This window comes from Sinohyriopsis cumingii, unplaced genomic scaffold (genome assembly GCF_028554795.1).
Source record: "Sinohyriopsis cumingii isolate HCF-2022 unplaced genomic scaffold, ASM2855479v2 utg001237l, whole genome shotgun sequence".
In the NCBI taxonomy this organism is placed as follows: domain Eukaryota; kingdom Metazoa; phylum Mollusca; class Bivalvia; order Unionida; family Unionidae; genus Sinohyriopsis; species Sinohyriopsis cumingii.
Genome location: NW_028315973.1, coordinates 1,649,836 through 1,793,362, shown reverse-complemented (window position 1 = coordinate 1,793,362; position 143,527 = coordinate 1,649,836). Strand labels below are relative to the sequence as shown.

The window sequence follows — 143,527 nt, the reverse complement described above, 5'->3', positions numbered from 1 at the left end:
AATTTGGTTTGATTTTACTTCTTCGCGTGTGTGGATAGTAGATTTTGGGTTTTGTTTCTGCTTCTACCGTATGTGGATAGTAGATTATGGTTATGGGTTTTTTGTGGTCTCATTACGTTTGTGTGGATAGTAGATAATATGAGAAGAGAAAAGTAGGGGATGTTTTCCTTCAAGTCCGTGCTTTACAGATAAAAATTCAAAGGGTTCGTCATTCGCGCCATTCTACGGAATAAGCAAGGAAGAACAAGATGGCAGAAGCTTCTGATTTGTTTAACCAGTTGAAGGATATTTGGTATTGGATGGTGTATGGCTTATATGTAGTAGAAAGGCTTGATAAGAATTGGAGGCATGAAGTTACCAATGATTTTGTCACAAGGCAAGTAACTAGCCTGAAATTAGCTATGGATCTTGTGAAAGACATGATAGAGGAAGAAGTGAAGAGATTAAGAGGCTTTATTCACCCTGAGTATGTGAAAGTAGGTATGTTGAAAGAAGCCTTAGATTTTGTGATAAGAGTAAGATGTTTGTTGGAAGATATGGTACAATGGACAGAGTGGTCTTTTGTAAAATGGGGGTTGGACCAGCTGAAGAAAGCCTAAGAACCCATGAGAAGTGTGCTGATCCAAGAAAGAAGCGAAAAAGATCAAAGAAAGGTGGTCAAAGGAGAGAAAAGAAAGAGAAAACCTAAAGAAAAAGGAAGAGTTTGAGAGGTTGAACAATAACTGGATCAAAGTTCAGGAGAAGTTCAGAGCTCTAGGCCATCCTGACTGGAAGCCAGAGAATGAAGTGAAGAAGAAGAAAGGAATAGTGAGAAAGGTCAGGAGATGGCTGAAGAGGTGGAGAAAATAGAAGAAGAACCCAAAGGCCCTTTTCAGGGCCCCTCATTTGCCTCGAAAAGAAATTGACTTTCTCGCCTAACCCCCAAATTTTTTAAAATGTTGTATCAGTGTTTTGTCTGATGTATATGTGTTATATCAATCACTATCTTTGCTCAGTACTGTGACGTCACCTGCCCCTAGTTGCTACAGTGTTACCAATCTCCCCTACCGTGACGTCTGACGCTATCTTTCCCTTGTCGCTATACAAATCCACTAATCCCCATGTTCCATTTCCCTTGAGGCTATACAGTCCCAGGGTGTACTAAAAAAGTTTGAGACTAAACAGTCCCAAGGGGGGTCTGTAATGCTAATTCCAACTGAAGCTATAAATCTTGAGGCTAAACAGTCCCAGGGGGGTCCGTAATGCTAATTCCCATTGAGTCTAAAGGGTCCCACTTCACTACTCGTATGCTTTGATAAATGTATTGTCAATGATAAGCAGTTAGAGTCGCTACATAGTCATTTTACATCGATAAAAAATACACAGAATCATTACAATAAATTACTTAGCGCCGATGAATCATGGGGTAAATGGAGAATAAAACAAGAAAAATAATTGATTATTGTGAATCAGCCGACTTTGAATCTAATGACACATACCACAAGAATAATCAAATGTCATTATTATCATAGCACCATCTGTATCTGATCCCGTAGCTAGACATAAAACAGTTTATCTTAACGAGTGTGTTGGTTCCAGTAAAACAACGCGTGCGATTGAATTATTTATGAACGGTTGTTCAGGGAATCTTGACATGGTTGTTTTGACACCTACACATAGACTCGCCAGAGAAATGAGCGAACGTGGAGTTAAATCTCAAACTTATCACAGTCTCTTTAGATGGAAACGGGATGCATGGCCTCCTGTACGAATGGGCGAAAAATACATTCCTAAGATCATTGTTTGTGATGAAATATGCACAGTGTCGCTAGATATGTGAAAAATATTTCTTGATTGGCTATTAACAAACAATACATCTGTAATTATATGCTGTGACCATGGTCAACCACCACCTTTTACTGGATCATATCCGCATGGACGGTTGAAAACGTTTGTGGATTATTACGAAGAAATAAATGATGATTACAGAGCGCTTGATCCAGAATAAAGAGAGTTAAAAAAAACAAATTAATCAGACTGCAGCCACATAGGATTCACTGTGAGGTAATGCGTGAATTAACTCCAGAGACTACGATGAGTGGTGTTTGGAATTCGAGGAATCCGAATGATTTAATAGTTGCAAATAGAAATATAGCTCGTGATAAATTTCAACAACAATTATTTCTGTTGCATAAAGATAAAAATTCAAATCTACCTGTACCATTGTGCTATCGTCCCAAAATTTCTCTACTGAAAAAAATATCGACATTAAAATTCCAGGATCGTCAGAGAAACAAAATCTTGTACTAAATGATATTATTTTAGTTCCTTTGAGTGATGTTAAGAGCGCGTTAACGATGGACAAAACTCGATGGACTCTAGGATATGCTATAACAATTCATTCGTCGCAAGGATTAACTATTTCAGATACAAATATTTGGAGTGTCGATAATCGTATTGAATGGTCAAATTTAGTTTATCTGGCGGGGTCGAGAGTAAGAAGAATATCTCAGCTACGGAGGGTTATCATGGACTATGCAATGACTCAGAAAACCACTGTTAGCAATTTCGATGATATAGTAAGGAAAACATTAGCTGGTTATCAGCGATCTGACAAAACAGTAAGCGTGACTTTGACCTTGATATTCAATTGATCATGACACTACAACAACAACAAAATAATCATTGTGCGAGCTGTAACGCAGTGATGTTGTGGTAGTATTCGAATAATAATCCAAGACACTTAACCGTGAATAAAATTAATGGTAGTATCGGCCACACACGCGAAAATGTGATGTTTCACATAGAGTGTAATCGGCGTAGGGGGGCTGGTGTCCCGCTTTTACAAAACCGAAGGCGATGGTAATTGTGTATCCTCGGGAATTACTTGTAATTATTCGCGTACAAATCCACGTTGAGGAGCAGTTGATCCTAGTTTGTGGATCCTATCACGCTGGAAATTTTATGTTGATGGGTCCCATAAAAATTGCACGAGTAATTTCATTATTTAACGCAGCTATCACACTTGGTAGTCTTGCAACCCATTCACGAGATCTCATGTCTTTTTAGCTTTGTTCAGGGATATTTCCTGCGCGTATTTATATCCAAGCAATCACTCAGCAAGTGTTCGATTAAAACGCTCAACGATTGTCTGATCGAGCATCAGAGGAGGCGAACGGACCACTTGCTGGAAGGTCCATTTTTGAAAACTAAGGCTTCCGACGAAAAATGAAAAAAGGGGTGTGAAGATATCACTGCTGAAATTTTTTTAAAAAAAAAACAAAGGGTTCCTTCGTAAACGAAAGTCAATAACGTCAAACTATCGTTTGTGTTTACCCGTCGGGACACTTATTTAAGGTCTCGCCTCCTCTGCTGCTATAATTATCAACCAAAACATTTATCAAGTCCTGTACGATATCGCGATCGAGGATCGTGTAAATTTATTGTTATAAATCCTTGTGGAGTAGATTGTGCTTTGAAAAGAAGTTTCTAAATCTAATTATGTCCATATCTCCGCTGCACCAAGTTCGATGAATATTTCTTAAGGTATGTGTATCAACTCCGTTAAATACAAATAAAATATTGCAAATATCTCTGATCACTTTAGGTTTTTTTTGTATATCGTTGAGTGACATAAATTATATCCGTATTTTTATGTCTCCTCTGGAAAATATTCTAGCTGGATTTTATTGCTTGTCCAGCATTACGTCGTCGTATACTACGAGATTATTAATAAATCCATCTAATTCATCAACACTCGGCACTACATCAATATCGGTTATACAATTAATAATATCGTCGCCATCTTCATTTAACAATTTTGCATTTTCATTAAAACCTTTAAGTACATCATAACATCTCTGATCATCAACTGATGGTGCAACTAAATACAAATTGTCCCACTTTAACCATCTTATAATCACATTAAGCAGTAATTGCGTTGTACCAGACCCAGACGGGCCCATTATAATCATTCTGATAGAATTTGGTAATGCTGAAATATGTTTGCATGGCTCTTGCTTTCGTGTCGCTGAGAAATCAATTACTACATATTATAAATATACATGAATCTATATTGTTTACGTTGTAGAGTTAAAACTCCAACCACTGATTTAGTCACGGTTACAACAAAAAATAGAACAATAGCATATGGTGGAAGATGTGCAATATGTAACATACATTTTAGTTTTGTTTTTACCTAAAATTCAACGTAAAGACAGTGATGATATTGCTACATTAATTTCAAAATTTCCAGGAACTCCATGCGCTAAATACCCAGGAGAAAAACATCTTTCAAGATTCAATTATTGTGGTCCTGGAACCCGACTTCATATCCGACTTGACAACCAAGATCAGCAAAGACCTGGAGAGTATCCTATAAATGATATTGATAAAGTATGTCACGCTCGTCATGTAGCTTATAAAAGTAAAACCCTACAAGACAGACATATTGCAGATGTGAAGTTTATTCATTCGTTAAATTCCATAAAAAAATAAAAATATCAGAGAATCATTAGCTAATTGGTTGGTAAGATCCGCTATAAAGGTAAGCTAGCATTAGGAGCCGGTAATTAGTCAACTAATTATTAAAATAATGGAATCGATTTATTAAGGCCCAAGGGATATTGGAGGGGTTGAGCAGCAATTAGTAAACTCGCTGATGCAGCAGGTCTCGATCGTTCTGCTGCCGCAATTGGTTAGCACGACAGGCAATATGGCAAAATTACCTACCACCACCTAAACGAAATCAGCATGCACGTTTTGATGTCAGCACTCCTAATGAAGTTCATCAAGCAGATATTTTGTTTTTACCACATGATACTATCAAAACTGGTAAACTTCAAATAACAAAATTACGCGTTGACTGTCGTTGATGTTGCAAGTAGGTATAAAGAAGCAGAGCCACTATTAGCTAAAACAGCTGCTGAAGTTGTATCTGCTTTTGATCGAATTTGTCAACGAGGACCCTTACGATGGCCACATATATTACAAGTTGATCCTGGCAAAGAATTTCTTGGTGCAGTATCATCTCTGATGAAAAAAAAAAAACATAATGCCAAAATCAGACGAGGACATGCTGCAGTTGATCGTGATCAGGCAATTGTTGAACGATTTAATCGAACACTCGCTGAGCGGTTATTTGGATATCAGTATGCGAAGGAATTAATTCAAGATAGGATAATCCGCGAGTGGATTGCAAGATTACCAAAGGTGAGAGCTGCATTAAATAATGAACTTACTCAAACAACTACCATGAAATCTATTAATGCAATTACACAAAAAACATATACCAATAAAACGAAATGATTTTTCAAAACAACCAGTATTATGTAATGTTACTGTCAGGTATTTATATGAACCTGGTGAACTTGAAGGCGGTAGGAAAAGAGCCACCGATCCTATTTGGAGTGTAACGAAACATAAAATATAAGGCGTGGTAAGATCTACTGGTAGACCTGCAATCTACAGATTAGATTCAACTGCTCCTCAACATGGATTTGTACGTGAACAATTACAAGTAATTCCTGAAGACACGCAATTACTACCGCATTCACTTAACTAGCACCTCGACGTCGATTACATTCAAGACAGGTTAGCATTACATTTTCGCGTATATGACCAAACTTACTATTAATTCTGTCTACGGCAAATTGTCTTGGACCAATACTCGAGTATCGCCACAACATTACTGTATTACAGCTCGCACAATGATTATTTGCTGTTGTTTCAGCGTCATTATAAATTCAGCATCAAGATCAAATTCGCGTTTATATTTTTGTCACACTGTTTATAGTTAACTAACTTTTTTCTTATTATATCATTGTCAATAACATTCCAGCGGTTTCTCTAACGTCTATAATAACCCTCCGCAATTGAGATATTTTTTAACTCTAAACACTGCGAGATAAACTAAATTTGACCATTCGATACGATCATCGACGATCCAAGCTCGCGTATCAGAAATAGTTAACCCCTGACATGAAAGAATCGTCATTGCGTATCCTAGGGTGCACGGAGATTGTCAATAGAAAACGCGCTCTCAGCAGCATTAACATCAACTTAAACAATATCATTTCATGCAAGATATTGGTTTTCTGATATATCAACGTCGATATTCTGCCGTCGCGTATCAACCGGTCGATAACATAATGGTACGGGTAGATTTGAAATTTTTTCTTTATGTAACATAAATAATTATTGTTGAAGTGTATCAAGAACTATCTTTCTACTTGCCACTGTCAAATCATTGGTCCCCGTATTTTCCAAAAAGTGGCTCATAGGAGGTTCTGAAATTATATCACGCATTATTTCACACTGACTATGATCATCATTTATTTCTTCATAATAATCAACAAAATTCCTCAGCCATTTATGTGGAGACAATCCAACAAAAGGCGGTGGTTGACCATGATCGTCACACATTATTACACCAGTATGTTTTGTTAATTACCAATCAAGAAATGTTTTTAATGTTTCTAACGACACTGTACATATTTCATCCCAAACAATAATCCTTGGAATGTATTTTTCGCCCATTTGATCAGTCCATGCTTCTTCTTTCCATCGAAGAAAACCTGTGATAAGTGCATGATCTAATATTTCTTTCGCTCATTTCTCTTGCGAGTCTGTGTAGGGGTTAAAACGACCATATCAAAATTCCGAAATAGTTAAATCACTCGAGTTGTTTTACCAGAACTACTTGGTCCAATGAGATAAACTGTCTCATGTCTAGCTACGGGATCATACATTGACGGTGCAGATGATAGCTTTAATGTCTAGTTGTTGTTGTTGTTGTTGCTTGTTGTTCTAGAGTTTAACGCCATTTTTCAGCACAAGATAGGCTATACATGATTTCCAGTATAACTGGTGGAGGAAGAACACTGGAAAACCCAGGGAAGAACCACCGACCCACGAGAAGCTACTGGCAGGCTTTCCCACATACCTACGCTAGCTGAGCCTTGGACTCGAACCCACGCAGACAGAGGTGAGATGGTAGTGATCCGGAACGGTGAGCGCTTTAGACCACTCGGCTTAATGTCTGGTATTTTCTGCAGTAAATATCTCTGATTTCAACATCAGCGGATTCAATAATATTTTCCTGTTTTATTCTCCATTCGCCCCATGATGCATTATTTAATTTGTCCAATAATCTTGAATATTTTTTATTGATATAAAACGAATCTGTAGCGACTCTGACAGCAAACTTGGAAACTCTGTTTATCATCGATAATACATTTATCGAAACGTACGCGAGCATCGAAGATCTTAAATGAGTAAATTGCGGCGACTCACCGTCCATATAACTCACAATTGTACCTAATTTAGTTCCATTTGGCAAGGAAGCTATTTCGCGACTTATAAACGTATATTTCTTCGTTGTATCACCGATTATAAAATCTAACTCAGCATCGTCTATAATCAATCTTGTACAATGTCGTTTATGATCGTATGCCCCTCCTTGTGTGAATTTACCGATTATTTTTCTGCCGAGATCTTTTGCAATTTTATTTTCATAACTGGTTATATCAGGATTTTTATCATCATAATATTTCTTTTGTTGTGGTAACCAAACTTCTTTCTGTGGACAATATCATATAATTGCTACACTTACTGTCAAACATATCAGTATTTTTACGTCGAGCATATATCGGAATAATACTGTTGGTGCCCACATTTTTTGGAAAAATGTTTGCCAAACCAAGCATAACAAATAGGATGACGACCTTCAGGAAACTCGAATGATTCAATACAGGCCAATCCAGTATGGTCAAAATCTGGCAATGGTCCGTTTATCGATACTCTGGTCATTTCGTGTGTCGAATGGCCGACTTTTTTAATATGCAGAACACTCTCCCATACCAAGAAACCTTTCCGGATAGCATGCAACCATGTCAACTGAGATAACATCTCTGTGATCGTTTTTACTATTCCATAATCCACCGTGTCCATATTAGACACACCTCGATATTATATCATTAATAAAATCAAAACGAGTAGGTTTCAACGAATTTTTCTCTCTTGCAAAATGAACTGCAACTGACGGAACAGTAAAACAATTACTGTGTAATTGTTCAGCATCATCGTATCTTTTAACGCAAGATATTTCATTTCTTCGTGGAGAGAATCTGTTCCATAAATAACGATATTAGATCGTACAAACTGATCATAGTTTCCATCATCAGAATTTTGAACTGACCATACTGATACAGGATCATTTTTACTTATTTCATTAATAAAATCAAATATATCATCGTTATAAAATTTAACAATTCGATTTCTTGGAAATATTGTTGCTGCATTAGTCACACGCATGCGGATTATGATCAATAATTTCGATCGAAGCTGCCTTTGATTTATATTTTGATTCGTACAAAATCTCTCCAGTTATCGTTTTTAATGATATTGGGAATTTTAGTTTCTTTCCTAGCTCACATCTTTGATAGACGCTTCGGTATCTTTATCTATTTCTGTCCACTCATTCATTATTGTGCGTCTTTTACGAGTCGAAACGGTAAAATGGTCTGTTACTCGTTCAGCTACACAATTTAGTCTTGAAAATTTCATTGGTTTTAGATTATAAAAGCTGGATTTTTCATTTATCGGATAAACTCCATAAATAACCGCGGTTACAGGATACGCTCTTTCATAATACGGTTTGTCAATACCAGTCGAAATTCCTGGTTTGGAATTCTTACTCAGTATGGCAATTTTTCCTTATGAAGCACAGGATCATAATTCTCACGGACAATCCAATTGTCTGTTTCTGCTAATACAACAAATTTTACTTTAAAAATATATTTTGATTGTCGAGATAATTAATGATAGTTGCCGTTCGTTTGTCGTTCATCGTAGCATCGACACCATCGGTGATTTTGAATGTTGACCAGACATGAAATGCACCATCTTTGCTAAATTCTTTCTTGGCGTCATGAATTTTAATAATCAAGGTTTTATTCTTCGGATCAACCAGAGCTTTTATCGGTAAGTCAGGGGATATTCTGTCAAGATTACATTTATTTTTTAGAAGACTTGATCTTAGATAATCCTTCGAATTCAACCATATGATAATCAAGACAAAGATTCAAATTGAAATATATATATATATATATATATATATATATATATATATATATATATATATATATATATATATATATATATATATATATATATATATATATATATATATATATATAATCATTCAAATAAAGGACAAATGCAGATGGTTAATGATAGGTTCTGTGACTCCTTGTAACAAAGCATGCATAAACAAATTCTGCAGACATCGTTTGCAAAGTGTTCGTAATGGAAATCTAGGACCAAAGCCGTGTTTGAAATGCGGTGTTGGAGTTAGAGGAAAAACGCGGTTGTATATGCAGTGTGGTGGTAAGACACAGAGAACTGAAAAGATATTATGATTTTAAAAAATAATGACAGTGACAGGGTTATAAAAAGTGTATAAGATTATCTGATAAGATTCTCAAAGTAATGATTTAAACAAATTATTTTTTAAACAAATGATATTTATATAAATGAACCAAGAATTTGCAAAGCATCCAACCATTAAAAATTATGAAGAATCTCGTGATGGTCTAATTAGACACTATCGACTAAAAAAAAAAAAAATTTGGTTCTGTTAACAATCACGGTCATGTAATATTCAGTATCAGAGAAAATAAAATAAAATATATCCTTGTCTTGAATTTATTTACGAGTGTTTCAACGGAGTGCTCGGAGACGGTCTTGTGATCGATCATATTAAATCAGAGGTGGGCAAACTTTCCAGTGCAAGTGCCGCATACACAAATTTACACCTTGTCGCGGGCCGCATAGTTCATTAAGTAAATAATTAATATTTGAAATAGCAAAAGCAAAAGGTTTTTCTATATAACATAATTAATTTTCAGTTGTTAATATGTTGTTAATATTTGAAAATTTAAACTTAAATTTCAAAAGAAGCACATTTATTTGATAAACAGGGTAACATAAACAAAGTCAGTGCGAATGATGACTTGTTCCTAGGCCGCATGAAAACCCTTGGCGGGCAGCATGAAAGCCCTTGGCGGACCGCGGGCCGTAGTTTGCCCACCCCTTTATTAAATCAAATCCCAAAAATAACTCTGTATCAAATTTACGAGCCGTCACACAAACCCAAAATTGTAAATACGGTAATACTGGCAAATATTCAAAAATTGCAAGATCAGTTAAATCCACAGATTTAGAGACTGGCGAAGAAATAATACTGCATATCCAGTTGGCAAAGATTTTGATATTTGTTTTCCTTCAATACATTCTGTAGCAAATAAAATATATAAATCTGCTCTCTCTCTCTCTCTCTCTCTCTCTCTCTCTCTCTCTCTCTCTCTCTCTCTCTCTGTAAGAAATATAAACAAAAATTACATTTCATTTCAGTATTGTTAAGAGAGATAACTCTGTCGCTATCCGGTAGAGGTATTAACTAGTTATCCCGCTTATATTTACTAACTATTTATTTATTTAATTTTTTTTGTTTGTTATCATTCAATAATTAATTTAATTTTTAACTGTTTATGATGACCGGCTGTCGATGGGAAACTAAAAAATTCATCGTGGAGGGTTTGTAGATGGAAAGTATGAAAACCCGGCTTCGTACTACTTACAAGAGAGATAATTCTGTACGAAGAGAGATAACTCTCCTCTCCTTGACATAGTAATTTAACGGTTACCTCCCTTCCTTCATGTCAATGACCTGAAGTTTCCTGACAGAGTGATTTACCGGTTACCTCCCATTCTTAAGGTCAATGAGCTGAAGTTTCTGCGTAGTTAGCAATTTGTTTTGTCAAATGGTGATTAATTAACCATCTGTGTCATAATTAATAGCAGTGAAGTAACATAATTATATAATAATTCAAATTAGCAGAAGGATAATTCATGGTTCTAACTTGCAAGCGAAATCAAGACAGAAGAACACGCGTACATTTAGTTATTTTGTAACATCACGGTTACATGTAGGTTTTTCGACCTCTAAACAAGCAACTATCTGCGTAATAATTAACACGCGTGGTTTAAGAAAATATTTCACTTACCTCCTGTCCACTTCAAAATGCGAATTTCCAGACTGACTGAGAGAGGGAGAGCGATTCACTGTCTTGTATAGTCAAACATTTTGGGAAAACATAACGTCTGGAACGTTCCAAATGGCTTGATCACATGATTCTCTAGAATGTTCCAGACCTGGGGTTTCCCCAGACGGTTTTACCAGAACTACTTGATCACATGATTCACTGGATGGTTCTCGAAACTTGTGGGCTTTCACAAAATGCCTGACTATAAAAGAAGCTAGAATTTCTTTATCCCCCAGACGAACTGGAGCTGAATTCGAGAGAGAGAAGAGGTTAGCAAAACATTTATTCAGTAGTCTAGATGTTGTGTTTCCGCTGTATTATATAATTGTACTTATGAAAGTAAGAGTAGCGATGAGAATCAGTAAAAGAAAATATTACGGTAAATATATATTTTTATTTTTTTATTTTTAAAAATATACCGAATTATTCAGAACTAGACAATATATTTTAAAGTTAATTGAGTTTAATGCATGAATGTGCATAATTCAGAATCTGATCTCTATCACACGTGATCATAGAAATATGTTCTCGCCGCAGCTGATTTAATTGTTCCTGCGTCAATAAAAAGTCTTCGTTAAAGTACTCATCAATAACTATGTCAACACTAAATTGTTCTGTGTTTACTGGAGACTGTGTCATTATCGTTGTGATGGCGTTTTCAAGTACCTCCCCCTTGTCGTGTATGAAAACTCTCACATGTTGGTACATTATATAATATACTTATTGATTAATTGTAAAAATCGTTAAGATTTGACATACAGATTTAAATTCAGATTTTCAATTCTTAAGTCAATTAAGTGTCCGCTCTGATCAATAAGTTTGAAATTTATTTTTGATAATAACGGATTATGACAACGTATATAAACATGATTAATAGGTTCTTGTACAATCAAATATCCAGGAGATACTTGCGGTGTTAAAGTATATAAAATATATCCTTGCTGAGCTTAATTCGAATTTTCAAGATATATTTGATAGTTGCCATCAATTACGTCATATACAATATTGACTGCAATCGTTGAAGTTATATTAACGATTCCTGGTCAAATATGACGACCTTCGCCATACGGATTATTATTACATTTGAGAAGAAATGCTGGTGAGGCTATTTTTCTCCATGATTCGAGTATTTTAGGAAAGTTTTCGTTGATAAGTTCGTTGAGTGATTTCTTTAGCTCGTGAGTTCTAAATTCTGGTATTACAAACGTTGGTAATTGTTCTTCTCTGATCGCATAGTGTCTAAGAAACAGCTGTTTAAGGGTTATTGTACGGGGTTTCCATGGTAATCAACTAATTCACTGCCAAGGCAATTCATATTCCAAATGACAGTTTTATTCATATAATCGAAATCTGATATAACCTGATTCAGATGTTGTATCGTTGTAATAATCTGTTGTTTTATATCATCATTATAGCGTTGTGTAACGCAAGAAAATAAATTTTGTAATTGGTTAAATGACCGTCTAAACCTCGAGTTAATGGGATCGAAAAATGGTTTGATAAATTGTTCATGGACAATCGGATTTAATTTATCGCCATGTGCATATAAATCACCTATTATTGTAGGAAACCCTCCCCAATAGTATAAATTATTCCACGGATATTTTCTCCAATATTATGGTTCCGTTATGTATTTCTTTTCGTCGGTGGAAAAATCAGCCCGCGCTGGTTCTTGTGGTCCATGATACTCTGGCGGGATTTCAGGCCAACCTAAAACAGATCTGACTGACGATTGATCGGCAACGTAATCTGGGGAATTTATCTCTATCGCTGATGATAATGTTGGTTCATGGGCTGTTATAGCTATTTTCGCTTCTCTTCCGGTTACTGCGTTGAAATTCATCATTGATTTGTTCGATTTGATAACTTCCTGTAGGAATAGGAGCAACTAACCAGTCGGGGCTTCTATCATCTCTATTTCTATTTGCAAATACAAGCGAATTATTTGCTGGCAATCCACCAAATGATTTTGATATGATATTTGGCCAACTGGAATATACTCGTAATTGTGCTAGTCCGATATCTTTCACTGAAATTGCAGTTGGAAAGTTAACACTAAATGCTGGGTTAATTGAATTTACTGATATCATTGTTGTTTTTGTTGGAGTCATATTCGTTACAATTTGTTGTATTAGCTCGCTTGGCGATGTCATTATTATTTAAATTCTGATTTTCTAAATCAATCACTGTCATTGCTTCTTTGTAGATTTTGATCATCTCCGTGAACTCAAAATCTGAAATTTTTCCATCACTAAGTCTCGTTGATGATAACGAAGATAATTTGGAGTATGCTAACGTCGCTGTATGTAATTTTATTACATAATCATGCAATTCTGCATTTGTGCACGTGCATATTTTTTTGCAATGATATTGAGAATGTCGGCAATCGTTGTTGTAGTTGGAACACAAATTGTTACAACTACTGGTGCCATCATTGTTATTGTTGACAATAACACGCAGGTTCCAGCAATCACAACAGACGCTGAATAAACAATTAAATAAACAATAACTATACGTCTGCGATATTTCTTTATTTTTACTGTATACTGTTCGACGGTATCTTTTAAATTTGTTTGCCATTCACGTGCCTGATTGTACCTAATTTTTTGAACGTCGATTGAAGTGCCAATTATATTTTACTTCGTAACCAATTGAGGTGTTTTAGCCACAAATTCCATACACCACCAGTTACAGTTAATTTCTTATCAACTGCTTCCAGAACAAATATTTCTTCGTTTCTTTTATTTAATATGATAGAGACAAATCCAGTAAACTTATCGGTTAAATGCCGCCAGGGATACGTAGTAAATATCTCAAATGTTGCATCACTGAACAGAGACAGTCTATACACACCAGTGACTTCTGTAGTATGTTTGAGAGTTTTATTTTGCTGTGACCATGTTGAGAATCATGATGACACCGTGTATACTATCTTGGTAACTTGCCCGTGGGGGATTTTAATAAGATTATTTTTTAATCATATCAGGAATCCCACTTATGACATCTTCTAGTTTTTTTTTCTAATCGTTTCAATATCTATATAGCTCTTTTAATATCAACGAGTTTCACGTCAACAGTCAACGGGGTGCCAATGAAATCATCTGCGATTTTATTGAGTTTTTGAAAATTTCTACAAGTATTTAAAAACATATTTACGTGAACATCATATTCAGCTCGTAGCGTGGATACTTTAGTATCTACTGTGTCTACATATTATTTCCGTTCCTGCTGAGTTCGTCTGTCATTCTATCACCGGTGTTCCGCAAACGATTAGCAACACATCTTGCAATTTCATTTGTAATAGTTGCGAATGATATATTTGGACCTCTGATGCTACCGCCATAGTAAATACTGGAATGGTATCCCTAGTAGCACCGAGAACTCTACGAACTATATCATTCCATTTGATGTTGCTCGTCTTTAAAACATCGTATTTATCCTGAAAAATAACTTCATCTCTGTCAACTCCAGAGAGGTTCATAATATCAGCGAATTTATCTTTAGTCACGTAATTTGAATCAATGTCATCTTTTTTCTTTCTTGCCTTTGACAGAAGAGGATCTTTCGTAAATATTAACCATTATACTTTAAGATCTGTTTAAAACGAAGCGATTACTTGTATAATTGCACGACCTTATGAGGTGCATTGGAAGACTTTGATATAGCGTCAAGTACATTAATTACTTCACAACCACATATTGGCGGATCTGTCATTGTTTCTGTTGGTATGTTGAATACCAGACAGGAGATTCTATTGTGTTCATATATTTTAAAAAATCAAATGATGGAGGAATCGCATACGAATCAAAATAAACGATTCCACGTGGATCAATTGCGTTTTCCACCCAATGAGTACCAGGCCCTGAATCATCATCAAGATTAATAATATCCGTTTCAAAATTGTTTGGTTGTTTTAGTAATTGGTCACGCATAAAAATACCTATGACATTTTTATATTTAATTTTTTAGCTGCATCAAGTAAATCAAAATTTGACATTGGACGGATTAACGAAGTGTTTCTGGAAGTCTAGACCTTTCCAGTATCGATATGTGGTTCCCGGTAATCTTAGACCCCTTCCCTTTTTTATATCCTTGTCCTGCTGCTTTCTTTAATGCCATTACAGCGGCGGTTCCAACAGCACCTAATGCGCATGCTTTTGCAACGGCAGGTGTGGCTGCGGATATTAATGCTGGTATAGCTGCAAGAAGTGGAAATATTTCATCTACTTTAACCATATCTTTAATAGCGATCGGAGAAAGATGAAGTTGGACTCCGGTTTTTGATTCTAAGGACTTATTAAAATGTGTAAGTTGAGTCTTGGTTAATAATAATTTGTTTGGACCACCATTAGCAATTTGATCTTTTTTTAGTGATATTTTTGTTCCGTAGTTACTTGCAAGTTTTGATTGTATTTTCTTCACCTGACCGGAAGTCAGAGTGACTCTAACGTGACTATACGACATTTTTATAATATGATAAGTGATTTAATTATAAGTTTTCTATGGAGCGTTAGTAACTCGCATTCTTCCACCTGCACCTTCAAGTAACACTGATTTATCTGAAAATAACTGCAATTGCTCTGCAACCATCGTCGGGTACGTCGGTTACGCGTGCTGGTGTATATCAAAGACAATTTGTCGTGCTAAATCATGATGCACCAGGGAAAAGTAATAGATTGGATATAATTTTGTAAAATATAATTGTGATATTTGTAAACCAGTATCTATATTTTTGTCACGTCCCATAAAAATAATTAAACGATGATATGCACGTGCTACATAATCTGTGGCATAATCTAACAATATATCCTCAGCTGGCTCTTAATGTCTGTTTATCATTAGGGAAATCTCGGTACCCTTGAGTTGGTCAAATATCATATGACTATGTTCTTGTGAGTTTAATCGATTATTATTTTGCAAAGAAATAAATATACGCCGTGGTGCAGAAACAAACTGTTGTGATGCTACATACCATGTAAGTACACATCCAACGGTGCTATGAACGCTATCTGTGGTCATTGTTAACCATGATGACAGTGATTTACCACCTTTGTCCTTAAACGAAATTAATTTATGTTCTTCAGCAATTGTTGGCGTCATTACCGGCATCCACAGTGAAAGTTTTGTTATATTAACTTTACCATCATCAGCATCTCTCTAGATTGTGTCGCTATCATTGCCTTTTCGTACAAGTACAACTGTATGCTTAGTCCCAAAATTAAGCTTTCTAACGTTTCTACAAAATCCAAAAATATGTGATAGTGGAATTGCGCATGAAAATCTTCTACGTGCTCCTAACAACATTGATACACGTGTTGCAAACCTTAAGTTGAAATTTGCATTAACACTTCCTATAATATCAAAGGTAACAGCTGGTCTAGCTGCATGTTCGAAATCATTTGGTTGTGGATCAGCTGCAGTATTTTGTGGTGTCCGTATTTTAGTATATTGAACATGATTAGCATTCTCGGTAACATCTTTAGCAAATTTCATTGATGGACCAGCTGATCTTGTATAATCAAATGAATATCTTGCTAGACCTAATATCGTTGTAGCAACATCAACGTCTTTTTGAAACGCCTCAATATTTCTTCCGTCAATCTTGTACGTAACGCTATCAAACAACGCCATAATTCCATTATTAACAAAACCAACACGTAGATTTTCATCATATGGCGTATCAGCTGCAACATTTGTTACAAGTTCCCCTTCTACTTCAATAAAGGTTTCAGCAGGCAAGAAATATCTGCTTGCATCTTGAACTTGTAATTCGATTCTTCCACGTTGATTTGGTTGTCTTGCGTCTAAGAATAAAATTGATAATCACGTATCGATTCATCTTTGAGAACTGGTGCGTCTATTTCGAACGCCGGATTGGACACACGTTTAAACATTTTATTATAATTGTTATCGTCTAACACGAAGACCACTTCCTGCTAATAAATTTGTCGTTATATTTCTTTCTGCGTCACCAGCCAATTCTGCTAGTTTTTCATTTGCGGCCTGATCTATTCTTTTACTGACATTTGCAGGCATAACTTCAGTGCTAGGCAATTTTACTGGTTGTGGTTTTCTTCGTACTAATCGAGCTAGTCTATTCTTGACTGTCGAGAACGCTTTACCAGCAAGATTACCATTAGCATTAATACCTTTATCACGAATAACCTCAATAGCCTTCATCCCTAATTGTTTTGCAATCGGTATTGCTTTTGGAGCCATCCTTTTGAATAAACCCATAACAGTATCACCAAGACCTTCTCTTGTAAATCGCTTGTAAGTTGGTAATCACGAGTTTACTACCCTGACCATTACATGTCCACGTTGTGCATTGTGTATAATCATATTTTTAATTTTTAATTACATACTGATTAATTAATTGTTTAGTTGCTGTGATAATCGTCAGCAATTTCACCAATGAGAGAACGATAAACATTGATATTCATAATACCGTCAGTAAATAATCTTCGACAAATATCAGATATTTCATTAATAATTTGCGGCGAATTATTTCCAGCACGTTTTCCTCCAATCGGAACTTCTAATCTACGTCAGAAAGAACACTATCAGGACAAGCAATAAGACCTCTTCCTTGAATAGAAAAATCACTCCCTTGTAGCACCGGGAGGATCTGGACCATACAATTCTTCCTCCTCATCGTTTTTCTTTTAGCTGATAGTGATTCAAATTCATCTTCTTCTTTTTGTATTTTTACTTTAAGTTTAAAATCAAGAAAATATGTGTTATCATTTTTGACAGGTTGGTCAGCAAATAAGGAATATAAATCTTTAACCCAATCACTTCACTTTTCCCGGAGTTAGCATATCTAGGTTTTGCATATTTTTTCGTTTAATGGTACCTCCGTGCGGCAATTTTTACTACTTCATCGTATCTTGAATTATTGATATCGTTAAAACCTTTAGTTGTAAATTTATTTTTAATATCAATTATTTTGACTTATTTTGTTCAGGAGGTTGTAGTTTTGATTGTAACCGAGTAATAATTCGTGAAGGAGATTGTGGTTTTTATTGCTCTCGCTCTATTTATTGCTGCGGTGGAGGAAATTGATAGGAAGGTTCTTCTTGCTGGGGAGGTTGTGGTTCTGATTGTCTTGGTAGCCTTGGTAGTTTTTGTTTCTCATCTTCTAACTGCTGTAAAAAAAATATTTATTCCCTTATCATAATTAATATAGTTTATATCGTCACTATCTACCCGATCAAGTCCTTGATGTACACAATACACCCAATTATACCATGCATTACGCCTAACACCTTTAACATGACTAGGTTTTAAAAAATGTTTTCTTCGAGCATAACCTAACACAGTAAACGCAGATAAATTAACTTAATTTTTATGACTCTTTAGCTCATTAATACCTTTATCAGTAAATTTTACCATAAATTTAACACCTTTTCTTCCCTTTGGTTTTGCTATAGATTCTTTTATATCAGCAAATTCATCAAGTATTTCTTCACCTATAGGAGTAGGCTGAGCAGCAGCTATATCAGTTGGAAGTGTTTTTAAAAGTTTTGTTTGTTTTATGTTTTCTTAGCATCTTTAACAGTCTGCTCGAACGTTGGACGAAGACCTTCAGTAGCTTATGCAACTCTTTCAGTAACCTTTGTAATAGGTTTAAATAATTTTTTTCTGTACCTCTGCAAATTCTACTTGTGCTTCCTGACGTTCTTGAAGATTTTGTCTAAGAGAATCACGAACAGGCAAAAACTGTTTGATTGCTACTAATCTTTCTCTAGCTAATCTAGCTGTATAAGATTCAGCAACAGGTGCCATTATTGATATATAATAATAATCTAAGTATAGTAGCAAAGGAGGCGCGACCTCAAATAAGTGTCCCGACGGGTTAACAAACGACAGTTTGACATTATTGACTTTCGTTTTCGTAGGAAGCCTTAGTTTTCAAAAACAAACCTTCCAGCAATGATATCTTCACCCTTTTTCATTTTAGGTAGGAAGCCTTAGTTTTCAAAAAATGGACCTTCCAGCAAGCAGTCTGTTCGCCTCCTCTGCTGCTGATCGAGATGAATTATGGAGTACCCTCGACTGAATTTGACGTTATGTTTTTTCATCATCGACGTTACTGCAACAAGACATTCTCTGCCAGGATCATCCTATAGCACATGTGGCCATCGCAAGGGTCCTCGTTGATAAATCCGTTCAAAAGCAGCAACTTCAGTTTCTGTTTTAGGCGATAACGGCTATGCTTCTTTATACCTACTTGCAACGTCAACGACAGTAAACGCGTATTTGTATGTGCGCGATTGACGTCAACGTGCTTTAATAGTAACATGTGGTAAAAACAAAATATCTGCATGATGAACCTCATTGGGAGTACTGACATCAAAATGAGCATATTTAATTTTTTAAGGTGGTGCTTGCTAAATTTGCCATATTGCCTGTCGTGCTAACCAATCTGGGGCAATAGAACGTGGGACACCTGCTTCATCAGCAAGTTTACTAATCGCTGCTCTACCCCTCCAATATCCTCTTGAGCTATAATAAATTGATCCCATTATTATCATAAAAATCGGCCGACTAATTAGCAGCCCCTAGCACTAGATTACCTTTCATCGTAGATCTTACTAAAAAAATTAGCAAGTGATTTACTGACAGATTTTTTAATAAATGGAATTTAACGAGTGAATCAATTTCACATCTGCAATATTTCGCTATTGCAAATCTGGATTTTTATACGCAACATCATGAACATGGCATGCTTGATCAATTGCATTTATTGGAGACTCTCCAGGTTGATTTCGCTCATCGTGTCGGATATCAAGTCGGGTTCCAGGACCATAATAATTATATCCAGGAAGACGTTTTCGCCAGGATACTTAGCCCATGGAGCTCCTGATAATTTTCCCAGTGAAGCAGCGATATCTTCACCTGTTTTATTAGAGATAAATTTGCAATTTTTGTACCACATTTTATACACTTGCCTGTAAGTGCACGCTTTTTATTTTTGGTTTTTGATGTTGTTAGTTCACTTATGGGTATGAGGGCTCTGCATTGAACACAATATAAATTAATAATATTTATTTTATTTGTACAACATGGATGTCATCGACTTCTAAGCAACACGAAAGCAAGAGCCAGTCAAGCGTCATACATCGCTACCAAATTCTATCAGAGGAATTATCACAGATCCATCTGGGTCTGGTAAGACGCAATTGTTGCTTAATCAGATAATAAGATGGCTCAGTTGGGAAAAGTTGTATCTGGTGGCGCCATCCATAGACGATCAGCGATGCTAGGATGTGCTTAGAGGTCTTAACGAAGCAGCGAAGTCATCGATCTTATTGAGTTATTAACCGATATTGATGTAGCCCCATCTGTAGATGATCTCGATGAATTTATTAACAATCTCGTAGTATACGATGATGTGATGGTGGACAAACAATCAAATCCACCTCGGATATTTTCCAGAGGCAGGCACAAAAACACGTGTGTGATGTATGTTACTCAGCGATATACACATATGAGTGATCAGAGATAACTGAAATCATTTAGTTGTGTTTAATGGAGTCGATGCACATACTCTGCGAAACATTCATCAGATTTGGTGTTCGATCGACATAGATATGATTGAATTCAGAAATTTCTTTTCGCGCGCTCAAGTGATTCTTCATGGATTTATCACGATAAATTTACATGATCTTCGGTCGCGATATCGTATAGGTCTCGATAAAAAATCTGGGTTGAGAGAGACGCAGCAGGGAGGGGACGATCCAGGTAGGTAAACGAACACGCACAAACACAAGCGTCAAAGATAAAATAACCCAATTAGAGGCCTCGGTCGGTTTGAAGTTTCGATTTAGCATTATTGACCTTGCATTTTCAATTTCGTAGGAAGCTTTATTTTCGCGAATAAAAGTGGTATGTTTACCCTCCCTGCTGCTAATAGTATATCAGTGATTTATTTTCTCCATTTATATTCATAACCTTTTTTTCGTTGCGATAAAATGTTTGCCTTAAGACGTCGATTATGATCAGGGGTCTATGTAGGCATAGCTTGAGACAATCATGAATCCAGAAAGCAAATGGAGTCAATATTAGTTCGTGTTAAAATATCAGGAAAGCATCAACAACTCTTGCTGATCAAACAAAAAGCAGGCCAAAGATTTTCTCCCCTGTTCTGTACCAAACCAATTTTGGCACAGATTGGAACAAAAGTAAACATACCAGTGGAATTTTTCCTTGGTGTCTCTCATACAACTTGAGAGGCCATAGAGGAAAATGGTGTTTCGTGACTAATCTGTCCTCAATGAAGAGTGAACTATGTGACGTTTACTTTACTTTACGTGATAATCTAATAAGTTATATACCGAAATGAACACTTGATATTTGTTTATATTATATTATATTATTTACGCAAAACAATCGAGTAATATTATAAGAAATCGCGATCGGTACAAATAGCCAGGTTGTATCAATACTCCTTGAGAAGTACAGTCTGTTGTTATATCGTCGGCAATGGCACGTACAAAGCAAACAAAGGATTGAAAATGATTACGCACAAGAACAGGTACTATAGTTTTGTACCTAGAGCTATTGCACTATACACATCACCTTTTTTGTAATTTTGTTACCAATTTGTTACACATATTTAATCTTAATTTGCAATTTTTATCATTATTCACTGAACCCAATTAGATTTTTAAATATTTGTAAATTATTATTTGCGGGCAGTATACACTGAATACAAATCTCAGTATTCCTCACCGCCTTTTTTCTTTAGCAATTACACAGTAATTAGTAAATTTTTGGAATAATAGTAGTGTGAGACCCTTCAATAGCTAAGACATTAAACAGTGAACTTATCGCAGAAATATGTAAGCAGAAAACAACATGCCATTTAATATGCAACGGGGGGAACGAAATTAAACACATATTTCAAGTCCAAGCGAGCGCGCCAAGACAGGTTGAAATTCTGACCGCCCTCAAAATCTTAGAGGTAGACATTGAACAAATAGATGGCCTGCAAAATGCAGGCTACAACAAATATGTTCTGTACTCTAAGGAATTCGACACACCTTTTTTTAGAGATAAATCAAATGGAAATTAAAGGGAACAACGTCAGTATCTACAAAACTACGCCCCTTACCAGGGTGCTAGAGGCAAAACGATTAATGTTTCGATCTCAGGCCTCCCTCTGCAAATTGAAACAATAGAACTGACGAACAAGATTGAGAGAAAACTCAAAACAAAGGTAGTGAAATCCAAAATGGCCACAGTCTGGGGTTTTGGCAATGTAAAAACAGGCGCCCGAATCGTCACTGTGGCCAAAGAAGATGCCCCTAAGATCCCAACGTTTTTCTAAGTAATGGGATTTAGGTTATAAAGCTGGTACAGAGGGTGTGAAAACCATAGAAAGTGTCCCAAATGCCAACAAACAGGGCATGGCCCTAGAATGTGCACATACCAGCAGGCACCAATAACAAAAACAACAGCAACCTATGCTAGCTTGTAAGGTAGCGGAAAACCAAAAACAACCAGAAATAGACATCGACACACAAATAGGGATGCTATGAACTGAAATAAGAAACGAGGAAAACAAAGGGGGAGACAAGGCCGAAACCACAACAAACAATGAGCTAATGTCACTCCCAGAAATAGACCTAACGGAAATAAAGGGTAACTCTCTAACCCCGGAGTCGGAGAAAATACTCAGCCCGAATAAAACAGGGAAACTCCAAACCCCTTTCAAGGGGCCTCCGATTACTTTGACCAACAGGTTTTCCCTTCTACAAGAAGAGAAAAACTCAGTAGTAGAGAATAATGACAAAACGGAAGGTGAGGAGTCAGATGTGAGTTTGATAAGAATAAATAGAATAAACAAAAGGAAAGCCCTCTCTAGGTCAAGCTCGTCACAGGAGAGGGGCAGTAGCGACACAGAACGAGAGAGCCCTGTAACTATAAATGAAAGTAAAGAGGACAAGACGATAGGGAAAAATAAAACTGAGACAGGGAAATGACAACGAAGACAGCGACAGAGACAATACAATAGCGAAAACGACAACATTACAGAAAACGAAACGGAATCTCAATTAACGGAAAACGACAACGGAACGGAAATGATCACTGAAAACACCAAAGACCAAACGAGCATAGATAAGACAGAAGACAATACATCAGAAGAAACTACTCCAACATCTAAGAATGGGGGGAGAGGGGTCCAGTGCCCACTCAGATAAACAGTACAAATTAAGAAAAATCAAAAAACACACATATTCGATTTGAAACTAAGTAAAACATAACCATGTATAACCGAATGCGGCAACCTGGAAGGGAAATGAAAAATGGAAGGACAAAACTTCCGTGTTTCATCTATAAATGCAAATGGGATCAACAAAGAAAAATTAACAAAACCATGCAATGAAACCAACAATGGTGTCTTGTTTATACAAGAAACACATAATGGTTTCACCAGCGAGTTAAAAAGCATTGTACGAGGATAAAATGAATGGAGTTTTGATTTTAAATGATTTTAAGGGAGAAGATGTAAGACAAGGGGTAGCAACTTTCATAAAAAATGAGAAAAGGGTGAATTGGAAAGGGAAAATGAGTGGGATTTATTTAAAGGGAGATTGATTCACATTGTAATGGAAGAAGTTCACTTTTTAAATGTATATATGCCAGCGAATAAATACCGCAAACAACAATTTTTGGAAAATTTATCTAAATACATGGAAAAATTCACCATGGAAAATTTAATTCTGGAGGAGATTTTAATTGGGTGGGGGAAAATATAGATAGAGTAGGGGAATTAACCACCAACGACATAAGGTTTAAACCAGAGTTAGAATTCTTTTTTAAAAAAACAAACATAAAATGGTAGCATATATAGAAAATTTAATTTACTATGGAGGGAATATACATATGTATTACACATTTATTACAAAATAAATAAAGGGAGCAGATTGGATAAATTTTATTGTACTAATGTTGAAAAGGATATATATATATATATAAAGAAGCAGGCACAAAGGACTTCAAAATTTCAGATCACAATTTAATATATCTAGAAATAACTTTAGAAAATAAACACAAATGGGGCAAAGGGAACTGGAAATTAAACAACAAAATTCTGGAGTAGAAAGATTTCACTGAAGAAATTAGACTAGAAATTAAAAACTTTATAGAAAAGGGGAACACAGATATTCTAGTTGAATGGGATAAACTAAAAACTACTTTTTTAAAAAAAGCCATTGCATAATCAAAAATTACGAAGGAAAACAAAAAATGGAAAAAGACGCGATTATTAGGCAGCTAGGAAAAGTAAATACAATTGAAAGAGAAAGAATTTAAAAGATAAACTAAACAAGATTTTAAATGAAGAAAACAAAGGGAGGGAAATAAGGGCTGGAGAATGCACTGCTGTATCTAAAAAAGTGGAGGGACTGTACAAATGAGAGGAGTTAAGGAGGGGGGGGGGTCATAAATATGTTGAAACTCTTAAAAATAATGAGGGAAAGGGGGTATCTGACAGGAAGGAAATTTTAAAATACATCGAAGAGTTTTACATTAATTTGTATACTTCACAACAAATTAATACCAATATAATAGAGGACTATTTACTAGGGATAGATTGTGAAATGATATCATCAGAACACAAGAACTTGTGTGATGATTTCATCTCAAGCCAAGAAATTCCAGCTAGCATAAATAATCTGACCAAAGGAAAATCCCCAGGTAGAGATGGACTCACCGCAGATTTTTATATGAATTTCCGCGGTGAGTTGTCGCCCATTCTGTAAGGTTTATACAATAATATTCATTTGAGAAATGATACTATGACGGAAAGCATGAGGGAAGGGATCTAAAAAATTAGAGGCCCATCTCCCTCCTTAATACTGATTATAAAATACGAAGTAAAATTTTAGCAGGAAGAATAACAAAGGGAATGGATAGAATTATAAACACGTGGGGCCAGGGGGAGGGATATACAAAATAATATTTTAAGTATAAAAACAATCATAGAGTACATACAAGAATGTGGACTAGAAGGTGCTATGGTACTTTTTGACAAAGAAAAAGCATTTGACAGATTAGAATACAACTATATGCAAAAAGTATTGGAAAAATTTGGATTTGGAAATTTTTTCCAAAAATGGACTAAAATCCTGTACAACAAAATAACCTCAAGAGTGCAGGTAAATGGGGCGAACACGGGAAAATTCGACATACAAAGATCAGTGAGGCAAGGATGCCCACTATATATGCTATTATACGTAATAGCAATTGAGATCCTAAGTATAAGAATAAGACTGAACAGTAAATTGAATGTATAAAAGTTCCAAATATTAAAGATGAAATCAAGATGATATAACATGCAGATCATTGCACTAACTTTATAAAAGACCCAAATTCTTTTAAACATCTGGAAAAAGAATTTGAAAAATTTGGAAAAGCCTCAGGGTCTAAAATCAACCACGATAAAACAGAAATTCTAAAGATAGGGAACTGGTGGGGCAAACACCCCGGACTATTCCCCCCCCCCCCCGCCTCATTAAAGAACGAGTTAAAGCACTGGGAGTCTACTTCGGGAGAAGAGACGAACAGGAAAATTGTAAAAATATGAAAAAGAAAATAGAAGAAAATGTGAATATCTGGACACTAACACCACTATGTATAATGGAAAGGGGCCATGTGGTCAAAACATACATGTATTCTAACATAAATTATATTTTAAAATCTACAGAAATAGAAAATGCCACATTGAACAAAATAGACAATGATATTATTAATTTTATATGGGATTATAAAACCCACTACATAAATAAAGAAACTTTATATAGAGCGAGGGAAGGGGGGATTAGCACTACCCAATCCCATTTTAATTAAATATGCTAATTTTAAATAGGTTTAAAAGATTTAAATCTGAACCCAACCTACCGTGGGAAGGGATATACATATATTGGTACGGTTTTACCATGCGAAATAGGAGAGAGATATACCAAAATAATAAAAAAAAAAATTAAAAATTGAAATACCTAGGAAATTTAGACTTATAAAGGAATTATTAATTAAATATCGTGAGTTATGGGAAAAAGAAGAGAAAGATACATGCCAATGGATTAGAGAAGAGACAACAACAACAACAACAACAAACCAAGAGCAAAATAGAACAAGAAAATTTAGGAGTTAACTGGGAAAGGGCCTGGGGGCACTGGAATAAACTAGGATCTCTAAAAATTCAAAGCCTCTGCTTCAAATACATGCATAGTGCGTGGTTGACAGGAGAGATGGCAGTGAGACGGCACATGATCAGGGTATCGCCAAAATGTCCACTGTGTAAAAATGCCCCCTTTAGTAAGTACCACACTATGACACAATGTGATAAGAAAAAAGAAGATAGAATAAAATTAGTTGGGGAAATATATAAAAAGGGGATATATAAAAGAGAAGGTATCTTATTTTTAGACGGGAATTTCGATAAAAACACACTCTATAAAATTACGGATTATATTATAGGGATAATGAGGGCCTGTGGGCAAATAAATGTAATAAGTAGATAACAATGAAACATTTTAATAAAGAATTGGTACCTGGAGGGGAGGGATAATATGGAGGGAAAGGGCGATGGGAGGGGGAGCTTTGGGTAGCTACCCACTAGGGGTGTGATACTGCCAGTGAGCAGGCCAGAGCCTCCAACTCATCCCAGGACCCGTACATGGAACCTACAAACTCCAGAATCCAATTCAAATTTTAAAATTAAAAAAAAAAAAAAAAAAAAAAAATAAATATAATAGTTATTATATTTAGTCTCTAAACCCCCAACCAAAGTAATATTAAATAGGAACCTAAAACCATTTGATTAAAAACTACATAGAACCTAAATTTTTAAATCAGCAATATTTTTTGGGAAATAAAATAATAAAAAAGTAAAATCTTTTCCAAATAAATATGATTTTAAATGTTTTACACTTATTAAGGAATTTCTTAATAAGTCTAAAAATTCTTAATTTATAATACTATAATATATTCTAAATAGGAACCCATACTAATTAAATCTTCAATTACACTTGAAAATTCAAAAGACTCCTATGATGTCATACTTTGGAAAATTAAAAAACTATTATCTGAAATAAGGAACCATAGGGAATCCACAGGGAACCTATATAGGGAAAGTACAAGGCGATGACACCATGGGGCTACGTCACAAGGCGCTACGCGAAGTGGACAGGCCCATGAAAGAGTCCTGAAAAAACACCCCATATAGAACATAAACAGACCAAACACAAACACAGATACATACAATATAACCCCCACTGACTATCTTCTTCTTCTCTAACCATACAGCTCCCGCACTGTATGGTCAACCGACCTACATTCTTGTAGTGCTTAAACAATTTTGGAAATTTCTAAGAAATAGTTTAAATAATTAAAGGAGGCCTAACTCGAATCAGAAGAAATACAAGGAGAATAAAGAAGTGTGGACCTTGAATCGAGCACAGACTAGCTATATATTTAAATAACCTATTACGAGGAACGACACAGATTAACACTCGAATAAAACAATAGAATTGTTTTCTTAAACTAATATAGCACACCGTTCCGATCGCTAAAATTCTAAATTGAAAATAAATTAACGGATATATAATATAAAATATATTATAATGGATTCTAAATCCAAAGAATTGAAGTAAGACAACTGGGGAAAAATCTTGATTTATACTTGCTGTCTCAAACATACAGAAAATATAGCATACACACAATATAGCACTAACACAAATAGCAAACACTGAGACTTAGGGGACCTCTAGCAAAGGTCACACAATTTTCAGGGAAGGGACTCCGAGCAAGGTGAATAAAACCAGGCTCGGACGAATAACCCTATAGATAACACTAGGGAAAAATAAATACCCCATCAAAAACACATTTTATAATTTCTTTTGGAATGGGGGAGGGGCATCTGTCTGGTCCCCCCCCCCCCCAAGGTTATACCAATATAGGTGATTGCCCAGCTAGACTATGCAACATCGATTCAACACTATTATGCTTGATTCTATTTAGTTCTTTAATAGCACGATCTCTATTTAAATGACAAGTGAATGGCAAATAACTTAAAATTTGCTGTACTTATATACTTAATGCGCCGTTTCTCTGTAGTCCTGCAACTTCTATTATACTTAACCGTTGTATCGGGCTAATCGAAAAAGACTGTCTCGCATTCATATCAGGTAATTCGAAGAATTACATTATCATAATGGCATACCCGTCATTGACGTGCACAGATTTGAACCAGTCAAGCTCTCTTAACGCAGAAATGGAGATCATAGGAACGGACTCATCCTAGAGTTTGCAAAGCATGCCAGCGGCATGTGTGCAGAGACCAATCATACATCTATCGTTTGTGGTCTGCACAACAAAAAGAAACAACTGGGTCAGTAAACGTTCACAACAGTTTATATGCATTAATTAACATCTCTTTCATTAGAATTATCGATCGGAGATTGGTAATGTGTAACCAGGTACGTGAATAGATACATCTCTCTCTCTCTCTCTCTCTCAAAATAAAAAAAAAAACGACGAAAACGATTTATTTCCAATTCCACAACTCTCATCGAATGGTCCAGGAGCCACCACGCATGACCCGCCCATATCAGTCTGCCCAAGAATCTCTCGAGCTCCTCCCTTATTCCCTGCAGACCATTTGGTTCCAAAGCATTGGTTTCTGACAGTGAGTACACCAATACCGTTCTCCAAGTCAATATCACTATCGCCCAAGGAGTTCTACGACTTACCGTCAAAACAGCTCCACAGTTAAAGATTGCTTTTATAAAATGGACAGCTTCGTGATCAAATTCGTTGTATTGCCAACATACAAAGATAATATTGGTCCATAGGTTCCCTAACTGTAATCAAATTTACGAACGGACTTCGAGGGAATATGAATTTTTTAACAAAAGGCACTCTGCACCACGAGCGATGAGTGACCCGAACTTATGATATTGAAATACTCACGCCTAAAAAATAAACCACCATCGTGCAACACTGTACGCGTCAAGAAAATACGAGTACACACAATACGTGTGTGTGTGTGTGTGTGTGTGTGTGTGTGTGTGTGTGATTAGGATTTTTCACGTAGCCTCAACAATTTTTCCGTCATATCGCTACGATGTCTGCAGTGTGGCAGTTTATTGTGATGTCTAGTGATGTCCAGCACTGGGGCATCATGCCGCAGACATGTAGCATGATGTCCCACCCAGTCACATTATCTTGACACCAGGCCGACCAGTCCCAGCACTAACCTCTTAATACTGAGCGCCAAGCGAGGCAGCTGTGAGTACCATTTTTGTAAGTCTTTGGTATCACTCGGCCAGGGATCGAACCCATGACCTCCTGCGTCCGAGGCGGACGCTCTAAACACTAGGCCACCGGAGCGGCACAATATGAGTAAATACCATGCATAAATAGTTCAGCACAGAAAGCCATGAGCATGCTAGAGATATGCAAGTTGTAGTTTATTCAGTCCCAAACTATCGATAAAGTAGTGTGTGTGTGTGTGTGTGCTCCTGTGGAAATATTTGTAACTGAATTCAAGGAATCAAACTCTAGGTGCTTTAGTTTCTTGATTACGGTGCCTGGAGCTATCTATCGCGCGCCCACAGAGGCTAATATCCTGAGAAATTCCACCTGCTAGACACATTAATTCGCATTCTTTTTGTGAACTGAACCTTCTGTCAGATTGAATTCATTTTTGCATCAACCCTTTGGTTCCACGATAATTTCAGTTAGGAGGATAGCAGCAATTTGTTGAAGAAATCGAGGAAAATACCACTCTTTAAACAACTGGTCGCAGAATATCGTTTTTAAACTAACGAGACACACTATAACGATTTTGGTTTTTGTCTCCATGTCATGCCAGTATATTGGTATCCAAATCAATTTTATCATGAAATACTTCTTTTTTAATAGGTATATGGTTTTCATCAGAAAAATCTGTTATTCTCGATAATTTTAACACCAGTGAATAGGCAATTTATTTTCTCATTTATCAAATTAAAAGTGCCGAGAAAACTATATTTTATTTAGGTCATAGTTTTCTACATACTAATGTTTAGTCCTACAAACTATAAAAATGCTATCGTTAAAATACGACTGTCACGTCAGTCTGTACATAATTCCAATAGAGTGCATACCAAGTAAGAAATTATAAATGTACATAATTGCATATGAAACGCTAATAAGAGATATTTCCAGTAAATTTCCTCCCTGTTTACTATATCGAAAAACGAATCCAGGGCAAAATCACGAAAAAGATAGTTATTCGAATTACACTTAAGAATATCTCTGGAGAAAAAAAAACGTTCGGCCAGTTTTCAAGTGAATTTATATACAAGTAATGCATACTGAGTATCAGGTAGATGAATTATGCATAAAACGAAATATGTAAAATGATTGAAATCTCATATGTACATAACTTACGCATTTTTCCATATTACTGTATCAAGAAAAGAAATATTTGTACTCATACGCAGCAATACGTCGTGTATGACAGTCATGCACATGAATTATCTGCTACATCTAATTTGTGAAAAGTAAATTTAAAATGCTTTTTCTTAAACAATCTCAATTCATGGTATATTCATTCCTTGCATGGTATACTAGGATGAAACTAACATGTACTTCATCTTCATTGGCCGAATAAGGTATGGAACGTAGATTACTTCAACAATGTTATTGTCCCGTCCCTGATTAAGACAAATCAGTTTTAGTTTAGCATGAACTGGACTAACTAGTTACGCAGAAATATTTCATTCATTACTAATATGTTTTCGATTCAAATTTATGCATACTAAATGAACAAAGAATCCAGTAGTTGTTTTAATGTACAGAACTCAACAGCAATCTAAGATAGCTAAAATAATTACTGGCAAAACGTTTATATATTGTATATTAAGAATGGATTATTAGGTGAAATTGTCTCAAACTACTTTATATTTAGTCATAACTACCGTACAAATCTCAGTTTCACTGATGCGCATTCATCTAAGTCTCTTAACAATTGAAAATACAACGATCCTTTCAGATCGCAATATTTAATATTCTGAACAACAGTGGGAGCTTTCCATGGATATACAGCGACGTTTGTTTCTCAACACCTATTTTTTTTATATGCTCATTTTTTTCTGTTAACTTTACGTTGTCAGAATCGTTCAGTATTTTACAATATTGCATTCACGTGTACTTCATATTGCACTCACGTATGCCCAATAGTGTATTAGGAACAACTTTGTAAACAAATGATGTACACTTATGTAGTAGGCGCTTTACGTTTTGGTTGAATAAATTTGTTTCTGAATGAACTAAAGCAGATGTTTCGTTTACTGTCAAATACCAGCTGTTTTGCCACATTCAGCGTTAACTTTCTTGATATAATATTTCGTATTTAGGCTAGCGATAGACGCAGATTTCATACAATTGATGGGTCCCTACAAATAACATGCAAATGATAACTCATAAACTGTCTTCTTTAACTGATAATAAAAATGGCAAAAATATACTTAGAGTTTTACAACCAGAATTTCTTCAAAATGTACTTCCTTAGTTCTGCAAATCCGAATTACATCAGCCATGTCATGGGTTCTCAAGCTTGATTGCACATTGCGAAATTGTATTGTAATTTTGACTATATCCCAAGTGCAATAACATCTTCCTTACTGTAATCAAAATGAAATAAACATTATATTCCATAGCGTCTTTTTAATAATTGCAATCGAAAGTCTTCATATTTTTCCCACGTTAATATTTCAAACATTTAATGACAGAACAGATATACACTTTCAGATGTCAAAACGCTGCTGAAATCCGATGCACTTCATGTAGAATTGGCACAGATGAATCCAGTCCATAATCACGAAATTTCGTAGAATCGACAAAAATACCTCAATCTATTTATTCCAGTTGTCATTCACAATATGACTCCAAATTTCAATTTTAAATAGGCCAAAACGACATTTTCCTTCGAAAGTTATGTCTAACGCGCGACTAAGTTCAAATTTATCTGGGCGGAGTTATGTGCGCATTAAAAAGGTTGTTGTTGTGTACTGATGAATCTGCGGTTGTGTATTTAGTATGGAATACGGCATACATTCAGTTACTTTGTTTCTTGTAATGCTATATATATATATATATATATATATATATATATATATATATATATATATATATATATATATATATATATATATATATATATATATATATATATATATATATATATATATATATATAATTAAGCCTTATGTAGAATAAGAAAATGAGCATATAATAAAAAGGTTACTGTATTTGTATGGGAAATATGAACTCGTTTTGTCGGATGGATATACTACACTCCCAAGACCGTGCAGTATTGCATCCGAAAAACTCGTTCATATTTTCCCATACAAATGCAGTAACCTATAAACACTGATCTATAAATGCATGTATATCTATATACAAATAAATCATTAAAAAAATACCTTTACAATATCAGGAAATACCTCAGAGCAGCAGCATCCCCAGCTTCAAAGAATGTTTAGTTTTAGTCCTAATGTTCCACCTAGATCTCGGTTTCAGATTCAATTACAACAGATGATTTATTATCCGATAAACCTACAAAAACAAATTTCAAGTGTCACGTTACTCACTGATCAATGTCGACGACCAATTGACCTGAACAATGAGCCAGTGACGATTAGTTACACATTACAAAAACCGATTAAGATTCGTGTAACTACTTTGTAATAATGAAACAAAGAAACATTTATCTAAGAAAAATAGCAGGACGATTTCTCAGGCACACTTTCTCGAAAATAATTGAACACACACCAGAAACCGCACACAAAATAACACAGGTAGGAATTGATGCATTAGAAGCGTTTGCCATATCAGCCGCATCAGCAGTAGGAACAGTTGTTGGTCTGAAAATAGCCGATAAAATAAAAGGTCAGCATTTGCCAAAAACAAATACTGAAATAAAGCAAGTGTCAGTGAAATTGCACAAACACCAAAAACAGCAACTGCTACGATGAAAGCAACAGAATAATTATTATCAACAAAAGGTGAACAAATTTATTAGTAACTTGTCGTTTAAGCAAGACCACGACATCACATTTTATCATATAAACGTTTGTCTAGCAATAAAATATAATAAAGTCAACTAAATCTAAGCTTGATCTTTATGAGCAAAATAGGACACAATAACAGAATTCGAAGATATCGAGTATACAGACAACACCTCAAATCAAGACATCCCGGGAACTACAACTATTAGTACATGTTATGATGATGTTTATTTATTGCCAAACAAATACTTTTTAGAAAAACGAGGTGCGCTAACAACAACAACTTCTAATACCTCTGCACCACATGAGTATGATGCTTTTGCTGCTGGTTCTGAATGTCGTCTGTAAGTGGCTGATGGAGTTTATTTCACAGTGTACGGTATCAACTTGCTAATCAAACTAGTGAGGATATCTCATTACATTTGAAAGTGCGATACTTAATATTGTGTCTTTTAGTGAAGATTACTCACGGTCTGTGGCAATAAAGAACCTTTGGATAAAAGACAAACACTGGTGCTTCTGTATCTCCTAAACCAGTATTAGGGTCTAATTTGGCGTTCGTCGTTGGTGTTGATGATACTGGAAAAATAACTAATATCAACAATACCTAGCCACAATATTCATGAAGATTGGCGTGATATCATCAGCTAATAATGCTGCAATAAACATCAGTGTAACCCTAATTATTAATTTGAGTAATACAATTAAATTACACAACCATGACCTGCCGATAACACAACATCAGTACTTGTTAGAGCTATCGAAATTAATCGTATTACAAAACGGTCTTTGTACAATGAAGGATATACTAAAGGAAAAGCTTTTACTTCATTAGTTACCCAGATTAGTATGCTTCTTTCATTGAGCTCAATATCGGAGTCTGCTGTGATGTTAATAAAGTTATTAAGAGTATTAAACAAACTATCATTCCTATTCGTTTGGATAATAATAATAATAATATTTAAAAGCACACTGCAGGTGTTTTAGACGGCCGGTTTCTCATAAAACATTTGTCATTGTGGATGCTGCGTATTGTACAGTCAGTCAGAAAACAAATGGAGTTGGAAAGAATCATTAACTGCTTAAACAAGAAAAAATTATTTCGAGCAGAATAAAATTGATCACTAATCTTTTTCTGCTGAAACAACATGTACCACATAGAGAATTACAATCGTGTCAAGCGAACAGCTGCCACGTCATATGCTTGTTGTGTTTCAACTACCGAAAAGATGGAACAGTAAGTTTCAGAATAATATGATTTTGATAGCCTAAACGTCACTAGAGTGAATTAACTGATGTTATAAGAAAGGAGTCTCGTTCTTACATGATGATGATGGCGTCAATGCAGAATTATCAGGATGCTAATAGTACGCCTCAGAGTTCAATCAAAGAGTTTAGAACAGTTTTTCCGATCTTTTATTTTGCTATATCAAAACATCAAGAGAGACTAGTAGGTTCACCGGCTGTGAAGTCACATGGAGACTTGCAGGAGTGGCAGCTGGTGATTATTTTGCATTCGCCCTAGTTACGTCAGACAGGTTTCTTCGGGCATCTGCTAGTAGGAATAGCAGGAAGCTTACTACAAAATCTTATTGGAATCGGTCGAGGATTTTAGTTGTCACGAACAGTACGGCGCAGCGGAGCACGAAAGAAGTATCACCATTAAGTCATTTTTAACTAATTGATAAAATATACAATGATAGAATATTATTGATGTTTCTTCCAAAGACCAGTTGCCCAAAAAGGTAAACCTGGCACACGTTATGTCATTAGTATTCAAAATTTTCATGATGGATCTGGAACACATTCGGTTGGATTGTGCAATAAGACTTGTTTTGATAGTTTCTGTCTTACACCAAGTGATGCAGTTAAACAATATGTCAACAACAACATAATAAATTAATCCTTCAAATCAGATTCAGTCAGTAGGAACATCAGCTTTATGTATACTGTTGTATTATTTTCATCAAGCAAATGAGCAAAATAATGATTTTATAACGTTTATTACCCAGTTTGATCATAGCAAAGTGCTGCTCATGACAGCATGCAACCAACAGTGTGATAACAACTAACTGTAATAAGCAGTGAATTTTGCGTGAAATTAAAGTATAATAATGATAAACTATTGTCTAAACTGCAAGGTGAGAACTGAAACTGTGTTGATAAAAGAACTAGAAACAACTAAAAATGAAAGATTAATAAAAGTATGTTGTTTATAGTAAACATAAAAGAGTTTTTCTGAAGAAAACGTCGACAGTTGAGGTTGAGAAAGTAAGAGAAGCATTAGATAAAATTGTGCTGGTCAAACCACATTTTCCTTGTTAACAAAACGAAATATAACAAACATTAATTTTATAATGAAACTTCGTGGTTGTCATTCTAATCGGCATCTTTGTGTAGGACATGATAAAAATTTTAACATACTGAAAACGATCATGAACTTATTGGTTCTGGTATTGACATTCACAAACTAATTGGTAAGCTTCCAAGACCAAAAGGCGGTTGAACACTTCCATGACACAAATACACTGGAACCCTTTGTCAGAACAGCATGATAAAAGGATCAACGGTTGTCAGGACAAGAGCTTTAAAATCAAGTTGCTGAAATATCGATACGTTACGATATTTGCTACCGCAATAATGAAAATGACAAGTACGGTTGTGACAAAATATATTAGACGAATTAAGAGAAATTGATATCAAATGGAATGAGACAACGAATTGACGAGATTAGTGCAATGCATCATTGGGGCAACATATAAGCTGGGTGTTGGCATACTAGCCAAATTGTCGCAACCTACCTTACTAGCATCAGAGTTGAAGAGATCAAAATATAAAAGTTTGTAAGAAGAAGATTACTTGCAAATGCTGTAGATGATATATGGGCTGCTGATATCGCTGATATGTCATCTGTTGTTGATGATAATGATGGCGAACGGTATCTGTTAAACATTGCTGATGATTTTAGTAAATTTGCTTTTAATGCTCCTATCAATGATAAAAAGGAGCAACAATAAAAAAAAAGCATGTAATGATCAGCAACAGAATGAAAGCCGAATAAAATCTGGATCGATTATTGGGATGAAATTTCAACACAAAGTTTGAAATGTATGTAAATATACATGATACTATCTATTTGTTAATATTTTGTTCAGTATTATATAGTACAAGCATATATTAATTATTAACTAAATTAATTTGTAAATTTGTAAATTAAATTTTATCATAGCATCACCATATGCCATAGCAATTGCACCATCTGGACAGTATCTTTTATCATCGAAAATTCAAAAGTCAGTACAAAGTCCAGTTTTAATTAAAATATTTGTTATATTGTATGTCAATTTGATTTGATAACTGTCATTGTTACATGGTGTTGTTCTCCTGATAGCGCTAATCTATAATCCTCAAATCTAAATACTTTTTTTCACAGTATTTCTCCTAATTCTCTTTGCTCTTTTCTTAACCTTTTGTCGTCGAGTTTGATTCAGTACATCTTACTTCTTAAACCAATACACCCTGCTACTGGGATGAAGTTCGTTTCCTCTTTAAACTTTCCAATGACATTTGTATTATTGTTATAATGAAAACTTCTACTATCTGGATAAGTAAAATAAAACTTTATTTGCAACAAATCAGCATAAACATCGTCATTATAAATGTTATAACACAAAGAATCTCTGGCAGTAAACAAATGTTCGACATTATTACATTTTCTTTTGATAAATACGTAATGAAAATTTGTAGATCAGCATTTTTAAAAATTTAAATTAGTAGCGCCAACATAGACCGGTTTGTTTAATTTTAATTTTGTTTTTCTTTTGTGCACTGCGGTCAAGATTCTGTTATAGAATTTAATACCAACAAAACTACATTCTGCTACAACTTTATTTCTTCGATCGACATTATTAATTATTTCGATATTAAATCTCTTTCTGATTTTCTCCATCGTTTTGCCAAATACGCTATTATTCATTGTTTATTAGCATTTGCGTAGATTTTTGTTAGTATAATTATCCCACCTCCTTTTTCAATAAAATAAAATTCATCTGCATGTTAAAATTTATAATTTTGTCAATTTAATTAAAAGCAGCGTCCCAAGCCAATCCGGCAGAATAATAATACCAACCGGGGTCCAATCCACAACCTTTTAAATAAACAGATCTAAACTTAGCGAAAACATCAACAAGCTGCATAACATCAGTAATAAAATACAAATTCTGATAATCTCTTAGTATCTTGCAATTACGTTTGCTTCAGGGTGTTTTAACGTAATTATTCCACATATGTAACTCAAACCAGATACAATTTTGAGTAGATCTTTGTCGCTACAATAATTTGATGTTCACCAAGTTTTTGATTGATTGAATGGATTTACGTCGCGTGCGCCCCAGAAGGGCATGTGCGACGGTTCACCAAGTGCCTCAACAAAAATGTGAGCGTACGGAGATTGTAAAATACAAATGGGATAACATCGGGTGGTTTAAAGCGAAGGTTACAAAGGTCATAACTTGCTCCAAGATAATCTCCGGTAACATGACAATGATATCGTACTCCATCATCACCTATTACTTTACCTCAGATTGAGGAGTTTACCGTTGTTCTGAAATGTTCTCTCTACTTTGTCAAACATTTCATTGGCTAAGATTGCATTGTTGATAAAAGTAATTATGGCCGATCACCAAAGGGACGCTATAATGTTAAATAGCACCTGGCAAAACAAACAATAAAAAAGACTTTACTGCGAATGAACAACAACAACTTTAAGAAAGATTAAAATACATCATGACTGTTCAAATACTCTAGCAACAAATAATATTAGGTTTGATTTCTATTTTTGCTATGGTGGCTTCATGGAAATGCCAGAAAATCGGAAGTAATATTTAATATCACTTTGTACACCAGTAAAACGCGAATGGGTTCTAATAAAGTGCGACAAAATGTATAATGATTTAACCAAACATTCATAATGATGTTTGTTTAAACCAAACTGTTAAAAGAGTCACTGTATCCACGCCATTTTACTAAGCTTTTCCTGCCCTTTGTTATTAATATTTTTCAGTAACAAGCACATTCTGTTGGGGTTTTTTTTGTTTGTTTTTTTTTTGGGGGGTGTAGATTTTGTTTTATATAAACTATCAATTGCATCTTCTGATAAATATTTTAGTTTGTAAGTAACTGGTACTGTTGTTAAAACCTGATTAACAATAAATATATTCTCTGACCAATTTTGGTGGTACTGTTAGGTTTAAGCTTCGTTTATTGTATTTTTCAGTTTGTTATATTATATTATATTACATTACATTATATTATATTATATTATATTATATTATATTATATTATATTATATTATATTATATTATATTATATTATATTATATCATATCATATCATATTATATTATATTATATTATATTATATTATTTTATATTATATTATATTATAACATATCATATCATATCATATCATATATCATATCATACTATCTTATTATATTATATTATATTATATTATATTATATTATATTATATTATATTATACTATATTATATCATACTATACTATATTATATTATATTATATCATATTATTTTATATTATATTATAGTATATTATATTATATTATATTATATTATATTATATTATATTATATTATATCACATCATAACATATCATATCATGTCATATCATATATCATATCATACTATCTTATTTTATTATATTATATTATATTATACTATATTATATTATATTATATCATATATCATAACATATCATACTATATTATATTATATTATATTATATTATATTATATTATATTATATTATATTAGATCATATTATATCATATCATATTATATTATATTACACTGAGACTGCAGCAGCAAGTAGCCAGAAAAACAAAAAGAATCATATTCAGTTTATTGTGCATATTTGTTTTAGGGACAGGTACAATTTAAATCGGCAACAAACAATTTGTAAAAACATATACAACACTGGAGTAAATGGTAGTAGCAAAACAAGACCCAAAATACACGGAAAGTAAGCAGCGTTTAGTTTTCTGCATATAAAAGGACTACATGAAAGGTCAAAAATTGCACTTTGGCATCAAAGCGAATTGTGGGTCGTTGGAGTCAAGGGAAATACAACATTAGTCTATATGTTTGCGGGACAGTCTGGAGTCAAGTCGAAATGAACACGGGAATGACTAAACAGCGCTCACATCAGCCGGCCAACACAAAGACTTACTGAATGAGATCTACATCTCCTGATGAAACCAAGCACATATTATCCAACACTCATATCATCTGACCGACATCCACCTCTTCTCACCAGCACCCATATCTACTCTACTCACCAGAACGCAATTTGTAAGGAGAATAAAGATTGTCAACATCAAGATCGACAAAATAGAACCCTAAAACCCCTAACCAAAGTGATACGTGTAACGAGAAAGGTGGAACAATGCTCACGAACTGGCACCCATTTAAATACGCAAAAGATAGACATGTGGCTTACGTTTGGTACGAAAGATATAATAATGTATAATAGACATGGATAAACCAACGTCTCTCTGTCCCTTCTCTCTCTCTCTCTCTCTCTCTCTCTCTCTCTCTCTCTCTCTCTGTAATGAAACCAAATTTGTTACAGGAAAGTTTGCCGAAGCCAGAACGCTGAGATAAATATATGAATCATATTTGGCTGAAGAGACCTTCACTTCCAAATAATTATAAGCCTTCCATGACATCGACTGGATCGACGATTATAGAGATATTAGCCGCCACAATAGCGATTGTCCTGGCGTCTGCAGAGGGATCAAGGCAGTTAAAGCAAATGTATGGTTTTGTTTGTGGTGTTTTTTGTTGTATTTTAGCCGCTTTTCAGTTCTATAAGAAAGAGAAACTACTCATTATTAAAATAGCAACACAAAGAAACGAATAAATCAAATCCCCTCATATAAAATGCGCGTATTCGTGTGTGTCTGCGTGTGCGTGTGCGTGTGTGTGTGTGTTATGAATAAAAAAACAACCTCAACATTTTTATCCACAATGATAACATATTTTGCACTGAGTCTCTGGGAGAGACCAGTTTTCTCTTTTTTCCAACGTTGCGGACATTTGGTTGCCTAATGTTCTTTCTCTTCATAGGCACGGGTCTTCACTTTTGTCTCGGGAAGAATAGTCTCGAGTTTCTCCATGGTCTTGTTAAATGTCTAATGTCGATATAACGAGAGAGCGAGGAACCCGAATTTAAATATCTAAGCATACTTTGAATCATATGTTGTCACGAAACAATTACAACACGCCAAGGAAACAAAGCTAGAACGATGATCACATTTTGTATCATCCAACATTCTCCAAGAAAATTTTGGCAAGAGTTCGCCCTAACAATTTTGGAAAAGAAAATAATTAATATGTATCCAGCACCAATGCCATCATCTTCCTCTTTAATGTAAAAACAGTATAGATAGTCCAAGAAAGAAGTCGTACTGTGTCTTCTGAGGATTATTTTCACATACAACGCATTGATTTCTAGAAAAATTGGAATGATCGCTTACGTTTAAGCGGTCAGATTTAAAGACTTTAATGTGCTAGCATTTAAGCTGTTACAATTATTCTTTTTTTCTTTAGTCACGTAACACGCACGTATTAATATGATTGTGTCAGGCTGAATAACAAGATCGTTTTGGACCCTCTATAGCTTAGGACCGTTTGAAATCTACTGTTCGATTGAATTTAGTACCACTGCAGAATTTACCTCTTTTAAAATGTTAACAAAATTAAACATATTGCACAATTCAATAATGGGTTTTACGCAAACACTACTATCTGTGGATCGGCCGCCATGGTAAAGGCGTAAGACGTCGTGTTCCAGAAATCATGCACATTGTTGTGTTGAGCTGGATATGATTAACTTGGTGTGGGATGATCGAGCCCAGACATGGGTGCAAAAATCGTCTGTCGAATAACAGAGGGCCAGTGCTTATGTCTTGAGTGTTTATACAATAGCACCTCAGGTTCAGCCAGCCAGCTTGTGGAGTAGGTTGTTTCGAGTGCTATGTTTTATTTCAGTTTTCTTCAGGTGGTTGTTGAATGTCAGTGATGAGTCGAGAATCAAACTAAGGTATGTTGGTGTTGGGTCGTGTTTTATTTGCTTCCTATTGAGGAGGATGCAAAGCTCATGGTTCGCATTTGCATTGTTAAGGTGGAAGACGCTAGAGACTGTCTTTGTTGCGCTTGGCTGTAGACGCCATTTTTTAAAGATGTCCGTCATTTCCTCGAAGTCCTTGTTCAATACCTCAAGCTCAGCACATGAGCGACATTGGGTCCCGAGAGCAATGTCATGTGCATACATGAACTTGCGCGACTGTGTTACAGGTAAGTCATTGATATAGACATTGAACAGACTTGGCGAAAGAAAAGACCATTGTGGGAGTCCATTAGTCTGACGTCTCCACAAGCTACAGCTCTCTCGGATGTTCACTCTGAAGACCCTGTCGTGAAAGACAGTTCAATAGTATTCATCGCGGAAATACTATTGAAATTTTCAAAAACAGCCCTGCATGCCAGACCGTGTTATATGCCGCTGTTAAATCAAGGAAAACAACTCCAGTTTTAAGGTTCCTCTGGAAACCGTTTTCAACAACTGTAGTCATGGTAAGGACTTGATCGTAAGTGCTACGACTATATAATATTCTCCAAGTCTAGATCAATTCTTTCGTGAATATGGCGCTCCAGTACCTTAAACCAGACTGAAAGCAAGGAGATCGGCCCATAACTCGCCGCATTTTTGGGATCATTACCAGACTTAGGGATTGCAATAATCTTTGCCTGGCGCCACAATGTCGGCATGCACTTTTCCCTAATAAACGGGGTGTAAAAAGATGTGAGCAATCCTTTTCCTTCGGCACAAGATGCTTCAAGAACTCAGGCAGGACGTTGTCATATCCTGCTCCTATGCCTGAATTGTTGCCGCATAGCACCGTTTCAAGTTCTGTTTTTGTGAATGCCTCTGGAGTATTCTGATCTAGTTCATCTGACTTCTGAGGGCATTATTGTCGCCACTCATCTCGTACTTGACATCGGTGCTTTTGCAACTTGTTTACAGGAGACTCACGTAGCGGACAAGGTAGAACGACGATACACCACTGATGGCTTTGACTTCATTTCATCAGCACCAGACTGCAAATTCGGCCGTGCTAAGTATGTGTTCTGTGACGTTAGTGGTGCCTCCCAAGTTTTCATTACAAGAGTCTGCGATATGATCCAGGTTGGAGGGTACAATATTGCTAATGTCTACAAACCGCCCAATGACCACTGGGACAAAAAATATGTTTCCAACTCTCGAACACCTAGTCTTCTATATTGGCGACTTTAACAGTCATCACGCTGACTGGGGCTACTCAAACCCTGATGATGATGGGGAACACATCGTAGAATAGGCAATGAACAATGACAAACTTCTGACCCACGGCTCCATGCAACGTGGGACTTTTCAGTCTGACCATCCTCAGCCAGTAAGCTAAACTGTTCTAGACGACATCCCACACAGCCAGCACAGACCAATACTTATCCGTATTGGACTTCACCTCCCGGCTATACACAGCTCTTCACGGCGGCGTTGGAACTTCCGCAATGCAGATTGGACGACGTATGCTAACATACTAGAGCGTAGCATAGTCACCATACCATCTCAATGCTTCTCAATCAAGGAATCCTACCACCGCTTCCAATGAGCCTTATTCAAGACAGCCACTCAGTCTGTCTCTCGTGGCCGTTCTCCAGTATATACACCCTGGTTGGATGAATAATGTTGGGATCTTCTCAAGGTGTATGATGCATCTGGAGACCCAGTCATAGCAGATCACCTGAAAGAATCCCCGGACACTGCCAGGCGCAATCCCTGGACACTGTCAAGCGCAATCACTGGGAGGAAACTACAGGATCACTCAACTTCACTTCCTCCGGCCGGAAATGCTGAAGCTTGATTCGAGGAACCACCAGTTCAAGCTTACACTGTTGTCAAACCAAATGCTGTAGCTAGCTATTTATTACAAACTGATGTTAAACGTTGCTACACATTGTGTCTTCTCCATCCATTTAATTTGTTGATTGCTGCAACGAGCTGTTCAGGCAAAACCAAACTGGTCAAATATTTAATCGAAAGCGGACCACTTTTCTTCTATCTTCATACACTATGCATTGTGTGGTGTTACAAAGGGTGGCAGTCGACTAACACGTTATTGAAAGAAAGCGAATGATAATTAATTTTGTTTGGTGCAGGGATTATTCGCGAAGATGAAAGGATATTAATTGACTCTTTTTAAACGGGCCTCATCATCCTCGATGGCATGGTTACAGAAGACGAAATTAAAATTGTGATAACATGATGAGTAACTCATCGTAAAGTAAAGCGCATTACACGACCTGTCGTCCAGGTTGAAATAAACTTATGACGATGACACGCAGTTACAAAATGTATATTTTCTGATATATTTAAACGTACCACTCCAGATTATTTGAGATTGTTTAATGATTTCTTTCTCGGTTAGTACCAGGAAGGATATCCAGTTTAATACAAGTCACCTTTGTTTTCGACTTCCAACTGAAACATATTGAAATGTCATTAACTTCTCTCCTCCCTGACAGTATTCATTATGACTTCCTTTCAATTTCATTTCCTGCCAAATTGATACCTACAATGTGCGTCACCAGTCGCGAAAACAAATGATCAAGTGCATTTCGCACAACGTGTGTATTCTAGTTAAGATCTTGTCCTTGAGGCCTGTAATTTGTGTGCCAAATTTATTCATGTGTTTTCTAATTTCTTGATCATTCTTTTATTTCGTCTTCTAATATCTCTGTGACTTCTCCAACTGAGATCATGGAGTACCGTAGTTCTCTATATATTTAATTTTATTTCTTCATGTCATTTTCAGTGCAGCTATTTCACTTTTATCTACTGTTTGATCCATATATAAATCATTTGCTCGTTTTCTTAATAAGTGCGGCATTAGATATCGCATCAAATCTGTTTCAAAACAAGTCTTGAGCTTCTAAACTTTTTTTTCTCCGATCTGAAGCTTTGAGAATTTGCTGGTTCTTTAATTGCCGTTCTGTTCGATCTAACTGAATTTATTATCAGCTCGTTCCCTCCACATTTTGATGTCACTAATATTATTCTCTCGAATGTGTTTAGTATTTGGTTATGAACTCTTCTCAATACACGAGTTAATTTTGTAAAGGTCTCTTGATCCTAAGAGACAAAAGTTTTGTAAATTGCTCATACGGTTATTACTGGTATCTAAGTTATTGGTAATAGTCCGATCTTGTATTTATCTTTCCCTTCTGTTTTGTCTAATATTTTAAAGTATTATAATTCCAAACATTATGTACCTACTCTTTTACATTAGGTGGAAAACGCATGTTATAGGCATACGGTGAAAATCCTTACGTTACCATCTTCATCTCCTACGTTTGGAATTGCAATAAGCACTGTAAAAAATGAAGTATTCGGGAAACACTAAGTTAACTGATGAAGACGCGAGTAAACACTAATAATAGCCATTCGTGTAACTGTGCTATGCTATTGGTTTTCTCAACAAAACAGATATATGTTGGGATATTTTTCATAAACTCTCAAAGTTTGTCCGATTCAGTACATGTTTATGATTTGCCTATGGCCTATCAATACAAATATAATCTATAATCTCAGGATAAAGTAACGAATTCTGAGTTTTGTAAATTCATCCACATCTTTCTAGGTCTCTCTCTCTCTCTCTCTCTCTCTCTCTCTCTCTCTCTCTCTCTTAGTGACCCAAGTATTCATCTTGAGGTATAACGAAGGTACAACGTGTGTATATATATTGCCATTAGCAGCGATTATGAAAATTTTAAAAGAATGTTATTTCGATGTAAATTTCACGTTCTTAAATCTAAGACAAAAACATTATTTTTTCAAATGAAATATATTCTTAAGTCGATCAAATAACCTAATACAATTGCATAATTTATATTTCCTGATTTCCCCAATGAATAACAAATCAGTCATTTTGTCCTGTCCTCATTAGAGTTTCCTGTAGCCTAGACTAATCAGCATAGGCTTAAAACATGTTGCCTGTGATAGTCAATACCAATGTTTATCCCCGCTAAACCTAAAACAGAAATGTACATTTGTAATTTCTAAAATATAACTCGCAAACATTCAAATTCTCATTTCAGAAACAAATCGCTCAGTTTTACGTCCACAAAAATAACTCGTTATACCGCAAAAATCTGCGATGTAGTCTTTTCTAAAAAGAAAATTTTATTCCATTGTTTGATCCTAAGAGACAAAGTTTTGTACAATATGCCAGTAGTTTACATCGATTCTTTATTCCTGACAAGATTGTAACTTACAAAAATGTTAGATAAATTAAATTCAGAACCGATTTTCTGACATTATTCTATTGTCTCAGAAATTAATTCTTGAGAAAACTTTTTTTAAAAAAAAACAATTAGTCTGTGATTTTCATAATATGCGTCAACCTCTGTGAGAATTGTTAGTAAGGTAATAAAAAAGAATATCTTTTTTTTTTTAGTGGAAACGATTTTAACGGATAATTGTCGGCAGTAATTTTATGGCACTGAAATACACGCAGAAACATACATGCAATATATGCAGTCGGAATCATTGCCAGTGATAGAAGCTAACAACAGAAGGGTAAGGAGCTAACAATAGAAGGGTAAGGAACTTCCAATAGAAGAGCTAACAATAGATTGGTAAAGAGCTAATAATATAAGAGTAAAGAACTAAGAACAGAAGGGTAACAAGCTAACAATACGGTAAAGACGCTGCTCTTGTTTCATTCTCTAGTCATAAAATGATGCAGTTTACACTGTGTAAATTGTACTTGAATGAAATAGCTTAAGCAAAACAGCCGTCGTCCCTTAAACAACATTTACGTTGCTGAAAGGAAGATCTTCTGCATGCGCAGAGTATCAATGCAGAAGTGTTCTCCGTGGTATAGCAGTGTTAGGGAAAAGCTTCGCACTGCTCAAAGAGACCGCCGTAAAGCTTGAGAGGCTTTAGCTTTCCACCAGACTCACTATTCATAAGCAAATCTATGAAGCCGCTAAGAAGAATGTCACAAACATAGTCCATGCATCGAAACCAGCTAACTACAGTAATAAGATCACGGAAAGTGTCAGCTGCAAAGGTTCGAGGTTATAACAACTACTTTCTCTCCAGTAGACCTTCAGGACCTGTTTGCAAATTTCTTCCGTTACAAAGTACAAACCATTAGAGATAAGCTTGACAACATACTTTCAATTGACTCGTCGTCGCCATAGAGTTGCGATACAGAATTTCAGAGGCAACCGTTAGCAGCATTTGAACCTGTCTCCATTTATTTTGTATTTACAATCGTGATGAAGAGTGCAGCAAAATCACGTGAACATGATCCAGTTCCATCATCACTGCTGCTTGAGTGCTTAAATCCAATATGGCCTTCACTAACTGATGTTATTAATACATCTATCTCATCCGGGGAATTCCCATCATTTTTCAAAATTGCCATTGTAAACTCACTTCTGAAGAAACCATCCCTCGACCATACTGATTTAAATAACAACCGCCCAGTTTCTAATCTCCCATTCATATAAAAATATCTTATAAAAAAATGTTCTATCCAAACTTGTATCTATCTGAATTCAAACAGTCTTTTCAGCAATGTACAGTCTGCATATCGCCCTTGCCACAGTACTCAAACTACTCTTCTAAATGTAGTTAATGACATTCTCTCTGCTTTGGATTACGGAAAAGATTAGTTTTCACCCTCCTTGATTTGTCTGCAGCATTTGACATAATAGACCATGATATATTACTTCACCATCTCCAGCATGTATTTGGCATTCATGATACAGCCTTACTGTGGTTCAAGTCCTACTTGGTCAACAGGACGCAAATTGTCCAACATCAACATTAAATTCACACAGTCAGTACGAAACTTAGGTGTTACTCTCGACAGCACTCTCACGTTGCACCAACATGTCATAAACATATGCAAGGCTGCATATCTTGAGCTGAGACGCATCAGCTCAGTTCGCAGATATCTTTCAGTTGATGCCACTAAAACACTTGTGTGTTCATTAGTATTTTCAAGACTGGGCCATTGTAACTAAATTCTGTCTGGTTCGTCTCAATATCTACTCCAGAAACTTCAAAAAGTTCAAAACACAGCTGCTCGGAACATCCTTAGAGTACCACGATCAGAGCATACACCACCACCACCCGCTCTGTACCTTACACTGGCTATCTATTCGATCCAGAATCAAACACAATTTTTTTTTCTGTGATACGTTTCACTGACGGACTCCAGTTTAACATACCTATCCGACCTCCCCCATGTGTATACACCAGCAAGATACTTACGCTCCTCTTCCGACAATCGTATACTCATTATTCCCACTACGAAAACGAAGTTATATCGACAACGTTCTTTTACATACAGGGCCCAGCAACGTGCAATGAATTGCCCACTGAACTTAGACAAAAAGGCACAGTTATCTCATTCAAGAGTGCTCTTAAAACTCACCTATTTCGACTGCAAGAACAAACTTAAAGATCTAATAATGTTTCCTACCTAAAATATTTTCAGCATATTTTATGTTTTATAATTTCATGGTGCATTTTTTTGTAATTATACCATTACAAATTTTTTTATGCTCCAGGTGTTGTCTAATGTTGTAAAGACTTAGAGCTTCTAAAGATTAGGCGCTATACAAAGTCCTCATTATTATTAGTGTTATTATTATTATTATTATTATTATCAGCATCATTATCAGTCATCACCATCGATCATCATCATCAACAACAACAACAACAACAATTATTATTATTATTATTATTATTTTTATTATTGATATTATTGTTATTATTGTTATTATTATCGTCATCAAGAACAACATCATCATCAATCTTCATCATCAACAACAATTATTATTATTATTAATTATTATTATTATTATTATCATCATCATCATCATCATCATCATTATTATTATTATTATTATTGGTGTTGTACATTTCGTTATTGTAATATAACCATCATCATAACACACACACACACACACACACACACACACACACATGCATACATACATACATATATACATAGATGCATACATACATACAAACACACACAGACACATACATACATACATACATACATGCCTACATACATACATACATACGTACATACATACATACACTTACTTAACAGTAAACAGTACAAGTTTTTATTTGTAATACAAGCCACTGAGCCTATGAGATCAATCCAAACATCATCCGGTACAAAAAATGTCTTAGTGTTTAACAGAAGAAACCGGAAAGACCCTGGTAAGATCCTTCGACCCACGGGAAGCTACTGGCAAACTTTCTAACATATCCACATTATCCGAACCCGAGACAATAACCCATGCGGACAGAGGCAAAATAGCACTAAAGAACAGTGCTTTACATCACTCGACCATCCGGGGCCCCTAAGATGAAAACATCCTATAAATTAGTGATTTTCTTGGGTTGTTTTTTTTTAATGTTTTTTTATTATTTTAATTGTATGAAATAATAATATACGTTAGACATTAAGCGCACTATATATTAAAGAGAACAATAAAACCTGTAAGCAGGGCCGGCGCCAGACTATCTGGCGCCCTAGGCAAGGTTAGATTCTGGCGCACCCCCACCCCCCCCCCCCCCCAACCCCCGCGGCAAACTGAAGGTTTCGTATACGCGTAATTCCACAGAAAAACTCGTGGCCTATAAAAACGCGAACGTAATTACGTCCTGAAAGTTTCGTATACGCGCGATTTTCACTCACTAATTTTGCTTGTTCCGGTCAGCCTGGTGTTTCGGTCAGACTGAATCTACCCGATTATTTGTCCCTGTATGAAATAAACCAGGATAAAAAACGACCCTCAATAAAACTGAAATTTATTTATTTTTCAAAACTGTTGTTGATTTGGAGAAATGCGCCCCCTGAAATCAGCGCCCTAGGCGGCTGCCTAGTTTTCCTATATGGTAGCGCCGGCCCTGCCTGTAAGTTTTATGATATTGTTATTAAGAGTCTATGTATAAGGAGCTGATCATTAAACAGCTTCTCTGATATTTAAGGTTTTGACAGCAAATAATGCTAAAATAGTAATCATATTTTTTTTCTAGTATCATTTTGTATTAAAGTCCTAAATTTTTCTAATGATAGAATATTTTTTATGAAGGAGGGAAAATATTTTCATCGTAATTCTCCATATCATGGACAATCATTTAAAAAATGAAATTCATTTTCGGTATTGACAATTACAAATTTCTTACACAATCATATCTCCTAAAAATATTAGATATATTTGATAAGTGAATTCATTTTTCAGTCACTTTAAGAAACACCGTCTGTTCATTGACCCAATCTCATCATGAAGCGTTTGCCTTAAAATATAATTTCACACACCAGGCTATACATTTTAGAAATATCATTTCATCATACACCCCATGACTACACTATACACTGTCAAATCCATACATAGACACAATCCTTCTAACATTGTTAGACCAGCAATCACAATTTCCTCTCCATCAGAGTTGTAAATTGTAACATTGTTTAGGATATCTGTCTCCTGGCATTTTTTTTTAGAATTCTAAGCCATTTTTTCATTTTGTATCTTATATTCTATATACTAAATAATCCCATGTCATTATATACTAATGTATCTGAAATAGACTAAGATATGACAAGAATATATTTACAAAATGACTAATGTTCCTTCTAAATTAGGTTGGCACCATCAAAACTCCAACCTCGGACTCGTAGCTGAGAACGGGACATATCCTCGAATCAAACGAACAAAACAATCCAGTTGAATGTATCTTGACAAACTTTAAAAGACTTCGATTCAAAATAGTGAAAATCTTTCAACGATTGCAAAGACGAAGTCCTGATACATATACCATGATGTAGATACGTGTAATCTGATTCAATCTGTACATCTTTACGGCCTTTGTACCACTTTTCATAACATCTGAGATAGCATGTTCAACGGTCAGCGGGCCAGTGTCGTTGCCAGAGGAGATGGGTTCGAATCATGCACAAATCAGACTAGATATGCTGCCTTCGGTGTCCCGAGTAAGGCACCTTACTCCAGTAGGTTTGTCTCGTTACCACATTACATGTGTTGATGCATCATTTAACCATATCTTTATTTATTTATTTATTTATTTATTTATTTATATTGTGGGGGGGGGGGACGCAGATAGACAGACAAAGAGACAGAAACAGAGATATTCTGACTAAATCAAAAGTTCTATCCGAACTAAATTGTCTTAAAAGAAAAATAATCTAGGGTTAGGTCTTCCTGTCATCAGATTTATTCGTAAATATTCAGACCATATATCCATGATGATTTTTGTCCGGATTCCTTTCTGGAACCTTAGTTAAAATATTAAATTATTACAGGCATTGTATTACTAACACTGACGCGCTAAAGCTGAGATAGATAATTTAATTTCATTATAATGCATAAACTGTATGCTGGTTCTTTTCTTTATTTAATTGTTTGTCTGTCTGTTCGAGGGCATGTTTGCTGCACTAAAATGAACGTCAGTGTACTCACCTATTATTTCATAAATTCGGTTACAGCACATACAAGGTTGAGTCGTCACCCATCCTAAATCAGTAATTGACTCGATATGAATTAATTTAATGTTTCACAAAAATGAATTTAAACAATTAATTAGTTTTTTGTTTCCTTATAAAGTAGTATAACAGATGTCATTTTAATATAAACATTAAATAATGGGGTAATTTTGTCAGAAGTATGCAGCCGAACCTCTTTTACCGTTCTTGTTGAACTCTTTGAAGCCAAAACGACATACTTGCTTGTGAAATCGTGTAAATATGAAACACGATGATGGATAATGTTCTAATTCGGACAACGGAAATTTCATTACATTTTAAAGACAAAATATATGTTTATGTTCTGATTCTTATCACATTAGGAAGGCCTGTTTCTCTCACACATCGTTCGGAAACTCTCTTTAACGATCACATCTGTAAGTCCATTATTAATCTAAATTATTTATTATATCTTTTGGATATATTGCCATAAACTTGCACCCTTTTTCAAATATAAACGCCTTGCGTGCTCTTAGAGCTTAGTGCCGGCATTTCACAATAAATTATTAATCAAACAATTTGTTTTTCAATGCAATTAATGTCAATTGTATCTCAAATTCAGTTAAGGAGACCTGAGAATTAAAACAATAATAAACACATCTCTTTCCAATTATCTTTATCAAGGAAAGTTGTTCTTTTTAAGGAATCTAGCAAGTTGCGAAGTCTGAGAGTTTTACCCGAAGCTAGGGTTTATCAAATTGGAAATCAAGCTATTTCTAGTCACGCAAATTACCTCTTGTCCTTTTGTGTGGTGAGTTACTCATTATTAATTACTGATAAAGCTGTCGCGATATATAAGGAACTCTTGTTAATTGACCCTCCCTTATTTAAGACGAACATATTTTGGGAACAAAAGCGACAAGAGTGCTTGAACGGTAAGTAAATGCAATGCATATAATTTGTTTTAAAAAAAAATTCTGTTTTATTTTGTGTATTATTGAAATTTATATTTTAGAAAGCTAATATTTTTTTCGAAATGTCAGCTCTTTTGTTGTGGACACCCTGTTCCAATTATGAAAACGAATGTTTGAGTATTTATACACAAACAAAATCTGTGTGATGATCTTCTTTTAAATAAATCAAGTAAGGTTATAGACGTTGTGTTAACTACACATTTGTAAAGTACGCTGATCTAGTGTAACGAAGATTGGAGAAACTGACCATTATTATGCCTACTAAGGTTGATTCTAAATGTTGGTTGTGTGTGCGTGGTTGCACTAGGCGCACTCGGACAGAAATAAGCAGACCATCTCGTGTATCCTCCGAAGTAAACGATGTTAGTTCTTACTGATAAACAGAAACAAATGAACCGTTTTTATTATCTGGTAGAACATGGTTTCGACAGATATTGAACATACTGAACGTCTTTTATACAAACATAAATGTAATATACATTCCCCTAATTGATAATGAATATAATACACAGACTGCGTACATCGGCTTTTTTTTTCAAGTTGTCTCTGCAGTTTATTTGATGGATCGACATTTACATTGGCTGTAAATAATAACATATGTAGGCTACCTTTGACATTCGCCCTAAAACAAAGTTAAATGTAGGCTACATGTTCATTCCGAATGAACCCTTTAAATACTTTGTGTTCAATGTTTTCGAAATGCCATGTCTTTTTTAGTTGTCAAAGCTTTTATCAAGGTTGTAAACAAAACTATATATTTTTAGTGGTAACTATAGGGAAAAAAGAATTCATGATTTTCTAGTCAAACTTCATTCAATACATTTAGTATTAGGTACTCAATATAAATTTTACTACATTTTCTGGAACGTTTCCGAGAGTAAGTTTCTGTCTACAGCTAGATGGTTAATGCTTACAATGCAGGAGCCTTCAGAGGCCGCACCAGAGATTATGTCACACAGAACTCTCGCATGCATGTTTGCACCCACCCACCCCCAAACGATATTTATGGATCTTCTGTCCTGTACATGTATATAGAATTTTACTGCTTCAAGAAAATGGACGAAAGTAGTTAATAGAGCAACAGATATATCTTCCGACGATGGTGGTTTTCAGGCTGCAACAAACTGATATGGTTTTGATTAACAATAGATTTTAGTGGATACATCAATTAGTTTTAGCCTTTTTATATTAAGGTTTGGAACAGGTCTTTATAGTTACTTAGGAAGATGCTTAACTTCTTTGATATGATATGCTCATAATACAAACTAACAAAATAAATGGTTTCTTGTTATTTGGACAAAAGAAGACGGAATATCGTTCGGTTAATGAATTGTGCTATTGAGCACAAATAATAATAATAATAATAATAATAATAATAATAAATGAAATGCAAACCGATATATTGACTACATAAGATACATTGCAAAGTTTCAAATGGCTTTATCAATGAATTATTAAAAAGATACGCGGGAGGCATCTCATAAATGACTCATTTACTTTAACGGTTGACATCAGGATAAGATCTATAAAGAGAAAGCGCGATGCAAATGAAAAATATAGAATTCTGAAACATGTATGCAAATATATAACTGATATCGGAAGTCTTCAATAACGTATTCAATTCGCAAATGTTGTCATCGTGCCACTGCTTCGTTAAGTATTGCTACAGTGTTGTCGTGTTAAAATAATTGTATCGTGTAATGAGAGGGCCAATCGGGTGCGTAGCTACCCACTCCTCGCCCTTGCAATAAGTGGGGGTGGGGCAAAATTCAGATTTGTATTAACTGGGGGACAAGTTCTGAATATTTACCTGGTTAGGTGAGGTGGGTGCAAAATTCGAAGATATGTTACTGTGGATAATTAAGTTCTTATAACATGTGCTCAGTCCTATTGTCTCATATAGTAACAGTAAAATATCTGTAAACATACATACATACACACACACACGCACGCACGCACACACATATACATACATACATACATACATACATACATACATACATACATACATACATACATACATACATACATACATACCTATTGACAGACAAGTGAGAGAAAAATATAGGCGGGGGACGTCAGCGGAAATTGCCATGCTCTTTGCTTGCTACAAGATATAGAACATGCAGACTAATGACTTTCCTACTGGAGATTCAAAGAATTTAATTTGTGAATAGAAATTGCTTTTGTTATCATCAAACTTTCCTAAGAGATATAATTTCTAATCAGCATTCGTCCTTCCACATCTGATGCATGCAAAATATGGATTAAAAACACGAGATCCAATTATATTAATTCTTTGAAAATACTACTTTTAGTCCTTGTACGTTCCACAAAATTCCGCTTACTGTAGGCATTACCAGGGCATTTCCATCATTTAAATATCAACCAGTTCAGCTGCACAGTTCAAATTAAAGACCATCTTAATGACGAACTTACTTTCAATGGTATATTGTGAATTACTTGTGAAACATTAAAAGTCACAGTGAAACCAACGTCTATAGTAAACATGTTAAAGACGAAAATAGCTTTAAGAAATATTCGTGTCTAAACTTTCACAGAGAGAGAGAGAGAGAGAGAGAGAGAGAGAGAGAGAGAAATAAATATGATAAAAGATTTAAATTTAGGTTGGAAATGTAATTAACGATGCCTGATTACTTTGGCCGTTCCTTAATTGAATATACAAAAGCATGGCGATCGGCAAGAGTGTAACTCCCATCTTAATTAATCTTACTACGTGTTTCACATATTAAGGAAGATGCGCCTTCTGAGTGCGTAAAGATGGTTTGGTAAGCCAGTAAAGAATATCGACTTATAATGGATGAAACATTCTCACCACGAGATAAAAACTTGAAAATAACTAATTTTAAATGACAGTTACATTTTTCATACTCAGTCACCCTTTCTTATTTTCATGAAATCCACAAAGTGGATATTATCTGCTTTATTATGTTGTATTAAAGCGAAAACGTTGTTTAGTCTCACCGCTTGGTGACAGCCAGAACTACAAAGCTCGATTTCGTCTTGTGGTTGCCAGAGTTTTGCAAGTGAGAAACCTTTCTGGTCTTTTTAAAGCATTCTTAGATAAACTTGAACTTCCAATCTAACTCGCAGTTCTCGAATATATGGTGTCTTCCCCGCCCCGCCTTCAATAACAACTTTAAAATAAAAAATATAAAAACTTATTTCAGTAAGAACGCATATCTACATCATTTTGTTTTTATTTTATTGTGAAGATAATTATCAAAATCAGATACTATTTTTTATATAGAATTTGTCATGCTTCTCAACAATGTTCATAACAAAATCACGTGACAGCGATTAAATCGATTCGCAAACTAGATATTCTCATTACCACGTAAATGGATTATGTTTACGTATTTACTACATTCGTGCAAGTTTAAGTTTTCCACTAAATAAGTATTCCTTTTAGCAACTTGGAATACGATATCATAATGCCATACCTTGTAAAATGCCTCACTCTTCTTTTCCATTAATTCACTAACTGATTGTTCTGGATTTATATTCACGCCTGCAAGAACAGAACTCCCTCACTGTAAGGCCCATCATTACAACACGGTTCCTGTTATAAATGCGAGTACAGTCAAAGACGTACATGCCGTATGGGCGAAAACGTCTATAATTTTAAATGATGAGGATCCAATTTTATTGTCGAAATAAAATTATAAGTATTATGTACTTCATTACAAGGCGGTTTTACTATAAGACAGTATACAAGATGGTTTCCATTGACAGCATTAAAGACGGCACCGGTGGTCTAGTGGTTACAGCGTCCGCCTCGGATGCGGGAGGTCGTGTTTTCGATCCCAGGCCGAGTCATACCTAAGTCTTATAAAAATGGTAATAACAGCTGCCTCGCTTGGCGCTCAGCATTAAGAGGCTAGTGTTAGGACTGATCGGCCTGGTGTCAGGATAATGTGTCTGGGTGGGACATCATGCTATATGTCTGTGGCATGATTCCCTAGTGCTAGACATCACCATAAACTGCCACACTGCAGACATCATAGCGATATGACTGAACACGTTGTTAAAGCTACAGTATTAAAATGGAGTACTGTATTTCGGGTTCCTGCAAGTATGTAAATGTTCGAAATGACGAAAGAGGGTAACAGGTAAACGTGTGCAAAGTACACCAAACAAAACCCACAATCAGCTCGGAAAAGATGAGGGTATGGAAGCATGCTTTTAAAGAAAATTTCAACGGAAAGAGACGACTTGATCACTATGCCTCTACCATAAGCAATTAAGCAATATCAGGAAGTATTTTATTTCCACATAGTTCATTTTTAATTTAGTGAGAAAGTTTTATTTTAATGTTTACCTGAAAGATTTATGATCTTATGTAAATAACTGACTGGTTAGCAGATTAGGGAATTAATACCATCCGGAAGGCAATATGATTTTAGACTATCTTTGGTAAAAATTTAAATAAATAAAAAATCGTTAAAGTCCGTTCCAAATTTTATCGTATTATTGTCATGACATATTACATATATATTTCTGATTTTCTTTGATAACGCAATTGTATAGGAGTATTTACTTGAGGTTGCATGGACTCATTAAGCCAACTGTTTGACTAGTCGGACTTTACTTGCCTATCAACGTACAAAACAATGCTCAGTGTAGAATCACGACAAAAGAAAAAGATTGAATAGCATAATTGTCGAAGACATTTCGTCAACAGCGTGTAAGATACAAACCCGGTCAAAAGAAACATATCACAATTACATGGGAAGTAGGAATATACGATAACATTAGTGTTTGAAATATCTGGCCTCAAGAGTTACCAGACATTGGACAGAAGACATTTCGTCAGCAGTGTGTAAGATACAAACCCGGTCAAAAGAAACATATCACAATTACATGGGAAGTAGGAATATACGATAACATTAGTGTTTGAAATACTTGGCCTCAAGAGTTACCAGACATTGGACACAAGTTGGCTATCCTGAATGATTGTTCATCTCACATGCAAAGAAAGATGAAGGAAAAAAATCAATACTAGGTTATGTTTAATTTTGATCACTAAGGAAAAGAAAAACACTCAACATGAAAGAAGCCACGTCCATCAAGCTAGGCGTTAACTCGGTTGCCTTGGAAGAACAGTATGCAACAACAACGATAAAAACTTGATCAGCAGTGAAAAATTTACCGAATCTAACAATGCATTTATCCGACTTCATCCAAATTTTGTTTGTGGATGACCATCACAACCAAATGTATGTGCCATCCCGTAGCTGGGGTGCTGACGTATGACACATTCTAAGAGATCGATATTATTGTCACAGTAAAATTGCATTTGTTTACATGAAGGAAACAGTCTCTTCCGCTAGGATCTGCTTTCACTTAAAGAACATAGCATATATGGACATGCATGATCAGAAAAGATGAAAGAATACTGAATATGTTTCAAGAGAAAAACATAATATCATCGCAATAGGTGGGCGCTGAGATGAACACTTGCATCAAGAAAAGAGATAAATAATGTGTGAGGAAATGTAAGGTCGAACGAAAAGAAAGAGTCGCGTTTCTAGGTTTCAGTTGATAGATCTTGAGAAATATGTTAAACTCTTGATGCATTTTGCGCCTCGACCAGAAGAGAATATTTATGTAGAGTACCAATGGATACAGGTTTGGTGAAGACGTAAAACAAAAAATTGATTTTTGTTGCCGTACAGGCCATTTTACAACGGTAATTACAAAAGCAAGAGAAAGAAGACCGGGGGGGGGGGGGACGTAACCCAACCATTCCCAATGCGACTGATACATGTTCAGAATTTTCCTCCAGCGATGTAACATATTAATGTAACCTAGGCGTATCATAGTTGACGGAAAAAACAAAAAGTCAGGAAGCTTTCACTTTTCTCTTGCATACTGCAATACAGGGTTTACTTTGGACAACTAGTAGATGATAAGTTCAAACAAACATTGAAAAACCCAATAAAAACCCATTTTTTTCAACACACGATAAGCTATACATGGCGGCCAGTATTAATGGTGGAGAAAGAACCCGGGAAAACCCCAGAAAGAACCACCGACCCACGAGAAGCTACTGGCAAGCTTCCTCTCACATACCCACATTGGCAGAATCCGAGACTCGAACCCACGCAGACAGAGGTGAGATGGCAGTGAACCGTAATGGAACGCTTTAGACCACTCGGTCACACGGGGCCCCTATAAAAGATACAAAAGTATTCCAAAATACATATGAACCATACGCAGACAGTTGACTATTCAATAAGAAAGAACAATAAATGAAATATAAATAAGTACCTATAGGAAAACATCATCACATACCAGAGCTTTTTCTTCTAATACTCTGTTTTCTTTCAATACTCTACCACCAGCCACCTTTCATCTCATCAACGCCTACGGAGACAGTTCCCACTTCTCCAGTCATGCGCATTTCTAAACTTATGCACATGGTCTCATACCGGTACAGAAAACAATATGATCCTATGCGATCATTCACGGAGGAGTAGAATCGTACTGTCAATGCTTTTATTTGCGCAACAGCATGGACAAAACACTTTCATATGGCTTGACGAGTCACAGCGCCCCTACTGTAGCTGCTTCTTTCTCAAGACAATGCAGTCACATAATTCTAAATAACAATGATTTATTTTTATCTAAAGATACTATTTTATTTGTAAATTTGTCATCTACACTAAACTGAAGAATGATCTTACTCTCACGTCAAGTCATTATATATATATATATATATATATATATATATATATATATATATATATATATATATATATATAATTACTCGGTACAGGAGACATTTGTTTGTTTTTTTCAAATCTGAGGCAACGTCTGTATTATATTAACCAGAAATGTAAGAAACTATTCATATTAGGATTGTATAATTCAATTTCTTTTGTATTCGAAGGAAAATTTTACTTAACATAAAAATGCCTTTTAGGATTTGTAATCAACGACCATGCAGACCACCTGTATTATCGCCGTCACTCTGGTGGCTTTATGGACGTTCACGTCAGCACAAATAAGTTTTTCAACGAACTGGGGAAGCGGCAAGCGTTCCGGCTACCAAGATCTACAATCTGCGGCTTGCCTTGATGATTTGGAAATTAACGTAATGAAAGATCTGGCAGCATTGATTAAGGTAGGTTTACGTATCGATACACGAGTTATACTATAATTTAGCTTTCCAGGCCACTGACTCTCAGTAATTTTGTGGTAAACCTACTTACGTGCCAATTCCAATGTTAAATATTTTTGTAATTTTTAAAATCAATTATAGGAGAATAAAAGAATAAAACAGTAAATCAAATCTCAGAAGAATTTATGCTAAAAAGACAAGAAGCAGGAGAAAAATGCGAAACACGGATTTTCCGTATGATCCCTGAACTTTTTCAGACAAAAGAGAAATAAAAGAATTAGCTCATTAAGCAAAGCAACATTTCTTTCTTAAGAAGAGTTAATGACTTATCCAGCAATGTTGAAAAAAGGCAGATATAATACAAATGTAATATATTTGGATGATAACTAATATCGTTCTTAATCTTGATAATCCTTACAGATATAATCCAAATGTAAGCTGTTTAGATGATAACTAAAATCTTTCTTAATCTTGATAATCTTGATAATCCTTACAGATATAATACAAATGAAAGCTATTTAGATGATAACTAAAATCGTTCTTAATCTTGATAATCCTTACAGATATAATACAAACTAAAGCTATTTAGATGATAACTAAAATCGTTCTTAATCTTGATAATCCTTACAGATATAATACAAATGAAAGCTATTCTTAATCTTGATAATCCTTACAGATATAATACAAATGAAAGCTATTTAGATGATAACTAAACTCGTTCTTAATAATAATAATAATAATAATAATAATGAGGACTTTGTATAACGCCTAATCTTTAAAAGCTCCAAGCTTTTACAACATTATACAACACCTATAACATAATAAAAAACATATAATGATACGATTACAAAAACAAACACCATGAAATCTGAAAACATAAAAAACAGATGTTGAGAATATTTAAGGTAGGAAACATTATTAGGTCTTTAAGTTTGTTCTTGCAGTCGAAATAAGTGAGCTTTGAGAGCACTCTTGAATGGGATCACTGTGTCTTTGTGTCTAAGTTCAGTGGGCAATTCATTCCACGTTGCAAAAGAACGCTGTCCATATGACTGTTTTCATAGTGGGAATAATGAGTACTGATTGTGTGAATTTAATGTTGGTGTTACTGATATTTATTGTTTGAGGTAAAGGATGTGAATGAGAAAGTCTTTGTGTGTGATCAGAAAGGCCTCAGTTTTATCATAATTCATCTGCAGTTTGTTACATGTCATCCATGATTTCACATCAGAAATGCACCTCTCTACACCTTGGATAGTAGCATCAACTTCAGTTGGGTGGCTAGATTTGTATATTTGGGTGTCATCAGCGTACAATTGGTGAGACACTGGATGATGATCGATGACACTGAGGGCGACTGAGTGTATAGAATGAAGAGAACAGGTCAAAGAACAGATCCCTGTGGAACACCACAACATAGATCAACTGGGCTGGAGTGTATTCCATTTACAGATACAATTTGTGTCCTGTTGACCAAGTAGGACTTGAACCACAGTAAGGCTGTATCATGAATGCCAAATACATGCTGGAGACGGTGAAGTAATATATCATGGTCTATTGTGTCAAATGCTGCAGACAAATCAAGGAGGGTGAGGACTGTAATCTTTCCGCCTTCCAACGCAGAGAGAATGTCATTAACTACTTTTAGAAGAGTAGTTTCAGTACTGTGGCAAGGGCGATATGCAGATTGTACATTGCTAAAAAGCCTGTTTGAATTCAGATGAGATACAAGCTGGGATAGAACAACCTTTTCTAAGAATTTTTATATGAATGGGAGATTAGAAACTGAGCAGTAGTTGTTTAAATCGTTATGGTCTAGTGTTAGAAACTGAGCAGTAGTTGTTTAAATCGTTATGGTCTAGTGTTGGTTTCTTCAGCAGAGGCTTTACAATGGCAGTTTTGAAAAATTATGGAAATTCCCCGGATGAGAGAGAACGGTATTAATAACATCAGTTAGTCAAGGCAATACTGGATCTAATCACTCAAGCAGCAGTGATGCTGGAATTGGATCAAGTTCACATGACTTTGGTGCACTCTTCATCAGGATTGTACATACGAAATCCATAGAGACAGGTTCAAATGCTGCTAATGGTTGCCACTCAAATTCTGTATCCCAATTGTATGGTGACGACGAGTCAATTGAAATTGTGTTGTCAAGCTTATCTCTATGGGTTTGTACTTTGTCACGGAAGAAATTTGCAAACATGTCCGGAAGGTCGACTGGATAGAAGGTAGTTGGAGTGGTGTAGATTTGTTCCTTGACATTAGCTTCTTAGTAATCTCGAAGAGCTCTTTGCAGATGAAACTTTCCATGATCTTAGTAGTGTAGTGCTCCGATTTCCCTGCACGGACTATATTTGTGACATTCTTCTTAGCGGCTTCATATATTTGCTTATGAATAGTGAGTCTGGTGGAAAGCCAAAACCTCTCAGCTTTACGGCGGTCTCTTTTAGCAGTGCGAAGCTGGTCCCTAACACTGCTATACCATGGAGAATACTTTTGAATTGATACTCTGCACTTGGTAGCTGGGGCATGTTTGTCGAGCAATGAACGCAGGCAGTTATCGAGTTGTTCTGCTGTAGGAGGTAAGCAAGTTGTTAGGTTTGCTTGGATGTCATGCATTAGTTTGGTTCTATTTATCATACGGAGGTTTCTCTTAGAATCACATAAAAGTGGAGGGTTAAGGACTGATACGTGAAGATGGCATAAAATGCAGAGGTGATCTGATGCAAGGTCATGGGATACCAGGAAGGACCGTAGAATATAATACCAATGAAAGCTATTTGGATGAAAACTAAAATCGTTCTTAATCTTGATAATCTTGATAATCCTTACAGGTATAATACAAATTAAACCTATTTAGATAATAACTAAAATCGTTCTTAATCTTGATAATCTTGATAATCCTTGCAGGTATAATACAAATGAAAGCTATTTAGATGATAACTAAAATCGTTCTTAATCTTGATAATCCTTACAGATATAATACAAATGAAAGCTATTTAGACGATAACTAAAATCGTTCTTAATCTTGATAATCCTTACAGATATAGTACAAATGTAAGATATTTAGATGATAACTAAACTCGTTCTTAATCTTGATAATCCTTACAGATATAATACAAATGAAAGCTATTTACACGATAACTAAAATCGTTCTTAATCTTGATAATCCTTACAGGCATAATACAAATGTAAGCTATTTAGATGATAACAAAACTCGTTCTTAATCTTGATAATCTTGACAATCCTTACAGATATAATACAAATGTAAGCTGTTTAGATGATAACTAAAATCGTTCTTAATCTTGATAATCCTTACAGATATAATACAAATGAAAGCTATTTAGATGATAACTAAAATCGTTCTTAATCTTGATAATCCTTACAGGTATAATACAAATGTAAGCTATTTAGATGATAACTAAATCGTTCTTAATCTTGATAATCTTGATAATCGTTACAGATATAATACAAATGTAAGCTATTTAGATGATAACTAAACTCGTTCTTAATCTTGATAATCCTTACAGATATAATACAAACTAAAGCTATTTAGATGATAACTAAACTCGTTCTTAATCTTGACAATCCTTACAGATATAATACAAATGAAAGCTATTCTTAATCTTGATAATCCTTACAGATATAATACAAATGTAAGCTATTTAGATGATAACTAAACTCGTTCTTAATCTTGATAATCCTTACAGATATAATACAAACGAAAGCTATTTAGACGATAACTAAAATCGTTCTTAATCTTGACAATCCTTACAGATATAATACAAATGAAAGCTATTTAGATGATAACTAAAATCGTTCTTAATCTTGATGATCCTTATAGATATAATACAAATGTAAGCTATTTAGATGATAACTAAAATTGTTCTTAATCTTGATAATCCTTACAGATATAATACAAATGTAAGCTATTTAGATGATAACTAAAATCGTTCTTAATCTTGATAATCCTTGCAGATGGAGGCCAATAGAGCAGCTAAATGTATAATAGACGCTAAAACAAGAAAACTCACTGGTGTGTACGAAACTCCAGATAAATAATAAGTAAGTAAGAAGTCGGTATTTTATCCTCCTCTCTGAGTGTGTATGCATGCATATATATATATATATATATATATATATATATATATATATATATATATATATATATATATATATATATATATATATATATATATATATATATATATATATATATATGCATGCATGCATGTATGTATGTATGTATGTATGTATGTATGTATGTATGTATGTATGTATGTTTGCATTTGGGTATTGTTTTGAAGTTAAATGTGAGCAAGTGAGAAGGTAAATTAGTCAGTAATTCTATCAGTTGGTAAAAAGCTGCTGCCTTTTCACCATTCCCTGCCTGAGACACACATGAAAATCGGATATTATTTCCAAATGTGTACACTGGTATTTAAACATTGACCAGTTTAGAGAAACATTACATTTTTTTATACAATTATCTACTTGGAAAAAAAAGCTTACCATTCCATTGTGAATCTTTCACTCAAGAAAAGAAAGTAATCATGTTTTCTCCCAAGAAAGTATAAAATAAAACACAAAAAGTAAGTCAGAGTGCTATAATTCTTTTTTCATCATTTTGTCAGAAGTATATATTCGAGACTACAGTAACGAGTTATGAAAAAGATAGATATTGTTTTGATCATTTAAATATTACAGGTTCCTAATATTACTCAATGGGCTTGGATTCAATTTACGACTTTGACTGAACACGCTATTTTGTTCATTATCATTTCTTTTGCAATTATCGTCATAAGAACATGTTGCTGAATAGGAATTTGTGATATTAAATAATTGGAGATTTTAGAGTAAAACTGCGCACAGACTATGAAATCCACGATAAAAGCAGATATCTGCCGAATTAGAACACACAACTACACATAATTCAAAGAACAAAGATTATAACTGAGTAGAGTCTGACTTGCTTTTGCTTCTATTTCTGAAAATTTGCAGCCAAAACTCTAAGATAATTTGTTGACTCCCATCAAACAGCCGCTAACATTGACAACCACTCTGTTTCGTTAGACACGAGTTTTCAAACACAACATTAACTACATTCCAGTTGTCACTAATTTTACACTTCTGAAGCCACTATCCTAACAGTCTACCATGTCTTCTATTATTATCTTGTACTTTCTGGATCTTCACGTTAAAACGCAGTAATAATCTCTGTCGAGAAATGACATGTAATTGTCTTGTCCCGAACATATATGAATATCAACCAAAACAAAGCCAACCAAAAACAAAACGCATCGTTTTCATACTGTACGTACTTTGTGCTCCACCAAAATATCTTTCTTACGAAATTAATCAATGTACAAGATAGTGAAATAAAAATTCATAATAAACGTAAGATTATTTTTGCAAGTTAAATCACTAATTAAAATCAACCATGCATATTAATCTATATTTGTAAGTATGGTATATTATCACATGACGATATTATGTTATTTGTTTATCTTTATATTAAATCATGTAGTAATACCTCGACAAATCAGCGATGTCGTCATATGGAGCCAAGGTGCATAGCACAATGCAATCAAAATGCATCAGAATCATGTCACTATAATTATCTATTTATTAGTATTGCAGTGATTGTAACTTATGTTATAAAATATAATTTGGCATGAGTTGAGTCAAGGCTTGCACAAAATAGAAATCTTTCAACTACTCAGTTTTTAAACTTTATTTTAAAAGAGCAGTATAAAACTATGATTTTCCTATAAGAATGCAATGTGTGCATGCAATCGAGCATGATTTACAAATCTGACCGATCAAATAATTTTCAGGAATTTAATGCATTTTTAAATCCAATGTAAACTTAACACACTTTAAACTTTATAAATAAATTCTAGGCGAACAGCTTGCACTCGATTTTACCAACTGCGTACATTATCTTCAAATCAGTCAAAACCAATTTAACACATCTGGGAATGTAACGCACCTTTTTACTGTAATAACGTCACAATTTGCAACATTAAAACCTAATATATACTGCGGGCAGCCCAATAAGCCCAATAAGCCAGCTCCATCAAACGTGTGCTGACACTAATGGATATTATTGATTTCGGGGGTGGGGTGGTATTTCTTTATCTCAAACAAACATTAAATCACGCAGTGGATGCAAACACGTGCCAGTAACGCGTCGTTGGCCATTTTTAGGTACTTATAAGTATTTTGACAGACGAGTTGTGACAACTTGCAAATCCATGTCGAATAACCCCACCCTGCCTTCTGCGGACATTTGAAATTACGTTTATACGCTCATCTGATAGATTTCGTTGACAGAATCCAGAGACGCTAAAGTTGCATCACGTGATCCAAGGAACAAATACTTTTAAATGAGCTAATGGCTGCTGTATCTGATGGAACAGAAACATGTAGTCGTGAAGTAAAACTTACCACAGGATGTAGGATTATGTTATTCCATGTCGAGTTACAGCTTGCCAAACATAGAATTTGATCTGGAAATATTCTGCACATATCAGTAAAAGCCGCTGAGAAATACCTGTGTCTAAAATGTACACCTATGTGTTGCGAACACACTGGTCTGCATCATTTGCGGGATTTAATAAATTGGTGAGATCAACCCGAGAAGTCGTCCAACAGAATCATCACAGGTTTAGGGATTGATTTACCTGGCAATTTTGTTGGAGACATGGACACATTAGACGCCATGATTCTACTTGAGAGGTTTCGCCATAAATAATTATGATCTAGGGTATTTTTCATTGTCTCTTCAAATGGAAATCTCCGGTAAAACTAAATTTGTTAATAGTTTAACCATTAGTAAAATCATCAGTTTCAAAATACAAGACTGCAAACCTCTAGTTTTTAATTGCTTTCCACTCATAAAGCAGCAGGTAGGCTGCCAGAAATAAGGAATATTTCCAAACCTTGTTTCAACTAATGCCTTTTCCTGTGCAGTCACCACGTTAAAGCATCGAACTGTATGAAACCTGAGTAAAATATTGTTTTGCATTATATGGATTTCTGCATGAGTCAATGTAATATTTGACATTAGTTCTCTTCGGACATGCGTTGAATTATCGATATAATTGCATTTAGTTGCATATTCCAATATTGGCTTTCATCGATCCTGTTATTTGCTCGTTTTCTTGCTCTCTCTTTGAAATGTCACAACGTTTTGGCTTTAGTGAAATAAATCATCGAATTAAAAACTCGTGTCCAAACTCGATGTCCTGTCGTACTCTTTTTAAAGGTAGTTAAGAGAATATGTACTCATCATCAAAGGCCAAAGGGGTTGATTTATGCCTCTTTTGGAAGAGACATAACTTGTATTACGAAGGATAGAAAATATATGCTGATCAAGATTAAATTCAAAAGATGATTTGTGGACAAAGTATCTCTCCCATAACAGCATCACCATGAAACGAGTTTTCATCATTTTCTGGCTAAGACCGATTCCTGGTATTTAACACTGACAAGACGTTGTTTTGTTAACTCCTCGTAAAACGTGTTTTTTTAATTGTATCAGCCACGAAAGTTATTCCCTTTTAAAGTAACAGCTGAAAAATAATAGACAATTTGTTTTTATTAGATTGGCATACTATACTATTTAGTATATATGTATATATTTTATATAATTAATACTATCAATCAGGTTAGAGAATTTTTAATTCATACTCTACTGAGATTCGGACCCAGGGTCCGCGGGCAAACGGGTTGAGGTTAAAAATTCTCTAACCTGTATGATAGTATTATTTGTATTAAAATATTAATTCTGCCTACTATTATCAAGCATTCTTCTATAGGAATCCAGGGATAGCACTTTCCGTTCTGTCTGATGCATATTTATAATATTTATAATTCTCTCTCTTCCTCAATATATATATATATATATATATATATATATATATATATATATATATATATATATATATATATATATATATATATATATATATATATCGTTTATTATTGCAGATCGTACTATATTCTCTCCAGCAGGGACGATTTAATCCAGCGGATGAAAATGGATCGTTACCTGCAGGTTCTTGGATTTTTTTTCTGCCAATGTTTTAAATATCTGTGCGCGGTGTAACAGCTGCAGAAAGATCTCAATCCCTTCCAGTTTCCTAATGTGATAGACAATACTGAATATGTCAAGAAGACACTTTCTTGTAAGCTATTTTAGTAAGTGTAATGGATGGAAAACTACACAAAATCTTTGTCATCCTGGATTTAAACAAAATGGTCGTTACACCAATTTTGTTAAAACAAAATTAATAAAATATTACTCTTATCATGTTTCTGTCTGTTTTTATGTGATTAATTTTCCGTGACCTAGTGACCATTCACCAAAGATAACCACGAAGCTCACAAAGAACGTACGAGTACACCATTCATTTCGTATGCACGTGACGCTTAACGATCAAAACATTACGCATATTTCTGAGCTTAAGGTGAATAATTTAATTTATATGACAAAAAACAGGGGTATTTAACATTCAGCGAACACTTTATTTAGTTACGTTCACGTGATAATACCAAGGTATGTAAGAAAGAAAGTGTTATTATGTTTGAATACAAATACATTGAATGATCCTGAATTATGGTATCTGATGACTTCTTGCAATCATGTACGGCAAAATATAGTTTTAATGTGTTTGGTGTGTATTATTAGCTATTTTTTTATATTGCATAAGTATGGATTTGTTATGCCAAACTTTGCATAAAACTCAGATTTAAAACCGGTCCAGCTAGTCAACAAACATTATTGGATAAAATAAGGATTAAAGCGCTCTTTCTGTTATAATGCAGTAAGCTCTAAACCCTACACTCTAATTCACTGATTTCATCTTGCTTAACTATTCACGCATTTTCTATGAATTTCGTCAAAAAATGGAAACTCCAACTGAAAAACAGCTACTAACAAGCTTGGACAAATAGTTATATAATCAGTGTGTTTTGTTATCCTACACAAATTGGTTCTATCGTCAGGGTGTAGCTATGGAAACCGATGTCAAACTCCTGATATCTTGTCTCTGTGTCATTTTTGTTGTGACAAACGTAAGTGTGACACATGAAAGCCTTGACTAACATAGACGGGGTTACAGTCACGTAATTTGGTTTAGGTCTGAGCTATTATTAAACCCTGCTGGACGACAAACGAATCCTAATAATATGCCAAGATAAATTCACATACATGTTTTCATGTACCGATTACGACAACGCTGACAAATGAAAGTAATAAGAACAAAAAAAAGTCTACAAACTGGTAATTCTTCTTTGATTTCCATTTTAGTGTGCCTTCCTCTTCAGAACCATTATATATAAGTTTATTATCTATTTGTAATTATTTAGCATCAGTTGTAGAGAGAAGTGTAAAACATTGTACAAGATATAAATACAAGACCACCTTTTGGAAAACACCCAGTGCTATGTAAAACTCTTTAAATATGCGTGTTTTTTCGTATCTGTAAATGATACTTATGGGGTTTTGTACAATGAAAGAAAAACAAAATATTTGTATATACCGTGCCATGCTAATACATAGAAGTGGTTAATATAGTTTAGTGATATTCAATTGAAGCACATTGTTCATAAATTAGGAAATGTTTTTAACTGTTCTAAGAGGCTGTCTTTCTTCATAAGGGACTCAAGTTGTAATGACAATTATTTACATACAAATATGCCTCAATTATTAATTTCGTTCCTGTAGTATTGCAATGCCCAAATTTCTCCTCAACCGTCTGCCATAACACCTCGAGCAAGGACTCCTACCAGAAAGCCAGTGTAAATTCTGGAAAGAGCGTAGAACCATCGAAATGGTGTTCGTTGCAAGGCTGTTGTAAGAAAAGAGCCAGGAGCAGAATTATGACCTATGTCAACCTGACCAAGGCCTTCGACACTGTTATTAGAGACGGCCAAGTTGATGATGGAAGATCATGGCCAAGCACGAATGCCAAACGAAATTTATCACTTTGGTTTAGAAAATCCACGACGGTATGGGAGCTTTTGTCGGGGACAATGGTGCGACGTTTGAACCCTTTTCTGTCTCGAACGAGGTGAAAAAAGGCTGTGTACTGGCACCAACACTTTTCAGTCTTATGTAATCAGCCATACTCACTGATTCCTTCAGAGATGGTGACGTAGGAATAGGCATCAAATACCAAACTGGTGGCAAACTATTCAACGTCAGAAGGCTTCAAGCAAAAACTAAGGTCACGACAGACATAGTCAGAGACTTATTATTCGCTGATGATTGCGCTCTCAACGCTGGCTATAAAGCTGGCATGCAACGCAGCGTCGAAAAATTCTCTGATGATTGCAAAAGTTTGGGCCTTACGTTCACCAAATAGAAGATTGAAGTAATGTTAATATATCAACCAGACCCAGGAAAACCGTATGTTGTGCCAAACACCAGAGTCATCGGCCATAAACTGAGCGCAGTGAACAAGTTCACCTATCATAGTGGCACATGTCCCAGAACGTCGTAATCGACGACGAAGCAATTGCCAGGAATACAAAGGTCAGTATAATGTCTGGAACAGAGGAGGCATTAGTTTATAAGCAAAGCTGAAGGTGTACAGAACAACAGTATAACCTACGCTATTATACGCCTGAGAAAACTTGATATGTCTCAGCGCCACGTGATTAAATTAAATACATCCACACAACTTGTATCAGCAAAATCCGCAACATCAAGTAAGAAGACAAGATCCCGAATACTGAAATCCTTGCCCAAGCAAGCCTGCCCAGTATCTACACCATCCTGATTCAGTCACAGTTGCAATGGACAACATTATTTGCCAGACCACTGTCTTCAAAACAAACCTCTATTATGGCAAGTTTGAACAAGGAAAACGCAACAGAGGAGGCCAGAGAAAATGATACATGGAATCGCAGAAGACATCAACACAGGACTTTGGCATTAGCTATGACACGTGGGAGCAGACTGCTCATGAAATAAGAGGAGTGATGCGCTCCTCCATTGTCAAAGATGCTGCAGCTTACGAAGCCAAAAGGACAGCCTCAGCAGAAAAACTGAGGCAAGCCAGGAAATCCCGAGCCAGTAGATCCACAATATGCGTTGCTGCCATCCACCTTCCACAATGCCATTGAACATTCAGGGCGCACATCGGCCTCTTCAGCCACCTGCGCACCTATAGACATTTTGTTTTCGCTATAACACTGGATGACTAAAGTGATCACTGATGGAGAAACTCATATGTGTAAGTATGCATGTACATATGCATGTACATATGTATGTATGTATGTATGTATGTATGTATGTATGTATGTATGTATGTATGTATGTATGTACTTATGTGTGTATGTATGCATGTACTTATGTGTGTATGTACGTACCTATGTATGTATGTATGTATGTATGTATGTGTGTGTGTGTGTGTGTGTGTGTGTGTGGATGGATGTATGTATGTATGTATATATGTACTTATGTGTGTATGTATGCATGTACTTACGTGTGTATGTACGTACCTATGTATGTATGCATGCATGTATGTATGACTGACTGACTGACTGACTGACTTTATTTCCTCTTCAAAAGAAATTACATCAGACTAAACAAATTCAGGATAATACAAGATCATAAAATAGAACAGAAAAGTGACAAAAATACATTAGTAATACAATAGTAATACTGTGTCAGCTACCTTATTGACAAAACGAAATATCTCAGTACCTGCAATTATGCAAATCTGCAATCATTTGGCTGAGCATGGCACTGATCTTTTAACAGTTGCTTGATGATGATAATATTTCGAAATGTTAATGCGTCAATAGTGTTATGTGCTTAACATTAAGTTCGAGATAGCAACGAAAATGAAATGGAAAACTTGTAACAGTGTAATTCTATATGTAGTTTTTTTCATATGACATATATTTATGCATATATATACTTGTTTGCGCGTATGCGTGAGTGCATGCATTTATCTATGACTGACTGTCTAAATGACTTAATTACCTCTTCAACAAAGATTATATCAGGTTACCAAGATACATATTATACATGTCATAAGATTATGAGACACAGTATAGAAGAGAACGCAAGCATGATATATATACATCGTCAACTAAAGCATTTACAAAACGAGATATATAAATACAGAAGTCAAGAAACAGTCCAGATATTTCCATTATTAAATCAAATCATAATATACATTCGATCCAACTATCCATCTGTTTGTCTGTCTCCTTATATATATATATATATATATATATATATATATATATATATATATATATATATATATATATATATATATATATATATATATATATATATATATATCGGTATTTGTGAATTAGAGATGGGAAATGCTTATAATATTATGTAGATTATCCATTATGAGAAAAGTGATTTTGTTTTTTTACGTTACCCCGTTTTTACTTTGAACGGAAATGCGTAAGTTTTACATGCTCTAAATGAGCAGTATAAAATCGATAGTTTTGGATTAAGGACAACATAAACCTGAATCTTCTGCAGATAAAAATTCTGCATAGCGTCGTGCAAATTCGTAACATAATTGAATTAAACGTTGTCTTCGATTTGGCTACGTCTTATTAAACACATTAGAAGCGATGCTATTGAAATGATCAAATTGTGTAACTTTGGGGAAACTAATAACATAATAACATGGTTAATAGGGTGCATAGCAAAGGAATTTCTAATTGGATGATTCTTATTTTCATCTGTTTGTCGTGGCAATAAATATGGATGATCATAAACTTTATTACAACCTTAGAATATTCTGGAGGCGAATTTGTTGATAATATTTTATGGAATTTTCCATTGTAAATGACCAACACCCAAGGCATTTTGTTGTGTCGAAGGTCTGGTGACATACTGTGTATAAACGGCATTTTGAACAAGTATTCATTACTATTTTAATATAAGTCTGCGGAATCCCTTTTACATGTCTTCATTTATAATTTTAGAGGAATTATTTATTTAAATTATTCATTGGAATTACAAAGCGTACTTTGACATTTGGGACCAAAACACTACTTTGGGATTGCTGAGGACTCATTCAAAGACATTCTAAATTTATATCCTTGTGATATATCAATACTATTGGTATATCAACTCAGTCAAGACCATAAGTACTTCAGCACATTCAAGACTATAATAATTAATTCGAATATTCTTTACTTTTGCACTTGTTATAGAACGTTAGGATTATTTGGGATTTATTCATAGTACTGTAAATTCCATGTAATGGTGTAAGCTTTTGCAGATATTTTCGTAGTATATTCTTTTTTGCTCAGCGTGACACGTTGCCATTAAGATTGATGATGGCCAAGGCTCACAATAAATTAGCAGCTTGCCATGGTCAACCTCTCTTGTTTGGAGGCATGATTGGATTTTAATTAGGACTCGCTAGGACAATGGTACAAGCAGATATGTTAACGTAAGGTCAAGTGGAGGAAATGACAAAGTAGAGACACGCCATACACACATTATGGGAAATCTTGGGGTATTTGAAATAGGTGTCATAAAATGGAATTGTTCAGGAATAGTCATTAATAAAGACAGACTAAAGAGAATTATTCTGACTTTAATGGAAGTGTTAAACTTTTGAAGTTAATATGAAGTTAATTCCGATTAGCTAAGCTAAACGAAGGGTGTATTTCCCTGAAGAAACTGAAGGTTCAAAGTAAATTCCTTGCGAAATTCGGCAATTCAAGTTTTTCTTTGGAAGGGAAAGATGGCTCCGAGATCAGTTCTTATGTTACGTGTTTAGGCTCGAATAAACGGTAACACAAGAAAACCTGAAAACGACAAGCTTTGAAAAATTTTACAAATAATCATCCCACAAGCTGCTTTCTTCTCAAATTTGAAAAACGTATACATTTGTATAAGACATATTTCCATCATTTTATATTCTTCTCAGCATTAAAACGTAAATAAAATGTGCCCTAATTTCTTTACACTATATTAAAAGCAATGACTTGGTAGGGTCCGTAAATACATTTCTTGAACCAAATTTCGAAGCACAAACTGATTTCAAGTTTTACCTTACTTTAAAAAATGTTCCACAAAAATATGGAAAATATTGTCACTGACTCAACTTGTTATGAACTGCGTATATTCATTATTTAGTGTCGCATATTGTTTAAGCACCCTACAACAAATGAAAGTGTTTAGGCCAAATTTCTCAATGAATTTTAATGCAAAGCTGTATAAGTCGTCACACTCGTATCAGTGTTTGAAAACAATTGGAAAAATAGGGCTTCCATGAGAGTGACATGGTGTAGCGTCTGTTTACCAACTCGACTGTCAGCTGGTTATGATCGCAGTATTCATGTTTAAACACAGAAAAATGCACGAATACGCAAACACCGAATTGGTAAAATACGCAAACCTCCAACAGGTAAATTCGCAATATTCAAAGTCTTTAGTCTAAAGATGTTGCATAATGTAGACTGTTGGGTTCAACCGGAGTTTGATTCTACCCCCACCCCACCATTATTCACGTTATCAATAGGGTCCTGGGAATAATAAAAACCGCTTAATTCTGATATAAACGCAGTCATGAATCGGGAAAGGACTATTTCAGTACAAATGTATAAATGGGTTTAACGGCATGTAAGCACGGCACTGGCAATATGGTACCGTTTAAAAGTAAATTCTTAAGAAAATACAGATAAAGAAATACAAAAAATGTTAAGAAGATAAACCCTTTGAAATAAAAACAAACATGTATTACTACAAGATAAAAAAGTAATTATGTTAAATATCTATGAAACGTATATACTATAAAATACAAAAGTGAAATAATAAAAGAACATCCTTAAAACATCTTCTAAAAAAGACGAACATTTTCTCCGGTAATACATCCTCATAATGATTTGTAATGCAAATAATGCAAATAAATCAAAAACTACTGGCAGTTACTGCAGTTCGGACTCTTAATTTATTATGCATTATGTATGTAGTAAGTAGTATGTGGTGGAGATAACTGGGAAATTTGTGGGGAGAGTGCTGCGTTGCTGCATGTTTATTGCTTGGACATTAACACATTATGCTGATTCTGTCAACAGCCACATACATGTTTTAGGAGTACATGATTGGCCTTTAATTCGAAACATAGTCTTGGAGTCAAAGTGTCTCAGCGCTTAGATTGTTGTACCCGTGACCAGTACGGGGGGGGGGGGGAGTGTTACCAGCACTGCTAATGGAGACAAATTTTTAAACATTTCTTCGAGTTTCAGTCAATTTGTTGCTCACCTTTTTCATATATTTACGTCTGACACAACCCACTTCTCTCCGCGTGAATTGGAGTCATGGCTCGCCAAAAGTAGGCACGTGATCAAGCTTGCTCATAGCATCCCGTTGATCTGTTGTTCTTCACGGGACTTCCTCCACAAAACCTACTGTCTGCCGTGTATAGCCTGCCTTATGTTAAACATGTCGTTGCAGTCCCACAGCCCCCGCCTCCATGAACTTTAGAGTATGTCTGCAGTTGATAATATAACATACAGATTAAAATCATCAACCAGGGACCTAAGACTAAAGATAAAGTAATAGTTTATGGTTGCTTCAATCTGGAATGGAGGGTGTTTGAGGGTGTGGGTGTGGGTGTGGGTGGGTGTGTAATTTGGATTTTTAACGTAACTTTAACTACAATGCGGTGAAGCAGTCTATGGTGCTGTCTCGCACTGGGGCATCATACCACAGACATGTAGCAACATGTCCTCTTAACCTTTTTATTAGTACCATTTTTATAAGTCTTTGGTATGATTCTGCCGGGGTTTGAACCTGTGACCTACCGCATCCGAGGTGGACGCTCTAACCACTTAGGCGGCGGGAACTTTCATGGACTGGGTGGCCTAAAGGCGAGCTTTCAAAATATGAGGCTCTAAGGCTATATCCTTATTAACCTTTTGGTTAGTCCTGTCCTGATCAAGCCGTCTGTATTGCCTGATTTCATGTTATCCGAAAGTTACCGCTCCATTGGCCCAGCAGCAGGGAAGGCGAACCCACCTTTTTGTAGGAACGTCCAAATGTCATAAATAAACCTTCCTACAAATGATCGAAAAAAGAAAAGTGTCGACCAAATTTTTAAAAAGCGTCGACACTTTACTGAGAAAAATCCTCCTGAATCTTTCTAATTAATATTATTTTATTGTCGTTGGTGATTTTTTCTAGTTTATTATGCACGTTGTTTACGCAATTACGTCAACGCGAGGTCGCGCCTTCCCTGCTGCTATTAATTAAAAAATTATTGTTATAATAAAATGGTTCACTCTGAATCTCATACTGCAAGAATACCACGAGAACGATTAGAAGCAATTAAGAAATTTTTTCCTGTTAGAGTCTCATTTAGAGAAAACTTACGAGCGCAGCAACAATCACAAGTTGAGTACGAGGAAGACACTAAAAAAACTATTTAAACCCGTCACTATAGCTACTGAAAAAGCTTCAGCGGCTGCCGAAAAAACTATATGGGGAGATATTAAGGAGGACGAGGAGGAGAGGAAAAGGGGTATTTTTCCAGTATTAAAACAATCCGCAGAACAAACTGAAAAAATAGCAAGAAGAACTAAACAGACAAAGAAGACGTTACGAGATCTTCCAACTGATATAGCTGCGGCTCAGCCTCTATCCGTCGATGAAAAAATACTTGAAGGTATTGGAAAACTTCGTACTGAAGTCGCCGACGTGGAAAAAAAAATTTGCACCTAAACCCAAACCAGTAAAAGAAAACGTAGAATTGATTAAAACATTTAGAGACAAGTTTATCGAATATATTAGAAATACTAAAGAAAATGATTTACCCGAAACAATATTATTTGGTATAGATAATAAATCTGATATTTTAAAACCCGGTTATGAAAAAAAACAAACAGTGAAGATTTTATTAGATGGGTATATCGTACATATTGCAACAAAAAACAAGCTAGAGGTCCAGAATACAAAAGTCTTGATGAAGAAGTAAAAAGACTTTATAGAGAGAAAATAAAACAACGACAACTCTCCCAGCAGGAACCTTCATATCCACTTCCTCCACCTCTGCAACAAATAGAACAACAACAATCTTCTTCACCGCAGCAAAAGTTGATGTCGGAACTTAAAGGATCTGAAGAGATACTTAAAAAAACAAAAAAAGAAAGATCACCCTTAAGACTATTTAAGAAAACAACAGAAGAAGGAGCAACTGGAAGTGGTTTCGGAGGTAATATTATTTGTAATGATAATATCCTCGATGACGTGTCACGGTTAGAAGTTCTCATAGGAGGAAAACGTGCCGGAAATAATTCACCAGAAATAATTAATGAAGCAGCTGATATTTGCCAACGATTATTTCGCGGCGGCATCATGGATATCGGCGTTTACCGGGAACTTATTGATGAGCTCGTTGATGATTAGTCGCCGCGATTAGATAAATGATAAATAAGATAAGATGATCTTACACAATAATTATCGTAGACCTGTACCGGTCAGAGTAGTAAACTCACGACTACCAGTCTACAGAGCAATTTACGGAGATGGACTTGGTGATGTTGCACGGCGATTATTTACAAGGATAGCCCCAAAAGTAGCATCTGTTGAAAACAATTATCGATGAAAGCTATCGATGTTGTTCGTTAAAAAGCTCCTGGCGCAATTATCAATTTTGCTGGTAAGGCGTTCTCGGCGATCAAAGATAGACTAGCACGATTAATAAGACGAAAACGACAACCAGTAAAATTACCGAGTACTGAAGTGATGCCTGCAGATGTCAGTAAAATAATAAATCAAGAAGCAAATAAAAAACTAGCAGCGTTGATGGATCAAGAATCTGATGAAGTACAAAGAAATATTACTGAAAATTTAATAGCAGGAAGTGGTCCTCGTCGACGATGATTTAGATCGTAGTAATTACAATAAAATGTTTAAACGCGTATCTGATCCAGCATTTGACATGGACGTACTGATTTCTAAAGATGAATCGGTAGGTGATTATCAATTTTATTCCTGTGACGCAAGACAACCAAATCAGCGGGGAAGAATAGAATTACAGGTTCAGGATACAAGTAGATATTTCTTGCCTGCTGAGGCGTTTATTGAGGTAGAGGTTAAACTTGTAACGAATGTTGCATCTGATACGGCATATGATGCTAATTTGCGAGTTGGTTTTGTCAACAATGGGATTATGGCACTTTTTGATAGTGCCACATACATGATTCATGGAAAAAATATCGAATCGATTCAGAATAATTCGATGTTGCTACAACAATAATTGGTCTAGCGAGATATTCTGATGATTACACAAGATCGGCCGGTCCAACAATGATGTTTGCTAAGGATATTACTAACCACGCTGATCATGTTCAATATACTAAAATACGGACACCACGAAATACTGCATCTGATCCACAACCAGTTGCTGATGGTCCTGAATATGCAGCTAGACCAGCTGATGTTTTTGATATTATAGGAAGTGTTAATGCAACTTACAACTTAGGAATTGCAACACGCCGAGCAATATTGAAAGGTGACAATAGAGAGTTTTCGTGTGCGATTCCGCTGTCTCACATCTTCGGATTTTGCAGAAATGTTAGAAAGGTCATCTTCGGAGCTAAACAAACAGTTGTGCTCGCAAGAAAAGGTGATGGCGAGGTGCTGGTGTTGCTGATGGCAAAGTAATTATAAACAAACTGTCACTGTGGATGCCTGTATTAACTCCATCAATTACAGAAGAACAGAAATTATTGTCTTTTATGGATCAAGGCGTTAAATCATTGCTATCATGGTTAACAGTAACCACAGATGCTATTCAAAGTTCTATTCGGGGTTTATTTACATGGCATATAGCATCACAACAGGGTGTTTCTGCGCCACGACATATTTTTATTGCGCTGCAAAATATTAATCGGATAGGTAGTCAGGAACGTTCACATATGATATTTGACAATTTCGGTGTTAGCGAAGTTTCGTTGAGGATAAATGGACATCAAGAACAGCTGAAGATATATTGTTAAATTATACCACAAATCACGTAGCGCGTGCATATCATCGTTTGATGTCATTCATGGCACGTGATCAAAATGTGGATACTGGTTTGCAAATATCACAGTTAGATTTTACAAATCTATATCCGATTTATTATTTTTCGCTGGAACACCTTGATTTATCTAGACAATCTGTCGTTGATATACACTTTCCAGCTCGTGTTAATAACCCGCCAGGTGGTGGTGTTGATTATAGAGCAATCATGGTTATACTCAGTGATAAGGCAATGTTACTTGAAGGTAGTAGTGATCGAATGAGAGTCATTGATGCACCAGTGGAAAATCTTTAATCGTGTTATTTAGAAAAAGATATTTATATAAAAATGTCATACAATCACATTAATGTCGCTCTAACTCCCGGTCAGGTGAAAAAGTTACAATCAAAAAACGCCAACAAATGCGGAACAAAAATATCACTAAAGCGAGATCAGATTTCTAGTGGCGGTCCAAATAAATTATCGTTGACAAATAATCAGATTAAACATCTCAATAAAGCGCTGGAATCAAAAACCGGAGTTCAATTTCATCTTTCTTCGAGCGCCATCAAGGACATGGGTAAAACAGGTGGCATTTTTCCACTTCTCGCGGCCATTCAGGCATTAAAAGCTGCTGCTGCTCCAGCAGTAGCAAAAGCAGCCGCGTTAGGTACTGTTGGAACCGCTGCTGGAATGGCTCTAAAGAAAGCAACAGGAAAGGTATACAAAAAAGGGACGCGGCCTAAGATTGCCAGGATCTCGTTGTGGAAGAGGTCTGAGGCTTCCAGGATCACTTCGTTGGACGCTCCAGCATCAAATTTTGATTTACTTAATGCTGCTAAACAACTAAAAATATCTGCCTTTAGAGGTGTTTTCATGCGAGATCAATTACCACAACGACCAAACAGCGTTGAAACGGGTATTATTAACCTTGACTCAAATTCAGGACCCGGTACTCATTGGGTATCATACGCAATTGATCCAGGTGGAATTGTTTATTTCGATTCGTACGGATTAGCTCCACCCGTTGAATTTATCAAGTATGTCGAGCCACTTCATAAAAAAGTTTGGTATTCAACGCTACCAACACAAACAATGACAGATCCACCAATATGCAGCCGTGAAGCAATTAATGTACTTAACGCCATATCAAAATCATCCAAACCGCCACATAAAGTTGTGCATGATTATACAAGTAACCGCTTCGTTGCGCGCAAGGTGTTTTAAACAGATCAAGGATCTTATATAATGGTTGATATTTACAGAAGATCTTCCTCTACATGTAAGAAAAGTAAGAAAAAATCCGATGACATCGATTTGTCAAAGTACGTAACTAAAGATGAACTCGCTGATATTATGAATCTTGCTGCAGTTGACCGAGATAAAGTTGTTGTTTTTCAGGACTGATATGGTGTTTTAAAAACGAGTAACATCAAATGGAATGACATAGTTCGACGAGTACTCGGTGCGGTCACGGATAACATCCCTGTGTTTACTGACAGGGGACAAATCAGGGATTCAAGTATGTCGTTTGCAACCATCAGAGATGAAATTGCAAGAAGCGTTGCTAATCGCGTGAAAAATACCGGTGACACAATGACGGGTGAACTCAGCATGAACGGGAATAAGATAGTAGTGTTGAGAGATCCAACATCCGACGAAGACGCAGCAACGAAAAATACGTCGACGTCAACTATGACACTGTAGATGGTAAATTATCCATGTTGCGGGCCGAGTATGAAGTTCACGTAAACGCGTTCACAGATCTCCGTAGAAATTTTAGAAAAATTAACGAAACCGCAGAGGAATTTTTTGGTACTCCGCCCATCGTTCACGCAAAACTATCTGATATCAAAACTAACATCGACACGATTAAAAAAACACTCGAAGACATCGTAGCGGGGATTCCTGAGATCGTTAACAAAATTAGTTTGATTAAAATTCCACGTGGAATAACTCCCGGGCATATTACCAACATCGTATACACAGTATCATCTGGATTTGCAACATGGTCAACGCAGAATAAAACTATTAAATATACCGCAACAGTCACTGGCGTGTACAGGCTATCTGTGTTCAGTGCTGAAAAATTCGAGATATTTACAACGTATCCATGGCGTCATTCAACTGATAAGTTTTCTGGAGTTGTAACTATCATATTAAACAAGGGAACCGAAGAAATATTTATTCTGGAAGCAACTGATAAGAAATTAACCGCAACATCTTACTGGTGATGTTTGGAATTTGTAGCTGAAACACCTCAATTGGTTACTGCATAAAATATAATGAGTACCTCAATCGACGATGTATCTCAATACAGGTATAATCAAACGCGTGAATGGCAAGTAAAATTAAAAGATATCATCGAACAATATACGGTAAAAGTAAAAAAATATCGTCGACGACTGGTTATCGTCGACGTGATTGTTTATTCAGTATCCGCTATTGTTGATGGAACAGGTGTTATATTGTCAACAATGACGATGATGGCACCAGTAGCCGTAACAACTAGCAGCAACAACTATTGCAGGTGTTTTTAATATCGTAGCAAAAAAAATATGCACCTGCATGAATGAAAAATTATACGATTACGTAATAAAATTACACACAGCGACGGTCGCATATTCCAAGTTATCTTCGTTGTTATCAGGAAGTCTCAGCGATGGAATAATTTCTGATTTTGAGTTTTCAGAAATGATTAAAAATATATAACATTGCTGTTAAAGGTACGAGTATTAATAATGACATCAGTAGAGCTACTCCAGCAGATCGTGACAAACACAGTTCCACCAAAAACAACAATGATCTCGATAAGCTCGACTAATCCCGAATTTAGTGTTAATTTTCCAACTGCGATTCGCGCAAATGAATCGCGTTAGCGCAATTACGAGTATATTGCAGCTGGCCAAACAGATCGAAATCATTTAATGGAATACCAGCAAACAATTCGCTTGTATTTGCTAATAAAAACAAACCAGATGGAACACCCGACTGGAACGTTGTTTGAATACCAACTGGCAGTTATGATGTCGAGGAAATCAATGAAGAATTTCAACGTAGAATAAAATCAATAACAGGAAAAGAATCAAAAATATCTATTAACCTTCATGAGCCAACTTTATCAGCAACGATTGAAATAAATTCACCTGATTACGCCGTTGATATTTATCAATCATCGATAAGATCCGTACTAGGTTGGCCTGAAATTCCACCACCGATACCACCAGAACCGAAAAATTCTGATTATGTCACGGATAGGCAATCATATCATGAAATTACCCCATCATACAAACAACATCTACTTGATATAAAAGATTTAATGATTGATTACTCAATTTATTTCATCTTCGATGATATATACTGGTATTTTAGATCTGAAAAAAATATAGAGGAGGGGGGAGAGAGATAGAGAGTGTTTCTCTTCGCCTAACTGATATCATTAAATATTTTGAAGAAATCAACCGAGAATATAAAACACAACTAGAGCGACTACGGCAATATTTCCAAGAATGTATCTTTGATGCAACGAGTTCATGTAGAGAAATAATTGGTCCCGCGGAGGTATTAAATCAGCTTGTATCTGACATGGAATATATCAACCGGCGAGTAATCCAGGCAACAATTCATAACACTAGCAAGGGCAAACAAGATTTTTATAACGCGTATTCGATAAAAGAAGCTGATCTACCGAATTACAAATTCCCCGGATATAACGTGGATGAACTAAAAATAACCTCTCAGTGATCTTATCGACGAAAACTTTCATGAAATTGTTGAGGCATGGAGAAAGATGATACCACCCGAGCCTATCCTCAGACATAATAACGACCCACAAGGAGGCGGTAGACATGTTTTACCACGAATCGTTAATATAACATCAACGATCGCAGTCAATCTTGCTTGTGACGTAATCGATGGCAGCTATCAAATAGATCTTGGAAAGTCAAATCAGGCTTAAGAATGATATATCTTATAAACATTCACACTACACGTATCTCCTGGGAGTTTGATCGTGCAAGAGCCAAACAATCCTGTTTATCTACGTACACATAATCAGTATTTGTCACGAATCAATTTCAAGCTCACCAACCACATAGGACGATTAATTGACCTCCGTGGGGAGGAATTGATTGTGAACCTACATATAAAACCTTAAAGACTTTTATCGTAATGATTTCTGTCTTAAAGACTTTTATCGTGATGATTTTTGATCATAGATCTTTGATCTTAATATTTTGTTTTTTCAGAAATATTTTATTTTTTCAGAAATATTTTATTTTTTCAGAAGTATTTCATTTTTTCTGAAATATTCCAACATTTTTAGTCAAATTTGTTATTTTTTTCAGCTATTTTAGTCGATTTTGTCAAAGAAAATTCATCAAATTACATTTTTTCGTCATGTCAAACCTCAAGCGGTTCTCTAATTGATTTATCGATAAATCGTTAAAAATCAGTAAAATTAGCTCAAAAAATGAGATTTTTCAAGCGATTTTTGTGAATTTTTCTGGTAATTTTCGAAAAAAAAATGAGGATTTTTAACGATTTATCGATAAATCAATTAGAGGACCGCTTGAGGTTTGACCCGAATGATATTGAAAAATTGATCAATTTTCCTTGACAAAATCGACTATAATAGCTGAAAAAAATAACAAATTTGATTAAAAATGTCGAAATATTTCAGAAAAAAATGAATATTTCTGATAAAATAAAAATAAAAAATTCAAAAAAATAAAATATGTCAGAAAAAATAAAATATGTCAGAAAAAATAAAATATTTCTGAAAAAATAAAATATTTCTGATAAAATAAAATATTTCTGATAAAATAAATATTTCTGATAAAATAAAATATTACACGTGCTCGGTCGTTTCATCAGTAACGAAGTTACTCGCTGACATAATCTTTCTTAATTGTCTTATACGAGTACTAATTATTTTTTTTTTGCCTCGTATTCGTGGGATAACTCCGATCTAATTTTTACTACTGCAGCAGAAAGAGGAACGAATTCCTTCACTTGATCATTTCTATAGTAGCTAGCGAATGAAACACCGCAGCCTGAATTCGTTTTATGAATCTGTATTCGGATGATAGTGTGTGTATTCCTTGGTTCTTACGTTCTTGTAAAATTTCGAAATCAGAAACATCTTTTTCCAATTTTTTAATCGCAGAAATAATATCATTAATATTTTCGTAGTTCATTATTATACGGTATATATTTATTTAAATCAAATTTTTAACAATCTGAAGTGTTAGATGTATGGTTTCTTCACTCGCAAATAATTCTCATATGAACTTCTAGTCTGCCACCGCAGACTAGCAAGTTTAGAGGATACACAACATTAAACCCCATAACTTCTAGTCTGCAACCGCACACTAGCAAGTTTAGAGGATACATATAAAGACAGTACAACCCCATAACTCATAGTCTGCCACCGCAGCCTAGCAAGTTTAGAGGCAAAAACACAACATTTAAGCCTCATAACTTCTAGTCTGCCACCACACACTAGCAAGTTTAGAGGCAAAACACAACATTAAACCCCATAACTTCTAGTCTGCCACCGCACACTAGTAAGTTTAGAGGCAAAAACTCAAAATATAAGCCTCATAACTCCTAGTCTGCCACCGCACACTAGCAAGTTTAGAGCGGCCTCATAACTCCTAGTCTGCCACCGCAGCCTAGCAAGTTTAGAGGCAAAAACACAACGTATAATGCCAGTATATATAGTGGAGGAACCCGGGAAAACCCATAAATGGGGAATTTCCTGGGTTTTTCCGCATCAGTGATAGAAGTATCAAAATGACAAAATACATTGTATGTATCTCTGCAACGGATCTAAAAATAGCTTACTGTGTTGGATTTTGTACGATGTAAAATACGTTTATTTTTTATTTTGGGAGCTATAAACCATGAATATCTTTCTACGAGTATAATTATTGACATTAATTACGACGTAGATGGTTAATTGACTAATTACTACCATAAAAATCAGAAATCTACGGAGAAAGCTATATTACAAAACTATCTCCCTTTCGATCAAGTCGAAAAATAAGTAGTATACGAGTGGACAATGTTGGGTCAGCAAGACAAAAATTAAATAAATGGTTAATAAATATAATTCGAGGTAATTACTTGATAGTGATGATAGTTGATCTCTTTAACAATATTGGAAAATAATTTTCTGCTTATATTTTTTAGAGAAGGCGGATTTGGTTATATTTTCTGCTACAAAATATACAGAATGCGGGTTAATATCAAAATACTTTGCAGCAGAATTTATTGATTGAAATATAATTTCCTTGTCATTTTCTGTATTTGTAGATTTTACCGCCCTCTTTCCGGTTGTTTAACATCTCCCAGTATTACCCCGTGAAGAATTTTCGCTATATGTAATAGCCTGAAGGTTGGATAAATTATTATTCCGAGGATGCCTGTCAAAATGATCGATAACAAGACCGTCTTTGATTATCCGAAAGAAACACTCTTACACAAAACGATGACAGTAATAATTTTTCTTTTTATCAACACAATACATCAGACAGCCAGTATTGGTAACAAAACCAACTGGTCTTTTCAACCTACAATTTCTGATTATACCATCACGATTTGATTCGTAGTTTGTTATTGCAGGATGTGGGACAAATTCATTTTGTTCCATTATACAATAATATTATTTGTTTAAATCATAATTTGTCTGAAAACTTATTTAGATAATCCTCCACGGATTTTATAGTTCGTCACTGACATTATTTTTTTATCATAGTATCTCTTAAGTTCGCGATATTTTTTACCACCACAACGCGCACATAACTCTGCTTTTTCTCGTACTCCAACACCACATCGCAGACACGGTATCGGTCCTAAACAACCTTTACGAACTCTATGCAAGTGAATCCCGCAGAATTCCTTCCTGCATGGTTTATTTCAGGGAGTTGACGATCACATCATCAACCATTTGCACGTGTTCTGTTGATACATTCTATATGTGATATTTTTTATTTAAATACTTGTCTGAAATATAATATGGGAGAATTCGAGAGCTTATCCAGAATCAAGCCTTGGAAAACAAGTAAATTCAACCTCGACAGGATATCTTCTGATTTACCAATAAAACATCTAGTTGATAAGAAAAATAAAAGTTTGATCAATAAAATTCACGACGCCAAGAAAGAATTTCACGCAGATGGTGCATCTCATGTTTGGTCAACGTTCAAAATTATACGCGACAAAGATATCATCGACGCTACGATGAATGACAAACGAGCGGCAGCTATTATTGAGCAGCTCGATGATAGAAGTTTTCTTTTCAGAATAAAATTTTGTCGTGTTAACAGAAACAGATAATTGGATTATCCGTGACAAATATGATCCTGTCCACAATAATAACAATTCTGTCATACTGAGTAGAAATTCCAAACCAGGAGCGCTGACTGGTATTGACAAACCATATTATGAGCGAGTGTATCCTGTGACAGCAGTTATTTATGGAATATATGTGATAAATGAAAAACCCAGCATTAATAAGCTGGCGCCGATGAAATTTTCAAAAATAAACTGTGTGGCTGAACGAGTAATAGAACATTTTACAAACGCGGCCCGTGGAAACCGTCTGACGAATTTACGACGTGAAAAAATTTACAAATGGGCTGATTTAGTGAAGGATACTGGAGCTACAATAAACGATGTTGCTAAGTTGGAAAAAACACTAAAATTCCCAATAATAGTAAAAGCTATAACAGGGGAGATTTTACATAATTCGAAACATTATAAAAAAGGAGGAGCTCCAATAAATATTATTGATCATAACGCTCACGCGTGGACAAGAGCAGAAACAGTGCTTCCACGAAATCGAACTGTTAAATATTAGAGATATGTTTGATTTTATGAACGAGATAAGTAAAAATGATCCTGTGTTAGTATGGTTGTTTCAAAGTTCTAACGACGAATCAGATATGGAAGAAAAAAATAAATTTGATCAGTTTGTAAGATCGAATGGCGTTATTTATCGAACAGATCTTCTCCACGAAAAAAATGAAAAATCTTGTGCTGCAATATACTGATGACACTGACGAACTATTGAGCAACTGTTTTACTGTTCCGTCAGTTGCGGCTCATTTTGCTAGAAAGAAAAAATCGTCGAAACCAACTCGGTCCGATTTTCTTGATGATATAATATCAAGTTGTGTCGAATACGGTCACGGTGGATTATGGAATACCAAGTATAATTATAAAGATGTTATTTCAGTTGATATGGTTGCATGTTACCCTGGAAGTTTTCTTGGATACGGAGATTGTTCTGTGTACTTTGAGCAATTCGGTCATCCGACGCACGAGATGACACGAGTATCGATAAATGGACCATTACCGGATTTTGACTTAACTGGATTTGCTTGTATCGAATCATTCGAGTTTCCTATGGGTCTTCATCCAATTTGTTATGCTTGGTTTGGAAAACATTTTTCAGAAAAAATGTTGGCACCAATAGTACTATTACGGTATATGCTTGATTGTGCGATGTTAACACTGTTGATTGTAAGTGAAGCAATTATATCATATCGGAAAGAAATATTCTGATGATGAAAATTCCGATATAACCGATTACGAGAATAAAATTACAAAAGATCTCGGTAGAAAAATAATCGGCAAGTTCACCCAAGGAGGATCATATGATCACAGACGACATTGTGCAAGATTGATCATGGACGATGCTGAGTTAGATTTTATAATCGCTGATACAACGAACAGAAATACGTTTATAAGTCGAGAAATTGCTTTCTTGTCAAATGAACTAAATTAGGTACAATTGTGAGCTATATGGACGGAGAAATAAAACGGTTTATCTAAACGGACATGAAGGTTCTGGTAAAACCACTCGAGCGATCGAACTATCTCAGAAATCAGATATGATCGTGCTAACACCCACACACAGACTCGCGCGAGAGATGAAACAACGAGGAGCACAATCATGTACTTATCATAGCTTCTTCCGATGGAAGGGTGATGCATGGACTTCTTCGAGGATGGGAGAAAAATATGCACTGTGCCGTTAGAAACATTAAAAATATTTCTTGATTGGTTATTAACAAGAAATACTGCTGTGATAATGTGCGGCGATCATGGTCAACCACCACCGTTTGTTGGACCATCTCCACATGGATGGCTAAAGAACTTTGTCGATTATTACGAAGAAAGAAATGATTATCATAGAGCGCTTGATGCAGAATTAAGAGAATTCAAAAAATTAATCAGACTACAGCCGAATAAAATTCAATGTGAAGTAATTTCAGAAACTTCGAAGAACAACTTTCTGCAGACGTGGAAACCGAATGATCTGATAGTTGCAAGTAGAAAAATAGTTCGTGATACACTTCAACGGGAATTGTTTCAGTTACGTAAAGAAAATTTCCAACATTGCCAGTTCCGTTATGTTATCGACCAGCTGCTACACGGCGGCAAAATATTGACGTTGATATACCGGGACTGACCGAGAAACAGAATTTAGTATTAAATGATATTATCACAGTTGATATCAACGCTGTTTAAGATGCATTATCGTTGAACAAATCTCCGTGGACGCTAGGATATTCAATGACAATTCACTCATCTTAGGGATTAACTATTTCTGATATAGTTGTTTGGATTATAGACGATCGTATCGAGTGGTCAAACTTACTTTATCTCGCAGTGTCTCGAGTTAGAAGCATATCTCAGTTGCGGAGAATAGTCTTGGACGAGTCAGTGACTAGTGACGATATTGACAATGATATAATAAGAAAAAATTAGCTGGTTATAAACAATCTGATAAAAGAAATAAACGCGATTTTGATCTCGACGTTGAATTTATTAGCATCTTGAAACAACAACAGAATAATCATTGTACAAGTTGTAATTGTGTGATTTTATGGAGATATTCAAATAATAATCCAAGACGATTTACCGTAGATAGAAAAGATAACAGTCGCGGTCATACACGAGAAAATACCATCTTGACCTGCCTTGAGTGTAATCGACGTAGGGGTGTTAGTTAAGTGATCTGGATGGTAATTGCGTATGCTCAGGAATTACTTGTAATTGTTCAAGTGTAAATCCACGTTGAGGAGCAGTTGAATCTAATCTGTAGATTGCGGGTCTACCTGAGGATCTTGTCACGGTGGATATCTTATGTGTGGCAACACCCCAAATAGGATCAGTCGCTCGTTGTTTTACCACCTTCGAGTTCACCGGGTTCATATAAATACCTTACAGTAACATTGCCTAATACTGGTTGCGTTGAAAAATCACGACGTTGTATTGGTATATTCTTTTTTTGTAATTCCATTAATAGGTTTCATGTTGGTAGTTCGAGTAATCTCATTATTTAACGCGGCTATCACACTTGGTAATCTTGCAACCCATTCACGAGATCTCCTGTCTTGAATAAATTCCTTCGCGTATTGATATCCAAATAACCACTCAGCAAGTGTTCGATTCAATCGTTCAACAACTGCCTGATCACGATGAATTGCAGTGTGTCCTCGTCGTATTCTGACATTATGTTGCTTCATCAGCGATGATACTGCACCCTTAAATTCTTTGCCAGGATCAACCTGTAGCAGCTGTGGCCATTGTAGACCACGTTGTGGTCCGGGTCCTCGTTGATAAATTACTTTAAACGCATCGGCTACTTCAGCAGCTGTCTTTGTCAATAATGGTTCTGCTTCTTTATATCTACTTGCAACATCAACGACAGTTAGCGCGTATTTGTACGTTTTTCTGCGTACAGTATCGTGTGGTAAAAATAAGATATCTGCTTGAAGAACTTCACTAGGAACGCTGACATCGAAATACGCGTACTGAATTTGTTTCGGTGGTGGTAGGTAAATTTGCCATATTTCCTGTTTCGATAACCATTTGTTAGCAGTAACACGTGTAACTTTTGCTGCATCAGCGAGTTTACTAAATGCTTCGTTACCTTTCCAGTATCCTCTTGGGGAATAATAAATCGATTCCATTTCTAATTAATTACCAGCACCTAGCGCTAATTTACCTTTCATCGCAGATCTTACTAGCCAATTAGCTAGTGATTCTCTTATATTTTTATTTTTTATAGAATTTAACGCATGAATTAATTTCAAATCTGCGATATGTCTGTCTTGTAGATTTTCACTTTTATACGCTACATCATGAACATGACACGCTTTATTAATAGCGTTTATTGGATACTGACCTGGTTTTGGTTGATCCTGATTGTCAAGTCTGATACCAAGTCGAGCACCAGGACCACAATAATTATATCCTGGTAGATGTTTTTCTCCTGGGTATTTAGCCCACGGAGTTCCAGGGAACTTTGACATTAATTTAGCAATATCACCACCGTCTTTACGTTGAATTCTGGGTAAAAACGAAAACTTCTTCCTGTTACATATTGCACATCTTCCACCGTATGCTATTCTCGCATTTTTTGTTGTAACCGTGGATAGATCATTATTTGGGGTTTTGGTTCATGAGCGTAAACAATATAGATTCATATGTTTATATAACATGGATATAATTGATTTCTCAGCGACAAGGAAACAAGAGCCAGTTAAACACCATCCTGCGTTGCCAAATTCGATCAGAATGAAAATAATAGGACCATCTGGATCGGGTAAGACGCAATTACTGCTTAATTTAATAATGAGATGGTTGAAATGGGATAAGTTATATTTGGTGGTGCCATCAGTTGATGATCAACGATGCTACGAAGTGCTTAAAGATTTTAATGAAAACGCGCGATTACTGGATGACGATGTCATTAAATTTATAACCGATATTGATGAAGCACCATCTGTAGATGATCTAGATGGATTTATTAATAATTTAGTTGTATACGATGATCTGATGCTAGACAAACAATAAAATCCAGCTAGTATATTTTCTCGAGGAAGACATAAAAATGCTGATGTGATATATCTAACACAATGGTATACACAAATACCAAAAGTGATCAGGGATAACTGTAATGGTTTAGTTGTGTTTAATGGAGTCGATACATATACGTTGCGCAAAATTCATCAAACTTGGTGTAGCGGAGATATGGATATAATTCAATTTAGAAATTTCTTTTCACGAGCGCAAGCTACTCAGCATGGATTTATAACGATACATTTACATGATCCAAGAACAAGATATCGTGTGGGTCTCGTTGACGTAATTGCGTAAACAACGTGCATAATAAACTAGAAAAAATCACCAACGACAATAAAGTAATATTAATTAGAAAAATTTCGTAAGAAATTTCTCAGTAAAGTGTCGACGCTTTTTTAAATTTTGTCGACACTTTTCTTTTTTTCGATCATTTGTAGGAAGGTTTATTTTCGACATTTGGACGTTCCTACAAAAAGGTGGGTTCGCCTTCCCTGCTGTTGGCCCAGTGCTTAGAGCGTCCGCCTCGGATGCGGAAGGTCGTACCATAGACGTATACAAATGGTACTAGCAGATGCTAGCTTGGCGCTCAGCATCAAGAGGTTAGAGCTACGACTGGTCTGCCTGGTGTCACGATAATGTGACTGGGTGGGATGTCATGCTACATATTTGCGGCATGATCCCCAAGTGATTGACATTACAAAAAAACTATCACACTACATACATCATGGAGATATGACTGAAAAAATGTTAAATCTAAGTCACACACAAACACACACACACACACACATCCATCAGCAGTTTATTAATTAACAAGCTTTTGAAAAATACATTAATTAATTTATTTCCCTGGAAATATTCTGTAAAAATGAAAAAATACGAATTTCAGAAGTCCTAATAATAAAATGTTCTAATGATTTCAAGTTCGAGTTACGACGAAGAATCCAAGATGGAAAACGATGCCGTAAGCTATAGCCTGTAGTGTGTCGAAGTCTACAGTTCCTTGTAGAAATAAGAAATACTACTTCGGTTTTGGAAATCTGAATAAATTTTTATAAGAGCTGTCCTTGTTCAAGAATCTCACATGAGTACACGTATTATCCAGGAAAAACGAATGAATCCTTTTGAATCCAAGTAATTTGAAATAACTCCAAACGACACAACACATTCCAGTGTAAAGGAAAAGCCCAACTGAGAATATCTCTCCAAAACAAAGGTTATATCGTATCCTAAAACACAAAATGGGGGTCACGTGATCATGTTCCAGAACCTCGTCGAAATTATTTACTTGTTAAAAATCACGTACACCTAGTGTGACCCTGATGACAACGAATCATTTTACTCTAAGAAATAAAATTTAAAAAATGGTTTACATCTTAAACCATGTAGTCTCAACATAATCTCGTCAACAGCCAATCATTTTACAATAAAAATAAAACTTATGTAAGTGGTTGCTACCAATTTTGAACCAATGTCATGATCTAGGTCAACGCCTGGTGTTTACTAAAACGAAAAGTCAAGGTCAAACTATTTTCTGGAAAAAGTATCATCTCCGGTGAATACATTTACATTACAATAGCATGTAATGAAAAATTAATAAATTTAAAACTGACAAACAAACAATTAAATTGAAATAAATATATATTAAATCAGATACAATTAAATCAAATATACATAACAAGCGATTTACTTGACATTGGTGTAAGTACTTGTCAACAATTCAACGGGTTTTCAAAATGTGGTGAAGCTGCAAACTTGTTAATCAGTTTTATAGTTAAAGATGTGATGCAAAAATACATAAACAGGCAAGACTACATTGTACTTCTACAGCCATGTGCAACAAAAACCCATGTTGTTCTCTACATTACAAACATGTGCGTATTTTTGGTGTAATTGCGTGTTTCTACATGAGCATTTCCATATAATTTACAGGCGATTGCGAGATCTTACATCATGTGTCACAATTAGAATTTTTGTCTCTGGGAAGTTCCGGCAATAAATCATCCTTCTCTCGATGACGATAAGGAAACCCCGATTTTTATGAAGTCTAGCGATGATTTGGTTAATTTGAAGCAAATTGAAGGTCATTTCATGTGCCCATTTTATCCTTGCAAGGAAAACAAGTTGAAACGAATGTAATGTAAATGTGGAAATTAGCTGCAGCAATGACAACAACATGAACACTACTATTACTGGTACTACTATTGATACTTCTGCTACTTCTGTATCCACTATTATTACCAATAATAATAATAATAATAATAATAATAATAATAATAATAATGATAATAATAATAATATATGACTTTTTCCTCCATTTTTCTTGTATATCCTGGCATTTTTATTTACAGTGATATAATTTCAATGGCCTGTGCTGAAATAATTGTTTTGTTTTATTATTATTGCAATTAAATCATGGTCTAATTTTTCTTTTGCTAGATTTTCACAAATACATTTGTCTGTTCTAGACACGTTAACAACATGACTGTAGAGTGACACCCAACAGACGTTGCTTAAAACCTAATGCGACCTGCCCAGCTTAATATTCATGAGGCTTTCATTAGAAATGGTATATAATTGGCCTTTACCCAGGTCGGCTGCTGAGAGTGGTGTGTCTTTGGGACACTTAATTTCAGTTGTCTCAGCACGAAATGAAAAATAGCCCTGTTGATGTGTCGTAAAACACATAATTAAACTCTTTTCACTCAACACATAATTTTATCCAGAACAAATATATAAAAAATCACGCGCTATATAAATATTTTTTGTCGAAGGACGTACATAACATTTTTCTATGTGTGTTTTATTTGTTTTTGATCTGACACCGACGTTCGCCGAATCCTCGGAATGAATTAAAATATGAATCATTACGGAAGGGGAGGGGGAACCTTTGAAGCCCAAGCCGAAGGGTTTGAACACACTTAGGGATTCGGCGACTGTTGAAAAGAACCCCCCAACAACAACAACAACAAAAAAGATCACGTATGAAAGCTTTCTTCACATAAACATTAGACCAGAAAGAAAACATTGAAATGTTCAATGGCCGTTTAGAGTTTTTATAGTAAATGCACTGAGTCGATATGTTGACTTTATATAATCATCATGGCATCAATGACGTATGGATTTAGATGTTGATACGTGGATATAGTCACATATACCACTTCTAACAATGCCGTGCACGCATTGTTATCTTGCTATGTAAATGGATATCAGGTTAACTTAAAGCTCAAGATGCAATTTTCCTACGGGAGTTGCTAGGAAACTGAATACAAAAGATGGCCCAGGGACTCAAACTCTAATATATTATAAGAATCTGTATTAAGAATTTCTTGAACTCTTTGATGTTGAAGTTCCTGAAAGTTGCTCACGTAAATCAACAAAGAAGTTAATTTCTTAAAAAATAGAATAAAAATGTTTCAAACAATTGATACAGACGAACACATGTTTCTTGGAATCGGATCAAAACCAAATCACGAAGAATAAGGTAATGCAGGAGGTTTAGTTATTTTAAGTTATAGCAGACGACAAAATACTTAGGAATAATTAACAAGTACTTTCCATCCTTACTCAAATACGATGATATAGATTTAGATAAGGCTAATCACATGTTTGAATTTTTTTATGGAGATGAGATTTCCTATTATTATTAAAAGAGAAGTTTGTTCTAATCAACGGGTGTGTGATGAGAAACTCTTTTTCATTGTGTTTAAACAACGTTGTAAAGATATGTTTCAATAAGAACTAAATGAGGAGTTACAATCAATGGAAAGATTACGATTCTTTAAAAAGATTAGAAACTATATGACTTGTCAACACTATATGGATTGTTTGAAATCTTCACATAGTTTTAGCTTGATATGCATGCTCAGAAATGTAACCATTCCCATAATGGTAAATATAGGCATATATATATAAAATATGTCATATGTTGAAACACTATGCTTTTTCTGTATCTAAGGAAGATGAGTTTCACTCTGCTGTTAAATATATGATAACTTGAGAAAAATGTATGTGCATTGTAACGCAAGTCACATTATGTTTTGTAACTTTATCAATAATAATAATAATAATAATAATAAGAAGAAGAAGAAGAAGAAGAAGAATATTCTACATAAGTTCGATATTTATCAAGCAAAATCTACAGCCGCAAAACATAACAATTCCAGGATTAACGCACTGACTGTCTGTTTTGTAGCTGTATCATATTTTTAATACATTCATGTAATTTGGGGTGATGGCCTATGTTACAATTAGAGTTGATTATTATTATTATTATTATTATTATTATTATTATTATTATTAAAATAATACAGAAAAGAATAAACACTTTTCCGAAAGTAAATCACAAAATGTATATTATCTTATTGGCTGGATAATTGTTCTTATTAGAATACATTTATCTAGATCATTCACATGGTTATTTTACACGTTTACACAGAGCAATGGTCTAGAGAGCAAAAGACAGAAAAAAGTCGGTTAGCAGCACAGAGGGTGAGCCGACCACTTTTTACAAGTCCCTGTTTGGTAAACTAAGGCCTCCTACAAATGCGAAAAAAGCACGTTATTTACGCGAAATCAAAGCCTCTAAAAAAACGAGAGTTTCTTTGGGAGTTAGCTTAACGGTTACTGTTTTTATCCTTGTCGTTTTTTAACAATTGTATAGTAAAGTTTACCTGGGTGGCACAATATTTGACGGGCTCACCCTCCCTGCTGCTGTTAACCAAAAATTTTATTAAGACCGTTACGATATGGTGATCGTGGATCATGTAAATTTATCGTTATAAAACCATGAGGGGTTGACAGCGCTTTACTAAATAAATTTTTAAAACGATTATAATCCATGTCTCCGCTAATAATGAATATTTCTCAACGTATGCATATCAACTCCGTTAAACACAGCAAGAATATTACGGTTATCTCTGATAGCTTTAGGTATTTGTGTGTATCGTTGAGTAACGTAAATTATATCTATGTTTTTATGTCTTCCTCGAGAAAATATTCTAGCCGGATTTGATTGTTTGTCCATCATCACATCGTCGTATACAACTAAATTATTAATAAACACATCAAGGTCATGCACAGATGGAGCTTCATCAAAATCAGTAACAAACTAAATAACATCCTCGTCGTTTATCGTCCTCGCGCTTTCGTTCAAATCCTAGAGTTCTTTGTAACATTGTTGATCATCAACGGATATAATTTGGTAGCATTGGATGATATTTAACCGGTTCTCGCTTTTTTTGTTGCCAAAATATCAATTACATTCTTGTTGTAGAAATATAATAAATAATATGGATTTATATTGTGTGAAATGTAGAGCATCCACCCCTACAGATATAGTAACAACTATAACAACAACAACAAAAAAACGACAAGCACTTACGGGCAAGTGTGAACAATGTGGTACAAATTTATTAAAATTTATTTCTGATCCAAGCAGTGTTAGAAAATAAAGGAGATGATATTCCCGTTTCGTTAGGAAAATTACCAGGAACACCGTGGGCTAGGTAACCAGGAGAAAAAACATCTCCAGGGATATAATCGCTGTAGTCCTGGTACCCAATTTGATATCCGACTTGATAAACAAGACAAACCAAGACCCGGAGAGTATCCAATAAACGCTATTGATAAAGCGTGTCATGCTCAAGATTCAGCTTACAGAAATAAAGACTTACAACAACGACATATTGCAGATGTGAAATTAGTTAATGCGTTAAATTCTATAAAAAATAAATCTTTCAAAGAATAATTAGCTAATTGGTTAGTAAGATCAGCGAAGAAAGGTAAACCAGCATTAGGGGCTGGTAATTAATCAATTATTATAATGGAATCAATTTATTATAGCCTAAGAGGATATTGGAAAGGTAGAGCGGCGATTAGTAAACTTGTCGACGCAGCAAATGTTACCGTGTTGTTACTGAAAATCGTTAGCACGACAGGCAATATGGCAAATTTATCTAACACGGCCTAAACGAATCGAGTATGCAGATTTTGATGTCAGCGTGCCAAATGAAATTCATCAAGCAGATATTTTGTTTTTACCACACGATACTATCAAAATACGTAGACTCTAGTGCACATACAAATAAGCGCCAACTGTCGTTCACTTTCCAAGTAGATACATGGAAGCAGAGTCGCTATTAACTAAAAAAGCAACTGAAGTAGCTTCTGCGTTTGAACAAATGTATCAACGAGGACCCTTACGATGGCGACAGCTACTACAAGTTGATCCTGGTAAAGAATTTCAGGTGCAGTATCATCGCTGATGAAGCAACATAACGTCAAAATCAGACAAGGACATACCGCAATTCATCGCGATCAGGCAATTGTTGAACGATTTAATCGAACACTTGCTGAGCGGTTATTTGGATATCAATACGCGAAGGAAATAATTCAAAGCGACAAAAGATCTCGTGAATGGGTTACAAGACTACCAAGTGTGATAACTACAATAAACAATGAAATTGCACGAACAATTGCGTTGAAACCTGTTGACGCAATTACAAAAAACATACCTGTACAACGACATAAATTTTTAAAACAACCAGTATTAGGCAATGTTACCGTAAGATATTTATATGAACCCGGTGAACTTGAAGGTGGTAAAAAAGAGCGACTGATCGTATTTGGAGTATTATCACGAATACAATTTCTAGCGTGGTTACATCCATGGGTAGAACCGCAATTTAAAGATTAGATTCAACTGCTCCTCAACGTGAATTTACACGTGAACAATTACAAATAGTTCCTGATAACACACAATTACCACCGCGATCACTTTTGTAAGATTCCAGCACCCCTACGCCGATTACACTCAAGACAGGTTAGCATCACAGTCTCATTTGTATGGCCAAAACTACTATCTTTTCTATCTACGATAAATTGTCTTGGATTATTACTAGAGTACTGCTACAACATTATTGTGTTACAGTCAGCACAAGGATTTTTTAATTGTTGTTTTAATGTCAAGATAAATTCAGCATCAAGATCAAAGTCGCGATTATTTTTTTTGTCACTTTGTTTACAACTAATTAATTTTTTTTTACTATATCATCGTTAACAACTTCGTTATTAGTTTCTGTAAAATTTACAACGATTCTCCGCAGCTGAGTTATTTCCCTAACTCGAGATACTGCAAGATAAACTAAATTTGACCACCCGATACGATTATCAACGATCCAAAGTTGCGTATCAGTAATATTTAATCCCTGAGATGGATTGATTGTCATTGCGTATCCTAACTTCCACGGAAATTTATCCATGCTTAGCGCATAATCAACAACACAGATATCAACTGCAACAATATCATTTAATACGAGATTCTGTTTTTCTGATGATCCTGGTATACCAATATTGATGTTTTGCTGTCGCGTATCGGGTGGTCTATAACACAATGGTACTGGTAAGTCCAAAAATGTTTCTTTCTGTTTTTCAAACAACTGTTGTTGAAGTTCATCGCGAACTATCTTTCTATTAAGTCACTTGGTTTCCACGTGTTCCAAAATGTATCCATTGGAGTTTCTTTTATCACCGTACGTAGTGCCCTACACTGATCATCATTCGATTTTAATCTGAATAAACGCTTAAACTATTTTAATATCTCATTAAGCGATCGATGGTCGTCGTCGATGTTCTAATAATAATCTACAAAATTATTTAACCATTCCAACAAGCGGCGGTGGTTGATCGTGATAACCGCACATAATCACAGCTGTTTTTTGTTAATATCCAATCGAGAAAACTTTCAATGTATACAGCGACACTGTGCGTATCTCATCCCAAATAATAATCGCTGAAATATATTTCTCACCGATTCGTTCAGGAGTCCATGCGTCTCCGTTCCATCGGAAGAAGCTGTGATAAGTACACGATTGCACTCCTCGTTCTTTCATTTGTCTTGCAAGTCTGTGTGTGAGTGTTAAAACCATCATTTTACTTTCATAACGCCGAAATAATTCAATAACTCGTGTTCTTTTACATCATCCTCCGTTTAGATAAACAGTCTTGTGTCTGGATACTGGATCATACACAGATGGCGCCGTTGACATTTGTATCACCAATGCAGATAACTAATAATTATCCTTGATTTCAACAGCGGATCCTGCGTAGCAGTGTGGTTGTTCTTGTTTTGTTCTCCAAGAGCCACAATCAGTTGATTTATCAATCCCGACAGCCTTCAGTAAGTTTTAGTATTTTCGCGAAATATAAAATGAATCCGTGGCAACTCTAACTGTGGTTTCAGGAAATCTATTTACCATCGACAACAAATTTATCGAAGCATACGCAAGCATCGAAGATCTTAAATGAACAAACTGCGGGGATTCACCATCAGTATAACTCACAAGTGTCCCTATTTTATATCCATCTGACAAAAAAGCTATTTCTCGGCCTATAATCGTATTCTAGTTTACTGTATCCGCGATTATAAAATCCAACTCGGCATCATCCATGATTAATCTTGTACAGTCTCGTCGTTGATCACTTCCACCTTGAGTAAATTTATCGATTTTCTACAAAGATCTTTCCCAATTTTTAGCTCCTTTTCATTTCTGATTTTGAATGTTTTATTAAGAAATCCAGTAAACTCGTTTACGCCGAAACAATGATAATTTTCTTTGATCTCGCTGATAACCTTGCTGGTGTCGGATTTATCGGTAACTGGTAACCAAACTTCGGTCTGCGCCCGATATGATATAATTGCTTCGCTGACCGATAACGATGATAATATTTTACCATCAAGCATAAATCGTAACAAAACTACTGGTACCCATTTTTTCCTGAAAATTGTCGACCAAACCAGACATAACAAATAGGATGAAGACCATCAGCAAACTTAAATGACTTGAAAAAAGCAAATCCAGTCCATTTATTGCCACTCTGGTCATCTCGTTGCTGGGATGTCCAAACCGCATAAAATACTCATGACATTCGCCCATCCCAAGAAAACTTCCCGGACAACACGCTGTCATATCCACAGAAATAACGTCGTTGTAATCATACTTAGTTTTCCACAATCCGCAGCGTCCGCATTCGAAACAGCTATGTCTTACATCCTCAAGAAATTCACTGCGTGTTGGTTTCATGAATTCTTTTCCTGAGCAAAATGAGCGGCGACTGATGGAACAGTAAACAGTTACTCAACCGGGTGTTGCCATGTGTATATTGCCGTGCAAAAGTTTCTATTTTTTCGTGAAGAGATTCTAAACGATAAATTTCTCCGTCGGCCGCACAAACTGATTCTATTCTCGATTGAACTTTGAAATAATCATACTGATACAGAATCAGTCTTACTCGTATCAGCGATAAAATCAAACATGTTTCTACGGTAAAATCTAACAGTTTAATAATTTTAATCGGAGCTCCTTTCCTTGCTATTTGGGAATTTTACTTTTGTTTTTTTAAAACATGACACATCATTTATTGTAGCTCCGGTATCTTTGACCAATTCAGCCCACTCGTTTATTTTTTACGTTGTAAATCCGTTAACCCGTTCCCACGTATAGCGTTTGTAAAATGCTCGATTACTCGCTCGGCTACACAATTTATCTTTGACAATTTCATTGGCGCTAGCTCACTAATATTGGGATTATTAATATTATAAATTCCATAAATAACCCCGGTTACAGGATATGCTAGTTCGTAATATGGTTTGTCGATTCCGATCAACAACCCCGGCTTGGAATTTTTTACTTAATACAGCAACGGTTTCATTATGATACACGAGATCATATTTGTCTTGGATAGTAAAAGTTTTCATTGACGGAGGCAACACAACAAACTTTATTTTGCAAAAATATTGCTTGTCGTCAAGCACTTAACTAATAATCGCTGATGCTCGTTTGTCGTTAATAGAGGCATCGATGACTCGTTTGATGGAGTTAACTTCACCATTGATCCTAAATGTTGACCAAGTATGAGCTGCGTCGTCATGATAAAATCTGTATTTAGCTTCTCTGATATTTTTTATTAACTTGGACCTAATCAGTAGCCTTGATGGAATTCTATCCAGCGGCAACTCGGATATTTTGTCAAGGTCAAATTCACGTTTAGGAATTCTTGCTACAGCAACATCAGTGATTCGAGATAATATTGCAAAATCTGCTTTTTGTTTTGTCGTCTGTGATGCACTCATATAACATTTACGCAAATTTGTCTCTAATTAGATAAAATACTGACAATAATTATAATGATTGCGCAAACATTTTGCAAATGGAAAATGATTAAATCAACCGAGCTTTGTAACCACAGATGTAAGAGAGAATTCTGCTCGTTTCATGGCCAGCATATGGCCAGCATATTCGATGGGGTAGCAATGGATCTCTCTCGTGTATGCACTGTGGAAAAGGAACACGAGGACGAACACATTTATGCAGTCCATGTGGCGGTAAGCAATATCGAGAATTATCTAGATATTACGCGCGTAAATACAAGTTTGATATGTCTGAACAAGATTACATCACGCGCGATTACTTCAATAAGTTTACGCGCACTAATTAAACACATTTGTTTGTATATTATGGAGAAAATTTGGTAAAGCACCATGTATTCGTTAACTAAGAGGCATCTTGCGATGGAACTATCAGAAACTGTAGACGGAAAATACATTTTTTTATCTCTATCGCGGCCGATAATGTTGGTTCGTGAACCGTTATAGCTATCTTGGATTTAGCGAATTTATTCTATGTTGAAATTCATCATTGATTTGTTCGATTTGATAATTTCCCCTTAGTATTCCAACAACCTGTCAGTCGGGTGTTCCATCTGGTTTATATTTATTTGCAAATATCAGTGTATTATTTGACTGCAGCCCAACGAATGATCTTGATCTAATATTGGGCCAACTGTAGTATACTCGTAACTGCGCAAGAGCTATTTCCTTTACTGGAATCGCGGTTGGAAAAACAACATTGAATTCATGGTTGGTTGAGCTTACTGATATCATCGTGGTTCTCAAAGGCGCTGTATTTGCGGCTATCTACAATGTAACAATTCCGTCATTATGATTATCACGATTATCTAAATCAATTACGTCGTTGTATATTTTAATCATCTCGGTAAATTCGGAATCTGATATTACGCTATCGTTAAGGCTTGATGATATCATCAACGATAATTTAGAATACGCTGTTGTGGCTGTGTTTAATCGCACCAGATAGTCATTTCATTTTGCACTCGTGCACGCGGATACTTTTTCGAGATAAAATTAAGAATACCGGCAATTGTTATGGATGCACTCAGGCAAATGGTAACCGCTAACTGCGCCATCACAGTTGCTATTAACGATGACACACCCACAGCACAAACTTCTCATGGATACCGAATAAACCACAACGTCGATGATGACCGCACGTCTACGATATTTGTATACCTTGATTATATACTCGTCCACGATGGTCCTTAGCGAACTCAGTGTTTCACGCGCTTGATTGTATCTAAACGTCTACACATCCATTATTATTTATTTGATAAACTTAAATCAACTACGAATTCTACATACCATGTAATTGACGCTTTTGCCAAACTTGGATCGCAAGGTGTTATTCTGAATATTTCACTGGTGCCATTTTCTATTATTGCACTGACGTTATTAGCACCAGTAGAATACTGTGAATCTGTAAATACCTTTAACAGTTGCAGTGTATCTGATAGTGTTACTTTAAGGTGTCCAGGTATAAAGACCCCACTGCATCGAGTACACAAGATTAATATTTTGTTTGTGAGGTACTTTAATTGTGTCAAGTCGCTCGGCAAGAGCGGGAAGACCGCTTATGATGTCGCTGTTATTTTTCTTGTTTACGTCGAGATCGTTGATGATGGCGCTGAGTTTTACAGGCACGGCATATGTAATTCCAAACAAAGCTTCTGCGACTTCCTTAAGCTGTTGAAAACAACGGCGAGTATTATTAAACGAGTTTACGTGAACAACGTAATCGGCTCACAAAGTCGATAGTTTACTATCTACGACATCTACGTATTTTTTTGTTGCGGCATCTTCGTCGGATGTTGGATCTCTTAACACAACTATTTTATTTCCGTTCATGCTAAGTTCATCTGTCATTGTGTCTCCGGTATTTTTCAAACGAGTAGCAACGTTTTCAGTATTTCCATTTCTGATAGCCGCGATTGATATACTTGAGTCTCTGATTTTACCGTCGCCGGTAAACACAGGAATGTTATCCGCGATAGCACCAAGAACTATATCATTGTATTTAATATTACTGACCTTTAAAGCGCCGTATTTATCCTGAAAAACAGCAACTTCGTCACTGTCAACTCCTGTGAGATGCATGATATCGGCGAGTTCATCTTTTGTCGTGTAATTTGACAAGTCTATTTCGGTGAATTTTTTTGTACTCTTGTTGTCGCCGCGGGTCCATATATATCTACGAGCATCTAAATCACGTTTTTTAAACACTGCACTTGTATAATTGTGCACAACTTTGTGAGGTGGCAACGCTGATTTTGATACAGCGTTAAGTACAGCAATTGCTTCACGGTCACATAATTGGTGGATCGGTTAGTGTTTGTGTTGGCAACGTTGATTACCAAACCAGGATTTTGCGAGGCGTAAAACAGCTGATAAATTCTTGCGGTGGAGCTAAACCATATGAGCCACACAAAAAAAAAACAATTCCACGCGGATTAATCGCGTATGCTACCCAATGGGTTCCTGCACCGGTACTATTATCAAGATTAATACTACCTGTCTCGGTGTTGTTTGGTCGTTACGGAAACTGATGACATACAAAAATACCTATAAAATTTTTGCATCAAGTAATTCAAAATTTGACATAGGTGAAAAACTGTCGTTGGTCAACGAAGTGTTCCTGGAAGTCTCAGACCTTTTTCCCTTTTGTGTTCCTCGAAGTCTTAGACCCTTTCCTGTTCCTTTTTTTAATGCTATTGCAGCAGCTGTTCAAACAGCACCTAACGCAGCTGCCTTTGCAACGGCTGGTTCTGAGGCAGCTATCAATGATATAATCGCCGTGTGAAGTGGAAATATACCGCTCGTCTTAGCAGCATCTTTAATGGCACCGGCGGAAAGTTCAAGTCATATTCCAACCTTGGATTGTTTGGCTTTATCAAGGTGTTTAAGTTGACGTGACGTGTTATCAATGACAACTTATTTTCGCCGCCTGTAATTTGATTGTTTTTTTTAGGGTTATTGTTGTTCCGGATTTTTTGTGTGATGCGGATTGTAAGTTTTTAATCTGACCAGGAGTCAGACTGACATTGACGTGAAGGTATGATGACATTTATGATAATACTTGTATTTTTAAATCACATGTTTTCTACTGGTGCATCAATGATTCTCATTCGGCCACCATCACCTTCAAGCAACATTGCTTTGTCACTGAGTATGACCGCGATTGCTCTACGAATTCGGAAGTGTATATCAACAAATGATTGTCTGAATAAATCCAAGTGTTCCAATGAGAAGTGATAGATCGGATACAGCGTTGTAAAATCACACTGAGATATCTGCAGCCCAGTGTCAACATTTTGATCACGCCCCATATACAACATCAATCGATAATATGCACGTGCAACATGATTGTTTTCAAAATCCAGCAATATTTCTTCAGAATAATCTTGATGTCCGTTTATGCTCAAAGCAACTTCAAAAACTCTAAATGTGTCAAATACCATTGGATTTCTTTGTTGATTGTTTAATCTGGCATTATCCTGAAGCGCGATAAATATATATCGCGGTGCTACCACTCCCTGCTGTGATGCCACGTGAACAAACCAGCGGCGTTAATTGATTTACTGCCTGCGTCCATAAAAGAAAGTAATCGTTGTTCTTCAGCAAACGATGGAGTCATTACTAGCATCCTTAGCGACAGTTTTGTTAGTATTACTTTACCAGGACCATCTCCAGCATGACGCTTTATTGCATCGTTATGGGTGGGTTTTCTGACAAGTACTATTGTGTGTTTAGTGCCGAATATAACCTATCTAACGTCTCTACAAAATCCAAAAATATGAGGCAGTGGAATTGCACACGAAAACTCTTCATCGCCTAGCATTGATCAACGTGCGGCAAATCCTAAATTAAAATTTCAATTCATTGTTGCAACTTCAGTTCCAGCTGCATTCATTGTTACGTTTCTGTTTTCTGGTTGATCATTTGTGTCTTTTGCAAACATCATTGTTGGGCCGGCTTACCTCATGTAATCGTTGGAGTATCTTGCAAGACCAAGTATCGTCGTGGCTACGTCGACGTGTTCAAGACACTATTCAATATTTTATTCGTCAATCATATATGTAGCGCTGTTAAATAACGCTATTACGCCGTTGTTAACAAACCCAACTCGATCGCCAATTCCGTAATTTGTGCTATCTGCTTTTAAAATTCCACCTTCAACTTCGCTGAATGCCTCTGAGGGCAAGAAATATATACTAGTATCATGAGCCTGTAATTCGATTCTTCCACGTGCGTCGGGTGCACGTGCCTGATAAGAATAATACTGATAATCACGCACAGATTCGTCTTTGTGAAGTTCTGCGTCCATGTCAATGCGTTTGAACATTTCATTATAACTGCGTTGATCTAAATCATGGTCGCGCTGACAGCGTCAAGGGAACACGAAGACCATTTCCCGCTATCAGACTTGCAGTTATATTTTTTTCCTTTTCTTTTCTGCCTTAACGGATGTTAAGTGTGGTACACCGATCTCTTGATTTATCAACGCTGCTAGTTTTTAATTTGCGGCTTGGTTTATTATTTTACTAACATTTGCGGGCATAACTTCGGTACTGGGTAGTTTCACCGGTTGCTGTAGCCGGACCGCAGGTGGTCTACGTATTAATCGTGCTAGTCTATCCTTGATTGCCGAGAACGCTTTACCGGCGATATCACCGACAGTGCTAAGGCCTTTATAACGAATAACATCGATAGCTTTCGTTGATAATTATTTTGCAGTTAGAGCTGCTTTTGGAGCCATTCTTCTGAAAACCCTGAATAACGTTACCGAGTCCATCTCCGTAATACGCTTTATAAACGGGTAATCGTAAGTTTACTACTCTGACCATTACGGGTCTACGTCGAGAGTTGTATATGATCATCTTATTTATTATTCACTTATCTAATCAATGTAGTAGTCATCAACGATTTCATCAATAAGAGATCTTTAAACACTGATATCCATGATACCGCCTTGAAACAATCGCCGACAAATATCAGATGCTTCACTGATTATTTCCAGAGAATTGTTACCAGCTCGTTTTCCTCCTATGAGAACTTCTAGTCGTTGCACATCATCAAGAATACTGTTAGGGCATGAAGTAACAAGACCACTTCCTTGAGTAGTAATACCACTTCCAGTGGGCACATCGTAAAATTATTCTGGAGTGGGATCCGGCGGGGGTTGTCCCCGTCGTTAAATTCGCGGCAGTTTTGGTGGTGTAACTGGTATTCCAATATCCTTTTTATTTTTATTAACTTTTTCCACAAAATCATCATATTCTTGCTTATATTTTGTATACTGATTTGCGAAATATCCCTGTACTCACGAAATACCCTAGCAGTCCACTCGAGTTCTGGTGTATTATAAAACTCTGATTTTAATAATTGATGCTGTAGTTGATATCCACCCGCAGAAACAGTAGCAGGATCTTTCATAACTGCCATATAGCCATACTGAGTAAAATACCTGGTTTTTAATTTTGGTTCAGATAGATCCTCGACGTTATTTTTCATATCCTAGATTTCTGTAAGTGTTTTATCGGCAAACTCCATAGCTTCGCTAATTTGTTTTGGTAGTGTTTCGATGACCTGCTGTGTTTTTGTTGTAGCCATAGCGATCTCTTCTGTTGGTTTGACAATGGGTCTAAATAACTGTTCTGCCCTTTCCGCAAATTGAGATTCTTGACGAGCTTGTAGTTTTTCTTTAACAGAATCCCTCAGTGGAAGACATTTTTTAATTGCTTTTAGTCCTTCTCGAGCTAATCTAGCTGTGTAAGATTCTTTAGATAGTGCCATTATTGATATAATTTTATTTAATTAACAGCAGCAGGGAGGGTGAGCCCGTCAACGATTGCGTCACCCAGGTAAACTTTACTGTACAATTGTTAAAAAACGACAAGGATAAAAAAACAGTAACCGTTAACTAACTCTCCAGAAAAACTCTCGGTATTTTAGAGGCTTTGATTTCGCGTAAATAACGCGGGGTTTTTTCTTCGCATTTGTAGGAGGTCTTAGTTTACCAAACAGTGACTTATAAAAAGTGGTCGGCTCACCCTCCCTGCTGCTCGGTTGCATGTTCTCAAGCAAGTCGATACGTCTAGTCATATACAATAAGGTAAATCCATACGCACAAATACTTAGCATATTTTAGTAAACATATTGTAGCTAGTGAGACAAACGTAATAATTAAGAATATTTATCACACAGCATTAATTTCAACTCTCACAGTTAATGCTTTATTATCTTAAAGAAGTAATTTAAAATGTCAATACCATTAAAAAGCACTTTTCAAGCGATCATACATTTAATTATCCATGTTTCGGTAAATTAGTTAATGATTAATTATCTCACAGAGTTTACAATCAAGTACAGGGAAGTTAACAAGTTAAGGGAACTTGTTAATAAGTTAGATATGGAACTAATACCTGAGTGTTTGTTGTGTTATTTATGATTTATGAAATACAATATGAATTGCTTCTGTGGTTGCAAGATATAAAAAGGTGTTTGAGCAGACAAAGATATTTTCATGGGCTTATTTTCTGGTTACACAAAATATCAGGCAAACAGTCACTTCCCTTTGCTTTCAATATGCTGCATCATGTTTTACCCAATACTAATTTTATACAGTTTAGGTTAGATACGGTAAAATTAATTTACAGTATTCTGATATTCAAATAAATAAGTCAGGTTTATATACAACTTATTTAAACGTTGACGTTGAATTACAAAATGGTATTCCATTCTGACCTTCAAGTCTTCTTGAACTAAGCAAATGCGAAGGCGTGCATGATAGCTCCGTACAGAGCCATTGCACTACGAAATCCATACCCTGTTTACGTGATCCCATTCATATTCGCGTGATATTTTTGACCTACTTAGTTGCTGATTTGACCTTATCGGGTTGGCCTTGTTGTTAAAGAAATTCTTATGACCAAGTATTAACCAGTGAATTATAGAATTTAATATAGGATTAAATGATCATGGTTGGGTATTTATCGATGTGTAAATTGTACTAATCACTCACAAAGTACTTTATGTTAACTTTGTGAGTGATTAGGTAGGACTTTATGTTAACTTTATGAGTGATTAGGTAGGACTTTATGTTAACTTTATGAGTGATTAGGTAGGACTTTATGTTAACTTTGTGAGTGATTAGGTAGGACTTTATGTTAACTTTGTGAGTGATTAGGTAGGACTTTATGTTAACTTTGTGAGTGATTAGGTAGGACTTTATGTTAACTTTGTGAGTGATTAGGTAAAATTTACACATCGATAAGTACCCAACCATGATCATTTAATCCTTATAATTCCAAGTTCGTCCTTTCTTTCGTCAAATCAATTTATGCCATCAACAATGCATTCCAGTTTAAGTAGCGTGTACTTTCCTTTCATTGGCCACGTCACATCGCCTCATAATACATAACCTGTACAGAATTAAACGAACATATTGACTACTGTCACAGTTACGTTTATTCAGAAACTTCATACTTTACATCTTAGGCTATGGCTACATGTGATTTCAACACAGTTAGCCTATTTACAACAGTCTTGTTCAATTTTAGTCAGTCCCATCTGCATCGTCAGATGACCATGACCTTACATAATATCAGCTGATATGGAATGTACTAGTGTGCTAGATTAAATTTCCAATCAAACCTTAAATCATAATGGATTTTATCAATGAACAACATGGAGATATGAACAAGATGATGCTAACCCTTACTAACATAAAGATAACAATTAAATAAATTGTATACAGGAATAACATTTTATATCATTCTCAACAGCGTTCATTCTTGTGAAGACCCGTTAAGTCATCCAATGTCAAATGAAATATAACTACTGTCAGTTACGTTTATTCGGCAGCTTCATACTTTACATCTTAGCCAATAGCTACCCGTGGTGTAAGCACATTTCTTTTTATATAAAAAATAACATTTTTTAAAATTTTAATATGTCCTATACAGGAATACCATTTTATATCTTTTTCGTCAGCGTTATTAACAAGACCCTTTCAGTTATCTAATGTGAAATGAAATGTGCAGTTGTTAAATGTAGAGTTGCTCGCACAACCAGCAAAACAATCACCTTTATGGATTTTATATACATTTTTCCATGGTGTTAAGTCACATTGGTGGAGATGGTAGTTTTACCATTTTAAAACTTTATTCGGTCTTTGAATAATGGTCTCATAAATATTTGTTTTTATTTTTTTGTAAGTGGTCATATTCACACCATGCCACCAACACCCACACACGTTTTTTATATAAGAAAAAAAAACAATTACCATTGAAAACGCCATTGCCCCATTTCGTACTTCGTTTAGTAGCCTCTGAGTACTGATTTATTTCAATAGCTTTTAAGTCCTCCTCAGATAATTTCTCGAATCTTGATTTATATCCCTCAGCGGACTCAAAATTGACTGGCCCAGTTCCCACGCTGTTATTGTTGTTGTTGTGTATGGCTAGGGTGACTGAGGTCATGGGGTGCAGTGTGAGGGAATTTATCAATCTCTGTTGCTCTGTTTCATTTTCAGCGTTTGTAACAGCCATCGCATCTTCATCTGCTTCAATCGCTGCTATTTTTGCTTTTAACTCCTTGTCATCCAATTGTTAAAAAAGTTCCGCAGAAAATTGCATTTTGCGCGACTATGTAGCAGACGAACGCCAAAATGTAAACTACGCATTTCAATCAAAGAATATTTGAAAAAGATTAAAACGGGTATAATTTATATTTATTTGCTTAATAAAAATTAAAGAGATGAAACAATCTTTTCACAATGATGTGTCTGCAATGTTTATTTATATTGCAAACAGTACAAAAACCGAAAGTAGTCTCAGAATGTGTAAAAAATTTCAGACCAGTATCACGTGACCACTTGCAGCCAATCGAATTGCAGAAGATCCGTTTCATTTATAAAAATTGGAATTATTATATAACACTCAAAGCCTCAAATGACGTAAAAAAAGTATATTATAAATATAAAAGATGATACGTAACATATTACTTTTCTGACACATCAAACTGAAATATATCAATTATGTTTTTCATGCCAGAAATAATTTCTTTTCTATCCTGATTTTAAACAGATGACACGTACTCAAAAAATTTTGATCGTAGAAAAAGATTATAAGTGTTATAACATGACAAAACATGTAATCACGAACATGCAGAGTTTTTTCACCGATATGAGTGCAGGTGATGTCATCATTAATACATCAGTATCCACCAGGCAGGCGAGCAACACGAGGCATCCTTCTCCAAGTCTAAAATGAAGGACCCATGAAAAAGTGTTATAATACAGGATAATTAATCTGACAAATCTAAAAAGAACTATATTCATCTCTCTCTCTCTCTCTCTCTCTCTCTCTCTCTCTCTCTCTCTCTCTCTCCAATACATAGCCAAACAAACGTCGTGGCCAATGTCTAGCTGAATGGAAATTATGATAAATACCGGATTTCAGCGTGTTATCCAATGCGAACCCAATCTCATTTCTTTAACACCACGTCTTTCTTTTCGGTGGCAGGTGCCGTTCCACAAAAATGACAAGCACCATTACTTCGTTTTCAGGGGTCCCTACTTCGGGTGTATATCCAATGTTTCGATGGTACGAATGATTGTAAGATTTGGCAGGACATGTACTTGAGAGTGTGTTGAGGTGTAAAATATTTACATATATGTTCTTGCTAAATTCTTTGAACGTTTCACGAGACTGGATTTCGTCTCTGGAGTTTTACTGGGGAAAATGAATGTGTTATGTTCCATTGTTTTTTTAATTTGGTGCTTTTGTTTGCCATGAGATATGGTGACAATCACTTAATTTCAAAACCAGTTTCAAAGCTTTCACTAATTCTGAACTTGTTTTGGAAGTCAAAGGAAATACCCAGGCTGATTTTTAAAACAATTATTTATATAAACGACTGTACGCTGCAACACGAGAAACATGAGTTAAATCTGCTTAACAATTGATGGTCGATGCCAGCGACTTCGGGTTGACTTTTGGTTTAACTTCTAGAAACGTTTTGTTGAATGAATTTATGTAACGTATACGTCAATTATTTGTGTAACTAATATTGCACATCTGACAAATCTACACTTTTTAGTTTGGTCTTAGCAGCAGGAGACACTGTTTGGACTCCTTCGTAACGAGAAGCATAGTAAATGCTGACTACATGTGTGTTCATTATGAAGTGGTTGTTGTTGCTGCTCATCATTTGCTGTTGGGGATGGTTCAAACAATGGAGTTGCAATATTACTTGGAGTTGGAGGAGACATAGTTTGAAACACTTCGCATGTCTTCTCTTCCATCTACGCGACTGCGTCTTTCCTTGTGGCCTTTTGGATCGTTTTGCATGATAATCTGGAATCATTCAGAGTAGGTTTAGCTGTTTCGTCTGAAGCTTTATGGTGAAAGAAGTGAAGACGTAGCAGTAATTCTCCACACCGTTGCGATATTTTTGTTTCTGACAAATCAGTTTAATTGTTTTTGTAACTGTTACTTCTCGGTGAGATTACGATTTGGAGGTAATGAGGTGTATGTTGTTGGTACTAATGATGGAGTTCCATCGATCGTTACATATAGAACTAAGAAAGTTTTCATTCTTCTATAGGATTTGCTGTTACAAATATTATGTCTTTGCAGAAGAAAAAAAAAGATTTCGTTTCATGTTAATTTCCCCTCGTTTTCCCTCATTATCTCATTATTCCACCTAAACGTGGTTCAGCAATCAATCCTAACAAAGCAGTCACGTTTACATCGGTCCTATCATTTGGTGCATATATCCTCATTGAACGTGCATTTTGTACTTTGAGTATATCCTTTTTCACTATAAAGTGAAGACCGCGACCATGTTTTCCGAATCCGTATCTTTGTCTCTTGGTTAAAGGTATCGTTCCTTTCACAACATCAAAATAACATTCACGCACAATATCGGTGATTTCTGTGGGTGCTATTTGAATAATTTGTTTCTCATCAGATGAGTGGATTTAGTTATTACTTACAAAATATCCAAATGTGGTTTGCCTTTTCTGGAAGAAGGTTGTGTCTTGTAACGACGAGTGGGATTTGTTTTGACACTTCTTATATACCGCCTTTGTTTTAAAAGCAAACAACACTCAAGTGAATCTTATCATACACTTATTTTTTCTACTGTAATTCGTCTCTACTGATTGTCAGCACAAACTTTCAACCCCGCTATGGGTTGCGCTCGACGATGACGTGTATTACACGGACTAAATTGTTACAGTTCTTATTTGGGCAAGTCCAGTAAACTTTGGAACACACATGTTCTGTCTTGTGTTAATGTCTTAGGCGAGGCCAAATATTTTAGCTGAAACAGCAGTTTGGAAATTGGTTTCCAGTTTTACATCAAATTATGGAACACTGTTTTTAAATCAAGTTTTGCAGGCACATAATGAATGGCGAAATCGTGGAAGATGCAGCAGATACCTTCACCGCGCCGCATGGTTTTTAGTGAGGACCTAGCAGCAGAACCGTTCATTCTGGCAGGAAAGTTTCCGTCTGTCTTTCTTCCTGTTGCTTTTATTTTTCTTGTTAGAACTTCCTATACCACCACTCTTCTTTCTAGTCTTGTGCCGTATTTTGGGGGATTTGGCTTTTCTCTTTATTGTAGCATCGGCCTTAGAATCCCAACTGAAAGGGAACGAATAATGACACCTCCTAAAAAGCCACTTCGTCCATTTTTAAAAAGGATATTTTGTTGTTGTTTTGTTTACTTTGGGGGTACATATATTCATGGATATGTCAGTTGTGACGATGCTGATTTATGTTTTTCAAAAAGTGTTTGGTTCGATGTGGTATATGAACGATGCTTTGAAGTGATTAACATGTTGTCAATGTAAACCCTTTTAAGTTTTCTTTGAGACTTGCTTCTAACAAGTCTACATGCTATTGACAGCATGCAGTGCACTAATCAATTTGGCAGGAGAAACGATGAGACTGAACGAATGTCATTTCGAATACTGTTTGGTAGGAAAGAAGTTGTTGTGGTCGATGAACCAAGCTTGGTTTGTATTCGATCAAATGTTTTGTCTGGACCATGCAGTCCAACAGTCAACATGTTAGAAGGATAAGGAAGATAAAATGCCTTCCAGTTTGACGATTTAACATTTCGTTTAGGACTCTGAAAACAGAGTAGAAAGATGCAGCTATGACATTGGAGTTGTGAATTCTGAGATTACCATAAAAGAAACAAAACATTTTATATATTCTATGGACGTTTAATGTTTTACAAAAAGTGTAACATGAAGACCATATTTTTCATTTCAATAATTAAAACACAAAAACACTTACGGCATAATTAAAGTCACCAAAGCAGCATGCATAAAAAGTAAACGTTGCACCATTCCTCATGTATCCCATGAAACCTATGCACATGCACTGGTGTTCTTCCAGTCTCTCTGATATTCATTGTCTCTAATTTCTCCGGGAATGTCATTATTCGTTTCCATTTTTTACAATGGTAGTACTACACTTGTGAACTTGTAATATTTCTTCCTCTGAAACTGATTATTTTACCATTGTTACTAAAATTGTTTTTAATTCCGATTTTACTTCTAATTTGTCGCTCATTGGTTCTAAGTTAACTTCTTTTCTTGGATTAGCCGCTTCTAGTATATAAGCATCGAAGGCAAGACCTTTCTGTCGCATACATCTTCCAGTCGTATACTTTTTGGTATAACCTACCAACTAACTACGCTTCCCGGTAAGTTTGAAACGTGGATAAAGCATGTATTCTTCACACAGAACTTGTCTTCATTTGTATTACTAACAATTAAATAAAATTTTGTCTTTCGTGCACAGATAACGTTTTTATGGTCATGAATTTACTGCATGCACTGTTCATATATAGTCCACAATGAATCTGGTGGTATGCGAAATCCGAGAAAACACACACACACACACACATTCACACACCGTCCAAAATTCAATCGTAGATGGAAACAGTTCCTAAAAAGTGTTTGATAATCATCAAAGTAATGAACACTGTTAGCTACACTGTGGACAAAAGTCGCAGCAAGGTGAAGTTTATATATACGTAGAGTTTTGTATCTGTAATTGTCTTTCCCAAAACCAGTCTTCTTATGCTGTGGAAATCGCTTAGATAAACAATCGAGGAATGATTCTGAGTCTGCGTTTACTTGAATCTTAGCTCACTGTAAAAGTGTCTTAACTCACTGTAAATGCATCTTGACTTGCTATAAATGCGTCTTAACTCAGTGTAAATGCGTCCTCCTTGTTCCGATTGTAGATATTCGGAATATGCTCTAGAATGCTAAACTAGTCATTTACAGCCATGTCTTTCTATCTGAGGAAATGGCCATATATTTGTTTTTTACCAAATGTATCTACTAGTAAAGAGCAGAAAAGAACGTTTTATTCACTAACACGGACACCACACGTCTTGAATGAATCGCGTCCTGACGAGAAACTTCTTGTAAAGAATTCTTTGTAGTATTCCAACCTTAAAGACAGAAGTAGTGGCATCAAAAGTCTTTTGAGGTCTGGGTAGCTGATTAACGTCGGACCATTTGAATCCTCCTATTGCATTCAGTTACCAATGATTCAAAAGTGTACAAGATACATCATCGCACTGAGTTCATTATCAAACCTTTGACTCTGCAAAATAGGCCCAACCGGACTCGATTGCTCTGCTGAATTATTCATCATCTTCCTAGGTCGGAGTTTACATTCACAATGAAGTGTTGGTCATAATGGAGTTCAGCTTGTGTGTGGTCTTGAAGTCGCACTCGTTTCAGATGCTCAATTGATACACTCTATATAAAGGTCTTCTGACAATTTGGTGGTTTTGTAAACGTACAATTTTGTATGGTTCCAATGCTTTCACACGAAAGTCTTGATCTTACACGAACTGGAAAGCATTTATTCAAGACATCAAAGTTGATTACTTCATTTGATCAATAGTTCAATATCAGCCCTTTGTTTTTGGACCTGCCATGAATTTCTCTTTATTAGTAACCTTAAATGTAAGTGGCAACCATTAGCAAAACCTTCAATAGTGTCTTCTGGGTGTTCCTCCTTTCGAGTTCCTAAAGGCTCCCTTTCGATGTCTGGGTTATGGCTGTTGGGTAATATAAGATGTTGCGCCAATATTCCCCATAAACAATGTCTTTGGCAAATGATCGTCTTCGTTCGTTTCCACTTGTTCCAAAGTGATGCATTCTAAGGATCGGTACCGTTCCTTGAATGTCTATGTTGCCTTGTAGTGTCTAACACGAGTCTAACACGAAGATGGATTGCACTTACCTTATTGTTGTTGTATCAATTACTTAACCGGATTTGTCGTCCGTTGGTTTTTTTTCTGTGGTAGGAAAGTGCCAAATTTTGTATATCTCTAACAGTTGTTATCTGCGTTCCATAGCACGAAACAATTCGTCACTCACCATCGTTCCTGTCGAAGCGCGTTCTTTATCCTTGTAACAACATGGTTGATCTTGATTTAATGTTTCAGCACACGTCGACCTTGAAAGAAACATCCCATTTTCTTTGTAAATGATGTAGCAAGACAAAATGGTACAAGTTGAGGTGGAAGTGAGACTTTGCATTTTATCAAAATTTTATTAACGATTGTGTTCCATGTCGATGTGTTCTGTCTACATTTCAGGAATAGAGCAAATTTAAAACACTCAAGGAATACAAATCGATGTATTTGGTTTCATATCTTCGAGATTCGTCCATGTCGTATAGCAAGCGTCTTACATTGGTTCGTCCTCCAAACAACAGAAATGTTCTATATCTAGCACTTAGTAATTTTTGGCAGTTTCTAGATCGGTTTTGACACCTAGATCGTAATCAGGTTCCCACATTTTCTGTTACTTGGAATCCTGGTCTTTCTAACCTCAGATGTCTTTGGCATGTTTGCTCGTCCAAATCGATGGTGAACTCTGATAAAGGACTTTTCACGTTTCGTCCACGAAATAGACATCACGGGACTTCGTAGATGTGGGTGTTTTCTAAGTCCAAGCCATCCTCAGAAAGGTCTCCAATGTTCTTTTCTCCACCGTTTCTAACATATTGTATCTTCACTTTTAAACAAGTGGTGAAGCCAGCACAAAGTTTTGGCGGAATATCGACGGCTGACCGAGATATAAGATTGAGGGGGGACGATATCTAGTTTGTCCTCAGGTGTGACCTTGTTTCGATATAGACTAAATTTATACACTTCAGCGATCTTGAAGTTTCCTTCAAAGGATCAAAACCTTTGTGATCCAGAATAAGAAGATGAAGGTAGTACTACCATCGCAGGCAACCTTTTTTGCGTAGACGACAGGAAATCGGCCAAAACTACATTGAAGTCATCCTCTTTCAGGAGAAAAATCCTGGTTACAGCTACATTAGCAGTCGTAGTAATTAAACTATTACTCTGAATATACGGTTTATCCGCAGCAGGAGCAACCCAATACATTGTCTTCATGTTATCGGCCATATGTATGGTATTCAAACCGCAATGGCAAGCTTACGAACGCGGGAGCACCTATATACTGAAAGTGACATCACGCACCGCTCTCATATGACTGGAAGAGAGACCCCGGGCTCTCATTACATTTTTAATAAGCGTTTCGATTCGTGGTACACTTCAATCTATTTCGATATGGTCTTGTGCTATATATAGAAGCGTATTCTCCTATGATATCGCCAGAAGTAAACTCAAGCAATATATGGAAAAACTAAGGCCATCGTCCATCATTTCCAACATGCTGTTTTACCCTGACTACCTATTCTCACCCATGCGACAAATTAATCCACCTGATATGCTAACCTTTCTGTTCCTACTACAGTCTGGTTGTCTCAGTAAGTCATCGTATTACTGATGTCCAAGCGCTAGGAACAACTTGTACAAAATAAAACTCGTTATTTTTGCAGTATCTGACGAAACTTATAAAATGAAACAACAATATATATATACATATATATATATATATATATATATATATATATATATATATATATATATATATATATATATATATATATAAAACAACAAGAACTACTTTCATAACACATCATGCAAACCAGTTTCACACACACACTCACACACATACACAAAGGGGAGATATTTGATAGAGAGCTGCATACACACAGTCGATAAACATCACTGCGTATAAAAATCCAAACTGTCTCAAGAGCTACACAGCAAAGCTGGTAACAACCACAAATGTGTTATCTCAGACTTGCGTTCTTAAACTTTTGTCAAACAGCCCCAATCAGCCCCAGTGCAATCTGTGATTGCAATGCAAACTTAGATGCACTTAACAATAAGTTTGGTTCCTTCATAAATCTACGCGCTATTCCACAATCAGCTTTCCGTGTAGAATATCATTGCGCAAGTGATAGCAACACTTGCCATATTTCCAGAACATAACATATAACTTTCCAAGAAAATCATGAATCAGAAATCTCCTCACAGCCACTACACAACGCGTTTGAACGTGTTCCCAGTATTGCACTGTATCCAACCATTGCACTATCATATAATTTTCCAAATTAGAACTAATGAAAGTGTAAAGTTATCCCTATAAAATATATTAGTTACTTATGGTTATTTTCATGCGACAGCCATCGATTAAATATGATAATACAGTAATAACACCAAATGTTTAATATTATATTTTCTCATGCGTAGAACTTGCGGCACTGAGGCAGTTCACTACCCTCACTAACATATTCGTATTAATGCGTAGAATTTACAAAACAGTTGCACGTTGCTCCATACGCTCATGGTGCAATACTTCCAACAGGTAACAATTATAACTTTTTTCTCGATTTTTTTTTTCTTTTCTAAGAGTGGCAAATATAACTAGATTCTACTTCGAAAATTATTCAGATTTTCATAAAAGAGTACAAGATCTGATGACCTTTATGTAAAATGAGAGGCAATAATATTACCTGATTAATACTTTATGAGCTGAATCTGCTAGTTATATTGTAAAAATGCAGGGTTATTTTAATTTAATTGGAAAACAGTTGGGTGAGATAAATAATCTTTGTCGGTGTTTGTACCAAGACAAGGAAATTAGAATATTGGTGTGTGGACCTGCCGTGAGACGACGTTTCGGGATATGAAGAGTGAAGCGGTATGGTATGTTTTAATCCTCTACTTTGGTTAGCAACCCCAACGGCCCTTTTAGGGCGACCATGATATATGGAAAGAGAGCAATTAATGCAAACAAATTTGTCTATGTATGTGTTTTTATATGTCTATGTGGGTGAAAAGTAAAACTTAAATCCCCTTTAGTCCTTCTGTCTTCCGTGTAATAATGTTTTATGTTAGGGTATCATGGTTTGTCTATACACAAGCCATACCTTCATGTGTGATAGTATGTTTGTATGTTTGTGTGAATGAGTGTACATAAACACTGTGTCCTTTCATTGGAGTGTAGGCTTGTGTGTTTTAATAATTCGGGGGTAGGTGTGTGGATAGTAATCGAAAAATAGTTGCTGGATACTTGGTATTTTATGTGGTGTATTGATTGAACATGAATAGTTTAACATTCCTATTTCCATTTTTCCCCATAAACGTTCGACATTTGTCCCTTAACAATTTTAACATGACATTTTCCCTTATTCCTATAAACACCTTTGTTCCCCAAAACTATCTTGTCCTTAGAAACACTTTTGTCCCCATAATACCATTCCCTGGGAAAATTTTAACTTAGGATTTACCTTCTCCCCCAAGAGATCCACCCATGTAACCCTATGTCGTATGACCCGCATGTCACCTCTGAGTCCTATATAACTAATATCGTCATTGCATAAATCACATATATTATTGTCATGATTTTCCAAAATATTTCTAAAACAAATACTACAAAATATTGGTCTATTTCTCCTTTATATGGATTTAGTACAGAGCTGAAATACTCCAACAACTCCATATTTAACTGTTGTGGTTTTTTTTTTTTTTTTTTTTTTGGTCATTTTCTACTGATATCGAATTTACAAGATCATCATCACAAGACTCTCATTTCTTATACAGAACTTTGATCTAACATTTCTTATACAGAGCTTTCATCTAACATTTCTTATACAGAGCTTTGATCTAACATTTCTTATACAGACATTTCTTATACAGAACTTTGATCTAATATTTCTTATACAGAGCTTTCATCTAACATTTCTTATACAGAGCTTTCATCTAACATTTCTTATACAGAGCTTTGATCTAACATTTCTTATACAGACATTTTTTATACAGAGCTTTCATCTAACATTTCTTATACAGAGCTTTCATCTAACATTTCTTATACAGAGCTTTGATCTAACATTTCTTATACAGACATTTTTTATACAGAGCTTTCATCTAACATTTCTTATACAGAGCTTTCATCTAACATTTCTTATACAGAGCTTTGATCTAACATTTCTTATACAGACATTTCTTATACAGAACTTTGATCTAACATTTCTTATACAGAGCTTTCATCTAACATTTCTTATACAGACATTTCTTATACAGAACTTTGATCTAATATTTCTTATACAGAGCTTTCATCTAACATTTCTTATACAGAGCTTTGATCTAACATTTCTTATACAGACATTTCTTATACAGAACTTTGATCTAACATTTCTTATACAGAGCTTTCATCTAACATTTCTTATACAGAGCTTTGATCTAACATTTCTTATACAGACATTTCTTATACAGAACTTTGATCTAATATTTCTTATACAGAGCTTTCATCTAACATTTCTTATACAGAGCTTTCATCTAACATTTCTTATACAGAGCTTTGATCTAACATTTCTTATACAGAGCTTTGATCTAACATTTATTATACAGAGCTTTGATCTAACATTTCTTATACAGAGCTTTGATCTAACATTTATTATACAGAGCTTTGATCTAACATTTCTTTTTTTGCAGACTTCTAAATATTTTTGTTCTCAGTTCAAGAAACGTTCGACAAAACTCCCTAATTCCTGTTTTCCTATACTAGCAGGAAAGAGTGCATTTACTCGTTTTCGAATCTATACATTCCGAATTGTACCGGGACGCTTTAAGAATATTTGATTTTCTACAATCAACTTTAAATGTCTCTGTTGCATCATATAACATTTTAAGAGCTTGTCAAGAGCCTGTTCTGTATCCTGCGTGTCAGTGGTTAACAAAATCATAAAATAAGACTCTGAGCAGCAAATCTAAATTAGTGAAACATAAATCTCTTGCATTATCATCCCACTTAAAGGTATAATAGGATGTTTTTCCTAAATTTATATCATCCAGAGAAGTATTATTGTCTTAAAATATTTGGATTGAAATTTCGATCGGTAAATGATCCGATTCTGTCCTCGTTTAAACAGTGAGTCGCCCACACGTGTAAATAAATCTGACGATGATACTGTGTGATATTGTGTGATATACCAGCCTCCTTCCTCCAGTTTGCAAAACGTGTGTAATCTCCCTGTCCATCACCATCCACTCTACCGTTTAGAAAATGAATACCAAGTGTGCATTATAAATGAATCAAACTTCAACCAATTCATTCCCCACCATATTTCAAGATTTTCTAGGCTGGTTATAGCTTTCAATCTTATGATGTAAAAAATCGAGTTACTTTTAGGTAATAGTTGGAAGGGGCTCACATCTCGGTGAGCTAGCTTCTTCTTCAAAAATTAAAAGTAATGGAGGTCACAACTTAGTATACCAGCTTTAAAAAATATTGAAAGGAATAATCATTACTCTGCACGATTGTTTTGGAAAACAATTTAAATTGGCGTGTGGGTTATGTGTTGGTTAGATAGGATTTTTGGACATTTTTAAAACCAGTTTAATCTTGTTGACGCAATTTTATATACAGTTCAACATCTGATGATATAATTATTGATTTTGTGATACAGTTATTGAGCTGGTGATACAATTATAGACCCGGTGTAACAGGCAATAGTATACCCCAGTCCGGAGTATACCTGGGGTTAAAGCGGCCTAGGCTAGATTATACCCGGGTATATTATGGCCTGGGCCAATTTATATCCTGGGGTATATTATGGCCTAGGCCAATTCATACCCCTCAGGCCAAACTATACCACCATGATATCAATAGTGCTGAGCGATATATACAAGAATTACTTAATTTTTCAACATTTTATTGAGGATTCAGCTTTGTCAGGTAAGTTAAGTGACATGTTTCAGTCGTACTCGTAGTCTGTCAAGGTATATACATATAAGACAAGATTATATATATATATATATATATATATATATATATATATATATATATATATATATATATATATATATATATATATATATATATGTATGTATATACATATACATATAGACATATATATATACATATAGATATAGACATATATATATATATATATATATATATATATATATATATATATATATATATATATATATATATATATATATATACTCTTCATGTCCAGAGACAGTGTTAATCATGTGGTACACTATCGTGGTAGTGTCAATGTACAACGATTTGAGCTTTTTGTGGAAAACTTGAAGAAGGAATCAAGGATCATGATACAATATATACCTCACATTCTTCCAGTCCAATTGTTTTGATTAAATATTATATTTCCAACACTCCCATCAATATGTTCTAGTTTTAAAATCACAATGGTATTCTTATTTCTTTAAGCTGAAGCTAAAACATACCTCAGTAAACTCAGAAAAGGCGGTGATGATTGTTGTTCATGTTTTCCTGCTACAAGTAAAGACCAGAACGATAAGTAAATATTAATTTAATATACAAGTGGGGCATATTCTGGCCTGAAGGGGTATGGTCTGGTCCAGGCTATTTTACACCCCCGGGCATAGTTTAGCCTAGGACACCTTATCCCCCGGAGTATACTCTGGCCTGGGCCAAGCTATACCCGGGTTTAATCTGGGCAGGGGTTAATGTGGCCTGCTACACCGGTGATACAATTCTAGGTACAATTCTAGATTTGGTGATAGAGTTTTAAGTATAATTCTAGATATTTCATATCGAAAATACAGTTAAGTCTGAATTCATCTTTTTTACTGCAGTGCTATGGACATATTCGACTTAGAAGCTGAGTCAATAATTATTTTAATTCTCCCAAGCTCCTGAGTGACAAAACAGTTGTATCTGTCACAGGTTATTTTTGAATATTACAAATATAATTATATTAATGATTTTTAATCACATGTTTGACACCTGTCACATATACCAACGTGATGACCAAGTTATGAGAGATGTTTGGTTCAACTATGATTTTTTTAAAAACTTAATTAAAAAGCAAGAATAACTGACATTATTTGTTTATTTACTAGGGAATGTTAATGTGTTACTTGAAACAAAGCCAGGAGCAGAATGCACTTTTGTATGCCATTTTCAATGACTTGGATAAAACTTTTGACAACTTACATTGTGATTCCTTATCTAAAATACAGAGATATTATGGATTTCCCCCAAAACTGTAAACAGAATAACGATGCTATGCACAAGTAATCTCCAATAATAAACTAAGGACTTTGAGATCTAAACTAGAGTGAAGCAGGGATTCATCGTGTCCCCCCTTTTACACATACTTGGAACTGGTTGTATCACAAAGGGTGTGGTCAGTCAGTAATAAAGAAGGGTTCGCTGGATCCTTACCAGCCTCCCTAAAGATGTGGACGTTGCTGATCACATTGTGCTGTCCTCATATAGACACCAGGACATGCAAATCAAGACCGCTGACTTGACAAACATTGCAGGCACCAGAATGAGCAACATTATTATAGAACAAATCACGCTGAATGAAGAGGAGATTGAAGAAGTAAAATTTCACCTATCTGGGCTCCAAAATGACAACCAGCGGGGAAACAAGAAGAAATACTTACAATACTTTCAAAGGCCAGCCAAGTATTTGCAGTGCTTAGGAGTACATGGAGGGCCAGGAGCATCAGCATGAAAACTAAGCTCAGGCATTTCAAGAGTAGTGTCATCATTACCCTAAAATATGAGTGGAATCTTGGGAAAATAACCAAAAACCGAAAGCCGTAAGTTAGAAGTGTCCCAGAACAGACGCCTGTGCAGAATTCTCGACATCCAATAGCCCCACACCATCTCAAAGATACCAAACTGCATATAAGGACTGAAACCAAACCCATCGCCCAGGTAGTCCAGATGCGCAGATGGAGATGGATCCGATAAGTGTTCCGAATGCCATCCACATCCCTCAGATGGACCTCAGACGGCTGACGAAAGAAACATAAAGAGACCTCGAGGAGGACAGTAGAAAATGAGATGAAATAACAAAAGTGGACCTGGGGACACCCCGAGGGACGTGCATCAGTCTGATCATGATACGATCTCTGGTTACCGCCTTATGCTCTACTCCGTACGGAGAGGATTAAGTAAGGAATTTAAAGTGTTAAGGACATTTTTTGTGACGGCAACTCATGCTAAGATTTTGAGAAGAGCAGCTGTTTTCGGTAATTTCTCGAGTCCACTAATATTTTCTCATTTGTTGAGTTAATGTGTTTATGTACATCTTGCCCGAGAGTTGTCATTCCACTCAGATTTTTCATGCATATTATATCGATACTCTATCCAGTAAATTGAAGGCTTTCGGCATCAACACTTCCTATCTTTCTCAACATGAGTTGCAATGACAGCACAATGTCTTGTGTAGGTTACCAGCTCTCGTGTGAGTTCAATCAACTCACTTTAGTTACAGCGTCTATATTAAAACGTATGCAGCGATAAACATATAATAGCAAATTCATCTATAATAAAGTATTTAGCGTTCAATTTACAGGAGAGGTTGTGGTTGTGATTTTCTTTTTGAGTTGAATGGTTCTTTTTTTATAACGTAGGTGTTATTTTCTTATAAATCAGAGCAATATATTTTTTAAACTATTTCTTGGATAACCAAGGGAGCGAAGGCCCGAAAAAGTTTCGGTACCGCTGCTTTAGAAATATGGCCAATTTGTAATGAACAATACCTACTTTGGAGCATAAACAAAAGACTATGGTGGCGCTGATTATGTTAGGCACTGGATCTCGACAAAGTCGCCCGTTTGATTAATAATAACGCCTTTTCGTAAATTAAAATGACTTCTTTAGGGAATAAAAATGATTTAAAATTATAAAACCTTGCAAAAGTACAGTTTATATTTAACTTTTTTCTATACATTCACGATACTATTAATACACATACAAAGAATCATAAATTAGATTAAGTTTGGCTTATTAGTGTTTGAAACAGAAAATAGGTCAAAAAAAGATGATTGTTTGACTTGATTTAATACGCCAGCGTGACCGGTATTAAGCTAATATTCCCTCGAGTCCTAAATACTCATTAACTTGTTATATGGTTCGTAATCTTATAAGCGTGCAGTCGTTGAACCAGGCCCTCTTAATGTATTTATTGTCTTATGTGTCATTCATGAATCACAGATAAGACTCCATAAGCCCCTTAAAGACATTATGAGTATTCCTAGGTCAATTAATATGTATACATGTCTTTTTTTACTTTTGAAATGTATACCTCTTGTGTGGAACGTGCTTGCATGTATGTATGTATGCATGTATGTATGTATGTATGTATGCATGCATGCATGCACGCACCCACGCACGCACTTACGCACGCACGTACGTACGTATGTATGTATGTATGTAAGTATATATGTATGTATGCATGCATTGGGAAATACCTATACTCAAAATGAAATCATTGGATAAAAAATGTTGAAATTTCCACCTTTTAGGTCCATTGGTAGATTTTAACTGAAAAGAGAGGCGCTTTACATCCTTTATAGAACTTAATTGCACAATAACGTCCAAGAAACTTACCGACAAGACCGTCGAGTCATACGCTGCAGCTAGGAGAAAGATCCAAGAACAATAAATGTGTTAAGAAAGAAAAATGCACGATAGCGACTTTAATGATATAATATGATAAATAAATTATCCATTTTATTAAAAGTATAATACCTGGACATTAGCAGACGAAAACAGTCGTTCTCTCACCTGTCATTTCAGTCCTTCATTTTAATATAACATTAATATTTAATATAATTTTATATTACATTGCGTACGATCTAAAATTGTATTTTGCGAAAGCCATACAAATTTTTTAATTACGTTTATTAAACATAATTTATTATTTTTACTATGTGAAGACGCACGCAGGATAGTAAGAAACTTGTAGAAACCGAAAAAACAGTGTTACCATCTTGGCAATCAAAATTCCAATTTTCAACACATTGATCATGTTGGTCATCTGTGTCTTTTGTACACTTACGCATTTTAACATAATATAATTAATTTCTGTCTTGGATAAGAAAATTACATCCTTTTTGGAAACCAAACACGTAAACACGAAGGATTATTAAGAAGCTACTTAAAGTCAATTAGCGTCCTAATTATATTATTTAAATTTGATCACTTCGTTGGCCGTAGGTACGCTTAACAATTTTCTATTAAGTGGTAGGACCTGTGGGAAAAGTATAACTTTCTATTTTCGTTCCTTGACTACATCTCTCTCTCTCTCTCTCTCTCTCTCTCTCTCAAATAAATAAATATAATTTATTTTCATTACTTGTTTCGCTTTTTTGTGTTGTTAAATAGTGATGACATTCCACAAATGTTATTTTCTTTTGATCTGCTCTGTTTTGTAATTCTTGTTGTTTGTTTCTTTGGGATTTTTGTTTATTTTCTCCATGTCAATAGAGAAATTGTAATGTTTAGATCTTTGATAATTCCTAATATGATTAAGTAAGTCATGATGCAGTCTGTTTTCATTTGTAATTAAACAGATTTAGAGTTTACATACGTATCAAAATATGAGTAAAGTGTTTGAATTGTGCTCGTTTTGTAATATATAATTATGTATCAGTCAAAGAGATATATAAAGTAAGTCGTCGCTGCTTTCGACAAGATATTGCATGACCAAATTTAATATGATAATGACACGAATTTTGTGGATGATTTTTTTTAGAGAAAAGGTAACAAAAAAGCGCTAAACAAAGGAGTGATTTTTAACCACAGTTTAACAAATCAAGTGTGATGAAACGAATTTCTAATCTTTCTGAGCTCTTTAACGTAGCATCTTTTTTCCCCCAGAAACTCACATTTAGTATTCATCATTAATTTTCTTTTGTTTCTGTCCAAGGATTCGCCAAAAATTTGAAGAAATGGGAATTACAAATAAAGCATATTTTCTTAAACGCTCTTCGGTTAATATACTCTAAAGGCAAATTTACTGTCAGCATAATCAATGGAATTTATGTAAAAGTGTGTATCGGGAAAATGAAAGAAATTACATGAAGCAAAATTACATTTAAATTTAGGCTAGCATTAATAAATCTTGTAAATTCTTGGGTCTTCTATAAGCGAAAATTGGTTTATTTTTGTAAAGTGTTTTTACGCTGATTTTATTTGATAAATTTAGGTGATTCCAATATTTATTAATTATAAGGCCTATAATAGGTAATTACGAATTATTTTGTATTGTGAAAGATATTATATTTTTTTCTATTGTACATTTTGCTTTGTTTAAAGACTCATGTTGAGTCAGATTACAGGCTTTGATCAGTACATAATCAATTATACGTGTAGGATAATTTCGATTTTGGAAATATGTTTTCAATTCATTCAACGATTTTTGTAAATATTTTATAAGAAGCATGCATTAAATGCGAAACTAGTTGCACAGAATTATCGGCGTTTGTGTTGTTTCATTATCACAATTTCATCGACGAACGAATCAAAACCTTAAGTTTGTCAGTACTGCCGCAGATGCTAGTATAGGTGTTACAAACAGTACTTAACTTTTATGGATGAAGCATAAGTTGATAATAAAAAAATAGTCACAAAATGTGTAAGGACAAGGATTCTTTGATTTTGAAATCCCTTGTCAATCTTTTGAAGAGGCCACTGAAGGAACAATGCTTCGCTAAATCTTGAAAACTGATTTCATCGTGCTTATTTTCAAAAAGGTGATGAGATTGACCATACAAATTATATATAGACCGATATAATTTGAAGTTGAGTTCAAAATATCATACAAGAAGTTAGTTTTAATTTGCCTATACAATTAATTTACTGTGTATATATATATATATATATATATATATATATATATATATATATATATATATATATATATATATATATATATATATATATATATATATATATATATATATATAACATACATTACATACAACATGGCTTTTAAAATGTTGGTATGAAGCAATTTGATATAGATCCGCCCTTTGCGCAATAATACGCATATATTAACATTCTTGCAACTGTGCGCAGATGATTCTAGATCAATAATACATTTCCACTCACTAATCGTTAGTGACGTATGAACATAAAAAAATGTTAATCATAACCGTTTTCTAAACGAATTTAATATGGTACACAATTTCATAGCAATCCTTTCTGCTTTCAGTTCCCCTCTCCTATTTCATGCATTGATCCATAAGGAAAAAAAATGCGCAAAAATCTGGTGTGAGAGAGAAAAAGAATTTGGGTGGCATGAAAACCATGAAACTGAATTTTTACAAAGTAACTTACAAGAATATGGTTCGTCGTAACGGTATGTGTACACTTTCCTTGGGATTTATCTACAGTGTTTATATAATCAATGAATCATAGTTGCAATAGCCTGTCAATATTATACGGTAAATTTGTTGTTTACGAGGCACACATACTGTGTAATGTATTTAATGCTTTAGTATTGTTGTTGTTTCTTAAACATATTAAAATGTTTTAAAAATCGATTATTATTGATTAATTAATTAAAAAATGCTCAAAGGCTCTCTCTCTCTCTCTCTCGCTCTCTCTCTCTCTCTCTCTCTCTCTCTGGACCATCGTAGCAAAATACGGACGAAAATCCATGGAAAGACGAGTATAAAGGATTTTCGTTAGCGTCATAGGACGTTGTCTCTGGACCAATGAATGATTGCAATAGGTTGAGTCAACCCGACCAACCAAAGAGAGAGAGAGAGAGAGAGAGATTTACCAGTATCTTAGCGTGCTCTCTTCATATGTTAAAGTTTAAAATGTATATTGCAAATATGTATCATAGTTATTCATTATGCCTTGGAAGACATGTAATATGAAACTTTAAGGGGGGCGGAGTCTTTAGTCCTCCTGACAGACTTTATAAACGTTATTTAAATTGCTTTGGATTGCACACACTTTTTGGCTGACACGACAATATGTACAATTATAACCACATCTCATTTTTATCAAAATATGGTTTCAGCGAAGGAAATATTCACTTATTATATTAATTGTTTTGCAAGAAAAAATTTCACACACCATATGATGCGAACATGAATTTTCATAACCGAACTTGTAGATCCTTCATTGAACTTTGCCTGAATTAATTGACATTATTTATCAACAGTCCATTAACGTTAACATTTCTTTCATTGGATTAAATTGCATTGGAAGTATCACAGGGTAAACTAACACTGGTTTGAGAAGAAAATAGTAAATTACGTCTTCACAAATCATTAGGTATCGTACAGTGAGAATATTATATATAGTGAAAGTAACTGAGGATTCAGATGAAAATAATAAGTTTTATAGGAGATAATTTGGACAATAAATGGGAAGCATTCAAGACAAGACTTTAGCACACTCTAATACACTCCGGTTATAAAATTTGCAACATACCAGATATATAAGAAAATTAATATGAATATTGCGTGTGATTTCATAGCAGACTGATTAACAATGGTTACAAAATTTGGAAAACACAGACTTAAGAACCTGCAGATATTTGTCAGGAGTCGTATTCTGCCTGTATTCATGAAATGATTATATTTATGAAAGTTAGTCCTAGAAATGTAATAATGAGTCATACATTCTTGACTTTCTTTGTTAATCATTTAACTCAAGTAAAACTTCGGTTCTGCACACGTGACTAAACACAACATCATTCCATATAGAGTTTACTTCCACTATTGATTCATTGCCATAATAATTGTCACAAACCTTTTTGTATAAAAGATAATACATGTCATAAGACATTTTGTTATGTTCATAACCGTACTGCTCCGGTGGCCTAAGTGGTTAGAGCGTCCGCCTCGGATGCGGGAGATCGCGGGTTCGAACCCAGGTTGGGTCATACCAAAGACTTATTTTTAAAAAAAAGGTACTAACGGCTGCCTACCTAGGCGCTCAGCATTAAGAGCTTAGTGTTAGGACTGGTCGGCCTGGTGTCAGGATAATGTGACTGGGTGGGACATCATGTTACATGTTTGCGACATGATGCCACAGTGCTAGACATCACTATAAACTACCACCGCTCCGGTGGCTTAGTGGTTAGAGCGTCCGCCTCGGATGCGGGAGGTCGTGGGTTCGATTCCCCGGCCGAGTCATACCAAAGACTTACAAAAACGGTACTAACAGCTGCCTCGCTTGGCGCTCAGCTTTAAGAGGTTAGTGTTAGGACTGGTCGGCCCGGTGTCAGGATAATGTGACTGGGTGGGACATCATGCTACATGTCTGCGGCATGATGCCCCAGTGCTGGACATCACTATAAACTGCCACATTGCAGACATCGTAGCGATATGACTGAAAAATTGTTAAAGCTACGTTAAAAATCTAAATCACACACACACACACACACACTATAAACTGCCACACTGCATACATCGTAGCGATATGACTGAAAAATGGTTAAAACTACGTTAGCAAGCCCAAAAACACTCGCACATACACACTCACATACATACACACACATTCTTCATAACAACTAACTAAATTAACTGATAATAGTTTATTATGCTAGTTTTAATGGTAATAATGAACGGGGACTGACTAAGATTAGTATATGTACATTCTTTGCATGTATGCTAGTGCTTTATGCTAGTAAGGAAAGAAAGCTACTTTTTTATACTATATCAGGTCTTATAAATTACTAAATTTCACAAGCATATGTTTTTGATCTGATAAATGTAAATTATGTATATACTTCTAAATCAAATGCATACCTGTATTACCTATGGATACTAGATTCTTTAGGCCACTGGAAAAGTTTCCATTCTTGTGAAATAAGTTTATGTGGGATATTTTGATGAACCAAAAGACAATAATGTATGTTTTCTCTGTACTGATTTTAAATTTCCTGCTATCGCAATATCTACAAAATGTATGAAGCTTAGATTATTTGAGACAAGTTAGTGCCCTCGATTAAATAAAACCAATATAACATTTAACATATTTGCAAAATCAGTATGTTCTGAGGGTTCTTATGTTACGTGTTTAGGCTCAACTAAACATTAACGCAAGAAAGAGTGAAAACAACAAACATTGAAACAATATTAGAATTTATTTCCCTGGAAAATTCTGTAAAAATAAAAAAATATGAACTTACGGTTTTAAGTATCAAATCCAATCCAAGAATAATCCACGAACAAAATTTTGAAGTCCTAATAACAAAATGTTCTGATGATCTTAAGTTAGAGTCCCGACGAAGAATCCAAGATGGAAGACGACGACGTATGCTGTAATCGGTAGTGTTGAAATCTATAATTCCTTGTAGAAACAAGAAAAATCACGCCGGTTTTGGAAATCGGAATAATTGTTTATAAAAACTCTCCCTGTTCAACAATTTTACATGAGCACACGTAGTTTCCAGGAAAAAAGAATTAATCCTTTTGAATCGAAGTAATTTGAAATAACTCCAAACAGCACAACATACAACTTCAAGTGTAAGAGCCCAACTAACACTGAGAATATCTCTCTACTCTCTAAAACAAAGGTTATATCTTATTCTAAAACGCAAAAATGGGGTCACGTGATCATGTTCCTGAACCTCGTCGAAATTATGTACTTGTTAACGATCACGTACACCCAGTGTGGCCTGGACGAAAACCAATCATTTTACTCTAAGAAATAAAGAATATAAAAAAAATTGTTTACATCTTGACATCGACAACAGCCAATCATTTTATAGTAAAATTAGAACTTATTTGCTTGGTTACTACTAATTTTGAATCAAGGTCAGGATCTAGGTCAACACCTGGTGTTTACTAAAACAGTCAATGTCAAACTATTTTCTGGAAAAGGTATGATCTCCAGTGAATTAATTTACATTACATTAGCATATAATGAAAAATACATGTTTTTAAAACTGATAAACAAACAATTAAATTTAAATAAATATATATTTAATCATATATAATTAAATCAAATATACAAGGTACAGGACAATCTAAACAGCAATTTACTAACAAACATATTCTAAGACGTTGATAAATAAGAAGAACATGAATGCTGACAAATATTCGCCTTGTCTAAAGCCTTTCAATATATTATCAATTCAACTTGCCATCACTGAACCAATTTTGAAACTAGTCACTAGTTTCAAGTAAAATAAATTCCATCTAGTGTAACTTCAATGGCTCGCCGTTGCAAATCCTCAAATACACTTCCTCTGTCGTGAACCCATAAATCCCCATCAACAATCCTCCGGACCAGGCATGTGCAACTTCCTCCATAAAGCCTGGTCACTGTCGTATTTTGCACCACCACTGCTCTAGAGAGTTACACATGGGCCAGAACCGCAGATCCATTACACAGATGTATGTCCATCCTGTTGAGATTTCATACACATTTTTTGGTCGAGAAAAATCCAATTGTAATGGATAATCATAATTAATAAATTAATGACATTCTTCAAGGCATCGAAATATGGTATTGTAGTAAATTCTTTAGACATGACACATTACTTGCCTTTTCTCCTGTTCAAAGACTAAAATCCATTACATGCCAAAGAATTATAAATGAGCTTCGATCAGACAATCAAGGTGGCATGCAATGGTGATATCCTAATTCTGACTTCCAATGGACCATGGGTTCAGAAAATTTGATATACATAACGTGTCTGGAGTTTTTAGAATGGTATCAAAGGAAAATAACAAGTTTAATAAATAGAGGGAACAAAGAAAATGGTGCCATTTTTTCCACCTGATACCCCCTGGGGAAACTCAAACGGAAAGCGGGAAGAAATTAAATTTTGTAAACAACCAATCCATATCGCTTAAAGAATTCGCATACTGAATTTGGAGGCTTTATCATGATCAACAAAACTGTTTCCTATTTGTAAATATTTTAAAAGAAAGACTATTAAACATATTGAATACTCATATGACATATTCATCATGTTTACGTTTTTTAAATATCTTTAACAAAATATTATTATTTTTACAAAACAGTGATATTGTTCATAAATTAATTATGACTATTACACATATAACTATATTTATTTTATGATGATGATGATGATAATAATAATAATAATAATAATAATAATAATAATAATATTAACAATAATGAGGACTCTGTATAGCGCCTAATCTTTAGAAACCCTAAGCGCTTTACAACATTAGACAACACCTATAAGATAAAAAACATATAATAATATGATTACAACAACAAACACCATGAAATTAGAAAACATTAAGAAAACAAAAAGAAAACATGCTCAGAATATTTAAGGTAGGAAACATTTTTAGGTCCTTAAGTTTGTTCTTGCAGTGGAAATAAGTGAGTTTTGAGAGCCCTCTTGAATGGGATCACTGTGTCTTTGTGTATAAGTTCAGTGGGCAATTCATTCCACGTTGCTGGGCCCTGGCATGCAAAAGAACGCTGTCCATATGACTTTGTTTTCATAGTGGGAATAATGAGTATACGATTGTCAGAAGAGGAGCGTAAGTATCTTGCTGGTGTGTACACATGAGTGAGGTCGGATAGGTATGTTGGACTATAGTCCGACAGTGAAACGTAGCACAGAGAACAAATTTTGTGTTTGATTCTGGATCGAATGGATAGCCAGTGTAGGGTACAGAGCAGTGGGGAGGTGTGCTATGATCGTGGTACTCTAAGGATGATCTGAGCAGCTGTGTTTTGAACTTTTTGAAGTTTCTGGAGTAGATACTGAGATGAACCAGACAGAATTGAGTTACAATAGTCTAGTCTTGAAAGTACTAATGAACACACAAGTGTTTTAGTGGCATCAACTGAAAGATATTTGCGAAATGAGCTGATGCGTCTCAGCTCAAGATATGCAGCCTTGCATATGTTCACGACATGTTGGTGCAATGTGAGAGTACTGTCCAGAGTAACACCTAAGTTTCGTACTGATTGTGTGAATTTAATGTTGGTGTTGCTGATATTTATTGTTTGAGGTAAAGGATGTGAATGAGAAAGTCTTTGTGTTGTGATTAGAATGGCCTCAGTTTTATCATCATTCATCTGGAGCTTGTTTCATGTCATCCATGATTTCTCATCAGAAATGCACCTCTCTACACCTTGGATGGTAGCATCAACTTCAGTTGGGTGGCTAGATTTGTATATTTGGGTGTCATCAGCGTACAATTGGTGAGATACTGGATGATGATCTATGACACTTGAGAGCGATTGAGTGTACAGAATGAAGAGAACAGGTCCAAAAACAGACCCCTGTGGAACACCACAACATAGATCAACTGGGCTGGAGTGTATTCCATTTGCAGATACAATTTGTGTCCTGTTGACCAACTAGGACTTGAACCACAGTAAGGCTGTATCATGAATGCCAAATACATGCTGGAGACGGTAAAGTATTATATCATGGTCTATTGTGTCAAATGCTGCAGACAAATCAAGGAGGGTGAGGACTGTAATCTTTCCGCTATCCAACGCAGAGAGAATGTCATTAACTACTTTTAGAAGAGTCGTTTCAGTACTGTGGCAAGGGCGATATGCAGATTGTACATTGCTAAAAAGACTGTTTGAATTTAGATGAGATACAAGCTGGGATAGAACAACCTTTTCTAAGATTTTTTATATGAATGGGAGATTTGAAACTGGGCGGTAGTTCTTTAAATCATTATGGTCTAGTGTTGGTTTCTTCAGCAAAGGCTTTACAATGGCAGTTTTGAAAAATGATGGGAATTCCCCGGATGAGAGAGAGGTATTAATAACATCAGTTAGTGAAGGCAATACTGGATCTAAGCACTCAAGCAGCAGTGATGTTGGAATTGGATCAAGTTCACGTGACTTTGGTCCACTCTTCATCAGGATTGAACGTACGAAATCCGTAGAGACAGGTTGAAATGCTGTTAATGGTTGCCGCTCAAATTCTGTATCCCAACTGAATGGTGACGACGAGTCAATTGAAATTGTGGTGTCAAGCTTATCATATGGATTGTACTTTGTCACGGAAGAAATTTTCAAACATGTCCGGAAGGTCGACTGGAGAGAAGGTAGTTGGAAGTGGTGTAGATTTGTTCCTTGACATTAGCTTGTTAGTAATCTCGAAGAGCTCTTTGCAGCTGGAACTTTCCATGATCTTAGTAGTGTAGTGGGCTGATTTCGCTGCATGGACTATATTTGTGACATTATTCTTAGCGGCTTCATAGATTTGCTTATGAATAGTGAGTCTGGTGGAAAGCCAAAGCCTCTCAGCTTTACGGCGGTCTCTTTTAGCAGTGCGAAGCTGGTCCCTAACACTGCTATACCATGGAGAACACTTTTGAATTGATACTCTGCACTTTGTAGCTGGGGCATGTTTGTCAAGCAAATGAACGCAGGCAGTTATCGAGTTGTTCTGCGGTAGGAAGTAAGCAAGTTGTTAGGCTTGCTTGGATGTCGTGCATTAGTTTGGTTCTATTTATCATAACGAGGTTTCTTTTAGTAGCAGATAAAGGTGGAGGGTTAGGGACTGATACGTCAAGATGATCATGTAATCACATACTTTGCACGCGGTTGCCAAAAGGAATATTTTGAAAGTTATTTGGATCAAATGCAACATTTGGAAAATCTTCGTATTAAAATAGAACACTAAAACATGTCATTTGTTAATTATTGATTAGGTTATGTTATGTCTTAAATACGTATTCGTCCTTTCTAAGACTGCGAATCATCCTAATTGTTTCAAAATAGCAATTGTTTTCTGTTTGAAGTTTATGTTGATTCTCAAGTCCACTACATATTTTGTGGGGTTTTATTATGATTAATATTTTGCCAGAGTATTTGTATCCGCTCAAAGTTTCCCCTGCCAATTATATTGATAGAGTGGCTAGAAAAATGTAGGATTCATTTTCAACACTTCCTATCTGTAGCGAGATACTCTCTAAATTCAGCAGTCTTTCACAGGGTGCGAGTTAAAGCGTAAGCTTTATCATCCAGTTTAAAGATCATAACTTATTGCAATTAGCATGCACATAGCAAATTCATCTACTATAAGGTACCGGCCATTTAATTGGAGGGAGGGGTGCGATTATTTTTTTTTTGTTTTGCCTCACGCGTTCTTTCATCGCAACATAATATTTATTTTAAATAATATAGAATGGATATAACATAGTGCTATTTTGTTATAAGCAATATAAATCAGAACACGATACCTTTCCAGCTCTTGACAGACGGATATTTTCACCTCAAAAGTGTTAGGCCCTTCCACACAACGTTAAATTGCTGGTCCTTGACATAATTTTGGTATATACCATGGTGCGTATCTCTCTAATTATTTGTTGATACAATCATTTTTATATGTACACGTGCTAATGCCAATGAATTGTCGTCGTTCTCTTTTTTAGTGGGTTGGTGTTGTTTTTTTTGGATAACGCCTAGTGGATGATTCAGTTTCCGTCCAAAGTATTTTCCACAGTTGAAGAAGCAAGACATGCATATGAACGAACAAATTGTTCTGGGATGATGGAGTAGAAGAAGGCACTAAATTAGACATTATACAACATAAAATCGGTTTTAAAAGGACAGTGAAATATAATTTGTATTAGATGTCATGTTACATTAACATAGCAGAATTTTAGTGTACATGTATGTATACATCCTACATTACCGGTATATATATATATATATATATATATATATATATATATATATATATATATATATATATATATATATATATATATATAATATAATATTTTTTCCATGAAAATTAAATTTTAATCAGTTATTTATTGTGATTTAAATGTAACGTAGTTTTAAAGCAAATTGACAAAATATAGAAATACAAATTTAAACATTCATTAAAGATCAACGTAATAGCTGTATTTCGCATCTTGCAACAGAATAAGGATAATATTTTCAGTATGTACCCTAGATAAAGTGAAGAAATAATTTGTACTGAGTTAAATTATGATTTAAAAAATGTGGATAATAATTAGCACAAAGCAGATCCCCGTGTGTAATTCGCCGATCTGAATGAAACATTAGAAAAATACTTTATCTTGACAAGTTAAATTTCCATCATTGTAATGGGGAGATATTTTGATGATAATAAGTACCTGTAGCCACAGTTGTAGACAGTCATACAGAGAAATCAAAAACATATTTCATTTCAGAATGTTCAGATGTGCTGTCATGTGAAATCATCGTTATAAATCATAAATATAATTAATTTATAGCTATGGGTTATGCGCAACAATCTGACGCTTTTATAATAAGTTTGCATCAGCTTTATGAATGTGTTGTAGAACTGCTGAGAAAGACCAGGTCCGGTCAATCAAATTATTGTTTTCTAATGGAAAGGAGCGCTGTCTTCCTCGTCACATAGTCATAGTTTATTTCTTACAAAAAGTCAGAGAGCCCGATCGATGTCTATCACATTACTCTTTGGTTCCTTAATGAGACCTGATCACTTTCAGATATGTCATTTCTGCTCCTGGTAACAAATGCACAACGAAAAGAAGTGGGCAAATTCTACTGAACTACCACTACCGCCTCCTTTTTCCCTCTGTTAAACACGATAAAGCTAAGAATGTAAAGTATAAATTATCATTACGCGTTTCTCTGGCTACGAACTCTGCCTACCCCTCCTTATGCTTAAATTTCTTTATAATTAGCATTCGATTCCAGCCTACGACATTAACTACCGGGACAATTACATGGACAAGCTTGTAGATGGTGCCACGATCCATTATTTTCTGCAAAAAATTATTAGCAACTACATAATTGTTTCAAAAATCATTATGTTGGGTGAGACATTCTAGAATCAGACACCGCTGAACTACCGTATGGTGAAGTCAAGCAATTTTATCCAATTAGTGCTTACTGAGATAATTTGCTTTTCTAATTGGTGAGGGAATGAGGTATCTCATTAAATAATAGAGAGGATTTTACGAGATGATCAAGTGTCGCCCTGTCGTGATATGTTTTGACGTAGCTGGCGATTAGCATAGAAGTAATATTAAGCACACCAGATCCCTGGGAGTTTGAAATAAAAGACATCACATGATATCTACGTCACGACATATAATTTAATATCCGTACCTGCAAAATTCGACTCATATATAAAAGCAAGGTTTCAATATTGCTTTATTTCACAGTCGCAGCAAGACTTTCCACTCAGGTTTTACTGTTACATTAACAATGAGGTCTGCCGTCAGTATAGTTTATTTCGCTTTTAGTGTTTGTATATTATGCTTGACAATTAAATGCGAAGAATCAAGAGAACACACAATAGCTAAAAGAGTCCCTGGTTGGGGAAAGAGAGATGTGAGATCGGATTACGAAAACGTAAATTCTTTGCTAAATTCAGATAAACTTAATAGTTTCGAAGACGAATCTCAATCTGTCTTTGGCGATGTTATGAAACGAAAGCCTGGTTGGGGAAAACGAAACTTTGATGACGAATTTTCCGAAATTGACAAAAGGAAACCTGGTTGGGGCAAAAGATCTGAGTTTGACCTCATGAAAAGAAAGCCTGGATGGGGAAAAAGAGAAAGTGGAACGCTCTATGGTGAAGATGGTTTAGAGGATGAAATGGACAAGCGACGACCAGGCTGGGGCAAACGAAGTGAACAAGACTACATTCTGGACAAAAGGCGACCTGGATGGGGAAAGCGAGTGCCCGGATGGGGAAAGCGCAGCGATGATTTTAATCCATGTCAAAGGTTAGAAGAACGAATAGGATTGCTCAACATACAACTTGCTCAGGTAAATTTTCCTTCTTTCACATTGATATATTTGTTATTGCAGATTTAATGAAAGTTCAGCTTTAATCAACTACATTTCCGTCGATTTCGTATTACCTTAGACCATGTTGTCATCATGTAATTTGCCTGCATTGATGAAATGGGAATCAAAATGTGGTTATATCTCTTCTGCAAATATGGCGATCGATGCTTCTTTGTTTCAGGTATGGATAATAATCATTGCCTGATACGATCACAGTGCTCTGTGCTTTTAAAGTTATAACATTTACCGTGACTTTGGGTAAAAATAAAGCATTCCTGTTTGATGTATACACGTCTATCTTCATGTACGTATGGATCAGTCATGGGTTAAAATTGTGAAGTATGACCAATAACATAAATCATAATGTATGCTTGGACAAAAGGAGTACTGGAAAACTTAGGCCAGCATGTGTGTCAAACCTCTCATGCGTACTTTAATAAAAGATAAATGTTGATCTTTGTGTTTTGTAATTTAAATCACATAAATACCTTTCTTAATGTTTTCAAAAGCAAAAGTAGCAATTATGATCAATCATACTAATGAGACATTAATAATACTATGGCATTCAAGATAACAATACAAATTAGAAATATCATTTCGTGACTACAGAAATACAAGAATCGATAATTTTGTTTACTTCGATGTAGGTAAATACTTGCAACCATAGACCTAAAAACGTTAAATCGATTATTTATCAGATCCTATCGAAAATTCTCCTGGATGTTTTTCGTGTTTATCCACATATAATTTGCATAAGTCTATATGCGCCAGGTTAGATTCATGCATAATCAATTTCAAAACAACGTCGTTGTTGACTTAGCAGAACATAGGCTTTTAAATTACAAAACACAAAGATCAACATTTATCAGATGTTTGGTTGAAAGTTTCTTATAGATTGCCGTCATTTTCGAATATTTTTATGAAATCCAGTTTAGATACACCAAGACTATGTTGCTTACAGTAAGCGCCAACATGGATACACCATGGATACAAAATGGATACACCATGGATACAACATGGATACACCATGGATACAACATGGATACACCATGGATAAAAATCAATACAGTTTAAATAGTATTTTCTGGAAATAGTTGCAATTGAATGAATTAACTAATATTTTGAGTACAAGTGACTTTTCCAGAACCAGTCGAATCGTACCTGTTTCCTTCATCGTACCAAATCAAAACATCAAGCTGAATAAGTTTGTATTTGTATGCATGTATATGTGTATTAATGAACCTTTTCTATGCATGAGTTGCTTCTAGATAACGTACTTAAGTCCATGTGTTGAAATGTCAATTCTGGCCATATCATTATAACAACTCATTTTGGATGAAATAGACACATGTCACCCAAACAACTATTAAAATACACCAAGAAATTGCATATAGCTTTAAATATAATATAATACATTACTCTATACGACCTGGATAAACATATTTTAAAATTAAAAACAAAATAAGATCACCAAAAATGGGAAGCACAATCGGGATTATTGAAAGCATTGGTGAAAGAGGGCATGCTTTCCACAACGTACCATTTAAAGAAGTCCGCATTACATAATTAAGCTTAAAGCGAATGGATTGAATAACAACAAAAACAACGACAACAACAACAATAATAATAATAATAATAATAATAATAATAATAATAATAAAAATAATATCTTTTCAACCTACTCATGCAACTAGATCTTAACATAATAATTTAATACGAGTTATCGCAATATGTTGAATATACACATGAATTCGTATACGGCAAAGAGGATTCTAAACAATTTTTCAAAACATTTTGAACATCGTCCTGTAATAGCCAATTGCTGAAATAGAACATAAAACATGAAACAAATATCAAACTTGTATTTTGTTAATGATGTCAATTGTCAATTTTATCATATTCATTCTATATACATAACATTTCTCATAATAACATTTCTCATAACATGGACAATTTACATCACTAAAAATAACATTGCCAATTTAGGTGTGAGTAACACATAAATAAGCATACATACAGAGGCAGACGCGCTCATATTTACTGATAATGGAAACTTGATTGCTGAATAATAATATAAAATAAGACAATACCAATTTATGTTTTGTACGTAATCGGAATAATAATCAACTATAGACGAAAGTTCACTTAATTGAATTAATTGGGTTATACAATATTTAGTTATAACGTATTTCGTTTGTATTTGCTATTAAATCCTAGAAAAATACAAAGCAGCTTTACATTTTATAATACCTTCAAAAGTAAGTACCTTTAAATAGTTGTAGGTAGTGTTTACTCTCTTTGCCTGTATCATAACAATATCAAACCAATCATTAATCCAATCATTAGTCAATTCATTTAATCCAGTCATCAAATAATTTTAGTTGAAATCATTTCCATATTTGTAGTAAATTAAAATCACTTTGTGTAGACTTTCTGTTATTTTTTTATTTGGAATTTGTGCCAAAAAAAACACATTTTCAAGCAATTCTTTTTCAATTGTTTACAATGAAAAGTCCTCAGATAAACCATATATGTATAAATATCACCAAGGATTTATGGGTCTTTTCTCGAACTAAGTCTGCATGATCGTAATTGCCTTTGTATCAAACGTGCTTTATCCGCCTTCTTTTAGACATAAAATCACAATAGATTATACCAAGCATATAATGTGATATATTATGAAACATGCATCTAATGTGCAAAACAATATGGACATTTTTAACAAGCCTAAGGATTTTGGGATGGTATATCATTTATAATATGTATTAATTCTAATGTAGGCAAAAGATTTGTAAGAATGTAATATTAAGAGCTAAAAATATTTCTGTTAAAACGAACGGCTTATTTAATTATTTAGAAATTGTATGTCAAGAAATATCTGCTTCATCAGAATATAAGATCAAGGATATTATAAAGGATCTAATAATGAGTACAATAATTACGTGTAACAAAATAAATTAAATTGTATTTTCGAATACTTGCTGATAGCCAATTTGTAAATGCAAACAACAATCATGTCTTGAGAAATTTATTAAATTCGAAATATAGATATTTGTTTTAAATGTTAGACATATTATTCACATAATCTCGAGAGTACCAAAATGACAACATTTAAGACACGTATTGATCGTTAAAATAGGTGCCTCTTTCCAAGTTATTCTTTCCTTTTGATTCAAATATGAAAATCCCTTTCGACAACGAGATGAAGGATATATCTTCTTTGATACCGTATATAACCACATAATTTCTAGTTATGTGGGATTTTTTGGAATAAGTCACATGGACAAATATTATTGTTATTAGAAGAAAACAATTTTGTCTCTTATTCTAATTCTAATTTAGATGATGACTGATTTTACATTTTTTTGCCACTATATCCCTAGAGTTTGCTATTTCTAAAACAAATAGTATTACGAAAGACTATACTGAACACGATATAATAGCACACTGGCACATAGGACACCCACCTGCCAAGCAAAGCGATACATCAGGGAAAAAGTCAGTGTCATCTGGATAAGCGTCTGACTAAGGCAACCTCAACGTCACCCGTTATTGTTGTTGACAAGCACGGTACTAACATCCATGCAAGATTATTTGACTACGATGAATACACTGACCATGACTCTACAAACGCACAATTTTTACGTAACGTCATCAACAACTAAAACCTTTTGTTGTCGACGTTTCACTTTAAAAAAACGACGTCCTATATCCAGTACAGTTTAATGATTGCTATTTGGTTACGTAATTCAAAATCTCATAAAACAGAGTGATCGAATGCATTGAAAATGCTAAAGTATTAATACTGCATTTTTAACTGCGTCAGTATGCATCAATATATTACGGTACACCGCAATGTAGCTGTTCGCCATACACTACATAGAGTTTTTCTTATACCACTATCACTAGCTATGGCAAACTCACGCTGGATATTAGAGAATCCTTATATAGATGCGAACAGGAAATTGGAACCATCAGATTTGGACACAACGAGATATACCTTATTAGGGCTGTAGCGGTGTGAAACTAGGGAGAGAAGTTCGTATAAATTGATTAAACGCATGCATAATAATGCACAATATGTTTGATAGTCATATAAACAGAACGGTCAAACAATTATTTAATTCTACATAGGAAATAACAAAACATAGATTCACACGTGAACCGATATTAGAAAGAATTATAATCATATTTTTGTAAATATCGTATAACTGGTGGTTTTATTTAATGGAAAATAGAATGAGATGGTACGAGATCGTTAAACTTAATGAGATCGCTTAAATAAATGTTGTGACAATTTTGACATTTCATAAAATTTTACAAACAATGCGACGAAATACGAAAATGTCTAGATTGGTGGAAGGTTCAGCTCTGATCTGACAATATGTCAACCGCGAACAAACTTTAGTCCATCGAGCTCAGAAAAGTCAAGCAAATGGTTTCCCTCTTTCGTATTCTAACCAAACAGAAAGGGCTTTATTGCTCTCTCTTCAAACATAAAAAGTATGAAAGAAACTAAATAATAGGACATTTGATTATATCTTTAAATGAAAGATATTATAGTAAAGCTAAAACAGATCAAACCATCACACAATCAGTATTCAAGTGTAATTAACACTATACATACCAATCCCAAAGACATGTAAAATTAATCACATACCTACATCCATGATCAACAATTAACACGCGTATCATAAATAGTTGTAGTCACAATAAGGTCATTTTTGCTTGTGGAAGAAACCACCATTGATTTGTCAACAATAAAATTAAACATGTTTGTATCTACAATCGCTAGAATAAAATTCTCTAACATTTTAAATGGTTGAGGTTATGACCAAATTACTAGATATTATGTCACATTAAAAGCCCATTTACGGTTAAAAAAAATCTTACGGACAATCTTTAAGTTTAACATTTTATGAATTTATGAATTTATGGATTAAAACCATGAAAACTTTCGGATAATCTGAACCTTGTAAACATTTACCATAGAATCGTAAATTTCTAAATCATTTAATAATGTGCTAAACATTTTGTAAAATAGTGTATAATTTCATCACACTAAGATTGCTATTTAATTTGCTTCGTAAATCAACTCTTGAGAGAGAGAGAGAGAGATACATATATTTGTAGTCAGATTTGCATGTGCCACATTGAATATTTAAGAAAGAGACTGCTTTCTCGTCATAATTTTTATCGTAATGACCGAGTGGTACATATCAATTGAAATTTTTAAATTACTGTACTTCGTCAACAAAATAATATGTAGTCTAATCAAATCAAACATTTGAAATCTCTGTATTTGTTAATCGCCGTAACTATCTTTTGTTCATTTTTAGAGCTTTCCTTGTTTTGATTCTAATGCTTCATTGCTGGGGGGGGGGGGGTTTGGGGGGGAGGTTGTGTTATGCTATGCTCTTACAATAAGTAAAAGAAAAGATTGAAAAGCAACAAGCTTTGCAAATTTCAAGAAGTAATTTGTTTTCCTAGAATAAAAAGTAAAAATGTAATTTAAAAAATTCCAAAATAAATCTAAAGCTGAAGATTATGATGTGTCTTGTTAGCTCCTAGAGTGTTGATGTACCAACAGTCTTTTGTTAAATCACAATAATATAATACCAGATTTGAATTCACTATAACTTCCAGTGAATGTCTCTATCCATGACTTTTATCAGAGTACTTTTTCATTTACAGAGAAAATAATCACTTGAATTCAATAATTTGAAGAAATAAATTTCAACCCAACTGGACACAAGATATAATACAACTTGAAAGTGCTAGATCTTAAAGAACGACTGCAAAGTCCTCTCAATTACAAGATTATATAGTTCTCTACTTCACCACAGGTCACAATTATCATTTACTAAAGAATAATATTGCCTAATGGAAAATAACCTTCTAAAATTATCCTGATGTTTACAAAATAAAACTATTAGTTATTATTAGAAACCGAACCTGGACTATGTCAAATACACTAAGGAAATTTAAAACACTAGACCTAGAACCAAATAAACATATTTACTTCTATTAATAATAATTCTGATTTTAAACCCATACACATAGGTAAAACTTTAGCTTTGTATTAGTTGTTTACAGAAAAATGTCAATTCGGGTTAAACAAAATTTAACTCAGTTTTGGACAAGGTAAAGTGCAACATACAATGTTACGTTACAATAGTATGTAATGAAATATACAAATTTTTAAAACAAACTTACTAACAAACAATGTAACTTAATTATACATAACAGTTATTAGTAGCGCTACTTAAACCATCTTTTTTAGAAACTCTCTTTTAATTTTGCAGTTTGTTTTTAAATCTTGTATCTATTTTATTAAAACGAGTTTTTCTTTCTCGAATTAAACATGCTTCCTTTGAACATCTATGTAAGCTTGCCTCAATGAATGTGTAATATCAAGAGCCTATCAGACATAGAAACCTGAATAGTTCTCACAAGTTGTCAAACACACAATCAAAACAATTCTTGCTTGAAATGCCCTGACTTTCTAACAGTTTGGTTTTTAGTAGAGATGCTTACCAGTACCTCATTACAAGTTATAAACACTACATTACAGT

The 143,527-nt window shown here is 35.1% G+C and overlaps 2 protein-coding genes and 1 long non-coding RNA gene across 3 annotated transcripts in view; all 3 read left to right on the top strand.

Moving 5' to 3' along the window:
- The first annotated feature begins 58,719 nt into the window (after positions 1-58,719).
- LOC149772712 (uncharacterized) lies at positions 58,720-67,229 on the top strand. Its single transcript, XR_016417612.1, has 3 exons — positions 58,720-58,915; positions 62,894-62,980; positions 66,911-67,229. It is a non-coding gene; the product is annotated as an uncharacterized LOC149772712 (long non-coding RNA).
- Positions 67,230-69,823: 2,594 nt separating this feature from the next.
- LOC149772711 (uncharacterized) lies at positions 69,824-119,050 on the top strand. The gene is made up of 2 exons (XM_089947455.1): positions 69,824-70,018; positions 118,328-119,050. The coding sequence occupies exons 1-2, from the start codon at positions 69,824-69,826 to the stop codon at positions 119,048-119,050; spliced, it is 918 nt and encodes a 305-aa protein (XP_089803581.1).
- Positions 119,051-136,345: 17,295 nt separating this feature from the next.
- Positions 136,346-143,527, top strand: part of LOC149772710 (uncharacterized) — an 18,027-nt gene continuing 10,845 nt past the window's right edge. Inside the window, exon 1 of the mRNA XM_089947460.1 lies at positions 136,346-136,931. Coding sequence (XP_089803586.1) covers positions 136,365-136,931 — 567 coding nt within the window. The 5' untranslated portion in view covers positions 136,346-136,364. The remainder of the gene's footprint in view (positions 136,932-143,527) is intronic.

Bases quoted from the DNA above. Each gene is read 5' to 3' on its own strand.
- LOC149772711 (XM_089947455.1), top strand. From the start codon at position 69,824: ATGGAATCGCAGAAGACATCAACACAGGACTTTGGCATTAGCTATGAC. The intron at 70,019-118,327 runs GTTGCTGCCATC...TTTTTTATACAG, and splicing joins CCAGTAGATCCACAATATGC to AGCTTTCATCTAACATTTCT.